This window comes from Chenopodium album, chromosome 1 (genome assembly GCF_948465745.1).
Source record: "Chenopodium album chromosome 1, dcCheAlbu1.1, whole genome shotgun sequence".
Lineage (NCBI taxonomy): Eukaryota > Viridiplantae > Streptophyta > Magnoliopsida > Caryophyllales > Amaranthaceae > Chenopodium > Chenopodium album.
Window position 1 is genome coordinate 89,263,306 of NC_137834.1, and position 140,612 is coordinate 89,403,917.

The 140,612-nt window shown below is 33.5% G+C and overlaps 12 protein-coding genes and 2 non-coding genes across 18 annotated transcripts in view; 10 read left to right on the plus strand and 4 right to left on the minus strand.

Annotated features, from left to right (window-relative positions):
• The first annotated feature begins 4,295 nt into the window (after positions 1-4,295).
• LOC145562271 (uncharacterized) lies at positions 4,296-11,848 on the plus strand. Its single transcript, XM_081622497.1, has 13 exons — positions 4,296-5,270; positions 5,883-5,961; positions 6,056-6,112; positions 6,401-6,456; positions 7,543-7,768; positions 8,795-8,881; positions 8,971-9,045; positions 9,174-9,257; positions 9,690-9,754; positions 9,841-10,033; positions 10,124-10,212; positions 11,012-11,126; positions 11,549-11,848. The coding sequence occupies exons 1-13, from the start codon at positions 4,540-4,542 to the stop codon at positions 11,588-11,590; spliced, it is 1,899 nt and encodes a 632-aa protein (XP_081478623.1). The 5' UTR covers positions 4,296-4,539; the 3' UTR covers positions 11,591-11,848.
• Positions 11,849-13,660: 1,812 nt separating this feature from the next.
• LOC145625765 (polypyrimidine tract-binding protein homolog 3-like) lies at positions 13,661-21,798 on the plus strand. Its single transcript, XM_081678583.1, has 15 exons — positions 13,661-13,834; positions 14,137-14,215; positions 14,316-14,387; positions 14,835-14,911; positions 15,749-15,827; positions 16,739-16,871; positions 17,053-17,117; positions 17,197-17,246; positions 17,350-17,391; positions 18,601-18,652; positions 18,832-18,889; positions 18,999-19,012; positions 19,453-19,557; positions 19,670-19,813; positions 21,175-21,798. Exons 2-15 carry the CDS (start codon positions 14,159-14,161, stop codon positions 21,562-21,564), a joined length of 1,338 nt encoding a protein of 445 aa, XP_081534709.1. The 5' UTR covers positions 13,661-13,834; positions 14,137-14,158; the 3' UTR covers positions 21,565-21,798.
• Positions 21,799-22,505: 707 nt separating this feature from the next.
• On the plus strand, positions 22,506-27,196 carry LOC145562281 (uncharacterized). Its single transcript, XM_081622508.1, has 9 exons — positions 22,506-22,693; positions 22,857-23,004; positions 23,803-23,883; positions 24,157-24,245; positions 24,350-24,424; positions 25,201-25,262; positions 25,981-26,040; positions 26,214-26,399; positions 26,821-27,196. Exons 2-9 carry the CDS (start codon positions 22,882-22,884, stop codon positions 26,895-26,897), a joined length of 753 nt encoding a protein of 250 aa, XP_081478634.1. The 5' UTR covers positions 22,506-22,693; positions 22,857-22,881; the 3' UTR covers positions 26,898-27,196.
• A 9,949-nt stretch (positions 27,197-37,145) lies between these two features.
• LOC145562292 (large ribosomal subunit protein uL3-like) lies at positions 37,146-40,217 on the minus strand. The gene is made up of 6 exons (XM_081622518.1): positions 40,130-40,217; positions 39,376-39,476; positions 38,795-38,905; positions 38,396-38,700; positions 37,750-38,159; positions 37,146-37,603 (listed from the first exon to the last, which is right to left on the minus strand). Exons 2-6 carry the CDS (start codon positions 39,458-39,460, stop codon positions 37,345-37,347), a joined length of 1,170 nt encoding a protein of 389 aa, XP_081478644.1. The 5' UTR covers positions 39,461-39,476; positions 40,130-40,217; the 3' UTR covers positions 37,146-37,344.
• Positions 40,218-45,225: 5,008 nt separating this feature from the next.
• LOC145625781 (uncharacterized) lies at positions 45,226-50,560 on the minus strand. The gene is made up of 8 exons (XM_081678584.1): positions 50,300-50,560; positions 49,240-49,342; positions 48,126-48,233; positions 47,855-47,964; positions 47,303-47,410; positions 47,164-47,209; positions 46,832-46,963; positions 45,226-45,778 (listed from the first exon to the last, which is right to left on the minus strand). The coding sequence occupies exons 1-8, from the start codon at positions 50,506-50,508 to the stop codon at positions 45,695-45,697; spliced, it is 900 nt and encodes a 299-aa protein (XP_081534710.1). The 5' UTR covers positions 50,509-50,560; the 3' UTR covers positions 45,226-45,694.
• A 1,161-nt stretch (positions 50,561-51,721) lies between these two features.
• LOC145562300 (protein S-acyltransferase 8-like) lies at positions 51,722-58,245 on the minus strand. Its single transcript, XM_081622527.1, has 5 exons — positions 57,848-58,245; positions 55,503-55,688; positions 54,131-54,427; positions 52,900-53,130; positions 51,722-52,443 (listed from the first exon to the last, which is right to left on the minus strand). Exons 1-5 carry the CDS (start codon positions 57,884-57,886, stop codon positions 51,970-51,972), a joined length of 1,227 nt encoding a protein of 408 aa, XP_081478653.1. The 5' UTR covers positions 57,887-58,245; the 3' UTR covers positions 51,722-51,969.
• A 5,771-nt stretch (positions 58,246-64,016) lies between these two features.
• Positions 64,017-64,139, plus strand: LOC145565742 (small nucleolar RNA SNORD14). Its single transcript, XR_014095126.1, has one exon. It is a non-coding gene; the product is annotated as a small nucleolar RNA SNORD14 (small nucleolar RNA).
• A 132-nt stretch (positions 64,140-64,271) lies between these two features.
• LOC145566637 (small nucleolar RNA snoR99) lies at positions 64,272-64,371 on the plus strand. The gene has a single exon (XR_014095464.1). It is a non-coding gene; the product is annotated as a small nucleolar RNA snoR99 (small nucleolar RNA).
• A 2,970-nt stretch (positions 64,372-67,341) lies between these two features.
• On the plus strand, positions 67,342-73,542 carry LOC145625797 (ubiquitin carboxyl-terminal hydrolase 27-like). 2 transcript variants are annotated; one of them, XM_081678587.1, is made up of 12 exons: positions 67,342-67,491; positions 67,691-67,994; positions 68,102-68,225; positions 68,636-68,736; positions 68,886-69,116; positions 69,204-69,272; positions 69,406-69,534; positions 69,696-69,842; positions 71,374-71,436; positions 71,845-72,004; positions 72,081-72,175; positions 72,996-73,542. In XM_081678587.1, exons 2-12 carry the CDS (start codon positions 67,710-67,712, stop codon positions 73,248-73,250), a joined length of 1,659 nt encoding a protein of 552 aa, XP_081534713.1. In that variant the 5' UTR covers positions 67,342-67,491; positions 67,691-67,709; the 3' UTR covers positions 73,251-73,542. The 2 variants fall into 2 exon arrangements, with proteins under 2 accessions (XP_081534713.1, XP_081534711.1); XM_081678585.1 differs by having other exon boundaries at positions 67,695-67,994.
• A 6,508-nt stretch (positions 73,543-80,050) lies between these two features.
• On the plus strand, positions 80,051-83,434 carry LOC145625823 (uncharacterized). The gene is made up of 6 exons (XM_081678588.1): positions 80,051-80,270; positions 80,392-80,418; positions 80,527-80,589; positions 82,778-82,856; positions 82,949-82,994; positions 83,132-83,434. The coding sequence occupies exons 1-6, from the start codon at positions 80,229-80,231 to the stop codon at positions 83,139-83,141; spliced, it is 267 nt and encodes an 88-aa protein (XP_081534714.1). The 5' UTR covers positions 80,051-80,228; the 3' UTR covers positions 83,142-83,434.
• A 1,671-nt stretch (positions 83,435-85,105) lies between these two features.
• LOC145562308 (crossover junction endonuclease EME1A-like) lies at positions 85,106-98,852 on the plus strand. 2 transcript variants are annotated; one of them, XM_081622538.1, is made up of 12 exons: positions 85,106-86,087; positions 87,002-87,360; positions 88,360-88,530; positions 88,607-88,766; positions 88,867-88,976; positions 89,945-90,123; positions 90,990-91,053; positions 91,174-91,292; positions 92,430-92,519; positions 94,700-94,814; positions 96,942-97,109; positions 98,184-98,852. In XM_081622538.1, exons 1-11 carry the CDS (start codon positions 85,853-85,855, stop codon positions 97,101-97,103), a joined length of 1,764 nt encoding a protein of 587 aa, XP_081478664.1. In that variant the 5' UTR covers positions 85,106-85,852; the 3' UTR covers positions 97,104-97,109; positions 98,184-98,852. The 2 variants fall into 2 exon arrangements, with proteins under 2 accessions (XP_081478664.1, XP_081478674.1); XM_081622548.1 differs by having other exon boundaries at positions 88,607-88,757.
• Positions 98,853-99,567: 715 nt separating this feature from the next.
• Positions 99,568-104,515, minus strand: LOC145562320 (TSL-kinase interacting protein 1-like). The gene is made up of 8 exons (XM_081622557.1): positions 104,315-104,515; positions 103,369-103,504; positions 102,823-103,022; positions 102,494-102,735; positions 102,092-102,422; positions 101,090-101,488; positions 100,338-100,460; positions 99,568-100,206 (listed from the first exon to the last, which is right to left on the minus strand). The coding sequence occupies exons 2-8, from the start codon at positions 103,487-103,489 to the stop codon at positions 100,117-100,119; spliced, it is 1,506 nt and encodes a 501-aa protein (XP_081478683.1). The 5' UTR covers positions 103,490-103,504; positions 104,315-104,515; the 3' UTR covers positions 99,568-100,116.
• A 5,186-nt stretch (positions 104,516-109,701) lies between these two features.
• Positions 109,702-116,938, plus strand: LOC145625839 (UDP-rhamnose/UDP-galactose transporter 4-like). Of its 3 annotated transcripts, none has more exons than XM_081678589.1 (6): positions 109,702-110,295; positions 111,289-111,527; positions 114,682-114,866; positions 114,955-115,155; positions 115,904-116,065; positions 116,337-116,938. In XM_081678589.1, exons 2-6 carry the CDS (start codon positions 111,404-111,406, stop codon positions 116,670-116,672), a joined length of 1,008 nt encoding a protein of 335 aa, XP_081534715.1. In that variant the 5' UTR covers positions 109,702-110,295; positions 111,289-111,403; the 3' UTR covers positions 116,673-116,938. The 3 variants fall into 3 exon arrangements, with proteins under 3 accessions (XP_081534715.1, XP_081534717.1, XP_081534716.1); XM_081678591.1 differs by lacking the exon at positions 109,702-110,295 and adding an exon at positions 110,867-110,967; XM_081678590.1 differs by lacking the exon at positions 109,702-110,295 and adding an exon at positions 111,061-111,104.
• Positions 116,939-138,908: 21,970 nt separating this feature from the next.
• Positions 138,909-140,612, plus strand: part of LOC145562326 (systemin receptor SR160-like) — a 4,312-nt gene continuing 2,608 nt past the window's right edge. The window contains exon 1 of the mRNA XM_081622563.1: positions 138,909-140,612. This exon is cut by the window's right edge and continues 2,608 nt beyond it. Coding sequence (XP_081478689.1) covers positions 139,452-140,612 — 1,161 coding nt within the window. The 5' untranslated portion in view covers positions 138,909-139,451.

The following is a 140,612-nucleotide window of genomic DNA, read 5'->3' on the forward strand; positions in this document are numbered from 1 at the left end:
AATAGTTTATAAAGAATAAGAAGGGGTGATAATCTATATCTATACTTCTATACTTAGTATTTAAAAACTATAACCAATGAAAACACATGTCTACATCCTATTACACTTCAATATCTTTTTCTCTAATCCAAATGTCACATGTCTTCTTACATCATTAATTAATTTTTCAAAAGGTTTTGTGTGAGACCGGGCTCAATAACAAAAGTCCAACAAAAAGGCGCGGGCTAACTAAACCCGATCGCGAGGCCTGCAACACAAAATACATGACAATAATATTCTAATATCTGACAATAATATTCTTATACATGACACTAGTATTTTAATATCTGACAATAATATTCTTATACATGACACTAATATTTTAATATCTGACAATAATATTCTAATAGATGACACTAATATTCTTATATCTGACAATAATATTCTTATACATACATGACACTAATATTTTAATATCTGACAATAATAATCTAATACATGACACTAATATACTTATACCCGACAATCATATTCTTATACATGACACTAATATTTTAATATCTGACAATAATATTCTAATACATGACACTAATATACTTATACCTGACAATAATATTCTTATATATAACACTAATATTTTAAAATCTGACAATAATATTCTAAAACATGACACTTATATTCTAATATATGATAATATTATTCTAATATCAAACCTTACAAGTTTACTATCGTGCAAACATTAAAAGTTTAATGTATGACATCAAAAGTTTTACATTTGACATTATAAGTTTTATATCAAACATTAAAAGGTTAATATCTGACATTTAAACTTTAATATCAATAGCTTTATGCTTTAAGAAGAGAACTCTCCTTCTTATTACTGTAGCAAACATGAAATTCATAATAATAAGAACAAGCAATGATTTCATTGTTTTCATCAGCAACAGGAACACGGCGAACGTAACAACAGAAGGCAACAATTTCTTAAACGTCTGAGGAGGAGTCAGCCATTGAAGAGCTGAAGAGTTAGGCAAAGTTTAAAAAAAAAAAAAAAAAACAGAAACTCCGATTGATCAAAGAGAGTAACAACGAGAAGAGCACCTTTAATGGGGTCAATTTCGGAAATTTCGGGGCTTTCGTATTAGGGTCGATGATGGAGGTGATGAGAATTGGGAAGAGTGTGAATGTCGAGGGAGATGTCTCTAGAAAAAGGGGAGGAGAGAGAGAGGAGAGTAGAGGAGTGGATAATTGAGGAGAGAGAAAGGGAAAGAAGGAGAACTAAAGAATGAAGATGGTGGACTCACCGTGAGTCCGTTCTACCCAAAAGTTTACCTTAATTTTTTATTACACTATATTAGTATATTTCTTTAATTCTTTCATTAAACTTATATATATTCTTCATGTTCCATATACATTTTATCTTCATCTCCCCTCTTCAATTCAACCTTTTGCTTTTCTCTCTTTAATTTCAACCCCTCCACCCTTTTCTCTCTTTAATTTAAACCCCTCCTTTAATTAATCCCCATTTTCAATTACAATTCCAATTCCAAAAATTAAATTTCTTTAATCATCACTAGTAGAAAAATACAATAAGGCACCCCCATAAAGGCACCGGTTCAGGCCAAACCGGTGCCCTAAACCGGCCCAAAATTGGGCGCAATTTTACACAAATAGAAAAGGCACCGGTTCAGCCCAAACCGGTGCCAAAAATAAAAAGGGCACCGGTTTGAACCGGTGCCTTTACGAACCGGTTCATTTAAAAATAAAAAAAAAACCACCCTTATAACTACCCCAAACCCGAAATGTTTTCGGCCGTTCTCTCTCCTCTCCTCCTCTTTCGCGTCGCCGTTCTCCTCTCCTCTCCTTCATTTATCTTTCTGGATCTCCTCCTCCTTTCTATCATCACTCGAAAACCACCAACAAATTCGAAGACAACAACATGCAACACGGATTTTGAGGTTTTTCAATCGATTTTGAGGGTTTTCAATCGAATTTTATAGTTTTTTTTTTCGATTTTGATTTTTTTAATTTCAAACTCTTCTTTCAATTGATTTTGATTTTATTTTTCAGCGATTTCTTGGTTTTTTTTTGTTACGATTTTAATTTTTTTTTTTCTGGGTTTTTGATTTTTCTTTCGATTTCAATTTTTTTCCGAGTTCAACTATTTCGATTTCTGGGTGTTTTCGATTTGTGAATTTTTCTGGGTTAATTTTTTTTTATTTCGATTTTGATTTTTTTTTCTATTTCTGGGTTTTTTTTTTTCGATTTCGATTGTTTTTTTTTTTTAAATTTTGATTTTGTTTTTCGATTTCTGGGTTAATGCATGCGTTTTTGGGTTTGTTGATTTTTTTTTACTTGATTTAGATCCGTTAAAGATGCAAGATTTGTTCTGGGTTTGTTTTGGGATTTTCTTTTTTATTTTTCGATTTAAATTCGAAATTTTTTTATTTTCTGAATTTTTTTTTCCAGATTTTCGATTTTGGTTTTTAATTTCTGGGTTCAATTTTGCTTTTTAAATGATGTTCTGGGTTTTTTTTTTCTTACCAACTGATTTTCTTTTTTCTTTTTCGATTTTTTTTTATTTTATTCGATTTAAATTCGAAATTCTTTAATTTTTTCTGGGTTTAATTTTTTTGGAAGCTTAATTATATTAATCATTTTTTTTTTTGCTTTAATTGTTGCAGGTATCTCTTGAGTTAGATCTTAAATGGAAGAAGCAAGATGCAAGAATATTGAGTTTATTTTTTTTATTTATATTGTAATTTTTTTTTTATATGTTGTAATTGAACTACTACTGTATTGATCTATATTGTAAAATTGTTTTGATTATATATTGTAAATTTTTTATTATGTTGATTGAAATTCGATCTATATTTTGATGTTCTAAATAATTTAAGTCGATTTTTAATTGTTTGCTGTTCTAATATATATATATATATATATATATATATATATATATATATATATATATATATATATATATATATTAACCGGTGCCAAAAACAATTCCACATTTTTTTAAACCCATTTTTGGCACCGGTTAACCGGTGCCATTTTCAAGTTTTGGCACCGGTTTGAACCGGCGCCTTTTTAAACCCCTTTTTGGCACCCCCCAAATTGGCACCGGTTCAAACCGGTGCCTTAGGCCGGGTTTGAACCGGTGCCAAATTCATTTTTTCACGTAGTGCATATTTTTGATCACATATTATAGCCATAATGGCTTATTGATTTTCATAATTCATCTTTCAATGCAATTTTTTTTATGAATAACCTGTGCATTATACGGGTCAGAAGGCTAGTTGAATGTAATTGTCAGGTAATAAGTTGGGGAAAATGTACCAAATTAAATAGAATTCATACATAGTAATGAATTTATGCTAGTGTTTTTTTTTTTTTTTTTTTTTTTTTTTTTTTTTTTTTAAATATGAGAAAGGGAAATTTAAAAAAAAAAAAAAAGAAAAAGAAAAAAAAAAGAGTTAAATGAGTTGACATGTGATATTGGTGAAAAAAAAAAATTACATGTGGCATGATATGCATGATGGTTTGTGTTTTTAAGTATGGATTATTTCAGTCTAACATACTTGGTATAATAAGTTGAGACAGTATACAAGTAAGTAAAGTTATAAGTTTGGATAAATTAATATTTTGTACAACTTATGAGTTAAGAAGAAATAATACAGATTCAAATTATTCCGTAGTCAATATGGAGTAATTTTTTTTTTTTGACAAAACAATACTAAATCTATGGGGGAACTTTTTAAAATTTTAAACTTTAAATATTTGATGTTTGAAGTTTAAAACAGAAATAAGATATTTTGTAGCATGAGGAAAGTTTATCGACCCTCAATTAGCCAATTAGGAATTAATTTATATGGAATAACCAAGTAAAACTTAGGGTTGTTTGGTTGGATGATTTTATCTAGTTATTTGTTTGGTTGAGTTTTTTTTAGCAATGAAATCTCATATCCAATGGTTCTAATTCTCCCCCATACATCCCCTTATGATTCGCAATATATTATATTAATGAAGGATAAAATTCATTCCAATAATGAAATCAAACAACTTTGGACTAGTAAGAGTTTTAGAATTCATACCTCTTTAGTAATATCAATCCATTTCAACTTAATGAACCAAACACCTCCTTTATTTTGTTTCCAAATTTCCCATAAGGGTTGTTAATCTCTTAATTAAAAAATGGGAACATTTTTTCGACTAAACTCAGTTTTTTTTTTTAAAAAAAAAATTAAAAAAAAGGCCTCAAATGGACAGTTTGGACACCAATTACAAAGAGGAATAATAATTTCCGCATTTCCTCAAAATAACAAAAAAATAAAAAAACCTTTTTCGGTAAATACGGAGTACATTTTAGCAGCCTCAATTTCTATTATTCTCCCTCCAGAAACCAGAAACCTCCTAAACCCTAAAATAAACAATACGTCAAAAACCCCCCAATTTCGCAAGCTCAATATCGAAATTAGGGTTTGGAATATTCGAATTCCATCAAATTAAACTCTGTGAATTCCTCAATCGATTGAATTTCGTTGTCCCCAGAAAAATTCAATGGATTTCGACGAGTACGAGTACTTGGAGAAAACGGTGGAAGAAACAGCAGAGGGTCGATCGAAGAAGGAGGAGGTGGGCGGGGAGAAGAGAGAGAAAGGTTACAGAAAGAGGAGAGAAGAAGAATGGGATGATCATCGAGGAGAAGACGATGATGATGAGAGGAAGAAGAAGAAGTTGAGAAGCGAGGAGGAAAATGGGGGTGGAGGAGAGAGAAAGAGGGAGGACAGGGACAGGGACAGGAGGAGAGAGAAAGAAGAGAGACCCAGGGACAGGGATAGGGATAGGGATAGAGATAGAGAAAGAAGGGATAGAGAGAAGGAGAGAGAAAGGGAGAGGAGAGATAGGGATAGAGAGAAGGAGAGGAGAGAGAGGGAGAAGGAGAAGGAGAGGAGAGAGAGGGAGAAGGAGAAGGAGAGGAGAGAGAAGGACAAAGATGGGTCTGATAAGGAGAAGGAGAAGGAGAGTGATGTGGAGAAAGAGAAGGAGGTGCGAAGTAGTAGTCGGTCCAGGCGGCGTGATAGCCAGGAGCGAGAGGTGAGCCGGGACAGAGACAGGGAGAGGGACCGGTCCAGGCGGAGTAGTAGCCGGTCTAGGCGGCATGATAGCCGTGATAGGGATAGGGATAGGGAGCGGTCAAGGCGAAGCAGTAGTCGGTCTAAGCGGCATGATAGCCGGGAGCCAGATGTGATCAGGGAGAGGGAGAGAGAGGCGAGAGATATTGAGTCCAGGTAGCTTGCTGGTCCATTCTTCTTATTTACTGGCTTTGCAAGTGTGCATTGTTTTGATATTCTGCTTTGTGATTAAATTAAGACTATAATGTGTTCTAATTGCGTAGTCTTGGTTCTGGCATTGGTGTTATGCAATTTTCTGATATAAAAGTTTGATGAACTCTAAACTATTGAAGTTTCATAGTCCCTATAAATTAAAAGCTCCTGTGAAATCGTTCGTCATCGATTAATTTATACATGGGAATATTGGAATGGCAAAGTTACAAGAATCTCGTCTTGGGTGAAAGGGTTACAATTATCTGTCTTTGAATTGCAAAGAACTATATCAAAATGCCTCATTAACCTTGCTGTACTTTAGAATTTTTGGGGAGTTGTGAAATGTATTTGCATTTTGCTTCAAGATTCTAATGGAAACAATATTACAGTGAACTTAAGCACCCCATCCTAGATTCCTCCCTTGTAGTCTCTTTAGAGGTTTTAGAATTCTATTGATGTTCACATTGGAATTGGTCAGCAGCAACATCGTGGCTGTAGAATGGTCTTAATTCTTGCTTTTACCTCCTATATGTTTGTTCATTTGTGTAAATTGATTATAACTTTTACGGTTTACAGGAGATTAAAAGACAAAAAGGAAGTAGTGGAGCCTGAAGTTGATCCTGAGAGGGATCAGAGAACTGTTTTTGCATACCAGGTGGCTGTCTTTTATCTAATTCTTCAGTTAATTGATCTTCAAGTGGTTTGTTGATTTTTGACATGTGTATCATTACTGTACTGGCTGTTTACAGATGCCTCTCAAAGCAACCGAGAAAGATGTTTATGAATTTTTCTCGAAAGCTGGCAAGGTAAATGACACTTACTTTGTAATTGTTCCTGATGCTTTATTGTATAGTTGTATACTATTTTTTATGTTTAAGTCTTAGTTTTATCTTTATTATTGTATTTAACATATTTGCTCTTGACTTGGTACTGTTTTTTTTTTTTTTTTTTTTTTTTTTTTTTTTTTTTTTTTTTTTTTTTTGGGGAAATGCTTGATGTATTTACTTGCGAAATATCTACTTTCAAATTAGAGAACTATTTAGGCTCATCAACTGTTTATTTATTATTTGTCACAATTTAAATGTCCCTTGCAGGTGAGGGATGTCAGGCTTATCATGGACCGAAATTCAAGGCGCTCAAAAGGAGTTGGGTATGTTCTTACCTGTTGCTAGTATTCTAGGTGCATGCATTGTTACATATAGCAAGTAGCTTATGCTGTTTTAAGATGCAAGCTTGACTTTATTCTCAAATGAACTAGCAATGCGATAAAGATATCCATGATGAGGGATGATGGGAATACCTTGCTCTCATGTTTAACAATTCATGCAGCATTCTAAAGGTAGACGACATGAACCTGAGCCTACTCTTCGTTTTACTTCTTCGTCAGTCCAAGGACTTAGATTCATTGGTATAATGGTTATTTAATTTAATTTTTCATATTCATTTCTGATTGGGAGTTGTTTCAATTTAGGTAAGTTTTATTTTGGATACATCATTGTAAAGGTGGATTCGCTGAAGAAACTCCATTCTATGATGGTAATGTCAAGGCCTTCAGGACATAAGAGGCTAGGTGGCCTAGTTAAATCCTAGCTGATTCATCAATCAATATACTGTAACACTAGTGTGACATTTAACATCTAAGCCTTGTATAAGGCGTTTGCAATCGAACTACCTGTATTTATCTGAAATTTATGCACCGCTTGTTGCTCTCAGAAATCTGTCTTACAAACCTGGTACAGTGTTATGAGCAAGGGAAAAGGTTGGGTTATATCTTTGCAGTGCTGTTTGCCATGTTTGGTTGTCCATTTTTGTATCGTTACCTGTTAAGGTGGGGTATGCCCTGGTATGGTGATTGGTTTATCTATGTACTTGTGGAATTGGGTATGAATGCATGATCAATGGGAAGGATATTTGGCTTTTTGATACACTTTTCTGATTCTATGTGAAATTTTGCTGACCCATAGCATACCTGATTCTGCTATTTATTTTTTAACCTTTCTCAATCCTACTTGTGGCATTGAACATTATGTTATTGCTTGATTGTTTTGGGTTTTTTTTTCTAACCTTCTCTTGTATTTGAGAAATCAGATTCTTGAAAAGAAGCTCAGCTTCAGCTTTCTCTCATATGGATTTTGTTCACCACAATTTTATCTGAATTCTTCGTAAGTCCTGCCTGATTTTTCTGCATATCCAATTATTTGGTAATCTTACAGTGACTTCTCGTGATGAGATGCAGGTATGTTGAGTTTTTTGATGTTATGTCTGTGCCAATGGCGATTGCAATGTCTGGTCAGCTATTCCTTGGGCAGCCTGTGATGGTCAAACCATCCGAGGCTGAAAAGAACCTTGTCCAATCTACAGCTTCTACTGGCACACCTGTTACAGGCCCTTATGGACCTACCGACAGAAAGTTGTATGTTGGTAATTTACACTTCAATATGACAGAGCAGCAGCTGCGTAAGGTGAATCTCCTAACATTCATTTCATGTTTTTCTGTCCCTTTTGCATCCTATATTCCTATGCTTTGATACAATCTGTTTTCAGGCGACATATAAAAGACAGGGTTGGTATCTATATTGTGACTGTTAATTAATGCTGAAGTCTTTTGCTGTAACCTCTACTGTGTGGTTTATTTTTGCACTGATTGATAAGCAAGGATCCTTGTATATTGAGGATGTATTATGTTTGGTGAAGTAGTTAAATTGTAGTGAATACATGCTAGATTAATGAGAGATGCTGTCAGATGATATTTTATATAGCATTATGTCATCTTCAAAATGGAAGGCCACAGTGTACATAACCTGTATATTTGATAAAATTAACATATACTTCTTGCAACAAAATCCTGGACTTGTTGAGTGAGATGACTGATGGTATCTTTTTTTTAAGGGATTCGCCCTATTTGCGGTGAACGAGGATAGGGAGCAGGGTGAACAGATTCAAGGGAGATTTGAAATCGCTTACCCTCCCTTTATTGAATGTCATAGCCGTTCTTGGAAGTACTCTACTTTGGGATTATTTTTGTCATAGATTCTGAAGTTTCTGATGTTATGGTCGTAAAGCTTTAAGGATAAACAGTGGTATGCTGGGTACAAGTTGCTTACACGAGGACAGAGTAGCCTGATGTTGTATGAAATCTCTATAATTTGTAACTTTGATAGATTAAGTTGGCCTTAATTATTTTGGGAGTTTATTTAATTGATCACACCTCTACAGATCTCCAGCTTTGGAAGATGAGTTAATATGAAATTAAGAGGCTTTTCTACTTTGTTTATGTTAGCTTCATTTCTTTCCTGATCAAAAAAAATCTCCATGGCTGCTTTTGCAATTTACACATTCATCCATTACCCCCCGCCCCACCACCACCACCACCACCTTCAGACAACCCTTTAATTTTCTTTTGTTCCTTTTGGTCCTTAATGAGTTCTTTGGCTTATTCCTATAATAATCTGCTGATGTGATTACTACCCTTTGTTTCTTGTTGGCAGATATTTGAATCATTTGGTCCTGTGGAGCTGGTGCAACTTCCCCTTGACCCTGAGACTGGACACTGCAAAGGTTTTGGGTTTGTTCAAGTCAGTGAAAAGTTTGTTTATATCTTATTTAGCCTCTTCAATTCAAGCATTGCTTTGTATTTCAGCTGATTTTTTTGCTTAATTGACAGTTTGCTCAAGTTGAGCATGCAAAGGCAGCGCAAAGTTTAAATGGGAAAATAGAAATTGCTGGCAGATATATTAAGGTAGGATGTTGCTATGATAGGATCATATGGAAGTAATTTTTTTGTTTAGACTAATTTTTTTTTTTTTTGTTCATACTTATCCCTCTTTGTATTCTTCTGTAATAGATCTGTCTGTCTGGATACTGCAGGTTTCATCTGTCACTGAACATGTTGGTGGACAAGATACCGGAACAACTGCAGCGGACTTCGATGATGATGATGGGGGTGGTATGGTGAGTTATACATATGATATCTCTGTCTGAAAATCACTCAAATTTGTGCAATGTCTCTGAGTTATGATACCCTGTAGTAGTACTAGTCATTGCTAAGCAATTGTGATTAGGGCTTTAAAAGGGCATAATTCAATGTTTTCAAAGGCAATAAAAATTCAGATTTTTTGCCCCTGAAACAAATAGCTTTCATTTTGTTGCATACAGTTCATGAAGCTTTAGATATAGCTTGTGTTTGAAGGGAAGAGTTCTTTACTGACGAGTACACTGGTCAAGCAATATGGCTTTCAGTTTTTGTTGACGGAAACTTCGTTTGTGAATGTTGTGAGATGTGACAATGAAGAGTTTTCCTGAGATTATTTTCTCTTTTATATGACTCTTAGGCTTTTTGTGTGTCATGGATTGATGAATGGACATATACTTTTTATCTTGCAGGCTTTAAATGCCCAGTCCAGAGCTTTGCTGATGCAAAAGTTGGACCGCAGTGGTACAGCTTCAAGGTTAGTACTTAGTAGTGCTTTTCTTCCCCACTCTGCAAACTTTCCCCTTCTCTCTCCTGAGGTAATATTTGTTGTTTTGTATGTAGCTTTGCTGGAACTCTTGGTGTGCCAGTGCTTAGTGGTACATCTTCTGTTCAGACGCCTTCCTTGTTCAATGGGCATTCTGCTACTCCTGCTCCCACACTTCCTCACCAACTCCTTCCTACCCCAGCTTCTGAAGCTGTAGGCACCCCTAGTGAGTGTCTTCTGTTGAAAAATTTATTTGATCCAGCCACTGAGGTATGTTTTGTTGCTTTGCTCCTAATGTTGCCCCCTCCCTATTTTGCTCCTTTTACTTGTGCATGTTGATACTATTATTACTGCTTGCAGACTGATCCAGAGTTTGACTTGGACATTAAAGAAGATGTTGAAGACGAATGCTCAAAATTCGGTCGAGTGAGACATATCTATGTTGACAAGTATGTAATACTAAGGCTTTGTTATCTATAACTTATTTTAAGGTGTTCTGATCTGAATTTTATAAGTTCTGGGTTGAATTTTTCTGTGGGTTAGTCTGATTTTAACAGGTGTATATTATAACTTTTACAAGTAATAAGAATAAGTTGAAGAGAACAAAACCTTATTTGTGACCAATAACTTTCATTTTGCCTGTAGTGAAATGTTGTTGATACAATAATTTTTAAAGGGAGGTAAAAAATGTTTGATAGTTTAAAAAACTGCTTCACTTGATGTGTGTAAGTGTAATTACATGGCAGGATACCACTTAGGGATTACTAGTTTGTGAATCAAGTCAGACCATTTTTTGACTGCTGTCAAATGTAGATTGAGGCAGTGAACTTTTGTCTTGAAATGACAATTTTTGCTTCAGTGTGGTTAGATGATTGTCTGAGAACTTCACTGTGAAAATACCTTATGAAATATTTGAGGTTTCTGATTCATTTCATTGTAGCAAATTAGACATTTGCTTTTGTTACTTTGAAACCAAAGTTGAAATATTGCTGCATTCAACTAAAAAAATTTGAAGGTGGACCTCTTTATACGTTTGTTTGGATGTTAGAATCAATTTTCCTTAATAGATTGAATAATTGATATGTCGATTCATTGTAAAGTTGTAATTATTGGAATAGAGAATGTATTTGTCTCATTTGCATTCTCTTTTTGGTTGTATTGTTTTGCATAAGCCCTTTGGTTGCTTTTGGGTCCTCAAATATTCCTTTTTGGCCAACTGTAATGAATTTGTTGCCTTTTGGTTTGCAGACACAGTGCTGGTCATGTCTACCTTCGTTTTGACACCAAGGTAGCTGCAATGAAAGCCCAGGGTGGAATGCATTTGCGATGGTTTGCTCGTAGGTTGATAACGGCCATCTATATGGTAATGCATTTTTTATGTACATATCGATTTCCTAAACCCTTTCATTGTTGGGTTACATATCCGATTGTTCCAAATCCCTTTTTGTGGTTTTCTCTGTCCATTTTATTATAACAATTTGGGGATCATAATTTTTCTTAATAGCTGGATGGAGCTTGCCTTATTTATTTCCTTACTAACTGTACAGAATTCTCAAATTAAGTTTTTGGATGTTATATCATCCATATGTTTGTTTTGTACTTTTGTTGGTTTAGTCAAAGCTAAGTTTTTATGTTGTCATCTAGATGAAATGATTTTTTAAAAGAGGGGCTTAAGAATCTGCATCTGCCCTTGCGTATTGATCGGTGTTCTTGTTGTCATCGTCATTTTGTATTATCTGTTCTTGTCAAGGATATCTTATGTATTGTACTTTTGGTTTATTGCAGCAACCTCAAGATTATGAAGCAAAGTTTGGAGATGCTACTTGAAGATTCATTACAATTGCAGCTTTACCCTCTTGGATACTGTTGGATTGTTGGAAGTGATTTAATCTGTTTCTTTTTGTCATTTTTTTTTTGGGTGGTGTTTTTTTTTTTTTTTTTTTTTGGGTTGAGAAAATGTAATGTGGGTGTGCAATGAGAATAACTATGCTTTATGTTATATTGATGTCATATACTCTCTCTATTCCTGAATTTCTAACACGCTTTGACTTAGCATAATTTTAACCCATATTTTTGACTTATACAGTATAATTTTTTTTTTTGATAAGATGATGGATTTATCTTAATGTAGAATATATTTCTTTTATAAATGCATAAGATTTTAGTAGTTAAACTTCAAAGTTGTAGCTGGTCAGGATATTCAGAGGGGTAACACTATACCATCACCATGTGCCAACAACCATTTAAGGGCGTGTTTGGCAAATTATAGCTGTGAAGGTAGCTGTAGCTGTGGAGGTAGTTGTTAGCTGTGTAGGTGGCTGTTAGCTGTCAACAAGCTGTTAGCTGCGAAGATAAGTAATTTAGATATAAGTGTTCGGTAAAGTAGCGGTTGACTAGCTGTTACATATAAAAATCAATATTTTATTTTTAAAACTACAGATTAAATTTCCAACAACTACCTCAAAAGCTACCTCTAATTTCAAAAGCTAATCTTTCTAGCTTTTTATAAAAGCTACATTCACCACTAAAAGCTTCCCTAACCACTACTTTGCCAAACACTCACATTTTTTGTTAAGTAGTGATTTGACAAAGTCAGACCACTAAAAGCTATCTAAAAGCTACTCAAAAGCTAGCGCCGAACACACCCTAAATCTTGTTTTGATTTAGGTGTTTAAATTCCTTTTGATTATTGTGTAGGATGGTACTCCATGGAATAGTGGCAAGAAAAGAACTCAAGGCGGGGACGGTGGTTGTGTTGCCTTGTGGTTTTGATTCAGGTGTTTAAATTCAGGTTGTAAACAAGTTTCTAGTATACCTTGTGGAGTGCTCGATGATGTGTGTTGTGACTGATGATTTAATTTGCCATTGGGATATTTCCTTAGTTTTACATGTTTTTGGGAAAGTAAGTGTAGTTTTAGGGCTTATTTGATCTTAATGTGAGGTTTATCTGTAGCTCGGGATTATTATCAAAAGAATTTCCGTTTTTAGAATTATTGTTGCAATTTTTTCTTTCAATTGTCGCCGCATAAACACGATGTGTATGTATAAAGAGTTGAGTTTAGGTGATTTCACTATTCGCATCGGGTAAAAATTGTCTCCCCCCTCCCTCCCTCTACTGTTCCCATGTTCTCTCCTTTAGAGTTTAGACATACTGCCTCCAATAGACCAACACTACCAGTTTGCCACCACTATGTAATGGTCATTGATTAATAATTACTACTGGTCATTGCCTCTGGTGGATATTGGAAGAAGTCTGCTTTTTGATGCTTAGGGCTGTTCTTTGAGTTGCTTTGCTCAACAGCTCAAAACAACAGTGCCTGTTTAAAGCAGAAGTATTGAAGAGTGTCTTCAACTCTTCCTCATTAATGCAGATGAACTTTAAAATATGCGGGTAAGATATGATACCTATGCTACAATAACTCGATAACAACTTAGATAATTAGAAGACGTTCATTTAAATTTGATACCTTCGATGTTGCGCTTTAATTTCTATTTGATACATCGCTAATTAAGAACAAATCAAATAAGATTACTTGTAAAAAAAAATTTTGTGCCCGTCAAACTTCACACGTTCACGGTACAAACTGATTCAACTATATTTACCAACTTCTATAGCTCACACATGTGATTTGTCACAATATTCACACGTTCATAATACAAATATAAATATAAGTGTCATAGATTCGTAATTGGTTAAATATAGAAGAATGTATTCAACATTTTCGAGATAAAATCAAATCAATACCAATCTTATATGTTGACGAATTTGACCACTTTATATGTCATCGTATATTTGTAATTAATTGGGTACTTTGTACTTAGGTTAAATAATACAAGTACTTAATGTTACATAGCAAACATAGGATTATTACTACAACTAGCATTATTTGGGCGCATTTACTTAGAGATCCTCACAAATCCCCTAATCTCATATTTAGAGGGCGCGGCTTCGGTTACTTTCTTGCTCTTCTCTTCTTCTTCTTCAACCTCGCACCCTTTTTCTTTCTCTCTCTTCTGATCAACATCTTTGTTAATCACTTAATCTCACTACTTTCTCTCTCCTCTTTAACTGTGAGTTCTTCTTTTTACAGTCACTCTTTTATTAGTAGATTTTCTTTTGGTCTAATTTAAAAAAAATTTGTGGGTGTTTTCCGGGTTGTTATTAATCTGATTAGTATGTTAACCCTTTGATGTTTTGAGCTTTTTGTTAATGTATTTTATTTTGTTTCTTTAATTTTTTGATGGGTTTTATATATTATATTAGATGTTACTCTATGTATATGAAAAAGATTGAGTCTTTTATTGATTTCTAATTTTGTTTCTTTATTTGGGGATTACAGAGTTTTTGTAATGGTGATTTTATGTGATTGTAGGTTATAGCTGTTGTTGAAAAGAATGGCTGAAACCTCCAAAGTTATTCATGTCCGCAATGTGGGCCATGAAATCACTGAGGTAACACCCCATTGATTTTTATTAGTATTTTAATTTTAATATAATGTGGAATGTGTGATTTTAATAATTCATGTTTATTGGATTTAATGGAATTTTACAGAATGATTTACTTCAATTGGTTGAACCATTTGGGACTGTCACCAAGCTTGTGATGCTACGTACCAAGAACCAGGTTTTTCTCTTATTTTTGGTGTTTTGTTGTCTATTTGTAGTAATCTAAGTAGATGAGATAGTAATGTACGACACTGTCTTACACTAATTTATTGCGAGTTGTTAGAAGTTAGTCCGGAAAAGGTATAAAGTATTGTATCTTCTTAAATAGAACAAGTCCCCCATTTTAAGTAATTGTGAGGCAGTCTCATTCAAGACTTTGTAGTACTTTTTACTATTTCTCGCCTTTATTTCCCCTTGAGTAACTGTATTGCTGTTTGAGAAGGCTGACAATGTTACCTCTAACGACCAAGTATGACCAGTGACCACCTAGCTACTCAGGTTTCCTCTTAGTTGGTTAATGGGGTCTTGTATGCAGTATGCACCTTTAATTTCTATAAGTAGGCTCGTTGCGTATAACTAAGAATTTGATGTATCTGTGTTATAAATGTTATTCTTTGTGTTGTAGGCACTCTTGCAACTTCAGGATATGGCATCAGCAATTAATTTAGTGGATTACTATACAAATGTTCAGCCCAATGTTAGGTATTGTCTTTGTTTGGCTTTTCTTTCTTTTTTCTCTGTATAATTACTCATCTTCCTACGATTCTTATGGTGTTGCATGGTAGAGTTAGTGATGGTTCATTAGTATAACCATTTGGTAAATCTTTGATGGTCCATTAGTCCAACCATTTGGTAAGTATTTGATGTTTATTTTTTGTTGAACCATGTATGTGGTGCTGCTATCGCTAGTTTAGTTTTAAGTTGTTTCCGGTTATTGGTTTCATTTAGACAAGCTGTTCATTAATGGTAGTATTTTATTGCCTTCAATCTCTTTTAGTTTTGCAGCCTTCCTTTTTCTTGCGAGTATTTTTCTAAATTTTCAACGTAGAGTCATTACATTGTATAGAGATTTGTATTGTCAATGGTACAATTCTGGAAAATAGGGTAACAAAATTAGCCTAATGAAAGTAAGGTTACTGAATAAGAGACATAGTAGGATATGATGTGATGAGAAGCTTGAGGACAAGAGAAATTGGTGCTGGAAGAGGTCAATTGGCAATTGACAATTTCATGACTTAGTAAAATTTATGCACCTTTTTCTAAATGTGAACTATGTGAAGTAGCAAATGGACATACCTCCGTACGTTTAGGTGTGATTAGGTCTGATAAGCGATAAGTTAGAAAGATTCCTGAACAATGAACAGTCATCATAACAAAAGTGTGTTATAAGTCTAGAATCCATTTTGTCTCCTATTGTTAGTGTCTTCTATGTTTCTGATTATCTGTATTTAATTTCCATTTCCTTTCCTCTTCTTGGACCTTTTATTTGGCTTCTTTGTGGATTCTAATATCTGTACTTACCATATCCTCCTTTTTTAGGGGCCGAAATGTATACATGCAGTTTTCTTCCCACCAAGAACTGACAACAGATCAGACTCAAGGACGTAAAAGCGACACGGTTTGTATCTAGCATATAAATTTAGTAAGATTTAATTGGTGTGGGAATTATGCATGGTTTGATGTTACTTTTGGTCGGTTAGAACTAAATTTTGTATAATCATGCATTCATGCTAGAAACTGCAATTAAGGTGTTCCCATGATCTAGCTTAACCAACATGTCAACCTTATGACTTATTTGTTAAATTGTGTGGGTGGAATGTTAGTGTGTGATAAGGATGGATAAATCAAGTACCTAACTCTAATTGTCCTTTTTTTATTTTTTATTTTTAATTATGTGTAAATCATCTGATCTGCCCCTGTACCTCCTGACATATTAAAATTCAAATGGACATAATATTTCACATTTTTAGTCGATGGAAATGCAGAGAGTTGGCAAGGATCTTCTTATATCCTTTATTTGTAAAAAAAAATACTTTTCAACTCTATTTTGTTCTCTGATTTATTACAATTATCTAGGGATACCTTGTTATTGCATCCTTTTTCATTTGAGGCGTAGGGGTTTGATCTAGGAGAAATTATAGGAAGGGGATAAGGAGAAGAAAATTTTGAATTTCTTTACACTTTAGGGCGCTCATTCTCCTTTGAGAATTCATTCCACATTCACTCCAAGGAGCACAACCACAAGTAATATTTACTGCTTAGAATTTTGATGCCTCCTTCACGTAGGTTCACATTTTGTTTTCTTCACGACTCCTTGAGGATCAAATTGAGATGATCATCTCATGGTTGTTTAGAGGTTGTCTAGCAAGGTTGGATGGGTTTAAGTTAAATCTTTTTATCATTTAGCAGCAAAGCTAACAATGAACTATTTTTCTTCTATGGTACATCATTGCATTTTATTAAAGTTCAGAAGTATATCACAGCATCTAAGTCTTGTTCACCTCTGTATTATTTTCCTTTCCGTGGCAGGATGGACAGCCAAATCGTATACTCTTGGTCAGTATACATCAAGTTATCTATCCTATGACAGTTGATGTTCTCAATCAGGTGTTTTCTCCATATGGGTTTGTGGAAAAAATTGTAACATTCCAGAAGTCAGCTGGTTAGCTTCTTCCTCTGGTCTTGCCTTTTGTAGTTATCCTGATCACTCATCCAGTTAACATGATTTATTTGCTAATAATTGTTTTTAACTTCAGAATATTGAATAATGTTCCACTGCCACATTTTGTCCGTATAATCCAAAAAGTAGTAATTTTTATTTCATTCCTGCTTATTTTGTGTAGGTTATCAAGCTCTCATCCAGTTTCAAACGCGGCAGAGTGCTGCTTCTGCAATGAGTGCCCTTCATGTCTGTTATCTCTGTAAATTATTATAAGAAAACTTATGTATCTTGCCTTCTGGATTCTCTTAAATTGTCCATTTTTCAGGGGCGGAATGTATATGACGGTTGTTGTCAGTTAGATGTACAATACTCAAAGTAAGGCTTTATCTCTCTCACCATCATGAAATGAGATTCCATATAAGCTTTTTTAAATACAAAATATATATCTTATTCTGTCTGTCATTTCCTTATATTGCAGCCTCACAGAGTTGCAAGTGAATTTTAATAATGATCGCTCGAGGTCAGTTTGAATAATTTAGGAACGTATTCCTTATTACCTTTAGATATAACATATATATGATGGTAATCAAATCAAGGTTTTAATATTTATCTTGAGATTTGTGGACTTGATTTAAGTGGCGTTGTTTGGCTCAAAACAATTACGCGTTTTTTTTTCTGTTTTCTAGAATGAAATGCTTTCCTTGTTCCTGCTTTGCTTTGTTTTAATTTTTTCCAGCAACTCTTTATAAGCAAATTGTCATATTTAAAGTATTAACTATTTATTATAGGTAGAATTTTAGCTTGATGAGTTAAATCTTGAGAGGTAATAGTAGTTACTTTAGAATTTAATGTTAAATTTAAGAAATGTGTATGCATGTGTGTGGGTTGCCATTTTGAGGCAATTAGGCAAACAGATTTTGGAAGATTTTCTTTTAATTATGTACAAAGTATATCTGTGCATTAACTTAACTAAAAATATTGACGCATTCTTTGATACAAGGACTATGAAACAATGCTTTAACTGTGTAAAGTGAACCTCTCATCCCATCTACTCTCCCTTCCATTACCTTCCTAAACTAGTCTCATTCTTGGATTAGCCTCAGCTATCCCCCCCCGCGAATGTTCTGTAACAGTCTTTTGTTCTTGTCAAGTTTTGGTGGCTCTTGGATCCATCTGCAGTTTCTCTTCCCAGCTTATTTCTACTCCCTGCTTGTATTCTGTTAAGGCTTTAGGCAGCTTTTGTTCCTGGGACTTGCATATTTACTCTTTTCCGTAGGGGTGAGGGATTTATTCATTATCTGGAAAATATTTTTACATGTAATCAAATTAAAATTATAAGTAATGCTGCTTAAATTAGTTGTTTTTGTTCATTATTAACTTTTGATGAGAATGAGTAGCTGAAACAAAGAGGAGAATCATTATTGAGATTTGAGAACGATACTTTGGGCACAAAAATCAACATGGATTTGTTTTCTAGAAATTTTTTCCTTAATAGTAGTTTGAGTTAACCCTTTCACCCAGTTTAAAATTTTCTATGCCACATCATTTGGCGGGAATCAGAACCCCATTGAAGAGATGCATGTTAGACATTTGCATATCAGAACATAAGATACCCGTTAAATATTGGCCTTAGTCGTGGGATAATGGGATGGACTTTCTGAATTCAAGATGTGCTTTGTACGTTTATGATTTGATTGATCTGGCTGACATGTTTTTCCTGATTGGGCAGAGATTTTACCAACCCAAATCTTCCTACAGAACAGAGAGGCAGAAGTTCACAAGTGTGTATTTTTATTTTGCTTGTTTCTTGTTTGGTCTATCTTGATTTTGGCATCTCTCCCGCTAGTCTAGAATCTAAAGGAGGAAATTACTCAGTCTTGTTCTCCTTGGTTCAGTGACCAAGAATGATGCCCAAGTTTTGTCTGCTGCTGATTTTTGTGTGTGGTTTTGTTGGCAACAGTCTGGTTATGGTGATGCAGGGGGAGCATACCCATTTCAAGCTACTGGGAGTGGTTCAGGTGCATAATTGCCATAATATATAATGAACTTTGAATTTCCTTCTTTTTATTATTCAAGTCTGGACTTGGAAGAAAATTCTAATTATGATTTTTTTTCTCTTTGTTGCAGCTGGATATGGCCAGGTTTGTATCTCTTGGGCTTGAGCCTGAATGCTACCAGAGTGGCTATATAAATAAGTTGGAATTTTTTATTTTTCAGAATTATTTCATGTTCCCTATCTTCAAAATTAATTTTTTTTAAACATATTCTTCTCTTCCTATACCATGTTATTTGTGGCTGTTTCAATCACTGGATTAGGCTATTTTATAAAAACAATTAATTGTATATAATATAAAGCTCTTCACTGAATGCATGGAAGAATTGCGAAGTAGAGGGTTTTTTTTTTCCTTCATATATATTTTTTATATTTTGGTCCGGTGAGAGAAAGAGAGAGGGGGGTTTGCAAGTATGTTTTACCTAAAAACAGTTTCTAACGGTTGTTTTTTTGCTTAAAAGAAACTTTGTCCTGATTTGTACTGGTTTTTGATGTTGTGTATTATAATGCTCTTTGTTGTTTCTCCAGATGGGACATGCTGCAGCTATGTCGGCTTTTGCTGGCGGCCTTCCTCCAGGTGTTAGTGGGAACAATGATAGATGTACTGTTATTGTATCTAATTTAAATCCTGATGTGAGTCGATACTCTGCCTCTCCACCTAATCGATCTTCACTCAATAGCACCCCCCCCCCCTCCCCCCTTCTTTTACTCCTTTAACTGATTGTATGACAAATCTTTTTGTCAGAGAATAGATGAAGACAAGTTGTTTAATTTATTTTCGCTGTATGGCAACATTATAAGGATCAAGCTTCTCCGAGGCAAGCCTGATCATGCACTTGTTGAAATGTCTGATGGTTTTCAGGCTGAATTGGCAGTTAACTTCTTAAAGGTTTGAATCGAAATTGGACCTTTTTTATTTTTTATTGCAAGTCTCTCAAAGTAGTGTTTTTATTTATTTTCTTTCCGATTAGAACAAGTGCTGAGTAAGCTGTAAATCTAAAGGACAGACTACATACGTCATAGGTTTTCTTAAAAAAGAAAAAAAAATTGGGTCAAGTACTAAAACTACCATGGACATTTACGACAACATATAATGATCAGATATGGTTCCAATCGACATTTTATGACCCCATGATGTATCCCCTAGTATCTCGAGATTTTTCGACACCGGGTCTCAAAACCTCCGAAATTGCCCAAAATCGTGTATTATAGCCTTCAATTTTGGACAATTTTTTACTTTTTTTTTTTTTTTACCTGGGAAAAAATGTTGTCGAGATGCTTCCTATAGACCCTAATACTCTACGGTAGTCCATGTGGGTGGGTGGAACCATTCAATTTGCCTCTAAGCATCCGATTTACCCGTTTTCGTACACGCCTCTTGTACTAGCTATAAGCTTTCACGGGGCCTTTATGTAACCGACTAATGGTTGTATATGGTTCTAAACAACATTATATGACCCCGGGATGCATCCCGTAGTTTTCCATGAATTTTTACACCGGGTCCCGACACCTCCTAAATTGTTTCGATTTCGTGTATTATAGCCTTCAAATTTGGCTTCTGTACATCATTTTTTCACCTGGCATGATTATGCATCCAGGTACTTCTAGGGGTTCCAAAGGGCCTTAAGAGTCATAATTAGTGCACGGAACCATCTCAAAGGCAAAGACGACATACCCTTAAATGACAAAAATATACGTTTGTATGCCTTGTCCTTGGGCCAAGTCTGGATATGAAAGCTGCTTGAATTTAGTTGTATCATTTGTATATTGTCCCCCGTCTACTCTGCAAGGGCAAAATACAAAACATAAGTGCACCTTTTTATTATGTGAACAATTTCTTTTGGAGTATCCTGAGTTACTCCTTACAAATTACAGTAAGTCTGTTGATTTTCTACTATCTTCTGCATGAATTATAGTAAGCTGTTAGCTGTATCACCTTATATAATTTTAAACTTTGTTCTGATCTTTTTATGTATCATTATTAGCTTGTGCTGCTTTATTCCTGAAATCTCACCAATTACCAAATAAAAAATTGAGTTACTTTTACAATAATCTTCTTAGACGTCAGTCCTCTTGGAAGGTCAGCACTTGTTTGCGGACTATGCAATTCTCTTCCATTTCCTGTCTGAATAATTCAAGAATGTATGACTTGCTTGATGACTATGGTCTGTACTTGTTATTACTGTTTAGACTTCAGAATGCATTTTGCTATGACTAAATTGTTTGTTTCACTTATCCTTGATAACTCAGGGAGCGCTGCTGTTTGGGAAACGAATAGAGGTGAACTTCTCCAAGTATTCAAACATAACACCATCTCCAGACACCCGTGATTACCAGAATTCAAACTTGAATCGTTTCAACCATAATGCTGCAAAACACTACAAATATTGTTGCTCTCCCACAAAAATGATTCACCTATCAAGTGTCCCTGAAGATGCAAGTCAGGAGGAGATTGTAGACCTTTTGGAGGAACATGGACAGGTTGTCAGCACCAAGATTTTTGAGGCAAATGGTAAGAAGCAAGTTTTAGTTTTATTCGAGACTGAAGAAGAGGCAACTGAAGCCCTCGTTTGCAAGCATGCTACTTCATTTTGTGGATCAATCATCCGCATTTCTTTCTCCCAATCGCAAAACACATGAAAGATACAGGCTGCTCAGATCTGAAAGGCACTCTGCAAAGGTTTTGGTTGTTACCTTGTTGCTTTCTAATTATCAGAACACTGTTTTGTAAAACTTCCCTATTCTTCCTTTATTTGCCTTCCATAGTCTCTATAGCTTGTCGTGTTGAGGAACTTATACATACATATGTATCGTTCAAAACTAATTATGGGTTTGAGTTACTGATTATATAGACATTTCTCATATTTTCAGGCAGTATACTGTTGTAATTATCGAGGTAGCATCTTGATGCACTGGCTATGCCTTGTTCATGCTCTACTAGTCTACTTAATTCAGTTGAACATCCAATTGAATCCAAATTTAGACAATGAGGTGTTTTTTTCACTGAATTGAGAATAATGGCTCAAAAAGACTTTGTCCCTTAGGATGAAGCAAGTATTGTACAGCCAGAGTTGGAGAATTAAGGTCTTTAAGTGCATTAAAGAGGGAGTGTTTTAAAACTCTCAACCACTTTAAAACTAATTAACACTTCATCCCTTACATATAAAATCTCTCAACTACTTAAAATTAATTAGAATTAAATTCCATAATTTTTACGTAATAATAATACACCTAATTTGTCACTTACAAGTTACAACCTTATGTATTTGTGTGACTTTGACAATCGTTTGTCAATACTACTCCACCTTACACGCCTACCTTTTTCTACCAATAAGTAAAACTACAAATGAAGTGTAATATTTCCTCTTCGTATGATCTCGATAAATCAAAATTATCAAACTTTATAAAAAATACACAAACATAACACGAAAATATCTTTATACGACGGATAAAGAATATACACCCAAAAGGGAAACACAAACACTGAAACACCCCTTCTCATTATAGCCAACACAAGATCCAAATGTAAATTATCCAAAAACATCCACAATAATAAATAAAATCCCTAAAATAAATAACAAAAAAAATCCGGTAATTCTGGCGATAAGACTGATTCGTAATCCTCTTATTTAGTTGTAGCAACTATAACACTCTCACACGTACTTTCTTCTCCGCAATTTTCGAACTTCAAATTTTCCATTATTTGCCGAATTAATCAAACCTCTAATCTTCCTTAATTCTGCAAATTTTAGATTACAAATTATTAGTGGTACTCCTCTAATTCTTTTTTCCTTATTTGAACCCTAGAATTGTTCTTCTTTGACTCTATCTTTTTTCTGGAATTGATGTTGTTTAATATTGTGATTAATAATATTATTGTTGAGATTTTAATTTGTGATTTTTTGGTGTAATTTTTGTTGTTTATTTTCCAGAGAAAAATTGACGAAGGTGGTGGTGATGGATAGGTATACAAGAGTAGAAAAACCTAAAGCAGAAACTCCGATTAATGAGAATGAAATTAGGATTACTACTCAAGGTCGTATGCGTAATTACATTACCTATGCCACCACTCTTCTCCAGGTTTTTTTTCATTTTCTCTCTCCTCTGTTTTTTCGCCATTTATGTTTGCATTTTGTAAAAAAATTAGGTTTTGATTAAATTTGTATGGAATTGTTTTTGTTTTTTAAATTTGGATTGCCTAAATATTGTTGGGATTATTTCAATTTTAGGTATTGATTGCCTAATTGGATGCATTTTATAGATGATTATGTTGTTGATTATACATTAAAATTGTGTGTAATGTATTGATTTTGGAGCATTTTTTTGAGTATTTGCTAGCTAAAATGTGTATGGAAGGAAGCTTAAAGTTTTGACATTTTTTTGAAAAAGTAACATGAAATGTAAATATGTTATTGTTGATTTTTCTTTCAATTGATTTTCGACAAGATTTCGGTTATTTTTTGTAGTTGAAGTTCAAAATCATGAACCTAGGCAGATTGTTCGATTGGACATAGGTTTCAAAGTACATTAATCTTATAAGATCATCTGAAAAAAGATCAACTTTATAATAATTTGAAGGCAAGTCTTAATTTGTGTCGCCAGTTAGCAAATACTTGATTAAAAATGATTCATATTTTTGTAACTCATAGTTTATATTTCCAATAATCTTAGGCTCTTAGCTATATGTTAATAATTAAAATTAACAAATATTATTGATCCATATCATCTCTAAGTTTAGGGGTACGAAATTCTTCTTAACATACTGTTTGTTTACTATCTTACCATTTTTCATCATCGTTTCTTTATTGATCATATGTTTATGTTTGCTTATTTGTGTTGCGAATTTGTGATTCACTGGGGCTTGTTCCTGTCGATTAGGAGAAAGGTTCAGATGAAGTTGCACTCAAAGCAATGGGTAGAGCAATCAACAAGACTGTGATGATTGCTGAACTAATTAAGGTATATTGGCTTTTTAAGTTTTATTATTGGTAATTATTTGGGAATTTCGTGAAAAATTATACAAAGTGATATTGATGTGTGTGCTGTACAATGCAATATAATATAAACTAATGAAGTTGTACCTAGTGTCACTGTCTCGCCAACTACTTAATTTTTTGTGCAAAATTATATAATTGTTACCACCCTTAATACTTGCTACTACCAATCTACCTGTTTTATACTGTATGAGTGCTTGTTTGGTAAGAATTTTCTATGGTTTCAATTTGGTACCAGAGAAGGATTGTGGGTCTCCACCAGAATACATCCATTGGATCAACTGATATTACTGACAATTGGGAGCCATTAGAAGAAGGCCTTCAACCGTATGAACTAACCTTGTATTTAGGTTTTTGAACTTGTGTACTGATGCGCTAATATTTATTGCTTATCATCCCAAGTAATTTTCTGCTTTTCTTCTTTGTTACAGCATTGAAACTACACGTCATGTCTCCATGATCACAATCACATTGTCTAAGAAAGAGCTGAACATATCATCTACTGGGTAAGACTATTACACTATTAGATTGAATAACACTCTGTATATAATAGGCTGAATGAAATTCTGAACAGTTCATCATTCCACAAAACCTTAATTTATGCTATACAATATAAGCATTCCTTGTGATTTTGTGACCAAAAAATAATTTATGAAATAGAATTTGACAACTAATAGCCTATTCCTTGTTTTCAAACAAGAGATTTTTCTCTGTGGGAAATGTTCCCTTAATCATTGACAGGAGTATATTTTTATCCTAACTACAATCTCCTTATGTAGGATTCTTAAATTAATAGTCTCCTATATGTAGGAGACTATAAATAATAGACTACTATCACTAGGTTGTGAGTGAATAAAATGTTATGTCATGCCAAAGCCTGATATTTTTGCTTGTATTATCGCATCACTAACAGCTAATACATGCATTGTGGGTGGTGAATTTGGATCCTGGATGTCCTTGTATAACCCTATCATATTGTATATCAAGAAGCCAGAATTTCAACTTGAGGGTGGTCAGGCTTTGTTTTCATCTTTGTTGTCTTAGAAATTCTTACATAACTTGTTGAAATAGTGATTTATAACTGAATTCTTGTTACTGGCCATTCACCATTGTGAATATGTGAATTTTGATATAGTAGTAGCTGAGAAGTTGAATTTTAATTCTTTGTAGTTCTTTTGTGCTGGGGGTATATAAAACAACCTTAATTCATGAGGTAATCAAATGAAATCTTTCAATCGCATTTTGCTCATTATATATATTCTTCTGTCTCCTTTTGTTTTAGGTATCAGCCACCTATCCCTGAAGATCAAGTGAGGCCATCAAATAATTTTGATAATGAAGGAGGTGAGACTTTTACTAGTACTTATAAAAAGATGCTTTCTACTAGATCACGTGAGTTTTTTTATATTTTATTTTTGTTAGGTTCCTTTGTAATAAACTTGAGTTAAGGTCACTTTGCAATAGACTTAAATGAAATTTCAAGTTTGACTTCATAAAGATGTTGGCCCTGTTCATGTATAAATGACTTAAGAGTTGAAAACCCATAACCCGTTGCCTTCTTTGACTTGAGTGTTTCACCCAGGATTCAAGTTGTTTTTTTAATCTATAAACGTTGATGTTTGACGGCGTCAACTACGAGATACAGACAAGTAATACAGCTGGCAAACCAAGTAAAACACATAAGAATAATGAGGCCACATCACACATCCAGCAAATGAATTATATTAGGTGGAATGTCGGTTCTACCCTCATGTGAAACAAAACCTGTTTCTCACAGTGAGAAACAAAACCTGTTTCTCACAGTGAGAAACAGGGAATTTCCCGATTGGGTGGTCCGCTTTATGTTTAAATATTTGTTCTCATCATTGCTAAAAGTAATTCTTTTTCACATTGAGTAGTCTAGTTTCATTGATCAAAATTCATAATCATGAATTTGACCTATGATTACCAGAAATTTTAAGTGTTTGCACCTTTATGGATTAAATTGAGACATAATTGAATGTTTTGTTGGAAATCTTGGAATCATCTTCATTAATCTGATGTAGTTTTGCTCCTGCAACAGAGGGTTCACCTGATGTAAGAGGTAGGGGACGTGGTGGCCGAAATAGAGGCAGGGGGAGAGGTACTTTAAATATCTATCATTTTTGCTTGCTTTGTTTTATTTATGCCTTTATTATGAGTTATTATTATCTATTGGATTCTCTACCTAAAGTCCAATATGAGGTTTCTTGATTAAGTCTTCACCATTTCTTGGGTTTATGAATTTACTAAACTGGAAAGTTATGTTCTCTACAGGAATGTACAATGGACCGGGGGATTATGATGGAGGTGGTTACTATGGTGGCCGTGGATATGGTGGCAGAGGTCGAGGTCGTGGCAGAAGTCAGAATTTTAGGGGGCGAGGAAGAGGTTATTATGCCCAAGGATCTGGTGGGTATTATGACAATGGTGAAGGGGAAGTGCCAGTTACTCGTGGACGTGGTAAGCTATTTTTTTTTTTAAGTTTAGCCATATAGCGTCCAACTAATATTGTCATTCTTCAACATTGGAACTTAAACTCTTTATGTCGTGGTTTATCATTGTTCCCTATTGTAATGGCCTACTACAGTGATTTCCCCCTTTCATTTCCGCTTTAATATTGTTTGAAACTGAATTCAAAGTTTAAAATATGGGCAAGATAGAGATTTCTCCCCTCCCTCACCTCATCTCAAACCCCTTGCCCTTTCTGAGGGTGTTGCTTTCTCTGGGTATTCCATGATAAGTCTTTCCTAGTTTCCTTTTATGAATGTTTTTTCTCCTTGGGCTTTCTGTACAGACCTAATTTGACTGTAATTAATTGGGTGAAATTCTTTCTTCCTCAGTACTCTTGATTGGATTTTCTGCTGACTCTCTGTTTTTGTAGGTCGTGGGCGTGGTAGAGGATGGGCTCGTGGACGTGGTTCCAGGGCCGAAGGGCCACCTCAAATGGCAGCTGCTTGACCTTTGCTGAGGTATAACATTTGGTTTGCAGTTGGAAAAACATGATATTGGATGCCTGCTCTCTTGTGTTGTGTTGGTTGCTAATCATGGGCATTTTCATCTGTTTTAAAGATGTGGATAGTGCTGCTGCCACCGGCATGCAGCTGTGTTTTTGTAGGTTACAGAATTAGGTTTATTATTTGTTGCTGACAGATTTTTTTTTCTCCCCCATCTTCAAACACCCAAAGAAAGGTTGTAACATTTTATTTTTCTTTCCCATATAGTTATAATAATAGAGCAGTACATTCTTTTATTCTTAATACTTCATGTTTTAAATCTTAATGCCCTCAAAGGGGCATCGTTTTGGTAACGTTTTATCTTTAGATCATGCAGAGACTACATTGTTAGCTGAGCAGAGCTGTATCAAAATGATTGCACAGACCACTGTGTTGTTTTATAATTATGATCCCAACCCCTGGAACCGGAAGGAGTTCTAGCCTGAAAAAAATATGTTAATATTGATAGTACAAGTTGCTTGGCTGATAGATTGTAAAATGAAAGCTTGATATCGTTTTCTTTTTTTCACACCATGCCTAATTGCCTAATGTCTGATTAGTGTGATTATTGTTCTTTGGTAATAAGAACTGTGCAAAGGACTAATTACTTCATAGTAAATTCAATTCCAATTATGTACTTTATCTCTTGCATAATTGAATTATGTTTTTATGTTTCCCTGGCAAACTTTACAATCTACTTTTTCATGTATTGTAGTTAGAGCTGTCAATTCGAGTAAACGAGTCGGGTTTGGGTCGGGTAAGAGTGGGTCGGGTCAACTCGGGTCGGGTCAATTTGGATTAATTCAATAACCTATGTGGGTTGGGTCATGCTTGAGTCGGGTCATACTTCTTATCGAGTTAAGGTCAGGTTACATTCGGATCGGGTGAACAATAGATCGGGTTTCACGGGTTAAAACGGGTTAGGGTAATTCTCGGATTCGAGTCAGGTTCAGTTCAAGTTAATAATTTGCGGGTTAGAATCAGGTCGGGTTATTCTCGGGTTTGAGTCGGGTTCGGTTGAAGTTAATAATTTGCGGATTATAATCAGGTCGGGTCATTTTCAAGTCGGGTCATTCTCGGGTTCAAGCCGGGTTCATTTCAAGTCAATAATTTGCGGGTTATAATCAGGTTGGGTCAATTCCAAGTCAGGTCATTCTCTGATTCAAGTCGGGTTATGTCCAAGTCAATAATTTGCAGGTTACAATCAGGTCACGTCATTTCCAAGTCAGGTCATATTCGGGTTCAACTAATTATAAATAGATAATTATCATTTTTATCAAGTTAATTATTTCCTTTGGCTATTATATATATGACAATATACTAGAGAACTATAGTCTATAATTTAGGAAGATAATTATCTCTTTTGACTATACAATAATAATATACTATATTTAACTCTTAAATTTGAGGATGATGCTCCTTTTTTTTGCTTGCCTGGACCGATTTGGTCTCCCTAGACAAAATGCTTTGGTCAACAATAATAAGGTGGTCTAAATTACATTTAAGGTGATTTGAAATCGGGTCAGGACTAATTTGAGTTGAATTTAGTTCGGGTCAATAACAAGTCTTGTTAATTTCGAGTCGGGTTATTAACAAATTGGGTTGAATTTTTGGGTCGTGGTAGACTAGACATAATGAAATAAGTGCAAATAGTAAACAGGTAAATTGACCGTTTAAAGGCAAATTGGATAGTTTAACCCACCCAATTGGACTCCCGTAGGGTATTAGGGACCATGGTAAAAATTTCGGCAATTTTTATTTCCGGACGAAAAAAAGTCAAAAATTCCAAAATGGAAGGCTTATATCACGCTTTTTGAGAAATTTTGGAGGTTTCGGGGCACGGTGTCGAAAAGACTTGAGATTTTAGGGAATACATCTCGGAGTCATATAATGACGTTTGGAACCATATATGATCATTATATGTTGTCATAAATGTTCGTGTAGATTTGATTTAATGAAATCGGTGCAAGTTATAATTCGGTAAACAAGTCGTTTAAAGGCAAATTAAATGGTTCCACCCACCCAATTGGACTCCCGAAGGGTATTAGGGACCATGTTAAACATTTCAGCAATTATTATTTTCGGGCGAAAAAAGTCTAAAAATTTCAAAAAACAAAGACTAATATTCACGGTTTTTGAGAAATTTTGAAAGTTTCGGGGCCCGGTATCGAAAAGCCTTGAGATTCTAGGGAATACATATTAGGGTCATATAATGTCATTTGAAACCATATATGATTATTATTTGTTATCATAAATGTTCGTGGTAGGTTTGAGTTAATGAAATCGGTGCAAGTTGTATACCGGTAAATTGGTCGTTTAAAGGCAAATTGGATTGTTCCATCCACCCAATTGGAATCCCAGAGGGTATTAAGGACCATGGTAAATAATTCGGCAATTTTTATTTCCGGACATAAAAAAGAAAAAGTTTCAAAACTGAAAGCTAATATCCACAATTTTCGAGAAATTTTGGAGGTTTCGAGGCCTGTTGACGAAAAGACTCGAGATATTAGGGGATACTTCTCGGGGTCATATAATGCCGTTAGAATCCATATATTATCATTATATGTTGTCATAAATGTTCGTGGTAAGCTTGAATTAATTAAATCGGTGCAAGTTGTAAATCGATAAATTGGCCGTTTAAAGGAAAATTAGTTGGTTCCACCTACCCAATTGGACACCTAGAGGTTATTAGGGACCATAGTAAACATTTCGACAATTTTTTTTTTCGGGCAAAATAAAATAAAAAAATTCAAAAATTGAAGGCTAATATGCACGTTTTTTGAGAAATTTTGGAGTCTTCGGAGCCTAGTGTCTAAACGTCTTGAAATTATTGGGAATATAACTCGTGGTCATATAATGTCGTTTGGACCCATATATGATCATTATTTGTTGTCATAAATGTTCGTGGTAGGTTTGAGTTAATGGAATCGGTGCAATTTTTAAATCGGTAAATTTGTCTTTTAAAAGAAAATTGTATGGTTCCACCCACCAAATTGGAATCCTGGGGAGAATTAGGGACAGTGGTAAACATTTCGACAATTTTTATTTTCGGGCGAAAAAAAGTCAAAAAAATAAAATAAAAAATTGAAGGCTAATATGCACGTTTTTTGAGAAATTTTGGAGTTTTCGGGGCCGAGTATCTAAACGTCTTGAAAATATAGGGAATACGTCTCGTGGTCATATAATGTCGTTTGGACCCATATATGATCATTATTTGTTGTCATAAATGTTCGTGCTAGGCTTGAGTTAATGAAATCGGTGCATTTTGTAAACCGGTAAATTGGTCGTTTAAAGGAAAATTGGATGGTTCCACCCATCCAATTGAACTCCCGGGGAGAATTAGGGACAATGGTAAATATTTCGACAATTTTAATTTCCGGGCGAAAAAAAAGTCAAAAAATTCAAAAATTGAAGGCTAATATTCATGTTTTTTGAAAAAATTTGGAGTCTTCGGGGACCAGTGTCTAAAAGTCTTGAAATTATAGGGAATACATCTCGTGGTCATATAATGTCGTTTGGAACCATATTTGATCATTATTTATTGTCATAAATGTTCGTGGTAGACTTTAGTTAATGAAATCGGTGCAAGTTGTATACCGATAAATTGGCCGTTTAAAGGCAAATTGGATGGTTCCATCCACCCAATTGGACTCCCAGAGGGTACTAGGGACCATGGTAAACATTTCGGCAATTTTTATTTTCGGGCGAAAAAAAGTCAAAAAAATTCCAAAATTGAAGGTTAATATCCACAATTTTTGAAATTTTTTTGAGGTTTCGGGGCCCTGTGTCGAAAAGTTTAGAAATTCTAGGGGATATATATCTTGAGGTCATATAATGCCGTTTGGAACCACATATAATATCATTTGTTGTCATAAATTTTCGTGGTAGGCTTGAGTTAATGAAATCGGTGCAAGTTGTAAACCGGTAAATTGGTCGTTTAAAGGAAAATTGTATGAGTCTACCCACTCAATTGGACTCACGGAAGGTATTAAGGACCATGGTAAATATTTCGTCAATTTTTATTTTCAGGCGAAAAAAAGTCAAAATATTCCAAAATTGAAGGCTAATATCCACGCTTTTTAATAATTTTTGGAGGTTTTGGGACCCGTTGACAAAAAGTCTCGAGATATTACGAGATATATCTTGGGGTCATATTATGTCATTTGGAACCATATATAATCATTATATGTTGTCATAAATGTTTATGGTAGGCTTGAATTAATGAAATCGGTGCAGGTTGTAAATCGATAAATTGGTCGTTTAAAGGCAAATTGGTTGGTTCCACCTACCCAATTGAACTCCTTGAGAGTATTAGGGACCATGGTAAACATTTCGGCAATTATTATTTCCGGGCGAAAAAAATTAGAAAAAGTCCAAAATTGAAGACTAATATCCACGTTTTTTAAAAAAATTTGGAGGTTTCGGGGCCTAGTGTCGAAAAATCTTGAAATTCTAGGGGATATATCTTGGAGTCATTTAATGCCGTTTGGAACCATATATAATATAATTTGTTGTCATAAATTTTCCTGGTAGGCTTGAGTTAATGAAATCGGTGCAAGTTATAAACCGGTAAATTGGTTGTTTAAAGGCAAATTGGATGGTTCCACCCACCCAATTGGACTCTCGGAGGGTATTAAGGACCTTGGTAAACATTTCTTCAGTTTTTATTTAGTGGTGACAAAAAAGTCAAAAATTTTCAAAATTAAAGGCTAATTTCCACGCTTTTTAAGAAATTTGGAGTCTTCGGGGACCAGTGTCTAAACGTCTTGAAATTACAGTGAATACATCTCGTGGTCATATAATGCCTTTTGGACCCATATATGATCATTATTTGTTGTCATAAATGTTCGTGGTAGGCTTGAGTTAATGAAATCGACGCAAGTTGTATACCGGTAAATTGGGTCAGATGGGTCAGTTAATAATCGGGTTTGAGTCGTTATTTCGTGTCGGGTCAACTTTTGACAGCTGTAACTGGAGTCAAGTTGTTGTATGAATAAATTATGACAAGTCTCGATAAGTTGCAAAAGGCTAGCAAAATTCAATGATGCTAGAATTTTTTATAGCATTACAACAAAGTTTCCCTGCTCTAAGCAACCCATGATGGTCACTTGAGTTACAAAATTAGAACATGATTCCAACACTTAGAACTGTCAAAAGTTGACCCGACTCGAAATAGCGACTCAAATCCGATTATTAAACGACCCATCTAAACTCGAAAAAAATGTGACCCAAACCCAACCTGACCCGACCTGAAACCAACCCTCAACCTGAGTTGACCCGAGTATGTGAGAACCGAACACGAACATGAACTGACCTGATGATTACCCGACCCGAATGTAACCCGTAAATTATTGACTGAACCAAACCCGACATGAACCGAAATTGATCCAAACCCGTTTTAACCCGTCAAAACACGAATTTAACTCGACTTGTTACTAACCTGACCTGAATTCAGCTCGACCCGTTCCTAACACGACCTTAATTTAACCCAATTTGTTACAAACCCGACCCGAAATCAACCCGACTTGTTATTGACCTGACCCAAATTCAACCCAACTTTTTATTGACCAGACCCGAATTTTACCAGACCTATTACTAACCCGACCCAAAAATTCAACCTGATCTGTTACTAACCCGACTCGAAATCAACACGACTTGTTATTGACCCGACCTAAATTCAACCCAAATTGTTTCTGAACCGATTTCAAATCTATTTAAATGCTATTTACCCCACCTTATTATTGTTGATCAAAGCATTTTGTATAGGGAGACCAAGTCGGTCCAGGCCAGTAAAAGAAAGGAGCATCATCCTCAAATTTATGAGTTAAACATAGTATATATTTGTTGTATGGTCAAAGGAGATAATTATCTTCCTAAATTATAAACTATAGTTCCCTAGTATGTTGCCATATATATTATAGTCAAAGGAAATAATTAGCTTGATAAAAATGATAATTATCTATTTATAGTTAGTTGAACCCGAATATGACCTGACTTGGAAATGACTCGACTTGATTGTAACCTGCAAATTATTGACTTGAATATAACCCGACTTGAATCCGAGAATGACCCGACTTGAAAATGACCCAACTTGATTATAACCTGCAAATTATTGACTTGAACCGAACCCGTTTTGAACCCGAGAATGACCCGACCTGATTATAACCTGCAAATTATTGACTTGAACCGAAACCGACTCAAACGCCGGAATGACCCGACTTGATTATAACCAGCAAATTATTAACTTGTACCGAACCCGACTCAAACCCGAGAATTACCCTAACCCATTTTAACCCGTGAAAACCCGAATTAAATCCGACCTATTGTTCACCCGACTCGAATATAACCCGACCAGTTATTAACCAGACCTGAACCTGACAAAAACCTGATAAGTAATATAACTCGACGTGACCCGACCAAAGCATGACCCATCCAAAACCCGATCCGCATAGGTTATGGAATTAATCCGAATTTACCCGACCCATTCTTACCTTCAATTTTGGAATTTTTTTACTTTTATTCACCCGGAAACAAAAATTGCCGAAATGTTTACCATGGTCCCTAATACCCTCCGTAAGTCCAATTGGCAGGGTGGAACCATCCAATTTGACTTAAAACGACCAATTTAACGGTTTACAAATTGTACCGATTTCATTTACTCAAACCTACCACGAACATTTATGAACACATATAATGATCATATATGGTTCCAAACAGCATTATATGACCCTGAGATGTATCCCTAAAACCTCAATACTTTTCGACAACGGGCTATGAAACTTTCGAAATTCCTCAAAAAGCGTGGATATTAGCCTTCAATTTTAGAATTTTTTGACTTTTTTCGCCCGGAAATAAAAATTTCCAAATTGTTTACCATGACCCCTAATACCCTCCGTGAGTCCAATTGGGTGGATGAACCATCCAATTTACCTTTAAATGGCCAATTTATCGTTAAACAACTTGCACTAATTTCATTAACTCAAGCTTACCACGAACATTTATGACAACAAATAATGATCATATATGGTTCCAAACGACATTATATGACCCTGAGATGTATACCCTAGAATTTCAAGGCTTTTCGATACTGGGCCCCGAAACATCCAAAATTTCTCAAAAAGCGTGGATATTAGCCTTTATTTTTGGATTTTTTTACTTTTTTTGCCCGAAAATAATAGTTGCCGAAATGTTTACCACGGTCCCTAATAACTTTCTAAAGTCCAAATGAGTAGCTGGATTCATTCAATTTTCCTTTAAACGGCCTATTTACCAGTTTATAACTTACACCGATTTCATTAAATCAAACCTGCCACGAACATTTATGACAATTTATAATGATCAATATGGTTCCAAACGGCATTATATGACCCCAAACATGTATCCCCTAAAATATCAAGACTTTTCTACACTGGACCCCGAAACCTCCAAAAATTTTCAAAAAACGTGGATATTAGTCTTCAATTTTGGAATTTTTTTTAACTTTTTTTCGCCTGGAAATAAAAATTGCCGAAATGTTTACCATGGTCCCTAACACATTTCGAGATTCCAATTGGGTGTGTGGAACCATCCAACTTGCTGTTAAACGACCAATTTACCTGATTATAACTTACACCGATTTCATTAATTCAAGCCTACCACGAACATATATGACAACAAATAAAAATCAAATATGGTGTCAAACGACATTATATGACCACGGGATGTATTCCCTATAATTTCAAGACTTTAGACACCGGGCCCCGAAGATTTCAAAATTTCTCAAAACGTGCATATTAGCCTTCAATTTTTGAATTTTTTTGACTTTTTTTAGTCCGGGAATAAAAATTGCCGAAATGTTTACCATGGTCCCTACTATCCTACGGGAGTCCAATTGGGTTGGTGGAGCCATCCAATTTGCCTTTAAACGGCCAATTTATCGGTTTACAACTTACTCGAATTTCATTATCACATGCACACTACGAACATTTTTGACAATTTAAATGATCATATATGGTTCATAACGGCATTATATGACTTTGAGATGTAACCCCTAAAATATTAAGACTTTTCTACAATGGGCCTTGAAACCTTTAAAAATTTTCAAAAAAACGTGGATATTAGCCTTAAATTTTGGCATTTTTTGACTTTTTATCGCCTGGAAATAAAAATTGCCGAAATGTTTACCATGGTCCCTAATACATTCCGATAGTCCAATTGGGTGTGTGGAACCATCCAATTGCTGTTAAACGACCAATTTACCTGTTTACAACTTACATAGATTTCATTTATTAAAGCCTACCACGAACATTTATGACAACAACTAATGATCATATATGGTTCCAAACGGCATTATATGTCCCCAAGATGTATCCCATAGAATTTCAATACTTTTTGACACCGGGCTCCGAAACCTCCAAAATTTCACAAAATACGTGGATATTAGCCTTCAATTTTGGAATTTTTTGACTTTTTTTGCCCAAAAATAAAAATTGTCGAAATATTTACCATGGTCCTTAATACCCTACGAGAGTCCAATTGGATGTGTGAAACCATCCAATTTTCTGTTAAACGGGCAATTTACCGGTGTACAACTTGCACCGATTTACCGATTTACAACGACCAATTTAATTAACTTGCATTGAACCCGACTTGAACTGAAATTGATCCTAACCCGTTTTCACCCATCAAAACCCGAATTTACCCAACTTGTTACAAACCTGACCTGAATTCAGCCCGCCCCATTCCTAACTCGGCCCGAATTTAACCCAACCTTTTACAAACCCGACCCGAAGTCAACCTGACTTGTTATTGACCAGACATAGATTCAATCCGGCTTGTTATTGACCCGACCCGAATTTTACCAGACCTATTAATTACCCAACCCAAAAATTTAACCAGATCTGTTATTAACCCTGAAATTAACACGGCTTGTAATTGACCCGACCTAAATTTAACCCAAATTGTTCCTAACATGATTTTAAATCACCTTAAATGCAATTTAGACCACCTTATTATTGTTGTTCAAAGAATTTTTTTTAGGGAGACCAAGTCGGTACAGGACAGCAAAAGAAAGGAGCATCATCTTTAAATTTTAAGAGTTAAATATAAAATATATATTTGTTGTATGGTCAAAAGAGATAATTATCTTCCTAAATTATGGACTATAGTTCCCTAGTATATTGTCATATATATTATATTTAAAGGAAATAGTTAGCTTAATAAAAATGATAATTATCTATTTATAGTTAGTTGAACCCGAATATGACCTGACTTGGAAATGACCTGACTTTATTGTAACCTGCAAATTATTGACTTGAACATAACCCGACTTGAATCCGAGAATGACCCGATTTAAAAATGACCCAACCTGATTATAACCCGCAAATTATTGGCTTGAACCGAACCCGACTGGAACCCGAGAATGTCCCGACCTGATTATAATCCGCAAATTATTGACTTGAACCGAAACCGACTCAAACCTGAGAATGGCCCGACCTGATTCTAACCCGCAAATTATTAACTCTAACCGAACCCGACTCGAACCCGAGAATAACCATAACCCGTTTTAACCCGAATGTAACTCGACTTTTTATTAACCCGACCTAAACCCAATAAGAAATATGACCCGACGTGACCCGACTCAAGCATGACCCAATCTAAGCCGACCCGCATAGGTTATGGAATTAATTCGAATTGACCCGACCCAAGTTGACCTAACCCACTCTTATCCAACCCTAACCCGACCCGTTTACCCAAATTGACAGCTCTACCTACTCTCATTATCCATGTAATGAGCTTTAAAGACTTCTTCGTTTTCAACCTAATAAACCACTGGATAGTTTAGTTCTTGACTCAAATTTATGATTTCTTGTACAGTCCATTGTATAGTCCATCGCCTTTAAAATAGCTAACGAATAGACTATAGATAGAACTCTTATGCTTTCAACTTATATGATCCTGAGGAACACCCCACGCTTTCAATTCAATTTATTTTCACATTACTTACTCTGCAAGATTATGCTTTTTATGACTAATATAGAATGAGCTGAATGCATTTCGACCATCTTTCCTCAGAAAACCTACAAGACTTGTAGCTTGACTGTTGACTTAATAACAAACAAAACTTCAATCCCAAATCTAGAGTTATGGGTGAAAAAAACATCAAACGTATTAAAACCAAAACCTCATTCCGCAATCGATATAATTTGTACTCATATGACAACAAAATATAGAGTAAACCAACTATAAAGTAACCATTAATTAACAGCAAAATTTCAGATGTCCACAGCAAGGAAAAAAACCTTAAAATGAAATATGTAGCTGACAACAGTTCACTCATCAATTTTCTGCAAAAATACTAACTTAGGGAGGGGGGTGAAGAGAAGTCTTAACAAGGAGAACTACAAGCCCGCAACAACTGACTGTAATACTACTTAAGCCTTAAGACGACCATAAAACTTTTGCTTCTCACTGGTGGTCTGGAAACGACCATGGCCAAACTTGGAGGATGTATCAATAAATTTGAGCTTGACCTCCTCAAGGGCAACACGAGATGTCTGCTTTTGGAGAGATTGCCTCAAGGTCACCACTCTCTTCTTAGGACCAACACAGCAGCCCTTAATCAAAATATAATCATCCTTCACAATACCGTAATGAGGGAAACCACCCATTGGAGTAATATCCTTCTCGGTCCTGATTTATGACATAAATGAAAGGATACCATCAGAATGAAGAAATGAAACAAAATACCATTCAGACAACATAGTGGATAAATGAATTCATTAACAGAAGTGTATAATAATCTAAGATTTCTTGAAATGAGATTGTAACAAACTAACCTGTCATACTCAGTCATTGCATTGTGAGTCTCCTGACCACTCTTACCGAGCTTGTAGATTTTCTTGTTCATTTCAGTACGGTGATGGTAACCGTTCTGACCAGCCCTGGCGACAGTGTATGAGACCCTAGCAGGATGCCATGCACCAATACAAGCAACCTTACGCAGACCCCTGTGAGTTTTACGGGGAAGACGAGTAACACCCCACCGGGTGACGACACCTTCATAACCCTTACCCTTGGTGACACCAATGATGTCAATCATCTCATCCTTTTGGAACACAGCATCAATTGGAATCTGCTTCTCAAAGAAGCCATAGGCATAGTCAACCTTTTGGGCAATGGTACCACCATTAACCTGAATTTCCATCAGATGGGCTTTCTTCTGTTTCAAACCCTTCATCTTCCTAACCTGAAAGTCCAAAATCAACAAAAGTTAAATTACTGGGGACCACGCAACATACGAATGGCTATAAGGTTACAAACAACCAAATTTGCAAAGGATAGGCCACAATATGATTATATGAATTAATAAAACTGCTTTCACTCTCCAATGAAACTAGTAAAAGTATCATTTCTAAATAAATGCAACTGTCATCACACTTAAAATTTAAAAAGTAATTTCCTAGATGGAGAGCATGTTTTCACCTGATTGTGAGCCAAAACTCTGATAACACTAGCATACTTCTTCAATTTCTCAAGCTGGGATTGAATGTCTTTCTTGCCCTCATCACTCTCGTATTTCCTAGAGTACTTGGTGAATGCCTTCTTCTTGGACTTAGACCAGTTCTTGTAGAACCTTCTCCTGAGCTCCTCACTCAAGTGCTGGGCCCATACAGTGTTCAATGTACGAAGACCACGAGGAGTCTTGACGTAACCCACAACACCGACGACCACCAAAGGAGGGGTTTCAATAATTGTGACAGCCTCACAGGTCTCCTTCTTGTGAAGCTCTACAATACAAAATAATCGAAGGAGCAACGTTAGAGACAGAGATCACTATACAAAATTGCTGTTATTCAAAATAATTATAAACATATAACTTACTTGACCCTGGCTTCTCAACCTCCCTCACGATGTGGGTCATACCAGCCTTGTTGCCAAGGAAGGCAGTTAGGTGTGGTTGCTTACTGGGATCATCCTTGGGGAAAGCCTTCACTGTAAATAAAATGAAAAGAGTTCAAGAAAGTGTCAGCTTCCATAGTATTCAGGCCAAAATAAAAAATTGATACAAATCACACGACAACAAAGCTTATTAAAATAAGACAGCAAAATAAATCACAGATTTAGGCCAAATTCAGGCAAACACATACATTTCCATTGAACATTAAGATTAATTACTTATTTAATTGAACACAAACTATCTTAATCAAAACACAGTACATAATAGTTGATATACAATCAATAAAATTTTCAATCTAAAATCACGATCACTCATAAATCAACTCCAATACAATGCATTAAACATGTAAATATATGACAAATATAAGACTAACTGGTTATATTAACATGAAATGTAACACTGTAACACAATGCATAATTACTCGATATACAATTCGATTCAATTCCGAGCTTAAACAATAATTATAACTAATTGACATATCAGAGTAAACGGTATAAATTCTTACCCTTTCCTCTGTGGCGAGCTGCCCTCTTCCTGGGAAGAAACCCAAGGGAACCATGTCTGGGGTGCTCAAACTTCCTGTGAGACATCTTACTTTTTTCTTACCTGCGTTTACATGTATCACAAATTAATCAGATAAACAACACTAACCACAATCTGGGTAATAATCAAAAGTGTTCAAGTTCTTCAAAAAATTATTCTTTAATTATTATATGCAAAGTATACATAAATCAAAAGATTCTAATAAAAAACAAACACAAAAAGAAATTCAATTAGGGTTCATTAAGCGGTGCATTCATTCTAATCAAAACCCTAATCAGAAATTCTCACATATTAAGATGATAAAAATACCACATTTATATTCATATTAGAACAATGTTCATCTAATACTAAATTTCATAGTATTTACACTTACAAATTAAGTGAATTATAAAAAAGGCATACATTTCAATGATTTCAAATAATCAAACAACTCACTAATCTAAGCACAAAAACAGATCCAAATTCGAGGAAATGAGAAAATTAACAAGCCGATAATCAACAATAACTCAATATAATTAATACTTCATTCAACAAAACATCAATCAAAAACAAAAATGAAACAGATGATGAAATGAACACGAAACAATCAATCATTCATTAGAGCATAAATCGAATGAATTAAATCGAAGAAAGAAGCAAATTACAGAGATTTCAGAGAAAGTGCGAATGAGAGAAGATGAGAGAGAGAGAGAGAGAGAGAGAGAGAGAGAGAGAACCTGAGTCCCAGCGACTGCGATAAACCAAAATAAGTGAGAGGTCAGCTAAAACCCTAGTTGCGAGCAATTTATACTGTGATTATTTTTTGGCTGATAAATAGAGAGAAAGCCTCAAAACCATTTTTAGGGTTCCGTTTATATGGGCTGGACTTTATTCAATTTTATTGGGCTGGGTGAGAGAGACTTCGTAATAGCTATTGGGCCCAAGTGGGTGTTTAGAACTTGAAAATATCATCTGAGGTAGTTTCGAATGGAATCTATTAAAAAAAAACCTTTTGGCTTGGGTTTAGGTCTTGTCCTAATTCGTTTATATCAAATGTGTGGGTAAAGTGATTTTGGGTAGAGTTCAGGTTTGAATTGCTTAGTCGGGTGATTGGTGAAGTTTTATTATTTTGCGAATCTATTACTCATTCTCGTAAAGCAAAATTCACACCTAGAGTTCCATACTAGTGATAAAAATTAACAATTTCGTAATTATACTTGATCTCCATCTAGTAAAGGTTGTGATGGTCTTGAGTTAATTGATATGAGTGTGTCCATAATCGGATAAATTAATACTTAAAAAGCAAAGTGGATCATACCAACCACCCAAGAGACCACGCGAGAATTATCATCTGTTTCATGGAATAGTCTCATTCTCTATCCTATCACATGTTAAGAAGATAAAATAAAATTGAATTTTATATTGACATGGTTTTGGGCACCAAGTGTGTCTCTCGGGGCCCAATACCTCAGGAAGCATCTCAATGCATAATCTATCTTAGAATAACTAACATTGTTTTTCAGGGCCAAAATCGAAGGCGATAATACATAATTCAACGCATATTATACCACTTTTGAATCGAGATTTCAGGGTATGGTGTTGAAAACTCGAGGGATGGTAGGGGAGGCAACCAATCCATATTCATATAATGTTGTCTGTAATGCTAGTTGGCCACTCCTCTAAAATCATGGACTAGGGCTGGCAATCCCTGACTCGACTCGATAACCCGAACAAACCCGACCCGAAGGCACTGAGAGAAACCCGAACCCGATCCGACCCGAACCCGAATTTGACCCGATTTGACCAAAATTTCATATTTCCTAATAATGTTAAGTTTTACAGTATTTGTATTGTTTCTAAGCATAACCCGAAATCTGACCCGAACCGGATCCACTGACCAGTTCAACACATAATCAACAGCAGTTATGCTTAAAAAAATGTGTTTGGTCATTATGATATACAATGTATAAAATTGTTGTATGGAGTACCCACCTAAAATCATTAATATCGACAATCCTCTATTAATTTTCTTGATTTGGAAGAGGTTTTTGATCTCTTGTATGTCTAATTGTTTTAATGCCGACTCAAGCTCTAGAACCTAACCAATTTAGTTGCTATCTACACTCTTTGAACATAACTAGCATTTTGGCTCGTTCAACGAACGGACGGGTTGTAGCTCATTTTATTTTTCTTGAAATGTGTTGCTTATTTGTCTTGTATGTGTCTGTGATTTTTTGTTATAATTTGCTTAATTTTCTTACTTATAATTTGCAAGTTAGAAATACATAAAGATTTTAACATTAAATAATTTATTATTTTAACTTTTACATTAAAAAGGGTATAGAGAGGAGTACAATTTTATTTTATTTATTTATTTTTTATTTTTTTTAATTGTGAAAATGGAACATTTATTTTCTTACTCAAAATTGCAAGTTAGAAATGCACAAAGACTTTAGCATTTAATAACATTTTAGTTTATCTTTAACTTTAAAAGGGAGTACAAAGAGAAAATATTAATAGATGTGTTATGTGGCATATGGGTAAATTATGATGACATGTGTCATATAGGTAATTGTGGTTTGTCTTTTTAAATATTAAGTATAGATATAGATTATGCTTTTTTTTTTTTTTTTTTTTTTTTTCCAAGTCAATACTCGACATAATTAGCCAAATACCCATCTAATACGTTAAGGAACAAACATATAAATGTCATAATGTTGAATTAAGCTCACTTTTGACCAATTTGCTAGCAACGAAGATTCCATATATGCTACTTAGGGAGATGTTGAAGATACTCTTTAGCTAGTTACACTAGAATACTAGCTTAAGGACCTTATATATGCCTCATTGACTAATCAAATTACAACGTATACCCTAAATTAAATGCCACAATTCTAAAAAGACTTATATAACAAATGATGTGAAGTTGTTTGAGAATTCAGCAACTAATGATGTGAAGTTGTTTGAGAATTCAAGATTAAACTTTGGCCCACTTAAGGAGAAGTTTGAATCTCAAGGTTCAAAATTGGGAATATAGAATATAGATTAAGTCAATCTTTGAGTCTTCTTTAGGTTCTTGAAATTTTACAATAATCAATCAATTAACCTATTTTTCTACTTTTTTTTTTTAAAAAAAAAAAAAAATAGAACGTACATTATATTGTAACAACAATATATTCTCCCTTTAATTTGAATACTGAATTTACAATCCGAAGGGTGGAAGTAGTGTGGGTTTACTGCAGCAAGGTCTGGTCTCCGGGTTACTCGAAGGTTATTGGGTGCTTCGATCGAAAGATTGGCTGGAGGGACTCGTACGCTTCCGTGACTAGGGTGATCAACATTTGTACACAAGGCTACTCTGTACTCTCCACGGTGGCTGATTTAGGATTATATTCACAACTTATCGACTTTAATAAATGTTTTTTATTCATTTTATATTAAGAGGATTGACAACATGGTAACTCATTCAGTGGCTAGATTTGAATAAGGTAATTGGGGGTTTGTATGAGCTCGATCTTTTCCCTTAACTATTACAACAGAACTTTGGCTTAATCTGATTTTTAATATAAGTAATTCTAATAAATTGTCGGCCTAATTCTGCCCTCTATAAGTTCCTCAAACATTGTATTCAAGATTTTTTAAGGGCGATTAGCTTATTCCTTTTAAAGCTAGCTAATATATATGTACATTACATACATTTAGTTGATGTAGTATACTATGTAGTATAATTATCGGATGTAACTTATTGCTTGTACGAATGCACTATAGACAAACTTAAAACAATTAATACGATATCATTCAATAAGGACAACTTTTTTTTTTGAAAGCCAATAAGGACAACTTTTTACATTATTATTTCAAGTTAATAAGTACGAGTACAATAGATACATTCTATATTGATTTAATCTGTCATAATTATTTAAGTTATTGTGAATTCGTGTTATCGATGAACTTAGCAATAATATAGGTCCTTAGCTTGTGTGAGGTATTTATATGTTAATGGCCTAATAACCATAAATTTTGTATTAAAACTACAACACATGATCATTAAACAATATACTACCAACTTTTGAACATGAGATTATAATGCATTAATTATTCTCACATCATTTGACTAGATATAAACCAACAAAAAAAAATAATGAAAGGTTTACTCCTTACTAATATACACAAATATATACTTTGTATTTGAATAATCTTGAAAAATTCTTCGAAAGTCTAGATAAAATAAATAAAAATAATGAGATCATGATACTTGAAAAGGCTAAAAGAGAGTTGCCTTGGCTTGAAAGTTTCGCAGATAAAGTAAATTATAAAAACAAACGGACTACAAAGAGTTTTAAGTCGGTATAATTTTACATGACGTGTTCTCAATTTAATTAATTAGGCCAAGAAATAGACGTTAATTTGCGTGTTAAATCCTTATTTCCACCTCCTCTTTTATTCTTTATCTTAATTTTAATTTAATAATAAAAATAATAATACTATAAATATAAATTTCCAAAACATGCGATACACCCTTCCTTGTTTTCTTCCTTGTATTTTCTACGCTTCTTCCTCTTTCTCTCTCCTCTACCTTAACCCTCAACACCGCCTTACCATATATTTATACATCAAACAAAAAAATAATATTCGATCAAACTTTAGTATAAGAAAATTTTAATATAATCATGGAAGAACTTTATGTAACGGACTTAGACATGGAGGTGGCACGGCAGCTAGTTCAGCTAAGCGAAGGTGAAACAACAATGACCGCAACCACGGCGACAACGAGTAGCTCCGGTAGTTGTAATAACAACCACCACCTCGACAACGTTGATGGTGTTAAACATCGTCGTGTCGAGTTTAACAACAACAACAACAACAACGACAACAACAACAAGAGTAAGAACGGAAAAAAGGATGTTAATAATAATAAGAAGAGGATAATATCGTTGAGGTTATCGTCGTTAGGTTGTGACGTGGCAGGAGAATTAGAAGATGTTGATTATCGAAGAAAGAAAAATAGGAGGTATCGTTCTGTTGTTGAGTTGTATAATCTTACTAAGCCTGTTAATTATTATGCAACTATATAATTAATTATATGCTACTAAGTATAATTATAACAATGTAATTAGCGTGGATTTTGGTATCTTTTACTAATTGAAGCTAAGTTTGAGTTTTGAATTAATTAGTATGGAGAATTTCTGCATTATAATGTAAATATGACAATGACAAATTATGAATTAACATTCTTAAAACGAGTATGATTTTATGAATAATGGTTCGGCTTGTTGCTACTTGTTTATTTTTCGAGTTTGTAGTAATTATAATACGAGTGATTCTTTTAAAAGCGTTTGGATCTAATGTTGTTAATCTATATCTCATTGCTTACTAAATTTCTCAAATCTGTATCTCATAGATGTCTTCTCAAAAAACATTTATGATCGTATAATTTAAACTAACATCGTAGATACTAAATTGAAGAAAATATTATAATATACCGTGTTATCAATCTGACCACTAAATCGTATCATCGGCATCACCGTACCACGACATTGATGACAATACTACAATAGGAATATCTTTGATTGATTCTACAACTCGTGTTGCCTTGATTTGGTCCGTTAATTTAATCTTTCATAAATCATAATGTATTATAGTAAGGTACTTAAAAAGAGGAAAACAAATTTGTTAGTCCTCAAGTAGCACTAAAACTAATGTATATTCTCAGTGTGTGTCTCTGCATGCTCCTTAATTTTACTTTTACTTTTACTTTTTTATTCAATTAAAGTTATCAAGAACTTCGTAGCCAAGGAATTAGACTTTCTTTCTTTGAACTCGCTTCAAACCCTAAATCCAAAAAGAAAGTCTTCTTTTTTGCGTGTTTATTGACCAAAAAGCCCTATGATATTTCTTTTTCCTTACTCTTGAGTGTGATTAACATTGTGTACAAGTTATCGTGTTTTCTACAATTACAAAGTAATAGAGATTAAGGGACGATTCAGTAGTCCGTTATAGGGGATCGATGCTCGTTTCTTACACTTCATCATAACCCGGTAAAACAATTGAGAGTTCGTACAACACAAACTATGCTGTACTAGATCGAAACTCAACACCAAGCATCCGAGAGGGAGTTGGAGTAGATGACAACAATAGTGATCACCGTAGAACTGGACTTCGTTGGTTCATCACTTGGATAGATGTTGACAAAGTTGAAAGGACAATAGCATTAGATTGCAGCAGCACACGTAAGTATTGAGCTTGTCTGATAAAACCGAAGGGCCAAACAATGGTAGGAGTCAGTGTCCTCATGCTTTTTCTCACGTTTTCCAGACACGGATGGTTCCATCAACGGAGGCACTTATCATACAGTTGTCCTTCGGATGATAGCTTACACTTGTAACCTGGTTAAATAGGGCAGGAGTCCTTGTCAATAAATCAGTATATTCAGAAATCAGAATGTAGGGTTTTATGACTAAATCTACAATAACAGCATTTTAATAGACATCTGAGCAATGAGCCAACAACATACAGTAGAAATAATTGTCAAAATATCCAAGTTGCTGAATTCAACCAGCGGCATAGGACCAGGCAAAAATATATGCCTTCCATTCCAAAGTAAGTGTCCTTTAAGGTTATGCACACAAAATAAGGAGTTGCTAGTTTTGTTGGTATTCACTTTGGAAAGTAAGAATGTGTTGGGGTTTAAAACTGACAAGGCATTGCTAAGCTGGACAGGGGAAAGGAAACTTTAAGTAAGTAGATGCACATTGTGAAGTGTAGTATGGAGTAGTATTTAGCAGGGCCATGGTAGGAAAGCTAAAACACACAAGAGAAAGTTAAATAGAAGCAGTTCATGAAGTGTTCTGTTCCTATGGGAACCTACAATGCATAACTGTCAGCTGGAACATTTAGTGGATGGAAAAAAAAAAAAAAAAAAAAAAGACAAAACCACATCTAGTAAGTAAACTATACAATAACATTCACGATATCAAGTTGCCAACTCTCCAACCCACTTAAGGCAATTTAGAGCGTGCATACTCAATGCCACATTGGCTGAAGTAGCTTTAGGTCTTGGGTGCATAATTTATTTACTGCCACGGATTTGGGTTCAGTTAACAAGCGTTCACTAGAATAAACTGGAGAATGGGCTGATGAGCAAGAGCTATGATTTTTATTCCAACTAAAAATAGATCTATGGTGAAAAGGTTGCTTTCAGAGCCAAGACACTAAAAAAATCTCTTCACTGTTGAAGATAATTATATACTCGTATTATTTACAGTTCAATAACGTCTGATTGTGACATATCTCTCAACATCAGCACCACAGAACCAGGAAACATTTGCTGACTTCAGGGGAATGTGAGACATAACTTTATATGCTTTTTTTCTTTAAGAGATACGACCAGTTAGCAAGAATCATGTACAAACAAGAATAAGCATGTACTAGATAATTACCACTGAGGCATGAGCACGAAATCTCGACGCCACAGAAGCATCCACCAAATCCCAGAAGAAAACATAGCCATCCTCCGAACCACCAGCCACATAAGCATCACTATTGGTCAGGCAGCAGTCCAATTTGTATGACTAATGTCCAAAAAACAAGGAATACAAATATTAATCAAGATATACAATGGGAAATACCAATCAAATCATAAGAAAATTACACTAATGAGAGTAGAAAAACAATATTCAGAAATATGGATAATTATCAAATAATGCGGAAGATGATTAGTTGATTACTACTGCAGTGCACTTTCTTAAGAAGGGTAAAATGGCATGCAAACCTTGCACACATGGCCTTTGTATTCTTGAAGTAGCTCCCCAGAAGTCCTATTATTTAACAATCATTTAATGCATTAACAGAAAATTTTCCAGCTCAAACCTTATACAATTAGACCAACATGAGGAAGGTAATTAACACACCTGTCAAGAAGACGTAAAGTAGAATCTAGACAACTGGCCAATGTGCAGTTACCATCATTTGACAATGAAATACAGTTGACAGGTTGTCCTAAGTTATCAGATAGTTCCCTGTTTATATCCAGAAAAACGAAATTATAATCCTATCTTGTTACTAGATAATAGGGGTGTGGTAGGCGGTGATGGTGGTCATGAGAATATATGTAATCTTGCAAGGAAAGTCCCATGTCACTGTCACGGTAAAGCTTCTCGACCTTCCAGTGGGTGGATTTATTTTTAAATTCCCATTATCACTCTTAATCCATTACCCCTAGTCGCCACTCAACACATACATAAAAATAATTGGGGATAGAGTTGCATTACTATGGACAAGGACATGAAACTTTCCTTATACAAATACAAACAAATTGATTACTATTACATGTATATGACCACTCACTAGTTCACTACCGCCTACCAAATGGGCTGAGAAAAAACATATGGAGCACTTCGCAAACAATTTATGTAGTTGCCAGTTATTACTGATCCTAACTTGATATAAATCAATGTACATACCTACCAATGCGAATATCAAATGTTCGGACAGTCCCATCAACGCTTCCAGCAATAATTTCAGTACTTGTCAAGCATACTGACATAACACTGTCTTGAAAAGTATCAATGATCTAGAATCACAAGCAACATATATGTCATAGAATCAAACAGATGACTACCATAACAAAGTAATACAATACGATTATTCAAACTTCAAAGCACAGAAACAACTCAAGCACTATAAAGGGACAGAATTGAGAAGAGACAATCAACTGAAAAGAGGAACTCCAACCTGAATCGGTTCAGTATTATGAGATCTACAATCCCAAGCACGCACGGAACGATCATACCCAGCTGATACAACAACAGATGAATACTCATTGAACTTCACCGCATTTACCTGGAAAAAAAAGAGGTTAAGAAGCTCTCCCATTCATGAAGCAACAGACATAAAAACATATCATAGGATGTCTATGCAAAGGTGGTAAAACTATCCATTTCTTATAGGGACAAAGGGTAATTAGACCAGTCAAATAGAAACCAAGCCTTGAAGTTATATACTTAGTATATTAATTGACGCTGGAAATTTCTCATAGCAAAACATAATGAGCAAATTGAGGAAGGATTAAACAACAAGATGGTTCTCAATTCCCCAAGCTTACATGAGCTCTTCTGATTAGCATCAACAAATGCGTTAAACAACATTCATAATCTAACAACTAGACACAAGTTGCGGAATAGGAAATTAAAAGTCCATCATATTATTGCAATGAGAGAAGAATGACAAATCAACACCACAAAGGAAATTCTGATGCTTAACAAGCAGATTTCTGCAACATAGATATTGAATCCCCTAACATAGTTCAATTGGTTAATCAAAGGGCTGAGCTGTGACCTCAAGCTTTAATGACAATCCTCCAACATAACACGTTGCTTTTCAAGACCCAGGATAAAGGGTGTTATGAGTTATGACCAATAGGAGAGGAAGGGAGAAAAACTTGTGATTTGTGTGAAACATGATCTGTTTATGAAATGGTTGAAAAAAAGAGTCATCTCCTTTTCCTAAGTCCTCCTTCCTTTTATAACTGTAACATTCACATCAAATCAACAAATCAAAAGACATTCTGATTCCACAGCGCAACTTCAGTACTTTTACAGTGTTTTTGGATGGGATACTTTGGAGAGAAGACGAAAGGAGAGTGACAAATACATTTTCCCCGATTTGAATAAAGTAATGAGGTCAGTTCCTTCAGGGAAAGATATAGTAAAGAACTGCAAGCCCTCATCGCTCTCCTACCTTCCCCTATTCTCCTTCAAATAATAATTCGCACTATTGATACCAATTTAAAGAGATACAAAACTAGTTCAGTGGTAACCAAAAACAGGTGTGTACAGTTTGAACTTACCTCACTATCATGTCCACGGAATTTGCGTATAACCCTGCCAGTAGATACATCCCAGTAAAATATTTGACGGTCACCACCACATGAGACAATCTTTGAGTTGTCCCTGAAATAGACATTGATGATTGCTCAGCAAACCAAGTCAAGTGTGCATGTCATAGGACAGATAAATTCCTTACACCCAAGCTGAAAATGGTTTGAAACTTGTTACAAATTTGGCAAATCCTCAATCATGCAAAAATCTTTTCCACAATTTCAGTTCTTATAAACACTTTTCTAAATGCACCAAGTTCTGAAGTCCGAACACAGGTCTTCTCTAATGGGTGCTCATCCATTATTAATTTAAGATGTAGGCATTGCGTCGAGAGAAACCAAGAATTGTAGCTAAATTGCTGGTTGCTGCTTTAAGGCTTATTAGTTAACAATAATGTCACTATTCAAGTACCATAATTCATGGGTCACTGGGAAAAATTTATAATTTCAACTCAACATGAAGGCTCACTATCTTTTGTTATCTATTTTGATATATAACTGTTTCAAGATAAGAGTTTGTTCTGTTATGTTTTGTCAAGCTATATGGATCCTTAGCACTTAATTCCCAAATCATCATCACACTGAAATATTACTTAGCTAGCAACAAGAATAGTTCTAATCAGTTAAATTTCGAGACAATATGAAATGGGCCTGTGGAATCCGAACAAGGAGAAGTAGAGTTTGGTCAACAAACCAGGCTTCGGAGCTTCCATACTAAAACCAATTGGCAATAGTAGGAGTTAACTCCTCTAAAACCACCTCTCCTCTTTCTTCAACGTAATCATAACAATTAAAAGACATGAAATTAGGATAATGAACTCTAACATTGATACACTGAAATATTACTTAGCTAGCAACAAGAATAGTTCTCCTCAGCTAGAAAAAACAGCATTATGATTTGCATAACATAGAATCAACAAACATAATGTATAAAATCCCAAATTCATAAACCTCAATGAAAGATAATAATTTTCATAAAATTAGCGAAAATAATAAATTAAAGAAAAAAAAAGAAAAGGGAGTAATATACGGGGTGACGTGGACATCGCGAACTTCACGGCCGTGAGATTTGTAGGATTTGATGTGAATACCACGGTGAGGATTCCAAAGGCGAATGGTGCGGTCTTTGCCGCAGCTCAGACAATAATTACCGTCGGCGTTAAAGCGGGCTGCTAATACTGCGCCTTCGTGTCCCTTCAGCACGTTTGCCTCCTTCGTCGGTAACCCTTCCCCGCTCATTCTCTTTCACTCCTCCCTCTCACGGAATCGTCTGAACGTTAATTAATTTTAAGGGGCGTTTGGTAAATTGGAATAAGAATATGAGGATTGAGATTGGGATTTATAATTGGAAATTCAATAAAATATTGACAATCCTTCTGTTTGGGTTGCAAAGGAATTGATCGGAAATAAAATTGTAATTTACCAAAACACCCTTATTAATGTTATATCCTTAAGCTTTTATTAATGGTAAAATGGTATTTTCCTCTTTATTCTCAGGGAGGGGGGGGGGGGCGCGGGCGGGGCGAATGTTGGTCTTCCCATCCCCATCCCCACCTAATATTTTCATCCCCATCCCCACGGCGGGTCCAATTTTCATCTCCATCCCCGCCCCACCGGGTACAACTCCAAAACCATCCCCGCCCCACCCCCACTTGGATATCCATCCCCACCAAAGACCCGTCTAATCCCCACCCAAGATCCACCTAATATCCGTATCTCAAATACACAATCTTACATAATTAATACGAATTATAAAATAAAACATTCTATACACATTTTTGTGTTATAATATAAGTGTTGTACAAAGTATTATAATTAATATTGTATTTCATGTGATTATTTTATAAATAGAATAAAAGTATGTAATTTTGCTTTAAAAGATATATAGATGTGGGTATGAGGTGGGGATGGGGCGGGTACGAAGTGGGGGCGGGTGGGGCGGGGCAGGGATGGGGCGGGTGCAACTTAAAATCCACCCCCGCCCCATCACCCATGGCGGGGATGGGGCGGGTCTCCTACTTGACTCGCCCAACTGACATCCCTAATCTCAATCCCACCTACAATTCCCCTTCCCACAAAACAAACAGAACAATATATACTCCTACCTCCTCAATTCCCATTCCCAATCCCCAATTCCCACGTACCAAACGCCTCCTTATGGTGCTTAGTTTGATTATTCACGACTAACAACAGCTAGCGTCTTATGACTTTTACCTTACTTCGGAAATAACTCCTCAAACTTATTGGAGTTTTAATCTTTTTTATATAGTTATACGTAGTAAAGTATACAAAATAAAAATAATAAGGCAATTTTAATTTGGTAGCACGCGAGGTATAGAAAGTTAGGTCAAATTTTTAAGTACATAACAAGTTACCAATTTTCAGAATAATGCATAGAGAATTATCTTTGAAAGTTTTACAAACATCAAGAATTGAATCTCTAGAACATCAATTGTTTGTAAATCTATACTTTCAAATTCAACTAAATACAACATAGAAAGTTTTTCATCCATGAAAATATATACCGAGTTTTGCCCACCATCTCCCACCAACTCAAGCCTGCCTACAACCCTACCAGCCCAATCTGAGCGAAAACCAAAAGATGAAAAAAAATAGTGGCTAACAATTGATGGTTTTTCAACTGAACATGAGTAAAGAGAATACATGGAAGTATCAATAGCAATGCTCAAGAAGTTAACATCAAGGTTTTTTACTATCTGAGACAATGGCATTGAAAGCAAGGATGTGCGGTGATGTGCCAAAACTTCCAGCTCTTCGAGATTGCTCCGTCCCTAATTGACTCAAAGAAGCTTGCAGTTCTGAGCCCAAATTATTATAATCAGATTCAGCAGATTCACGAGAAAACCCATCGCTACCTCTCCTTTTGAGATCATCAGTCCCATAATAATCACGTCTTTGAGATAGTTTCAGAATATCGTCGCCAATTTCCAGATCATCTTCCACTTTTGTTCGCCTGTCTTCACCAAATTCTTCAGCTACCTCAGGCATTGGTCTCATGGGTATCCTCGGTGCCTCTTCTTGTATATATGCACGGAATTTGTTCTTTGAAGGCTGAATCTTTGAGCAGAACACTTCAAAGAAATTGGAAATGCAACCACGGTCAAAAGCATTTCGCCTGTTGTCTGCTCTGTATCTGAAGTTTTCATAAGTGGTCTGGGGAAAAAGATGCAATTATTAAGTAGCTAAAAGCTAATTACCAAAATAAAACATATACAAATCAATAATATTATGATACTTCTAATTTTATTCCTTTGGGTGGGAAAAGGGGGAGAGGGTCACATTATGGTGCCAAATCTACAGCTTCGAAGACGAGGATTGCAGAAACAATCAATAACAGATCCCACGTATGAACAATGCCTGTTTCCTGATGTAGAAATCTAGCTTTTTTTAAAAAAGAAACTCATTATAGGAAAACAGACAAAATGAAAGCACATCATACAAACAAGATCAGCCACTTATAAGCCAGACTTCATACAGTTGGTACTTGAAAACCTATTGTTGTCAAGCCAGAAAGGCAATGCCAAAAAAATTACATAAACCATGAAACAAGCAAATTGGAACAGAGACGTGTAATAAAGAAAAAAATGTAAAGAGGGATGTGAGATTTACCTGGTTCGTGCTTATCAGGTACAAATGGAAGCCGGTGAGACCCCCAACAAACCACAATGCAACAAAGCAGTAGGACATTAGCACAACAGAGGCTGGTGATTCTTTTATGGCCTTCCACACATTGTGATGCTCATCCACAAGAAATTTTATGTACAAAGCTGACAGTGTAAATACGAAGATGCACAGAAGGGTTGCAGAAGATATGAACATAAAGAAGAAACGGTAGTTGCGCTGCAAAAATCAAGAAATACAGTGTCAAACAAAGCATCAAACATGTTATTAGAGGACAGTAGAAAGAACATGGTCCCATTTTAAACAATCAAAGTAGATGCATGATTTTCATAGGAAAAAATTCCTAGTTCTTAGAAACAGCTCATAATCAACCATCAAGAGTAGTTTACATGTGAATTGGGCAACAATGTGTATATCTATATTCCCTAGTTTGCATCTTATAACCTTTCTTCAAACATTTAAGGACAACAATTAGCAACATAAACATTAAACAATAACCTCCAGAGAGCTCTACACCAGATGCTAATATAGCACATCACGAAAATTTATTCAACTTCAACTCTATAAAGGGAAAAGAGAGGAGAGGAAGAAACTAGAGAGAGAGAGAGGGGGGGGGGGGGGGTTGAGAGTGAGGATAGAAAATGAGAAAACGAAAAGGCAAGCAACAGTAGTGAACTAAGCAATTTAAATTTGGAAAACACAAATAAGAACAAAAAAAAAAAAAAAAAAAAGGAAGGAGAAAAAAAAGAGGTCCAATGAAAGGTCAATCCTGTCTCATTCATCAAAGTAAGACAAAGCAGCAAATTGGCTAGACACCATACCAGGACATAACATCAACTTGGAGCCTTTCTCAAGGCTTTGACCTATGAAATAGTTTTTGAAGTTAAATGGATGCATCAACCAGCTCGGAGAATCTTTACTTTCGAATCATTACAGAAAACACGACATGGCATCTATAATTGAAGAAACTTGCACAACGACCTTAACCATTTCAATTCTAAAAGACTAGCATTTTTAATGATTATACAATTTTTTTTTTAAAATGAAGCATATCATACCCAACTACACTACATCAGGTATTTTTAATCAGTTTCATGGAAATTCAAGTATTACCAAGGGGAGATGCATGTGTGAAAAACATAATAACAAATAAGAACACATTACAAATGTCCCATGAATCTTGAAAAAAGTCGGATTACTGAGATTTTTAGCTACATACCATTCCAATGCATTGCCCAACCCAAGGGCAATGGTGATCAAATTTCTCCACACAATTGTTGCATATCGAGCAATGAGAACATCGGGGTGGACGATATAGCATGCATGTTTCACAGTATTTCACCTTGACAGGAACACCGTTAACAAGGACTTCTTTGGTTCGGGGGAATTGCAGACTCGGTGTGGGCCTGCCGCCAGCCTCTGAAGATTCATAGCAAAACTCTTCCTCTGGTGGATGTAAATTGCGAGGAATGATGCCTGGATCACGGGCTGAAGTAAATAAAAGAAGTACCAATACCTGTCATAATCAGCAGGGTAATAAAATCAACCAAAAATGCCACATTGCCAAAGGCACACAAAAAAAATGGACTTCTATAACATTTGCAGCACTGACACAGAAACTTATAAATATAGAAATGGAAACAGAAACAAAAACTGAAACCAGAAATGGTGAAATATTAACTTTCAACTACGCCCCCCACACCCCCAAATCGACATGCTCTCTATCTCTGTCAATGCTGAATTAGTTCAACCATAAACAAAAGAATCTCACCACTGAAGTGGCTCTCTGAAATGATCAAAATCCTCAGGTTCTCTACCTGTCACCTTTCAATTGATTACTCAGATTTCAGATCTACCACCTTTCTCTTAAGGTAAGCACTAAAACACTATATTGAGAACAAAAGGCAATGATTCCCGGACCCTCAGAGAAAGGTGAGCAACCAGGATCTTTCAAACTTTCAAAGCTATCAAGTAAGCGTTTATTTTATTACTTAAATTTTTTTCATACTTGGGGCTAAAAGTGCAAGGTTCATTAACTGATTAACCCATATAATGCTTCAGGTACATTACAAACCCATTATCTATCATTTTTGTAACACCTGGACTCTTCCAAACTTCAGAGTCTAAGCAAGCAGAGGGATATACTAAATATATATATTCATCCATATATTCCACATGAAAACCATGAGCAACAGGGAAGTGAAAGAGGATAGCATGGTGTAAGTGAGTGTGTATGCCAGAGCCTGTACCCATGTCTGTGTTACAAACCAGTATAGTCTATAGCCGAGTACCAAATCCAGGCAGACAGTTTAAAAGTCAGCCGAATAATGCTCAATTCAGACTGAAAATATGAGGATTCCTCCATAATAAATAGAGAATTCATTTAGTCATGTTTTAAATCAAATAGTGATCATTTAAACCTGAAAACATGTGCAGACCCCTACATTCTCAGACCCTCCAGGTACATTTGAATCATTGATTCAGCAAATGTTTTATCTCACCCAAAAAATAAATAAATAAATTAATTAATTAAGTGATTGGAATACAATCTAAAGCTTAAAATAACATAAATAAAAGTTTAGATGACTAACATAGATGGTAAAGATGATGGCTACCACCAGAATTGCATATCCAGCATTATACGAAGAGAACTTATGGAGAAGATGTCTTGCTACAAAGGTGCAAAAGATAACTGCGGGCACAAGTATAAGCAATACAGACACTGAAAGCGATCTAGCATCTGGTCCAAATATCAGCCTCCCACTGCATAAAAAAATCTGCAACAGACAAGAATTCCCAACAATGCAGGGAAATATAATGAAAGTTAGAGGGTCAACAAAGTGAAATAATTGGGTACAAAAATACACTAGGTGAAGTAAGTATTGCACAAGAGAGAATTCCAAAACATTAGGTGACACGACATCCAAGAGTTCTACAAGATCCAGTCTTAAAAAGAAACATGCAACACAGAGGACGGCATACATCTCCATAAAGGCAGTTACAAGAAAGACAGATACGTCAAAACAGGATTGATAAGCTATAATCCCTTATAAGAAGGCATATATGCTTGGAGTTTGAGTTCTAAAAAAAAAAACATAGAAAGGGTTTTAGCAAGTTTATTTCAAATGGAGACAAATGATTTAATAATTTGTGGATTATATAAACCAAACATCATCCTATTAACATGCTTGTGTTTTCATATACCATTGGTTAGCAAATAACTATTACCTTTTAGATCTAAGCCTTTCAATAGAATAGGGGTAAAGCTACCTATATTTGACCTCTAATTGGTTGCCTATCAAGTATCAAATTGTCATGATTGCCTATCAAGTATCAAGTTCAACTCTGACTAAAATACATAATTGATGAACTTGCAATTTGCTTCCTCATCTGAACTTTGGATGGGATGAATTAAAAGCAAGAGCTGGTTTTGACGGTGTTCTTGGGTACCTTTCCAAAAATATTTATAATGGATAATTGGCTTGTAGCAGACAACAGCTACATAGTACATACTCAGTTACTCACATGGTAATACACCAACATGCAAGTCATGCTAATGAAAAGCTTTTATACAGAAAAAAGGAAAGCAAGATGTGATGAATTCCCACATCCACTGTCCTTTACTCATTTGAATGTTATAATTGTTGAGTTTATTTCTTACCACACATGTCTTGATATGCATAATACAATAAAGGAAATAAATCAGCAGATAGCAATCATACAATAAGCAAATCATATGAACAAGGGGTGTGAATGTGTGATTGTAGCTGTAAACATTGAACTCTATTTCAACAGTTAGACACTGCGATAGTATCTTTAAAGGAACCACATACATGATCCACAAAGCCCTTGTTGGGCACACACCAAAACCTTCAGAGGATCACAAAAGCTCATCCAGCAAGAATTACAGATGTACCCTATCTAGCTTGGATACTTAAAGAAAAGATGTAACAAGGATCTCTGTATTTCCTCAAGAAAACTATTCATAATTCTCTCCATTCTAGATATGAATTATGCGCTATAGTCATTTGGTCACTCTTCACTAAAATAAGCTCACGATCTTCCCTAGTCTATAGAAATAGCCAATAACACCCACAAAAAAAGAAAGACAAGTAATTGTCAGGGTTGATTGAAATTTGTCTTGGGAATCAGTACAGTCGATGTATATAAAATTTTTAGTTCTTAAACGTAATCCTCAACAGTTGCCAATTCTACATCAACATGAAACCCGCCAGTATAGTACACATACCACCCCCTTACTTACCACTCTTTTGCCAACATATCAGAGAAATGCACAATTATACTCCTTGCCAAGCATCACGCCATGAAAGCCAGGAGTTCGAACAAAAGCCGGAAAAGGTGGTACAGGGGTATGATCAATTTATCAAGTAACAAGGAGAAATCCATGTCTACTCTTAAAATGACAACTGTGTGTAAATTCATTGTTACACAAAATCCCTCGGAAATCATCAACAACATTTCCATTCAGTGTTAAAAGCTACACCATCATCACTTCAAAATCCACTCAGATCCCATCCAAAGCCAGTATCTACCAAAAATTCCCTTTATAAAAATAATAATTTGACAAATATTTATAGGGTTCCTTCCAATTGCTGCACCCTAAGACTACCCAGTTCATAATCACCCATCAAAAAGGGCAAATTAAGTAAAACCCAGATCAAATTACACGAAATTATAAACACCCAGATCAAATTTACACGTAAATTGTGGTCAAAAGCAGAAATCAAAAGGTTCCAATTGACGCCAGCTCATCAAAATCCAGTAACCCAAGTTACAAAATCACTAGATAAGATTACAAATTAAGGAATACCCAGATAAATTATCATCAAATTAAGACAACCCATGAACAATTAAGGCAAAATTAAGCTAGAATTATCAAAATAACAATTAAAAAACAGAGAAAAAACAATCTTACATTGCTTCCTTTCCAAGCTTGATAAACCCGCTTAGCCATCAGAAAAGAAGAAAATCAGTAAGAAATAGACCAATAGAGAATCGAAGATTCGTAACTTGTTGTTGGTGGTAGCTTCTGCTCATTCTTCAGAGTCTTGGAAGTCGTGAAAAGAGGAGAGAGAAAGGCGGTTTAAGGGTTCAAAAAATATGCGCTGAAAATTAGAGTAATTGATTGATTGAGGACAGTAATGAGTTTGCTCTGTTGCCTTTGAGACTATCTGCTTTTCCACTCTTTCCAAAATTTATTTTTAAATTTTTTCTAATTCAAAAAAAATTTAAATTAGGGAATAAGATTAATAAAATCTATAGAAAAAAGAAGGGGGAAGAATGTTTTTGGAGGATAAAAAATGGGAATAATAATACTGTATCTGTATGGGTGTAAACAAAAAAAAATTAAATTAAGAAATAATGCTGTTAATAAATTAATAATACAGTCTGTTATGATAGTTGTAAAGACGATTTTGCCCTTTGGTTGTGTGCTTGTTTGGTGGGGTAACTATGGTGGAAAAATGATTTGAACAGAATGCATTTTAGGGAAATTGTTTGTATTATCTGTTTGTATTGAGAAGACAGTTGTCATTGAGGTTTGTGGAAATGTTTGCCCATGGCTATGGCCAATTGGCCATCAATGCTTGGGTTGAATATTTATTATATTCAAAATACAAAGTAAAAAAAATAATTCTTGTAACAATAATCCCATTTTGAATTTTTGAGTGTGGTGAGCAAATTTGAGATCGGATGTCATCTACATTATCAAATATAGCAAGGATCACATTTACAATCAAACTAGTTTTATATTTGAGTTGAATATTTTGTTACACATTTCTAAATGTTGTTTCTCTATTTTTACACTTGCATAGTTGATTATACACATATAGTTATTACGTAGTAGTATGTGTATACAAAGTAGAGATGTCAAAAAGTGATACGATCTAATTTAACCTGACCCAACCTAAGAAATAAGTTGTAATAATTGAGCACTCGATTATACCTACCATGGATATGTTTGGTCTCACGCATTTTTTAAAGCATTGTTGTAACTTGTAACATTTAGAGCCTGATTTACTGAATTGAGCTAAACTGGTCGGAGCTAAACTAAATTTTTATAAGATAAAGTGTAACACCCCCAGAATTCGAGTCTTTAAAAAAAAACAATACGAGTAACCTTTAACTTTCAAAAACCCAACCATCAAACTCTGGAAGTGTTACTGCTACACTTATTTTCCGTAGAAGATAAATGCAAAGCAAAAATAAAATAATGTTTAAAATAACTAAGTGGTCTAAGTTGTGGCAAAATAAAATAGTCATTACATCAAAAACTGCAATTATTTGAAACCAATAACTGAGAGGAAATAATTAAATTCGGGGATAAACTAAATTGTCTTAGCTACGTGTTTATTCTAACGTCTCCTCACATGTAACCGAGTACCCTTTCTACCAACCTGCAAAATAAATCAGAAACAAGAAAAGAGAGAAGACTCCCAAAAATCAGATAAACTGAGTAATTCCAACTCCATCCCGTAAAATAAATAAATTTCAGTTTAAAACAGTTTATACATAATATAGTCTCATAAATATTTTAATACTCAACCAAGTTCAAATAGTCACATAACATATTATTACTTTATTTAAGTAAGGGAAAGAGAACGCCAGTAAGCCGGGACTAGTCCCTGTTACCACCTACTTTACAGAGGGTCGCACGTCACCCCAATTGGCCATAAAATAAAACAGAATGTCCCTAGTGTGCACACCCCTCACTAATACCCAGTGATTAGGAGGAAGACTAACAACAATATACAATAATTTAAACCAACTAGTAGCAACCATAACTACTAGTGGGCAACCTGTTCTTCACCCTTTCGGGTTTCATTTCCCTTCTTAAATTAAATTCACTGTACATCTTATTAGATTATATCATCCAACTACACTGTACACAAGTATTACACAAATCAATTTAATTTCAAGTATCAATACTTCAATTTCAGTATTATTAGGCCATAGTCATCCTACATGACATATAGACCATCAATCACGTATAATCAATCATCCAATACCCAAGTTTATATTTAAAAAAAAACTCATACGATGACAAATAATCATTTTTTTTTTTTTTGAAATTACATATAGTAGTACACAAAATAGAAAACTCATATATAATATATGATTCCATAATATCATACGATAACACACTCGTCATATATAATTACATAAGCACGTATTTGACACATAATATTTCAAAATAATTTCCTAACGAGATTCTAAAGATGATGGACATTGAAAATTACCTTGATCGTGCGTAAAACTCAAGGTAATTAACCTCCGGAACGGTCACCTAGTAGCCCCCGTCTACAAATAAACGATGATAAACTATGTTAGTAACACTATACACGCCTCCAACTTGCCTACATATAGATATATGAAAGAAATTATCTTCTTTAAAGAAAACAAAACCAAAAGAACACGCTATCACCCTATATGATACTCTGCTATCCTTAATTCCCAAGGATAACACTTGTTTTCCACCTCCCATTTATTTAATCTCTACAAAGTATAATATCATGCTTGGTTCAATGGCGTCAAGTATCAAATCTTGTAGGAAGTTTGTGTGGGTCGAGAGTTCTATGATCAATACTCATTAATGGGCATTATAATTTGTTGAGTTTGGCATATATTTCAAAAGGGACGATCGCAGCAGTGATGATGGCGATGATATTTGACGGTATAAGGGGTTCGTCAACGGAGTTATGGTTTTAGCAATGAAAGGTATCAAAGATTACTAGTTGTAAGATTGAAACTTAATTGACTAGTTAAAGTCATCAAAATAAAGAAGAGACTATGAGTTCTCTTACCTATTAATTTGGCTTATCAATGTGTGGAGATGAAGGGTGGAAGAAGAAGTAGTATTGTTGTCTGGTGTCCTCCCTTTCTCACGATCAAGGCAATATATATAGGGTGGAATTTGGTCTAACTTGAGGTAGATTCATGTAACTACTATGATAAGATCAAAATTCAAATTTTAGATAAAATTAGTTTTCGAAAGTTATCCCAAAATCAGTTTCCGGAATTTATTATTATTATTTTTTTTTAAATCGAAATATTAAATAATTAATATATATATTTTAAAATAATAAAATTAAAAGTTTATACTAGCAAGGAAATTTTGGGGTATTACATAAAGAAATTATAAAACTTTTTTATCGGCTTTAGGAACTACCAAGAGGTCGTTTGGTTAATTAAATTTGAATATATTTGGTGTGAAATCTCAACTAGGGAGGTATATTAAATCCCATGTTAGTTTAAAATCACCTGGTTTTTATGCTGTGAATAATTTTTACATTTAATCAAAGGAATTAGATGTGAAACTTAGTAGGGGTGAGCGTAGTTAGGGCTGAGCAAAAGTATCTGAAAATCCGAAAATCCGATGATCCGATCCGCATCCGATCCGAAAATTATGGATATCCGATCCGAAATCAATTTCGGATCGGATATCCGATCCGAAAAATTCGGATATCGGATCGGATATCGGATATCCAAATTATGGATTTCGGATATCCGATATCCGAAATTATCCGGTAAAAATCACTTATTTTATTTCGTGCGGGGTGTTATATTCCCACCAAAGGCCCAATAACCTAATTTCTTTTTCCTTAAAACACACCCCCACCGCCTCTCTCTCCTCTCTCCTCTATCCTCTGAGATTTCAAAGACTCAAAACCCCATACCCATTCTATCAGATCTCCTCCTTCCTCTTCAAAATCTCATTCTTTAATATTTCCCCAAAATCACAGATCTAGTACCAGAACTCCAATCTTTCTCTCAATTTAAATCTCCTAATAACTAAGACCCCCAACCCAGATCTACTACCAGAACTCCAGAAGTTTCACTCAACCTTTGCGGCGTTCGTCCTCACAATCGAAACTCTCGACTTTGCCTCACTTAAGATCTACACTTTTTCTGATTATTTTTTTCATTTAATTTTGCTTTAAATGATATGTTCTGTATATAAGTTTTACAATTTTCTGGGTACTTTGATTTTTTATTTCCGATTTAACGTCCACAAAAAGTAAGTTCGTTTGAGTTTTTTTGGGTTGTATATATCAGCTTTATCTTTGAATTTTGACGTAATTTGTAAGATATGGAAGGCAAATTGTCTTGTTCTTTGATTTATCTTATATCAGATGCAGTCAGTAATGCAATTAGAATTTCATTTCGGTTTTTTTTTTTTTTTTGTCTTTCAATTAGAATTCAGATTAGGCCTAATTGATTGTTTGAAATTTAATATTTATTAACTTGCCTTTAAAAAAAAAATAAAATTGTGATATCAAACTAGTATTTTATATCATTATTCCTGTAAAAAAAAAACATTATAATAAGGGCCGGATATTGGATATCCGAACTATCCGATCCGAAAATTTCGGATACCCGAATATTCGGATATCCGAAAATTTCGGATCGGATACGGATATCAAATATCGGAATTTTCGGATACGGATATCCGATACGAAATCCAACTTCGGATCGGATATCCGATCCGTGCTCACCCCTAAGCGTAGTAGGATACCCTGCAAAAATTTCAAGACCCGAAAGCGGAACCTGTTGCAATAAGTTCCTAAAAGTAGGACTCGAAATCTGAACCTAAAAATTGGGAACCGAAACCTGCATAGGGTTCCCTGTCTTTCAAAGTAAGCTTTATAGTTACTTGATTGTCTAAAGTATTCAATACAAAATTACAATTACTTATATTAATACCATTAATATACTCTAACCTTTAAGAGTAATATGAAAAACGAATAAGAGGAGGGATAAAGGTAGGTGATAACTTTCATATAATTATAGGGCTTTTATACTTGTGCTTAAATGATAGGTCTCAATTTCATGTACCCTATAAGGAACCTATACTAACAGAGTACCCTACATGTTTCAGGTCCAAAATTTTATTACCAAGAACCGAAACCTGTATGATTTCAAGCAGGTTCCGGTTCCGGGTTAGAGTACCCTAAATTTTTGGTCACCCCTAAAACTTAGGGAGTGGGTTGTATGAGATTCTAATTTAAGGAGATAGGGCGGAGTTAAAACCCTTACGGTTCTATCTATCTATATTATAATTAAAAAGTCAATTAATGAGGTTTCTCTTAAACCTCAATCCTCAACTCTTATGAGTGTAGGTTTTTTTTTTTTTTCAATAATCTCCCATTAAGTAACTTCCATCTTTAAAAAAAAAAAAAATAACATTCCATCTTTCTTACGAAGTACTCCCTCCGTCCCCGATTGATAGTCACTTTTTTCATTTTTGGTGACTCAAAATGTTAGTCACATTTGTTTTTTTCAAGTACCATTAATAATATTTTTTTTACCAAAATTCTCTAACATTTGCAAAAATATTTGTGCAAATTTAACTTTCCCATGTAAATTTTAATTTATCATATACTTTAATTATTTTCTCTCTCTACTTTTTTGCATACCCAATGTAAATTTACCTTTTTAATGTACTTTATTTAATTCTCCTTAATTCTCGTGATTTTTCTTCAAAAGTGACTATCAATCAAGGACGGATAGAGTATTATTTTATCTTTCTAAATATATATATTTTACATGTATACCGTGCGGTAGTTCGGATACACTCTAGTTTCCAAAATTACAAACGACCTAACCAAAAAAATAAAGTAAATTGAACGTTTGTTTGTTTGTTTGTTTTTTTTTTTTTTTTTTTTTTTTTTTTTTGTAAGAATAAATTGAACGAATTTTAACTCCACTCCAACACATTTTAAAGGATCGAACCACACGCCCCTTAAAAAGAAAAAGAAAAGAAAAGAAAAAAGTAGATCATATAGACTGGTCTAGTGATCCCCACAAGCCACAATCCAGTCAATCCTAAATAACCAATTAAAGTTGGCCCAAAATCAGGCCTTTAAAAAAGCAAACAACAAATCACAACCGTTAAAATCCAGACTCTCACAATCCTTAAAAACCCTAACTCATCTTCATAAAAAAACCTCTCTATTTAACGCCGTACTCAACTCTTTCTCTTTCATCACTCTTTCTCCATTTCATCATTTTTTTCCCTTAATTTTAATTTTCAAATTAAATTTTTATTTATTGCTATATTTTTCTCTAAAAATAAAATTAAAAAAGGTTGATGATGATAAATAAAAAGGCTTGTTTCTCAAGACATTCGCAGTGGCCGCCTGAGAGTTTCCCCTTTCGCCGGGGTTGAGACTATTGCTGCTTTTCTCCTTCCTTGGATGTCTGAAACCTTTATTTTTTTTTTAAATTTTTTTAAAAAAATTTATATTTAACTAAAAATTTTATTATTATGAATGAGGACTAAACGTCTGCCTCTTTAGCATTAAAATTTAAATAATTAATTTTATTTAATTTTTAAGAAATTGCTCAAGGGATGGAACGAAGTCCTCAAATTATAAATCATCCGTCACTTTGTCAGCAGATTTTTCTCTTTTCTTGCTGATCATACAAGATGACACATTTTTTTTTTTATTAATTCAGTATTTTATTCGAGTATATTGAAAATCATTAATAGGTGTGTTATATACTAATGTTTCTGCGTAATTGATTTGACATGTTAATTAGGATTTTCAAATTAATGAAATTTGACTAAGATATAATGGACTTTTGTGGAGTTGGAGTGTTGGACTAAAAGCCAGTCAATAATAAACGGAAGGCTAATAATGAACTAATGGCTTTGTACAATAAGATTCGTTTTAATGATCTATAATACAAAGTACTATACTGATCGAATCTTATTTTGATGATAAAGGACTAATTAATCTGCTAACATACGCGTCAATGCCTGGGATTAAAGGTGAAATTACAATGTTACATACCTCTTCCTTTATGAATTTCGGGGTTTATTTGTGAGACATAAAACAATAATATTCTCAATAAAGAACAAATTCAGGACCAAAATATGGAGTTGTGACGAAGATCGCCATTGCATAACACCATCGGCTTAGGGTCTGTTCTCTTACGTTGAAGTCCAGTTCAGCTCCCAATTTCCTTCTCTTATAAAATATTCGATTCAATTCATTTCAGTTTAGTTCAACCGTCAATGAGAACAGACCCTTAGAGCTTATAAAACCAAAAAAAACTTACCGAACCTTGTAGGAATCGCCTACTCGAGACTCAAATTCGAAAGGAAAGCTGTTGAGACCAACACCAATTGAAAAGATTGCACCTTGTTGTAGAAGAACTAACTATTGACACTATTCCACTCCTAGGGATGGCAAAACGCAACTACTTCCTATGACTTTGGGAACACAGCCCAAAGAGTCATATTTTTTTAATGACTCTGCCTTGAGAAACCTTACACGACAATGCGGGTTCTCTTCAATATAGAGTTTACTTAATAGCGGATTTTGCCTAACAATGGAATAATAGCAAGCAACAACAGAACAAGCAAACAAACTATGGAGAACCGTACTCCTGCACAAATAAAACCATCCCCTAAAAGACTGCACTACCATCAAAGACAATCAACAGGACCACCAACACCACAAGCAAGGTTGAACTTAACCTTGCAACCCCCAATAACAAGAGCAAAACGGCCCAACAAGGTCCCAAAGATAACATTCTTTTACCCTTTATCCCTACTTTATAAAAAGTACAAAAGAACTCTTATGAATAGTATGATGACTTTTTTACCCCTAAAAATGTTTATTTACCCATATACCCTTTTATGTCATATTAACTCTTATGCTTCCGTATTTATTTTTCTAGGCTTCTTTAGTCTTCCTTCCCTTCCAACTTCCAACCTTTTCCTTTCTTTTAAACCTCCCTTTCTATCTCCTTCCTCTTTTACTTCCCTACTCTCTTTCTCTCCTCCATTAAAGCGAAGGAGCCCTCCATTAAAGCACCTACCAAGCTAAGCCACATGAAGAAGAGGAAGAGGAAAAGGAGAAGGAGGAGGAGAAAATTGTTGAATTTAATGGCAAAACTATTTAACGTGAAAATAATACTCTTCAAAGGGTGGGGGAATAGTCTGGATATAACCCACTTTGTTACTATTTTTTTTAAAACAAACACACACACACACACACACAAACCCACTGAATTTAATTACCTAATCATCTAATTAGACATTTTTCTTTTGAATGTTTTTCTGTTAAATTTTAAGTTGTAACATTTTAACTTTCATGTTTGTCAATACATAATTTCAATATCTTGTATCTCTAATTATAGACATATAAATAATCTAAAGATTAAATATTAAAAACATATATATAAATCGGAATGAATCTAATAAGATCTCACATGACTATTTTGCCCAACAAAAAAAGTCAATAAAATAAAGATCAATTATTAAAAAAAAAAATTGAAAAATGTATATATTTTCAAGTGTTGCAACTAAAAGTGACGGATAATATATAATTGTATTTTATAACTCACAACAAAAGCCATTTTGCACCATAAAAAACTTACAACTAAAAAGTGAATAGTATTTAATTATTTATATATTTTCAAGTGTTACACTTTTGTACCTATGCAAGGGTATGATTGTCAACAAATTACTTCTTAGTATATGCGTTCAAAAGCCTACCCAATAAGTTTTGGGTGTCATGACAAGCTATTACAACTCAACCATAAACATGCGCGTTGCGCACGTAGACTCCCCTAGTAAAAGCTACAAGTGACGAGAAGAAGAATATAAGAAGATACCACCATTGAACTCAGAATCAACCACTGAGAAGAGCCGTTAAAAACCAACGCAAGAAGAACCACCTCACCCGAATCGAGCCTTGGATTCGTGAAGTGAATGGGCTTAATGCTATCTATCTATAACTAATACTAAAGTAATTACCGCTGACATCATCACTATCTATGTGTCAGCTTCTTATAATTAATTTTCCTTCCAAAACTATTTTTGATATCATTCTTTTTTTTTTTTTAAATTAAAAAAAAAAATTAAAAAAAACTTTTTTAAGGTATAGCTAATATTTGAAAATGATTGATGAATTATATTATACATATTTTTAAAAGCTTTTATAATTATATTGACTACATACACGATTTCTATTGTGTAAAAATAATTGACGATTGGTCTCTTTTACAATTTTTTTTCTTCTCCTAAATAGGGTTTTTAATTTTTTTTAAAAATAAATCTTCTACATTTTATTAGCGATTGTAGAGTTTGGATTTGATTTTTTACTCTTTATAAATTCTTCCAAATTTCTATGATGGATAAAAAATGAACGCTAGGATTTTGAAAATTTTATTATAGCTATGAAGTTAATAAGAATATTTAACATCATGACCTTTATTTAAACTCAAATAATCTAATGAGAGGGATTACAATTTGCTATGCTTTGATTAAAATATTTATATTATACACTTATAAGTAAATTTTTTATTATTAAAGCCGTGCATTGCACGGGACTAATCTAGTAGATTATTACTCATACTCAGTAGGTTAGGACTTAGGAGGACACCACTAAGCTATAACATAGCTGGTTCAGTGGTTCGTAAGATAAACCCTGGTTTATTGACAAATTAAGGTTTTTCATCATTTCCTGGGGAAGTTATTGCTCGTCACACTCATGGATTTCATTCTCATACGCTGATCGTTAGATTATTAATTAAATGAAGTTAATGGTAAGTTTTACCTTTTCATGCTCCTCTTACAAATCAATTCATCAATTTATCTTAATTGCTATGATATTTTCTGAAACAATTCATTTCATTTCATAAAAAATTATCAAAAGATCTGAGCTTTCTATTAATTCATTCTATATATTCAACATATTTGATGTTTGTTAAGTTAAGAAATAAGAATTGGTTATATTATGTGAAGGTAGGTTCGTTGGAATCGAATGAAGATAAAAAGAGAAATTAATGTAAATTCATTGTTGAAGAAATTCAGAAGTGGGTTTCAAATGTTGTCAAATATTGACTGGGTTTCAGCTTATGGGTCTCAATTATCAGCAGCCACTGTTTTGGGTGTTGTTGGTTTGTTCTTGGCTGTTAGAGATGGTAGAATTGGGTATTTCAACAGTTTTCCCTTGTTGTCAGCAAAAACTAACACTCCTAAGAAGTTGTATTTCGTACCCGGGTTGCGAAATTTGGGCAACAATTGTTTCCTCAATGTGGTTTTACAGGTAAATTGAGTCAAATTTTGCACAGGTTGACGATTGGTGGAAGTGAATTGTATAGTGTAACATTGCTATCATAGTTTGGCCTAATTTTGGGTTGATTTTTGCTTCAGGCACTTGCTAGTTGTGCACATTTTAGGTGTTTCTTAGAAGATGTTCAGAACTTGCAGGCGGTGTCTATTGTGGAGCAGGCTAATGATTTGCCCCTTTTGGAATCTTTGGCTTCTTTATTAGAAGGTAAAAAATCTTGAGGGCATTGTTCATCCTTAATTTGATTATATTGTTTTGCTGTTACTGCTGTCTGCTTATTTATGTCTTCCATGTAGTTGGGATGGCTGTGTAATTGATGACAAGCAAAGTTCCAGCGAATTTAAATTTTTTCTCATGACTCTGTGCTGTCCATGAATGACTCTGGTTTCACTACTTCATAGTTCTTACATGAATGATCAATGATGTGTCCTTTTTAAATGATGTTTCTAGCTTGTCAACTCGTTTTTTTTCCACTGGTTTAAAATAAATGTGTGCTAAGACTGATCAATTTCCGATTAAAGAGGCTTCTTTCTATTTCCGGGAGAGGCAAAGGTGCAATTGTAACTATTTTTCTTCTTTTCCATATGCATCTTTTAATTAGGCTTCACTTGTGGCAGAGTTGAGCACATTTCAGGAGAAAAGTAGACCATTGAACCCACACAATGTGATGTCTGCCATGCAGCAATACATCCCACAATTCCAACTGTCAAATCAACAGGTGGAATTCTTTTTGTCTTGAAGTTTTTACAGGACATAATCTCTTTTGCAGAATGCCTCATCTTCTCTTTTGAACTTTCAAATAACTTAAAATAGCTATGATAATGACCCTGCTTCTCATGTGTAACTGGCGGTTGCATCTACAAATAGGATGCAGCAGAAGCATTTCTTCATCTTCTATCCTGTTTAAGAGACGAACTGTCAGAGTCTTATATGCCAAACCATGGCTCCCTAGCTGATGTGGATGCCCCTACTAGTCGAATTCTTGTTTCTGAGAGGATAAAGGACATAAAGGAGCCAGAAAGGTGGCGGCAGCAATATCTTGGCCCATTTAATGGGATACTTGGCAGTTTTCTGACCTGCCAAAGCTGTTCTTCCGAGGTGGGGTGTCAGTGTGTTACTCATTCCTATTTCTCTCGGATGATATTGTTGGTCTCTTTATTGAATCACCTTTCTTTTTTCTTGCAGATTATGATGGATTTTGATTTCTTTCACACCTTGTCACTCCCCCCAGTTTCCAACTCTGGTGCTTCCATAGTATGCTTCCATTACCTAATTATCTTCTATTTGTGCTCGAAACTCAAGTTCTTCATATGTGGTTGGAGGCTTGGAGCTGATATTAGATGCGACTGAGGTTGTTTATATTTCTCAAACATGCATGCTATGTTAGCTGGATAGATTTACACTAGAGGATTGCATGAAGAGGTTCCTGGCTCCTGAACATGTTGAGAACTATTTCTGCAGCCGCTGTTGGCATATTGCTGCAGCAAAATTTTTATCTTCTGTTGGAGGATGGCAGGTACTTACCTTTATTTGCCGTATTTACTGAAATTGTGCTCATAGTTTTATGTCTTCCTTTCTACATTATCCGGTATGATACTAATCTCGTTCTCGTCCACCCTAGTCCAGTCTGTTTTCTTTATATTTTCTTTTTTCTGTTTCCTCTCTATTTTTGGTCAGGAAGAGATCAGAAAATTGAATTTCTGTAGTGACTCCAGCGAGAAAGACTCTTGCAACTGCAGGAATATGTCATCACTTCAGAGACTTCCTTGGTCAAATCACTTTTCGCATGCTTTTAAACAACTCAGAATTACTCATTGTCCAGAGGTATGAAATTGTGAAGCTCTTTCTGCCCCTTTTTTCCTGGTAACAAATGCTAAATTAACATATTTTCTGACAATTGGAGCTTTTTAAACACATGCACAACCACATAAGACAAAGATACTCATGTCTGCACTTTTTCAGAAGCCCTTTTAGTAAATTTTTTCCTGATAGATTTGGTTTGCCATATATATATGTCTCATCTTTTTCTTTTCTCCCAATGCCCTTTGGTGGAATGATCTGTAACCACCAGATTCTATAGTGACATGCTTGTGAGTGGCTGATAATTGTCATTGAGGCTCTAAGTACCATGGCTCTTTTGGAATACTTGAGGAGCCGATCATTTTCTGCAGTCTCCATAGAAAGAGAAATGCTCCAAATTCTTGTGCTAATGACATGATAGATATAAGCATCCTGAATGAATGGCCCTATAAGAGCTCATTTTGAAGAGTGATGCAAATGCAGCACAACTAAAGCATTGTCAGGCAACAACCTAACAAAATTACCATAAAGTTGTCCTCCCATGAACATGTTACACATATAATATCTTGTAGGCCTTTGTAGTTTTGTTTTAGAGAATCTTCTTTATAATAACTTTTAAATCTTATCATGGCCGTTCTTTTTTTCATAATATGCAGCAGTAAAATCACGTGACTGTTTGAGATAATCTGCAATTTGTTTACCCTAGTTTTGTGTTCCAAGCATTCTCATTCTCTAAACTGAGTGAATGATCTTTATCTGTATAATTTTGCATTTGCAAAGCTCACATAATCTTGAACTTTTCTGTATTTTACTTCTGCCTGGGCTCTAACCTGGCTTACCTGATGGTAAAGATCTTTCACATCTAACAATATTGAGTAACTTTAGTCTCCAATATCGCTGGGTGAACATTTTGTGCTGACCATTCAAATTTGATTTGAGCCTAACTTTAGCAGTTGTTTTGATTGGCATAGCTTTGGTTAAGATCTTTCTCATTTGGTTTTGGGTTAAGGTCTTTATGATTGGTACTGCTGCTTTGTTAAGTTCTTTTTTATTATTTCCCGTCAAAAAAAAAAAAAAGTTCTTTTTTTATTTGTGCCCCTTTGGTTGAGTCCTCAATCTACAGAAATAAATTGTTAGTTAATTCTCATTAATATGTAGGTGTATGGGATTTATTAATTCATTCTTGTGTCTTAGATTCTATGTAGGTTTACTCTTATGTCTCTTCCCTTTTTGCCTTTTCTTCCCCCGATGGCTAAAAGTTACTTGAGTCAAATCAAAGAAGTTTGTTCAGCTTTGCATCACTGAAAGTCTTATAATAACCCTATTTGTATGCTATGGCTTTATAAAAAAATGTCTTGATTGTTTTGAATCAAACTTGAGATTCAACTTGTGTTGGTTATATGTATGGTTGTTACGTTCCAAGATTAAAAATTAGAAGGTAGCTTTTTAAAGCCACCAGGCTATCAACATGCTTGCTTATACACAAAGCACAATCTTTTTATGAATGTGAAAGTCTGCATTATTTTCCTACTCAGCTAGTTTCTTTGTTCTACAGATTCTTTGCCTTCATCTCCAACGCAGTTCATTGAATGCATTTGGGGAGCCTGTTAAAATTCAGGTACTTGAGTTTTGGTTAACTATCTGTCATAGACACTGGCACTTTATTCCAAATTATCTTGGTGCAACACTAGTAGGGTTGGGGATTTAATGCACTCGTGAAAGATCTGGAATAAAGATTTAGGCAGGATCCGCAAACTCAAACAAGTGTGAGAGTCGAGTTTTTTATTATTTTTTTTATTTAATAAAAACCAATAATTTCCTATTTTTGGGTTCATATCTGTTGATTTTCTGGTTTCATGATATATTCCTCTTCCATTCTCTTGCTTTGTATTAATGCATGTCCCTTTTCTAATTCTCATATTCTCTTTGCTACAACATGGTATATTCCTATATTACTTACCTTGCCTTTTGATCCATAGAGGCTTCATTAGCTTGTCTCAATTTGATTGTTTATCGGCATATGCAGGGCCATATCTATTTCCCAATGATCCTGAATCTATCACCTTTTGTTAAGTATGAGATTGGCGTTCAAAAACGAGAAATAAATAAGCCAAAAAGTCTTGCGGAGCAGCCAAATCTGGCACCTATCTCTCATCCTAAAAGTGCTGACAGTCATCCAGAACTAAGTAAGCAACTGCTGTTACTTGTCACTCGTCTTAAATTAGAAAGCATTCATTCTAAAGTATGAGTAATCTGCTGCAGTGATAGCCAAGGATAATGCATCACAGTTTCTTTCGGAACCTTGTTCTTCGCTGATTGAAACCTGCTCCAGTACCATATCTATGCCTACTTTTAAGGTTGGTCTCTTTTCTTAAGGTTTGTACTTGGTGGGAAGCTCAACCTTTCTGATTGTTTGTGCTATATGAATGCTTGTGTATTGGTAGAATTTTTGAATCCAGTTGTTAGTAAATGTATGTCTTAGGTTCAATGTGTTAATAAATGTACGTCTCAGGTTTAATCTTACTCTGCTGTAAAATAGAAAGTTTTCAATTCTACTCATGATGCGAGTAATAAAAATTTGTTTATTACTCTAATAGAATGGTAAAATCGAACAAAAATAGAATAGGTTTGGGTACTCAATTGTATTTAATGCTATCAAATCCCCAATAGAGCATTCAATCCCAGCTTTAGTGGGTAGACAGTTTGACCAAGGAAAAAGCTAACAAAATAAACTTCTCATCTATATCCATCATACATTCATACCTCCTAATCTTCCTAATCTGTTTGATTTATGACACTATAACTAATCCTCTTATTTTCCTCGTCTAGATAAAAGTCTTATTGCAATACTATGATGCCCTACTTCTTATTTTCCTCATCTAGATACTAGTATTATTGCATTACTTTGATGATGCGTTTTCTCCAGAAAAAATATTGTTACTTCAATGACATAATGTATTAATGTCCACCATCATCAGAGGCCAAGTCAAACACGAGAACTAAGTAACCCCATTTCCCTGTCGTTAAGTAAATTTACTGTGACTTGGGATCATTTCTATGCGACCATGCCACCTTTGAATAGAGTTATACTGAAGCTGAAAATTGTTGCAACTTACATGCTAAAGCTGCTGGGTTTTTTTGAGCCAGAAATTAACAAGTTTATTTCTTTCTGTATAGGCTACTTTTGATCCACCACCTCCCAAAAATATTCTGTATCGCCTTGTTTCTGTTGTGGAACACTTCGGAAGAGCTGGGAGTGGCCATTACACAGTATATAGAGGAATGGCGACTCAAATGGCAAAAGGTGATGGCGTTAGTGAAACTGATGCTCCTTTGCAATGGTTTCGCATTTCAGATTCAGAGGTACACAATGCTTCGGAAGAGGAAGTTCTTGGTGCAGAAGCTACCCTACTTTTCTACGAGAGGATCTGAGCCAACAGCTCATATAAGTTTGCACGGTTGCACCAGACTGGAACCAAAATTTAGGCATCACTTTGGACTGGACACCAGAAGTTTTAGGTTATACTAATGAAGTGGATAGTTGTATTTTTATAATGAAGTGGATAGAACAAGAAGTCAAGAAGCTTCTATTGAGATTTGGAGTTTCCTTATGCATGCAAATAAAATACTCGACTGTAATGTTAGTGTGATAAAAGTATCAAACTCCAAAGTTAGGAAATTTTGTCAAACATTACATTATATAAAGCAAAGTTTGTGAGATAATACATTAAGCATCTTCATCACTGGACATCCCTGCCCTTTTTTTGGGCTCACCATCAACTTTGCATTTTAAGTTTGCAATGGTTGTTGGGTAAAGTAAAGGCAAGAAAGAATTGAATGTTCCACATGCCTGATAACTTGACATATTATTGATAAGCTGATAAGTGATAACCATCCCTCGTATAATAATCATAACTAAATACAACCCTTAAATAAAGTATGGCCGAAGTAGCAATCAATACATCAAGGCAAAAGCTAACGAGCATCTGTGGGGCGTTAGATAAGAGAGCTAAATTAAATGTGAAAATATTATAGTAAAATTAACATTAATTACACTGATAGATGCGAGATTTTATCATGCATTCCGAACTTAATACTTTTCTAAATACTATTATATTAATCTCTTATCTAACGCCCCGACGCTTGTCAGTAAGATCCATATATCAAAGTTTACACTTTACAACCTTTCATGTATTAGTCCCTAAATTTTGACTTGATAATCAATGTAATCCCTTAAACTTTTTTTTTTCTTCCTACTTTGCCTTTTTTTTTTTTTTAGTCTTTAATAACCTATACAAGTATATAACCAACAAAATTTAATCATAAAAAAAGATTTTTAATTAGGGCAAATCACGATTTTATCTTAATTCTCAAAATCAACCAAAATTCTCATTTAACCCTACAATTTAAAGCAACAATTTAATCACGTTTTTTCATTGTTCATTGTAGTGAATATATTTTAACCTATCTGAAATCATCTTGGCATCATCGATCCAAATGGATTTCTTGTTATTTGTTCTACTAGTCCAACTAACATGCATATATAAATGCAATGCCACCCCAATGAATTAACATAAGCACAGTATGTAAGATGTTTGGAACTGCTTAAACTGATTGAAGGCTCAGTAATCTTGTTGTAGAGTTTTGTACTTGTGTGTGTATAATTATCATACAAATTAACCAACAATCTCGACATCCAATATATTTTACTACCACATTAATCAGTCCATTAAGTAAAACAAGTCAACCAAAATAAACAATTCAAAAGTCAATTACTACATTAAATAAGACTTACTTTTTTATTTAAAAATACATACATACGGATTATATAATTTCTTATTCCATATCATATACGCTCAACTACTCCTTATTCTCGTGAGTAGGGTAGACTAATGCAACTTTTCCTTACACTTATTATGTATGTATAAGATACTCTTATACAACGCAAGTTTACATACATACCATTTTATATCCTTTCAAATACTATAGGAACATACAACATACGACCAATACATGTGAGTATTTATATAACACATAATAGAACACTCGATCTTCTAAGTGATGATCATCAACTCTTGATAATTTTTACTAAACAAGCGACTAATAACAATTTAATATCAAATTCCATGCATGTATGTATTAAACTCGCTTGTAATTTCAATGGTGAATTGGAGACTTTCGTTTGACGGGGGTGTAATCCATCATCGTAAGGTCACCTTCGTTATATCCTTCTACGTTATCACCGACGTTATTAGCAAACGTCGTACTTGGAATAACATCATCATGCTTGTTCATGTTCATGTTCTTGTTCATTGGTGTTGCTCCTTTATTATTCATTGGCACATTCCTACTTGCATCTAATATATTCACAAATAACCAAAGAAGAACAAATTAATGTATCAAGCTAATATACAAATTATAAGATGTTTCAATCAATAAAGTTGTACAACAATAAGATTACACATTTTTTTTTTTTTTTTTTTAAAGGGTAAGAAAAAAGAAAACATTATACGAGTACATATGTACCTGTAAGAGGAGCTAATAAAATGAGGCAAAGGAAGACGAACACGGCGAGAACGAAAGGCTTGCATGTTGGCACGGCCATCTTAGGAGTTTGTTACAGCTTAGCTTGATGTTGGTGACTTGGGATGGTTGATTAGCTTAGGGTTAATTGAGTTGTTAAGTACGATGTTGCTTACTTAGCTTAACTTAATTAATTAGCTTAAGTTGTGCTAGATAGTACGTTTATATAGAGGTAGGAATTGAAGTATATAGTAGGGTAGCTGGGGTTATCATGTGGTGCAACTATTTCCGTAGAATCAAATCGTCTTTGTTACAAGTATAACCCACATTTTAGGTCTAAATATAACATCTATCAACAGTTTTTCGAATTGATCTTGACATTTTTAATGGTTTAGGTATATTTGACGACAAATTTTATAGGTTTTCATCTTAATTTGCCAATAAAACTTTAATGCAAAATGCAAATTTTAATTTATAAAATAAAAAATAAATTACTACATACTACGAGTATTGAAGTTTATCATGGAAAGTTAGTGTTTTGATAATTTGTGTTTTATCTTATATACATACAATATTTACTTATTTAAATGAGTCTTTCTAGTTTCCTTCATTCATTCCTTAAATTACCCAAAAGTTAGGGACATGTATAATTAATTTCTTTTGTTGTAGATGTTCTTACAACTAAATAGGATGATAATAATTAAATTGTTAATTGAAAACTATATACACAAAAGAAAATACAAAGACCTAAGAAAATGGTGAATAAAAATACAAATGCAATTTTAATCTGATTTATAATCTAATTAAATTTGAGTTATGAGTTATTTATGTATTTCTCCATCTGACTAAAAAATTTAGATAATTAAATTAATGAAACCCTACAATAGACACACCTAAATGATAGATATTTTATATTGATCGATTAATTACACTAATAAAGTAAGCAACAATTGAATAAAAGTCATAAAACATAACGTTGATGAATATTGAATAGAAGGAGCTTTCTAGCACGACATATATAACAGGGTCTTTTTCAAATTTGTATATTTGTATGTTTATGCTACAAGTTGGGAGTCAACACACCGCCACGAACGTAATTATCACGGCAAACATAATACAAACATGTCACCCTTCTAAATTAGAATCATATACTTTCTCCATTTCTTTTAGTTTTTGCAATAGTTTGACTTTTATATTATTCACGTTTTTAACTTTGGTTAGCTTTAATGATTTATATTTAATAAAAAAATTAAATATGGTCATGTGGGATCTTGTTAGTTTTATCTTGATTTATGCTATTTTAATATCATCAAATGTTTATAATTTTTACATATTGGTAATCAAAGATATTAACGATTGAAATCATGCATCAGCAAGCGTGAAAAGAGAAATGTTGTAACTATAAAGACACGAAGGAAGTAGTATTCAAGGCAGTCCGACTCTTCTTTTTTTTTTTCCAAACATATGAATGCATTTATCACATGCATTTTTGAATCCATATCAATTAAAATTATCATTTCAGTTTTTCCACAATCTCCAATCTGTTATATGTTTGAAATTAATTAACATTTTTAAAACTGTCACTAAGAAATGGAGTATTTGCAAATGTCTGATTGTCTGTAATAGAGTATAAAACATATTTTTGCTGGTCTTAACTATAAACTTAAGTTTTTTGTAGTTTTTGGTTGAGTTGGTCCTTTAATATGGTATTGGAGTCAGCGTGATAGCAAAAGTCATGGAGTTCGAAATGTACATAATCATAAAAACAGGATTTGATTTCAAAGATTTGATATTGTTTCCCTGCATAAATTTTCGGAGTACTAGCCAAATCATTAGTATCATATACATAAGGACCATAGCGCGGGTAATCAAGAATACAAGTGCACGTAAATATGTACCACATATTTAATACAATGTCGCTCTATGTACGTGTGTCCTAGTCCTTATAGCATGCATCCATTATAATTCACTTGATTTGGAGTATGATATTGTATAGCTTGATTTTTATGAATGAAAAGTGGAGAAAATGAGACGTGTAGACAGCTAATGCTCATACTGAATAAATATTAGGAGAAAACCTCGTACTGAAAAATATTAGGGAGAAAAAATAGAGACAACGAAGAACAAATAGGGACGATATGATGCAATTAATTAACAATGGAGAACTAAGGAATGAAGTGATGAAAATTGAAAATAAACTTACTACTCATCATAGACAAAAAGTTAGGGGTGTGATTAATTTTTAAATACATGCATCACGTTTAGGCCCGGTTTGATTTGATGTAAAATACTTTTAATGAAAAATTAGTTTTCACAGAAAACATAGAAAATCACAATTGCAAATTAATTTTCTTTTGTTTGGTTATATCAAGTAAAGTTATAGAGAAATTAAATATAGGGATGAAAATGTGAGGATGAAGGAGAGAAAATTAAAAATAGGATGAAGGAAAATGTGGCTTCCTTTCTCAAGGGAATATGTTTTCCACTGTAAATGATACTGTATAATTTTCCACTATTGAAAAAAGTTGTTTTCCACTCTTTTACATACCAAGCAAAGGAAAATGAGATTGTATAAGGGTAGATTCTTCTCCAACGTAAGCTTAGTGATATAAATTATGACGAATACATATCATCTACTTAATAATTTAATAATCTGCTAGAATTTAATTGATTTAGTAGTTTCAAAATCCAATTAATAAAAAAAACGCTCCTAACAAATGTTGTACAACTTACTATTATTACGTTATTAAAACTTAAACTTAAAACCTCTAACTTAGGGTTCGTTTGGCATCACTACGGTTTTTTGTTTTTTGGTTTTTTGTTTTTTGAAATCATATGATATATATCATATAAAGAATCAAAAATTAGTCAAACTTATTAAAATCATGATAATTTTGAAAACTGACAACAGAAAAGTGAAAACACCTTTTTCTTGTTTCCTGTTTTTGGTTTTTGATTTTCAAAAAAACTAGAAACTGAAAACAAAAAACAATATCAAACAAGCCCTTAAATTATAACAACTGTCTTACTAGTTGATCCAAACACTTTTAGAATTATCTATCAAACCCGTACATATATTCCCCACATGCATGATTAAAATAGTTATGAGTCTCTAAGACAATATGTTCCTAATAATAATTTGACTAAGATTGAATTCTTACAAGAGTGGGCCTAAAAAATTAAGGGGGTTGTCGAGTATTGTTGTGTTCTGGGAAGCAAACCTTACAACCTCTATAATAACAGTAGGACAATAATCTTAACATTACCACGAGATTAAGGCCCAAATCAGTCACAATTTGTGGACTCTTTTCAACTAATCTCACATTTGAGGCAATCCTTCATGCAAAATATTATACGTGTCATTGGATTATATGTTAATTTTCAAATTTACATGTTAATTTTCTATCTTATATGATCCATAATTGTATCTAATTAAGTAGAACAACCGACATTATTAAAGCAAATATCACATCTAAGGTAAGGACCTTATATTGTCTCTTCATAAATTCACATGGGTCGTTGGTGCAACATTTCTTCAATCTTGTAAATTGCGATTTTGTTGGGTGATAGTTGAACACTTGTACTGTGTTTCCTAATTGCATGGCTATGAGTCTATGATACAAAGATGATATTTGACATTGTCATTTTCTTTTCATGAAAAAAAATCATGTCGTTTTCAAAAAGATATAACGTATACAAAGTACTTGTTAAATTTGATCACGATAAAATGTTTTATTGGGTTTGTTGTGACAAATTATGAGTAATCGTTAATGTTAAATGGTTTATGACGTTATTCTGTAGCTGTTTATATGTAATTGTGTTGATAGCCATGATACATTTCTTATACACCTAATGAGTCACATCAAAGACATATCATGATGAGTCTGACAATGAAATGACCAATAAGGGTATTTTCTCTTTAAATTGTCATAATCATTACTCATGGCTATATGTTCCTTATATTTGTATTTAAAAATCACGCCCAATCTATTCATTTTGCTATATTAATTTGGGTTTTGGCTTGATTAATGCAATTCAATTTGGCTTGACCAATTACAGCCTAATTATACTGTTGGGTAAAAATTAAACTTTCTATTTTTGTGTTAAGTTGATTTTGGTCTCAGTTACTCATTGTTTAGGTCATTTGGAGTTTCAAATTGATTTAATTCAATTTTTTAAGCTTAAAAATAAGGTCTATAGTCAACCCATGACATTTACAACAAGCCTTGTGGGGACATATATTTGGATTAAAATAGATTATATCCAATTGAGTTTGGGTTATGCTTTTTCAAAATCTGAAGTGTTCGGTTTTCGATTGACTAAACGAGTTTCGCGATGAGAACTTTAATATATATCTATATATTGTTGATTTGGGTCACACTCCATATATGAATTAATGATACAATGCACAAGATATACGTTGAAAATAACAAGTTTTTAATCGAAGAATGAACATCAATTTACAACCCAATTCAACCATACTAGATTAAAGCTCTTATTATGTATTTGTCACGTGACATTGTTTTGAACTACTCATAGATTTTATTACCCTATGATATCTCAAAATATTACTCATACAACTTTGTCACTTGATAAACGAAAGATGGTTTTTGAGTCGGTCGGATGTACTAGTTTAGAACTTTAGATACAATCATATAATCGGTTCGGGTCGGTTTTATATTGGGTTTCGTATCGAGTCGAATATTGACACCAATTCGGGCCCTTAACAATTTTCGAAATTCCGAGGTTTTAATTATATCAACTCAACTCACCACTCTATTGTAAGGTTTTCTTCTTCGTCGTCTTCTTTCTCAAATTCAATTAGGGTTTTAGCAGCAAAACCAATTTTCGCAAATCAGCAGCAAATTCAACTTCGAAGCAGCAACAATGGCGAGCACCAAAGTTCAGAGGATTATGACCCAGCCTATCGTAAGTTCACTTCCATTTTCATACATTTTCTTCTTATTTTTCTAGTCGAATAATTCATCTAATTGTTTCTCCTTTTTTTTCATGATTCGCTATTTTTTCCGCCAACTTTCGAATCTTTCAGAACTTGATTTTCAGGTTTCTTCAAAGCGTAAGTCCCAATTTCATTGTTATACCAATTTTTTTGTATCATATGTTTATCTTTTGTTTAATTGATTTATGCAAGTATTTGAGTTTAATCTGTTTGTTTTGGATGCAGAAAGCTCGTATCCAGATTTGGCTGTTTGAGCAGAAGGATGCGAGGATTGAAGGCCGTATAATTGTAAGCTTTTATTCTTACTGAGTAATTTGGCTAAGAGATTTAGGGTTTTTGTTGTTGATGGTCTTAGGGCTCATTTTCTCATCTAATTCCTTAGTTCAATATTCTTGTTGGTGTGCTGTTTTGTTTTGGTTTCATTATTTTCTATTAGGGTTGTGTCTTCACTGCCAATTGCTAGTTGTGGTTAAACATAAGCATTTTAGGTCAATGATCCAACCTTTGGTTATGGGCCTCTTGTGATGGCTTTGGTGAGCCAAAAAGGATGGTGATTAGTAGTTTCATAGACGGGTAAATAGCGGTGCAGTGGGGTTTTGGCGAAAGGGTAAGGCTATGGCGGGTGTGGAGCAGGGTTGGAGAGATTGAGGAAGACATTTTACCCGTGGTTTTGTAGATACATTAGAGCCAAAAAGGATTGATAGCTCATGGAGGTAAGAGATTGCTAAACAGGTAATTCTAGGAATATGTAGGCAATATAGGCATGTGTAAAGTGGATGGAACAAAACCCCAACCTACTAACTTCTCTTCAATAGTTTCATCACTGTAAATTTAGCGGTTTCCCAACACTATTATGCAGTATAAGTCGTTATAGTGTGAATAGTAAATGTGCTTCCCATAACTTTAACTTGATTTTTTTTTTTTTTTTTTTACTATTTTACCTTCTCGTGAATAGGTATGCTTACCTGATGTAGCTCTTTTTGGTTGCCTGATATAATATCAAAGGGCTTTTGACTAATGGATTGAAACTTATGCAGTGAAAATGAGGGGCATACTTGGGTAGTACCAGGATCAATTTTGATAAATAACAGTAAGATTTATGTATTTGTTGCATGCCATGATCCGCTAATTTGTGAAGCCAAATAAATCTGTATTGGAAACTTTTGGGAGATATGGTTTAAGATAGATAGGCCCCATAAAGATTTCAATTTTCATTGTGGAGGCTTATGATTTTTAGCTCTTTTGGGTATTTTCTCTAATTAGGGAGCAATTTGGTTATTGTTGGACTTTTGGTTAGCTCAAGGTATCAGTGATTACTAGAGATAAGTAGATAACAACTTCAGTAGTTAATTCATTTATAAAAGCTAAGAGGCTTTAGGAGGTTTGGCATGTTTATGTTGAATCTTAAATGCCTTTGGTTGCGACTAGTATCAAATACGTAGTATCATTAAAGAGAAGTTTCTATCCATAGCTCTCAGTTGGGAAATGACTCAAATGAGGCAGTATGTGTATGCTATGTTACTTGGACTCGGATGAAGTGTCAAATTAGACACGGGTGTCCAAGAATCGGACTCGTCCATTTTCTTGGAAAAGTTGTGTTTTTAGTTAAAAATGAAGTGTCCAAGTGTCGGTGTCGGTGTCCGACACACGTGTCGTGTCGTCACGGACACGTGAGGTAAATGAAAGAGTCTGATTAACATAGTGTATGTATAAATACTATTGGAAATATGTGGAGGATGGTTAAATTATTGTGCTGCTTGAGGCTTCTTTTGGTTGGCAATCTGGTGGTGCTTTTGGAAAATGAAAGGGGCCACTCCCCCTCCTAGTTGATCAAATGTTACATGATAGATTGAAGGCAGAAAGCCAGAAATGCAGGATGCTTTTAGCCTTAACCCTCCTTTTGTACTAGGGTGTCTATCTGTAATATATTTCCTTACACTTGTTAAAACTCGCTTGAAAATGATAGTGTGTTTCCCAATGATGTATGCACTTAAGCAAATGGGATTCTCAATTTCTATTCATAACATTCCCCATGGGTTCGATTTAATATTCAGTGTACCTTGCTGCTATTTTAATATTATCCATGGATTCTCAAGGTAACTTGTCACGTAATTAATTCTGTGCGGCTTTTAAGATGATTTTTTGTCTTTATGACCTGTTAAGTTGATTTAGGAATGAGTAGCTACTAGCTACCATATAGTTCAGCAACTAGCAAACTGATATTTAGTGGCCTTGCTATTCAGTAAATTTACTAGCCCGTGGGTTGTTGTTTACTTGTGCTGGTCCTCTTAACTACTGATTCGTTTGCACTGAGCAGAAATATATATATATATATATATATATATAATTCTTCTTTTTTTTTCACCTCAAAAGTTTTTGTATTGCACTTTTCAGTATTTGCTGCTGATATCCATCTCTGATTCTGTGTCAGCTCTCTTGTGTATTGATATATACTGATCTGTGATCTCTTTTTCAGGGATTTGATGAGTACATGAATTTGGTTTTAGACGATGCAGAAGAGGTGAATGTCAAAAAGAAGACCAGAAAATCACTTGGTAAAATTTACTGTCTATTCTATGATTTCTGCATCTGTCACTCCTTCATCTTGAGTCCAACAATTAACTTATTATTGTTGCCTTTTGTTCAGGGAGGATCCTTTTGAAAGGAGACAATATCACTCTGATGATGAATACGTAAGTTCTATACTTGTATTATTTTTTTACCATCTCCTTGTCATATATACTCATATGTGCTCGAGTTTTCTGTTACATCTTTTTACCCCCCCCCCCCCTCTTTGAAATAATAGTACTTTGCTTATTAATCTTTGCAGGGGAAAATGAGGCCCAGCTGATATGCGTTTGTTCAGAACTATTAAATTTGCAAACTGATCACCGTCTTAGAAGTTTTGGGTGTGTATTAATGTAGGCATGTCCTTCAAGCATTCACCTGTATAGTTGAAATGTAGTTTGATGAATACTTTGTATGAAGTAGTGGATTTGATGGATGTCTTCGTTCATGTTTAATCCAATCTGGGACAATTTTCTCTGCGCTACCTGTTTATGTTACAGAAGAGGGTTGTTTCCAGAAGACTATGTTTATGATTTATTGGAGATGTCTGAGAGTTATAAGCTCATAGCATGCTCAAAGTCATTGACACCAGGATTTTATAATTTAAATCTCTTGGATTCTGTATACTCCCCTATTTCTTAATATATAAGCCTTTTTTGGAAAAAAATAAAATAAAATTCTTTATTAAAAAATTTCATTCCTCATGTGGGTAAGGTCAATCAACCATTCCTCTGTATTAATTACGGTTCAATTGGTGTATGATCATGTTGGTGTAATATGTTATGCTTTACTCGATGTGATTATAGTGTAATACATTTTGCTCCTTACTAGATGTAATAATAGTAAAAGCACCTTTGTTCCTCACTCGTCATAATAATAATGATTGAAATTACTTTATATTGAAATAGGAGATGCATTGCACTAGTCAATTAGAAGTTGCATCTAATACTGTAAATTTTGTTGCCGCAAGTTTATTATTTTGGTTTGCTTTTGTAAAGCAAGCCAAAATGAAAAGGTTGTGTTGCAAAGATTGCAACCGACTAAGCAAGTAACCTAGACATTATAATTTTTCATATTCAAAATAACAAATACCTCTATTTTTATCAATTTTTTCTTTTTTCTGTTTATTTAAGGGATGCAATAAAAAAAATAAAAATGAAATTAGATATGTTCTAGTTCACAATTATAATTTGGTTACCATGGTACTCATTCAACTTACACTATCACCCTTTCTTATTTAGTTGAGAGCAGTTGTTAATGTTGCTGTTTTTCGTAAATTTTGGTTATGCATAGATTGCATAACCCTCGAATAATGAATGAACGCTAAACACTTGTATTTTGCGGGTTAAGCTGTTGGAATTAAAGGAAAGGTAAAATATATCACTTGGCAAAATCCAAATCTTGGATTATTGAGGTACTGAATACTTTGTAAGAGTATGGCCATTGGATGACCTGGTCATTGGTCATGAGGAGGGAGAGATAAGTTTTTATATCAAGAAAATGAAACAAAGAAAAAATTGGATGAAAGAGATTAATGACCTGGTGTTGAAGATGACCAAGCTGAAAATTTGGTCAAAGGTAAACTTGCATGTACTAGCAACAAATGAAAGACACCAACAATAATATTGTTGGATGACTTGGTCAAGGCAAACTTGCATGTACTAGCCACAAATTTGGTCTTTGGTCATGGTTGGTCATGTGACTTGGTCATAGATGAATGGAAAAAGAAAGAAATTATAGGTCATGGTTGGTCATGTGACTTGGTCATAGATGAATGGAAAAAGAAAGAAATTATAGGTCATGGTTGGTCATGTGACTTGGTCATAGATGAATGGAAAAAGAAAGAAATTATATAATAATCCATGACCAAATATTTTGGGTCATCCATTAGATATACTCTATGAAGTGAGAACCTCAGCAAACGAGTAAAGCATTGTAATTTCCTAAAACTAGGTGTATTGAGTACTATAATGAGTAATACTTTGTATGTACCGTGAAAGTTTTTTTTTTTTTTTTTTTTTTGAAAGAAGTCCTAAAGGACATTAAATTTCATTAATAATAGCCATACGACATCTACAATTGACAATTAACGATAATGAAAACGAATTTAACAAAATAAACACAAGAATTAATCAGGGAAGGGCTAAGAATCCAAATACATAAATATAACAATTCGGTACATTCTCGGTTCGTTGTCTCATACAACTTTTTGAATTGATCCATCGCCGCTTCGCAATTTTGTGAGAAAGAAAATTCTTGTGTTGATTCCGTAACCCAAATCCGAGCCATAATCAATAGTAGCCCCGCACAACCAGAGACCAAATTAAACACAAATAACACCTTGTCTTTCGAAGGAGTCCGAAAAACCTTGTCTTTCGAGGGAGATCGAAAAAACCTTGTCTTTCGAAGGAGATAAACCCTTTCTTTTGAGGGAGACATTATTGTAACCTAAGAAAAATTTAAAAACTTAAAAGAAAATAAAGATTGGGGCTTTCCACCGGTGAAATCCGATGGAAGCCCCTTCAAAATTGACAATGGAGGCTAAAGTTAAGGAGAGAGAAGAGAGATAGGAGGCTAGGGTTTTTTTAGGAGAGAGAAGAGAGAGAGGAGCTTAATTTTTATATGGAGTATAATTCTAATATGGCTCACCGTGAAAGATCTATTATAAGTACAAATGAATAGCAATTGAGTAATTTATTAAAATCTTAGAATTTAAGATTAAACTTCATCTATTTTATTTTATTTTTAAGTTTTAACTCTATCTTACAACCCAAAAGTTTTTGTTTTTTTTGTTTTTTTTATAAAAATAGTTGTATATGGACTAATAGGGGTACTTGTAGAAAGAGAGATGAGGAAGAAAAAAAGAGTGAAAGAGGTAGAATATGATATGTGAATCCCGCCATTAACACCCACATTTGAACAAAACCAAACAAACCGCCATTAAATTACTCACTCACTCACTCTTCCAACAAAAAAATCATAGATGGCAGCTGCACCACCAGTAATCCAACTCATTGACTCCGACGATGACGACGATGGCAACGCCAACGCCAAAACTCCAGTTTCCAAACCACTCAACCCCCCTAATTTCGTCGATCTTGTGGAAGACAGCCCACTTCCTCCGACGACCAAACTCCACAATTCATCGTCTTCGTTTGTTCCCGAAACCCCATTTTCCAAACTCACTCCTCCTCCTCTTCTCGCTAATTCTTCATCAGGTCACAATTTTTTCCCCTTTTTGTTTATTTGTTTTTATTTCAATTAATTTTGATGTTTTCCTGTAATTTAGGGTTGTTTTTTTTAATTTTGTTAGAATTGTGATTTGAATTTGCTTGCGTTTTTATGATCTTGCTTCTCGTCTATTTAGGGGATTAATGCTTAATTGATTGCCCTTTTCCATTTTTAGGGATGCCCTTTTGTAATTATGCAGTTATACTCTAATGGGTTGTCATTTAAAATGAATTTCAGACATTTTGCTTGTTTTTTTTTTTTTTTTTTTTTTCTTTTTGTTGATTAGATTTTAAAACCAAAATTCTGCTTAAAATGAGGCTAGTTTTTTATTAGTCTGCATTCTTCTGTAGTGGGGTTGTTTGAATCGAAGCTAGTTCAATGTTCCTAATTGTAGATTATGTTAAGAACTGAAGAACATTGTTTTGTAATTGCTGATAAAGTTACCTATTAGTTTTGGTCTGTTCTGTTTAGGGTTTAGTTCATGATGCAATTGTGGGTTGCTGTGACTTAAGTTTTGGTCTTTTGATCGTTATCGATTATCCCTTATGATTCCACCCTAGTATTTTCTTCATCTTTGTACTATTTTGCTACTTTAATATGTGATTTAGGATTAGTTGAATACTATTGCTACTTGGCCGTTTCCCTCAAAAAATAGGTCTGTACTCGAAGCTCCCACTGGTATTATTGTGGCAAAAGCCTTTTTGGATCCTTGTTGCTCATGTAAAGTTATGAATGGATCGATATTCTTCATTTACTTGATAGATTAGGAATGGGCACGCTTTCAGTTGAACCTTTCTATAGACAACAATCCTGCCTAGAAAGGTTCTGATTCAGGTTATGAATGGATCGATATTCTTCATTTATCAGCCTTTTTGTGACTGTATGTTTGCATCATGTTCAGGTTCTGATTCAGGAAAGGACCAGGTTAGAAGCCCTGAATACGGTGTGCTGGAGCGTGAGATTGATTTTGATAGTTGGTTAGACATAGATTCAACCGTTTGTCTTCATAAGGGAGGGGAATCCAATGTTCATGTGGAGGGGAAAGGTCTAGGAAAAAGAAGTTCAATGGAAAATGGAAGAACAGTTACAGATGTGGAACAAAACTCGAAAAAGAGACCTAAAGTTATGGCAAATGAGAACTGCCAGGAGAAGGAAAGAATTACTGCTACTTTCAATGTGGATCCCTTGGATAGTTGTTATCCAGGGAACTTGGAGTCCACGAAGACATATGACCATAGCAGTCATATACAACCTAGTAAAGTAAGATTAATATGACTTTCTTATTGCCTTTTGATCTCTCTAAAGCCCTCTTGGTTTTTCTATTGATATGTTCTCTGCATTTCCTAATAATATCAAGATGTTAGTATGTTACTGTTACAATGTGTTATAGCTTGCAGCCTTGCACACTCAATGCGGTCCCAAAGCTGATCGAGCAAGTAAAGTTGGTAATTGGTGGATGAGTGGAGGGCTGTGTCTTTTTGCCTTCTACACTCTCATTTTTTCTTTGAAGGGGGGAGGCTGGCTTTTTTTGAAGAGCACTTTGCCCAGTTCTTCCTTCATATCTATGCCTTTGCTTACTATTTCAACTAAAGTTGCTTGCTAATTGGAACAAATTGGAATTGACCTTTATGCTATCAGTGATAGTGAGAAGGGAACTGCTTGTTTTGTTCTCATAAATTGACTATGGATTAGGAGGCATTATGTTTTAATAATGTCATCCTAGGTTGAGTTGGTAGGCAGTTGGAATTCTGAATTTGTAAGATTGCATGACCTCAAGTCTTCAGTTAGTTTCAGGGTTAAGTGAAGTCATGCTTATGATTTGTTCTTTTAACATGTTTAGTTTGTCAATATCAATTGCAATGGATATATAGATTGTTGATAGGATCCTTTCGTATTTTTGAAGTAATGGATGTCCAAAGGCTGTTTGGTGTTATGTTCTACTGTTGTCTAGAGTCTAGTGTTACTCTTTGAACATAGGCACTGAGTTCATTTACACTCATTTTTTTATGCTTTATAATGGCAATATAATGTATAAATAAACTCAAGGCGCTCTAAAGTGATAAAACTATTGGAGAGCACATTAGGTAATTTTAGCTTAGATTTGAGTTGTACAATTAAAACTTTTGGAAGTTGGATGCATACCTCTAGCTTTAGGTGACTGATAAATTGTGACTTAATAATATTTTTATATCTTTCTACGCATTTTGATGCTCTACCAATACTAAATGTTTACGTGTATCATGTGCTAATGCAAGTCAGGTGTATTTTCATAATCATGATTGTGGACAAAAAATTGTCACACTGGAAAAAGGAGGTGCAATTCATAAGCCAGAAAGTGGATGTGATGCTAATACAGAGAAGAAACAGAACAAAGTTAATCAGGCTGAAAATAGAAAGAAATTATTAGAAGAAAAAAAGCTCAAGAAGGAGGTCAGTCTTATGCTTCATAGATTTCATGTAACTGATCATGTTAAGACTAGAGCATCTGAGTTTTTTCATAACGCAGCAAGAGAGGTTGCGTAAAGCAGAATTGAAGGATGAAACCGCAAAACAGAAACGGTTGGCAAAAGAGAGGAAGAAGTTGGAGAACCATACGTTCAGTGCTAAAGACATTGTGGCTTTGATTGATCCGAAGGTTCTGTCAGGTTTAGTTGGAGGTAGGCTTGGTAAGGGTATACTTTATATACCTACTAAACTTCTTCATTGAATTACGTAAAAAAAATTTAACTTCTTAACTAGTTTTATTGATACTTTTCTTGAATGCAGGACCACTGCTAACCATGTTTAGCCAGAAAGATCTTAGGTCTGAAATTTTTGCAAATCCCTTTGAAAAATCAATTGTTTGGAGAATAGAGACTCCCAAAGACATTTCTCAGGTAAATGGAACTATAACTTGTTGATAGTTTATGTTGATGCAAGTTAGTTCGAAGATGCAAGTTGACTGACTCTTTTCCCTTATGAACCTGTTCCTTATACTTCTTATGTTTAAAGGCCTTTCTTTTCATTTTTTTCATTGAGTAAATCTGGTTTATCTTTGGTGCACTATCCCACTGGTCTTCTTTAATTTTTTGCGTGATTGTTTTTGTAGAATGATTTAGGGCTCTGAAAGTGAATAATGTTAAGAACCGTCTTTTGGAGATTACCCACTAGTCTTCTTCAATTTTTTGCGTAATTTTCTGCTGTTTTTTGGATAATTTACTTGAAAAGGGATGATGGGTACTTCTTAGATGTATGTATATGTAATAGACTAGGATTTTCAGATTATAAGTTCTATTGGACCAGAAAATTAAAGATTAAAGTTTGAGTCTTTGATTGATAATGGCAGAATTTTGGATACAAAAGTGGTAGGTTGCTTTAGGCTATTACTCTCTGGATAACTTTAGGTTATCACTCTCCTAGCAACTTGAGGTTACCATTCTCTCAACATATTTCCTCACAATTCACATAATGTCCAACCGCCTTCACTACTATACTTTATATACTAATGCCACATTACAAAACATTAACCTAATATTAATTGTTCTTGTCCTCTACTGGTGCCATACAGAATCAGGAATCAGTCCCATGCTCCCCCTCTCCTTAGTGCTTTCTTAATTGCTTTTGTCCTATAGTGCTAGTCTGCTACTGTGTTCCTTGTTTGAATGAAAAATATGTAGCTATTTCTTCCAACTCTACCTAACTCTCTTTTGTTCTTGAATGACAAATGTGAGCTGATTTATATAGCAAATCAGAGAAGGATATCATGTCCTTTACTTGTATATCAGTTATATGGTGACATATAATGTATCCAATTCCTGGGGAATAGCTTGAAACTGATTGAGTGTTTGTTATTGTTTGTCTGCAGCATACTCCGAGAAAAATTGATATACAATATATATTGCTCATATATGGTGATGCTGAGGAATTTTGTAAACGTGCTAATGATGGATCTCTTATGGATCATATTGCTTCTGTGCAAAAGCATTATCCATCTTACACAATCTGCTGCCTTACAAATAGGTTGATGTCTTTTATCAATAAAAGGTGAGACAATTGCAAGTATTTCCCTCATCTTATTTGATGGATCTTGTGCCTCCTTGATTTTATGCATAAAATTCTATTTGTTTATTGGTGTAGTGGCACATGAGAAGATTTATTTAATTTTTTTCTTTTTGTAAAGGCTTCAGTAAATATGCCAAAATTTATTAATCATGGCCTTAGGTAATCCAGGATTCTCTATTGTTGAGTCTTGTAAGTTGTGACCCCCTCTCCAATCTTAATGTCTGTCTTTCTTTGATGCTGTTCAGATAGGGTTTGCTGGCTTCCGAGTGAGGCTGATGCCCCACACTTGTTTTCTTTTACCTAGACCTAGTTATGGGGTAGGGTTATTCATCTGAAATTCTGAACAACGATGAATAACCTCACTCGGAAGCAAGGCAAAGTGTTAGAAAATGAAACTTGTATATCATCACAGTGGAGCATATTAAGCAAGGGGAAGTGTAAACCTTCATCGTTATCTAAAACTCTGCTCCGCTGTGATGATATACACATTTTACGTGCTGGAAAACAAACATAAAGGAAAGTGTGATTAAGGTAAAGTCCAAGAGAGTAAGAGATGATCTTGTATTCATAAAGGTTGTCCTCTTTTAAAATCATTCTTATTTATTTGAGCCTACTAGCATACAGCCTAGAGAACCTTGTAATGCTTTGCACGTACTCGTATTCTCACTCTTTCTTTCTTTTGCATTTTGGGGAAGATTTTTTTGGGTAGAAGTTCTCGTGTTGCTTGATTAGTTTCTCATCTTTAAGTAAATTCCACATCTTCTTCCTGCTATGTATTCATTTTTCAAGTTTCCTCAACTGTCCTGGCTTTATTAAGAAGTAAAATCCATAACTTGTTATCTTTGCAGGGAGCAACAGAAGTATAAACAACAAAAGGTTGCTAGTGACTGGATACGCCCACCTGTGGAAGAGGCAAGACATATTGGCAAATTCTAGTCTCTAAATAATTTCATTTTGGATCATCCAATACTTTTAATATTTTCTTATTATTGCTTGTTAAAATTGCTGAATTAACTGAATGCTTTTGCACAGCTTTTTGCCAAGTTGACTACTCAGTTCTCCAATGTTCATATAAGACAATGTGTTGATGAGGCTGAAGTAGCTGAACATGTTGTTGGGTTGACAATCAACCTTGCCAAGTGCCAGTCTCGGTAAATCTTTATATTTATTTTTCAAAAGATATCATACATGCAATGCAACCCACATGAGAATCATGCTAAGGTATACTGTTCTAGTGTTCTGCTTTCATTCTTTTTAAAAAAATTATCACCAGTTTTTAACAGCCTAGGGAATCAAACTTTCGGAAACAGAAGGAGTATGTAAAATCAGAGAGAAATAAATTAAAGTGTTTCATGATTTTAGTGATTTGAGCAGGAAAAAGGAAGGTAATGCATTCCTAGTTGTTAAGCCCTAATGTGTATGCCTTAATGTGAGTTGTTGGACCCATCACATGCTTTGTTATCTGAAACGACTGAAAAGGTAGTTTGCAACTAAGTATTGTTAAAACTGTTGTAGTAATCTGATTTCAATACAAAATTTCACCATTTATTTGTTGAATAAGAATTATAAAAAGTACTGAAAATGGAACTGTTCTTTAATCACGAGCTTTCTCTGTTGTTTGAAATGTGTAATCTCCGTTTATTGATATTGGTTATTGACCTAGGGGAATTATTTCGTGATAATTATAAATAGAAATCTCATATTCTTTCGTCATTGATAATAAAATCTGTTGGACAGTAATCAACACAAGTATCAAACATATACAAGTTCCAAAATCAATGCTGTAATTAACTGTTTCTTTGTAAAATCCATTTCCAATTTCCAATCAACAAAAGTCAAATCTCTAGGACAGGCACGAACATATACTTCACCACCCATGCATTAATCAAGTTCAAAGTGAATTTGACCTTGAAATTGCTCTATGTAATCAACGTTTCAGGTCTGTAGATACTCTAATGCTCCAATGTATGGTGTAGCTAAAAACTTGAGCGCCTGTTGCTAAATGAATATGAAGAATTTAGTGGTCCTAGCATTATCTGACAGGTGCCCTACAATCCACTAAACTACAACTTCTAAGCTGTAACCCTAAAAAAACATTTCTAATGAACTGGCATTAAGTAGCTACAATGTAAGCATTTTTTTATTACCGCATTTTACATATTTACCCTTTCTGCTTTACATGCTCTTTTTACTCCATAAGTTACTGCTAGAATATTAAATTTAGACATCATTTTATCTTTAGTTAACATTTAAGTGAGGTGCCTAAAGTATTCTGCTTTTTTCGGCAGCAAGAAGCTGACACACTTGTCTGTGAATGCCAATGGATGTAATGTGACCAAGGATTGTCTGTACAGAAGCGTTATAAAGAAGGATTCATGGTTAGTATTTCTGGTACATCCATGTTTATGTAGCCTGCATTATGGCACACAAATATCTATCATTGTTTTCTGTTCAGTGGCTGATGATTTACGTCCACCCTGTAACTTGTAATGAACCAACCTAAGAGGAGAGCATTTAGGTTATTTAATGTTATTCTGTTAGTAGCATCTTGAGCAGGAGGGTTGGTTTTATGGTAAGGAGAATCAGAGATATAATGTATGTGGAAGAGTAGGGACTGGGGAATAAAGAGGGCATTCTGAAGATAGAATTGATATCTTAGTTTAGCTAGTTGGGAGAGAATCAGGCCACTTGAAATCTTGATATTCTATCCTTTATTTTTCTGTGATTCTGGACTTCTAGTATCATCAATTTAAATCTCTATCTTGAACCTTTATATCTGCTCTAGAAATATAATGCAACTCATGCAAGTGCGAAAGTTCTACTCGTAAATAGGTATATTACTGGGTTTGATTTTATGAAAAATAAGTAATTTGGCTGAGTGGTATTAATGATAGTAATGGTACCACATGACCATCAACCGAATGGAGCATTCTCTTGTAGGAATTCCCAAAAAGAATATGGTGCATGCTACAAGGAACGAGAGAAGTAGCTCTCAACTCCCTAGATTGTGTTACTGTTAATAGTGCAAAGGCAATTTCCATATATCTCTGCAAGACTATTTTCAGCCTTGTAACAAAATTTCATGCCTATCTTTTGTTTCCATTTCCACGCCATCTGTCAACCCCTTTTTCAATCTAATAGGTGATGGCGAGATGCCTTGGCACTTTAACTGAATAGTAGGGGAGTCAGGTACTCAGGTTTATTGGCATGTCATATAACGAACAATTAGACACTGATGGTGTGATAGTTTTGAGTTTTTGACTTGTGTTTCCAATTCTTCCAAATAGGCTTTTCATCTAGAGTATTCAAATCTACACACATACACTTAGATGAATTTCATCAAAAGAAGCACCCTTCAAAGTTGGCCTTTGAGACTCCTTGCATGCACTAATCTCAAGTACATGGTACTCCTTACATGCCTTTGAGACTCCTTAAGTTTTTTAAATTATTGGCCAAATTTTAGAGGTTTTCTTTTACTGGTTTGATTCGGGGATGAAAAAATGTTTTTTCCAAAACATTAGGACATGGACACTATAGATATCTTATACTTTTTGATTAATAAGCATAATCTGGTTAATTTTTTTTTTTTAATACAATAGCTTCTTATTTCCAATATCATTAACCTCAAATTTAGTTTCTAGTTGAGTGAATTGTCTGATGATAATTATAATAAATTAATTAATGATAATTATAACAATCTACTTTAACAAAATCAGCTATACTAGTCTAACTCGTTTTATTATTTATGCATTGACACACTATGTTAATTTTTATTCTAATGAAGAGAAGGTTTGTGTTGCCTAACTTTCAATATTTCTTTCATATAATAATGTATTTTGTATGTTGAGTATGATAAGAAGTATACTGAATTTCGTCATTATTATTTTTTTTTCTTTTTTTTGACATGAGCTTAAACATACAAAACTAAACGTAATTTAAAAAGACACTAAACTATCATTTTCCATGGTTGCAAGTAGATGTGCCTAGTTAACACAGTTCCTATCAACCTTGTGGATGCTGCACCAAGCAAAAGCCTTACTAACATGTCAAACACTCTCTATTGTCCACCTTAAGCTGATATCCTCTCTGAGCATCAGGCTTGGGTGACTGAATCCGTGTAAACTGTAAAGGCCTGATGTAACCTATTCTTATCTTGTCATTAAGTTGATAATCGGAAAAAAGAAGTATGATTTTTTTTGTAGGTGTACATCATCGTTTTTTTTTTTTAAAATTAATATGAAGCAGTCATGCTCTCTTGACACTGCCCTGGAGTTCTTTTTGACTCATTGAGTTATATGCTAGTCCTTTTTCTGTTAACTTATTCTACTTTGTTATATGGTTAGTCCCATCGCTGACTTCATTAAAACTTATTAAGAGCTGCATTGAAACCCTTTTTTACTCTTTGTTATTTACTTTGTTATATGGTTGGTCCCATCGCTGAGTTTTTATGATTACGCATTTTTTACTTAGCTTATGAACAAGATCTTCTTATGGAAATGGACTCAAGTCATCTTCCCACAGTAATTTTAATAATACTCACCTATTTTTCGGTTTCCAGGTTAAAGGCACTGGTTTCAATCCCGAAAGTGCAACCTCGACATGCTATTATTATAGGGAAGAATTATTCTTCTATGAAGTCTCTCTTGCAAGTCTACATGGATCCGACTAAAACTGTAAGCCTTTCATTCATGTTTTGGCTTCTTGATTTTTTTATTTACTAAATTTGTTTGGGATGGTACTTCTGCTCTTTTATGATGTGTGAAATTATTTCCTACTAGTTTACAAGCCATCAGTTTTCAAAAGTTGGGGATCTAAAAATTTACGCCACTACCCAGCTACCCCATTTATTATATGAGTACATAGGCTGTTGTAGAATCATAGAAGTAGCTGATAGTTGAACATTGCATTTTATGCAAATAGACCAGATCTTTGCTTTATTTACACTATGCTTGGATAACAATAGTGAAGGGAAAGGGAGGTGAGGGGAGGGGAGGGAGAAGGTGAGCTTTCAATTTCTTTCCAAAATCCAAATCTCTCTAACAATGGAGTGATTTGGTTTATTAAAAGGGGGAGGAGAATGGATCCTTCCAATTCCCTCCCCTTCCCTCCTTGCATTAGATGTCCAAATAAAGGATGATATATCCTTCCTTTGCTCTTCTCTCCCTTTCCTTCCATTTCTCTATATCCAAACGTAGTGTTAATCAATGTGAAAGAGAGAAATTAGAAATCTGATATGCTGCTGCTTTTTGACCTTTTAGAGATTGGTCAATATGCTGAACAATATTACTGAATTGCTTTGACTTCTCTAAATTTTCGGGTTTTTTTTTTTTTTTTTTTTCATTGGGGTCAGCTTCCTGTATTTGAGTTCTCGATTTGAGGGGCCATAATCTTTAGCAAGGCAATGTAAGCTCTTGTTGAGTATTTATTTTACCTGTTGAAACTTGAAAGTCTAGCTCTTGTTCAGTATTGTATCGTAATTTGCATTCTACCTTTTGGGTTATGCGTCTGCTATGGCAATTCTTAATTGCACAATTCCTAGTTTATGAACATCTTGATACCTACTGTTTGAAATTCTGATTATGCGACATTAGCTACCTTATCATCCAAAGAATTTAAATGTGCCAATACACTTCTTTCCATCCTCTGCACTGCACTTTAGTTGATAATAGCTTGAGAGATCAAAGGGATGTAATAAGGGAGACTATTTTTAGAATTAATGCTTGATAGTTGATACCGTTGATAAAGGATACTTTCTGATTCGCCAGTCTAGAAATATAGGTGGTTTTGGAACTACCATTGTGTCGACACTTTGCTCTATAAATTGTGGCGTTCTCATCTGTTCCTACCAGTGCATTGTAATGCTCCTCTACTTTTCCTGCCACATTTAGAATGGTTTGATTCCTATGAGTAATTTCTTTTCCATTTGTGATTAGGGTTTTATTGTTCGTTTCTGGCAAATAATGTCTCAGGGTTCATCTGGATTTAGTTGCCACCAATTGCATACGTCCCTTAGCTTTTCCCAATATTGTTGACATCAGTTGCCTTCCTCTGTTTTTATTGTGATTTTGGTCTTGCTGTTATGTTTATTATGAGATTGAGTCATGTATATCGGCTTGTTTTCATTTAAAATTAAAAATACTTGCTGTTTCCAGGGTCACCAGGGCTTACCACTCTATCCTCTTCTTTCGATATTTGTGAATTGTCTTGAGGCAAATTGTTCTAATCCCTTTCTTGCTTAGTTGCTTTTGAGGTCGAATTTGTTTTTAATTCCTTGTTTTAGAAAACGATAGTGTGTAGAGTTATTGTTAAAACACCTTTTAAATGCCTTTAAAAGGCTACTAGAGAGCCTTAGAACTATTATTAAGGTTCTAGGGTAGATCTTAGTCCATACGTATATAGTTCTTGAATTAATTGGTCTTGAAATAGGTGTCGCTATATTACAAGCTCTTGTTTTACTATCTTAATCTGTATAAATCTCATGATGCTATAAATCTACATAATGCGTCAGTATTCAGTATATTTCATTCCTCTTTGTGTAGGGTATGAGGCCTTTGTATTAGTTTCTCTTGAAAGCGGCCTACATTAGAACCACTTATTCATGACCTGAATAAAACTCTTGTCATACCTATTTGGGCTATATTGTGTTCAAGATCAGTAACCGATTATCCTAAATTGTTACAGACTGAGCTCTTTTGTTTCTGAAGGAAAGCTTGATTGATCTGTCTTTGCTGTTAAATTCTCATTATTAAATGCATGAAAGTGGATCATAATATTCGGTGGTTCTAAAATCGAAATATTAGGTATCTGAAAAGGAATTATTACTCGAAGATCTACCTCTAGAAGATGGGAAAAGAGTAGGCCCGAAATGTTCAAAGAGCATATACAGAATACTCATGGCCAAGGATGGAAACATCGTGACTGATAATGCTGTAAATGGTGCTGATAATTTCTCCAGTCAGTGAGTACATGTGAGTACATTCCTCTACCGATTGTTTGATATATATGTTCTGTTTCCACTTATTCCGCTTTTCCCTTTCTTAGCTTAAGTTGATTTACCATCTCATTTTTATGTTCACCATATCTATTATACTATCACGGAATCAGATAATTCTGATCAGTTATCTTAGAATATTCCTAACTAATCATCCATTTCTCACTCCATACTCACCTTAGATTAACATCAACTTCCATCACACAGAAAGTAGACAATTATTTGATAATACAAATCAAACATCAACATTTTTCATTGGATCAAATGCTGATAATTGCTTAAGATCGGCCTTATTTTAGGCCCACAAAGCAACAACCATAAAGAAAGCAACAATATTTTTCAACTTTATCATGAATTAAAAAGTAAACACTAAATAAATGGGTCCATAAAACCATATTTATAAGAGTGGCTTGTGGGGCTTTAATCGGCCTGCTGATTCAATCTGTAGTGTCCCCTACCACTGCTTTCCTTTCCGCCTCTATAATGATGGTTAGCCAGTTGGCCCCTAACACTGTTAATGCTTCATATTTTGACTTTTGCTTACCCTTTGTCTAATATCTGGTAATTTGGTTTCTTTACCATCATTTCTGTTTTCATGTCATGGTGATTAACTTGGTAAATTACCCCCTTAATTCTACCCCCTCCCAAAGGCGCCAAGGCCGTGACTACTTTCTGTTTCGGGGAGTAGGGATCCTCATCACTCTTCTTTATGCGGCTTTTTTTTGTTGCTGCACTAGTCATCGATTGTTGTCTCCCATACTTTGGTGCAACACATACGCATGTGTTGACGAGTTTGGAAATTGCTTTACTCTACTTTGCATAAGATAAGGTATTCACGTCATTAAAGCTAAAGCATTTTATTGTGTGAAAATGCAATCTGTGGTCTCCCATCATATACAACATCAGCCCCACGTGTTTCTTACCCACCTGTATTAACCATATGTTCATTAGATTATAATCTTTTAATCTACCAATAATTTCATTTAATTAAACCCACGCGTAACCCACTAATATCTTTTTCCTTTCCCCTTACTTTTTCCTACATATACAGTGGCTTTTGTTTTGGTGTCCTGTGGTCTATATATACAACTGTGAAGTTGGGGGGAACTACTCATTCCCATTCTTAAGAGATCAGAGCAACTTTTGGTGATGGAGAAGAGCAAATCAATGCCGGAATACTCTTCCTATGTAAAAGCCAACTATGCATTCGAAGATGGTCCTAGAGCTTACACATTCAACGGCCCGAGCAACAACGGGGATGAATTCGGAGGGTCCGGAAACCCGGAGGTAAAGAGGAAGAAGAGAGTAGCATCCTATAACATGTATGCCATGGAGGGTAAGCTGAAATCAACATTTCGCAACAGCTTTAAGTGGATCAAGAGTAAATTTTCTGATGATTATTTTGATGTGTAAAACTTAGTAACAGTTTAATCTTTCTACCATGTTATTGGAATATTATGTGTTGGTTTGTACAGTCTTTTAGAACTAAGTGTGTTTAGGCATTTCTGAAATTTGCTTTATTTGCCAATCAAGGTTGCAAGTTCAGTTTCATTTACAGGCAATTTTAGTAGAGATTCTCTATGCCCAAAATGTCTCATTTTCAACTTTGTGGACTGCCTTAGACGATAATATTGTTGTAGTGATTAGAAATCTTTCAAGGATTTTGCTTAATACTTCCAAAATATAATGCAATAAAGGGTTAGTTATGATATTTATTTAATTTTTTGGCGTATTCAGTTTGTTGCTATTTTAGTTTCTGTGTTTAATTATTTTCTCAAATTATTGATAATCTAAACTTGTTTTATGTAAAATGGCCTATAAAGCACAATTTTTCAAAACATAATCTACCAATAAATATAAATTAGACTGCACTATTTTTCAATCCCCTTAATTTTCTCAAAGTTATGTATTCCCAAAACTTTATGTTACATAGAGTACGGGATGAATTGTAGACATTATTATCAAAAGTATGAAGTTATGTAAGATTTTCATATAGTTATCTAAATCCAAACAAAAGTTCCCTCAAAAAAAAAAAAACCGCAATAAAGAGGTGACTCACTGAAGCAATATCCTTCTTTTAGGTGGATCATGCTGAAGATGACAATATAGATCATGCAACAGTGATCTTTAACAATAACTACGACAACATATGCCCTGACAAACAATCAACTTCCTTCAATTTATGGTACTTCTGAGGATATGGGATTAACTTAATTAGAATTTGAGAGTTTTTCATATTTTTAAAGGCGAGGATATTTGCCCCATGAGACCGTCTAACACAAACTTATTATGAAACGTCAATAATTTTTCTCAGCAAAACAAATGGCCGCCTCCTTAAGATTATGTCATCACCATAAACGATACACATTTCTCTTACTTCCATCATAAGAAAAGCTAAAAACTCTTCCTGAAAAGCATACATGAAAAAAATCATATTCAAGTAATAAATGAGATAGTGATCTATAAAAATCTTGTCCAACAATTTCTTTGTTCATAAGTGCATCATAAATTTCACTCTAATATCATATTCACTAAATTGAACCATCAAATACCTACAACAAATAAATTAAAGTCTAGATTTAATTATGATTGGTACAACTCCAGGAACAAACTGGTGTACTTTCATTGATGAAGGAATTATGCAAATTAACCACTACCACATGAAGGTGTTCTATGTATATAAAACTCTAGACATGAAGATGACCAACTATTAGATCTGTACAAATATTATTAACAGCTATCAACACCCATCTTAGACACAATAGCAGATCAGATGCATGCCTGTAAGGTACCGGTGGGCCTTCGATGTCTTCGGACACCACCTAATTAAGTATGCAGGCCAAAACAACAACGCAGGACAGCTTCGTATGAACCAGGAAGTCCTTCTGCTTACGACTTGAAGATGGTATTAATTGAATTATAAACCAAATGCTCAACTAGTACCTACCAAAGTCGAGTCCAGAAGCATCTGAAGATCAAAGTTGCTATCTGACAAATCCTCCAATGCTTAAATTGTCATCTTTAATAATCTGCCGCGATGCTAAGGGAAGATCAAAGGGTCCCAACGAGTCATTCTGAAATCAGTATGAAAGGACAGATCATGTGAGGAACAAACAAGTAGGGACTTTAATGTCAAGAACCTTCAAAAATGCAATGTACGGTATATATCCTTAATTAAAATAATAGTTGTGTTAATAATATATACCCATCTAATGCTGGATAAACCAAGGCTGTTCTCATTGTTAAATACTCCTGTTGAGCAAGGGAGGGGATCCGTTTTGGGTTCCTGAACATTGTCGCTTCCAGATAGATCACTTTGTGTATTGACCTGACGAAAACAAAGCAGACACAATTGGAAACAGTTATAGAAATTGTCCACTGAAACTAACCTGGAGTTATATCTTAATAGAAACTAGCAAATCTAATAAGCACTCGCCTAGAACTGGATCTGTCATATTATTATGGTTCGTATGATTTTCTATATTTGTGTAATCTATCTCTTCCATGGACTGCAATTGTGGTCTGTGTAATTTTAACTTGTATGAAGTGGTAGCTTAATAACCAAAAGTCCAAAATGCAGAAAAGTAATAATTTAGCTAAGGTATCAGTCATTTTATTTATGGTTACATAAGCCATAAACTTAAATTTGTAACAATCTGCTTATTTAGTATACAAAACACTAGGGTAGCAGATTGATCAGTTCCATTTCTATGAAAAGAAATTGGCCAGTTCTCAGATCAAATTTCAGGAATTCACCCTCTGGTTCTATCAGTTTTCAGGAATTGACCCCCCGGTTCAGAGATCAGCCCCTACATATTTGACTGAATACCTGGTCTTACTCACCCCAAAACAGAAATACTACAGTCTTGTAAAACACCAAAAAATTGGTTCCTTGTAATTTATGTTTATCCCAGGTATTAGAAATTGCGAAGAACAAAAGCAAAGGAAGGAACAAACCTCAGACTTGGAATTCTTAAAAGATTCAGAAGCAGAATTGTGGCCAGATAACCCAGAAAAGGCCCTTCTCCCAGGAGTAGGTGGTGGTAAGTCCTTGCTGGAGGATGACGGTTTTGAAAATGCAAATGAATGACATGTGCTTTCGGCATCCAGAATAGATGAGGGCATATCAGAATTAGACATAGTTGAAGATTGAGGGTACTTAAATTGTTCAATGAATGCATCTAGTGAGTCTGCCACAGTAGGTTGTGATACCAATCTGCTACCGCCTGATCTTGGATCTTCAGTGCTAAATCTTCCCTGCATAGATATTTCAGACAGAAGACCTCCAATGCTTATATTACTTAAATCAGACCACAGCAGTGATGTCATAGAAAGGCTGGTATCCAGCTTTGGCTCCTGTAGAAAAGATATAAAGCAACTTAATATTCAATTTTTCCACCAGCCATTAGAAATTGTACAGCACCAGCAAAAAAAACCAAAAAAAAACAAAAAAAAAACAAAAAACAAAAACAAAACAAAACATTGAAGGGGAATATAGCAAAGCCAGAAACCATCTACCAAAACTCTTCAAATGGCAGTCCATATAGCACTTGAAGGCATCGTGTACCAATAGTATCGTGTACCAATAGTATGATTAGTAACATGTAACATTAATAAGCTTGTAGCCAAAACAAGGAAATTTTGGTTGAACAATCAATTTTAATTTATACAGGATGCCATCATACACGTCCATCATAAACTCCTTATATTAACAAGAGGACATTTACCCCATATCACAGATCAAATAACTGCATTTCTTGTGTCAGGAGTAAAGAGCTACGAGTACCAAATCAAGTCGGACAGGATCAATAAAACAAATGATGGTATAAGATAATGAAGCCAGGACTCTTGGAAATATAAGACAATGAAGCAGGACTCTTGGAAATTAGGATAATTATCGAAACCTAAGAAGATGGTCAGTAAACCAGATTAAAAAAAAAAAGTGCAGCAAGGGCAAACCTCTTGTTTAAATGGTTCGGCTGAAGGGTCTTCTTCAGCTGTGGTATCATTTTCTATATTTCTGGAGCCGATTGGCTTAAGGTCTTTGCTTTTCACCTCATCTTGATTATTGTGAGCTACCTGATGCAAAGTACTAGATGATACTGGCTGCCTAACTGCCAAATCTGTAAAATCATTCTCATTGCATGGCTCCAGCACTTTACTCGTTTCACATACTTCATTCCTAGTACCAAAAGTACCATCCATGGTATGGCAACGAACATTTTCTACATGATCAACTGTGGTACAGTGTAAGGGAGAGCTGTTGGGTTGAAAGGAAACCCAGCCATACCTTCAAAAGTAGCAAAAGTCAGAAAGCTGAACTAGGTTGTTACATAATACACAAGAAAAAGGAACATTTACCATAAGCGGAAAATTTCTGGGCTCCCAAGCAAAGCATGAACATATCCTGCACTAACGCCAGTGTCATTTGAAGTCCACTTTGTACAATTAGTCAAATTTTCTGGTAAAACGTTGAAGGGAAATAGCATCAGCTCGCCCATTGCAATGCTAGAACTGCCCCATTTTTTGAAAAGGTGTTTAAGCACAGAGGATATTTTCTTCCTCACACTGAGAGTTAACTCCAAGAATGGATTATGGCCATCCTAAACTCAGAAAAAACAAAAAATTAGACGCTGTATTAAAAGAGGAAACAACCCATAAAAGCAGCTACTATAACTTGCATTATTCACCTTTTCCAATCCCACCCGAATTCTGTCATTGATTGGGAAAAGCTGCAGTACAATTTTTGGAGGATGTAGCATTATTTCATTTGCTGGCTGGATGTCTACAGGCACTGGGTTAACTGTTCCTAAAATAGGGCTGTTATTCGCATTGCAGTCACCATGTTGTGGGAGAACTTCACAAAGTGTGGAGCGTACATCCATTCCAACTAAAACACAAAAATAAAAAGCCAGTAAACAGAAATAGATAGAAACTTCATATATTACTGCTTACAGATTCAACAGAAATATAGACTCAAAAAAACACAATTTATATAATGCTTGAACCTGAAACAGAAATAATAATATTATGTACTAATAAGGATGTTATTACACACTTAATCTAGAGCCTAACCTTTCAACCTACAAAAGGCTTATTAGTAGTATATTACATGTTCCCATATGAAATTAAAGGGACCTAATATAGTAATAAAACCTACATTCTACTTCTAGAAATCGATTTTATAGTCATATAAAACCTAATATAGTACATTTTATGTTCTAGGATGCAACTACCTTTTCTTTTTGGCTGCCCTCCAGGGCTCCTAGATTTCTTCCCGCCAGTGGGACTCTTGCTGATGCTTCCTTGTATGACAGCCTGTTCCGCCTTCTCTTTTGGCTGTTTCGAGGACTTCATCCCAACTTCAATTCCCTGATAATTGAAGCCAATATCATTTAGATTTTATATATTTTTATCACTATATCAGGGCAAACCATATTTACAAAGTTAGCAGTCTTAGTAAAATTTCACAAAATCAATTTTGTTGAAATATTTTAATTGCATACGATTTCTCCAATTAATCCTGTTAGTATTACATATTTATGTTAATTTTTGCAATCTAGAGTGATGAAAAACGATGCACTAAAAATTGCTTCTAATAACACCTTGAAACATCCTTCAACACAAATTCCGAGCTAACTATACCATCTTATACAGTCAAAACACCAAAAGCACGACGAATTACGCAATCAAAACCCTAATTTTAGTTCTTCACTACCCAATCTTTAATATTTCTAATATTTATGTAATGTAATTCGATTGCCTCTAATACTAAATACAACAAAAACAACCAAAATTTCGCATTTCACATTTTACAAATACCAATAATTGCGAAACAGCAACAAAATTAGGGTTTCTACAACTGACGATTTCGCGAACCAAACAATCGTAAAAAAACAAAAAAACCAAAAAAAAAAAAATACGATTCTCAGAAGAAAAAAAATCTCAATTTCTGAAATACATGTATAAATACTCACTAACACTTTCAATCAAACTATCAATTTTAACAAAAACAAAAAAAAAATAGATGAAATTCAACCAAAAAAATAACCCCAAAAATTTAATTTCCAACAACAAAATTCTCAATTAAACACAAAAATATAAAATAATCATCTAATCTGTTACAGAGATAGAGAAAATGGGAGAAAGAATTAAAGAAACAGATAAATAAGAAAATCAAACCTTGAAATTGAAGCAGGAAATTAGAGAGAGAAGTAAAAAATTGGGAGCGTTGAAAAGAGAACGAAGAATCGAAGTGAGGAGAGAAGAAAAAGGAAAAGTTGAAAAATGAGGAGAATGGCGGGAGTAGGAGAGAGACTGAAAATGAGTGAATTTTGGCGTTGGATTGTTTTATGGCGGTTTCTTTTCTTTCGAAATTTTAAGTTTTGCTGGGCTTTTGGGCTTTTTTGCTTTTTGGGCCTTCAAAATGAAAATAATAGAAAGCCCAGTTGTAATAATGTTTTACGAGTAACTAATTGAACAACTTATTGGATTATTCTTATTTCATACAAAGTACTTCTTTCGTCCCTTTTTATTCTTTACGTTTTAAATTTGAATTTCAAGGTATTCAAATTTCAATGGCCTAATGCTTATTTTAACTAATTGAACAACTTGTTTTTGAGGATCAATTAATTCAATTTCCATGGCCTAATGCTCATCTTTGATTGTGTTTGTAATATATTATTGAATTTTCCGTACATGGTTTTAAAATTATGAAATATCTGATTCTTAGAATTTACAATATTGGAAAATTAAAAATATATTAATTAAGTATTCACTTATTTTAAATGTTAAAAAGAATACGGAGTGTGTTACATTATCTTTAAAAAAATGTACATTGGAGATTAAAAAAAAAAAGAAAAAAAAAAAAAAAAGCTTATAGTATTTAAATGAGAAATCTTTTATAATTTGATTATTTCAGAACTTTAAGGAATTTCAAGCATGACTATACTCAATACATGAATGTATCAGGTTTTAATTCAATACATATTCGATTTTTATAATTTGTAATTGGATTAAACAAATAAATGAAACTCTTTTATTTTATTTTTTTTTAAAAATAGATATATAGAACGGTGACAATGTATGGGACTACAAGGTTAGACAAATTGACACACCGAAACAACTTTTCTTTTAAATCATCAGCGTTAGATTTTCTCATATTATACAATCCTTTTTTTTTTAATCAAAATTGAGCATCGTACACATGTGTCCATGATCTAATTTAAAGAGTGATTTGAGTCGGTATCAACATGACAGTAATGAAAATAACTACTTACCACATTTTATATGAACATAGGGAATATTATATTTCAACTTCATTACCCCTTTTATCAATTGCTTCATCCCTTCATCTAATTTAATACTCCATATTGTTACTTCTCCATCACAGACTTACATTTGTTAAGACATAATATTAAGATAATTTTCCTTTACTTCATGATAATTGCTCAAATTTTGAATACTAGAGTTATAAATTATCCCTCAAAACCTCAATTAGTGACTTTATTATAATTCACCAAACCAATACGTATACGTTTCAAGATATTGTAATTATTAGGGCACTAAATGTTAGGATGCTAGCCTTGTGTGTTTTGTCTTGTTATTAACAATGACAATACAAAACAAGATGCTACTAGATCTTCATTTCTCAACGCCGACGCTCAAAACAAGCTTACACATTTCATTCTTTTTTAGATCTATTTATAAAAACAAGCTAGAATAAAAAATTCATTGACCACCCTACAAAAATTGTGGAAAATATCTACTAGAATATAAATTATATAATTGAAATTAAAGAGAATTCATTTCAAAGATAGAAATAAAGGGTGTAAATAATCTTGATCCAATTGTTTTAGTATGACTTATTGAGTAAGAATTACAAATTACCTCATGTGTTATATGAAGTAGTTTTACATTAGTGATATATGTAGGTCGTGTACACTAGTTTAGTAGTTTTTATTGAATAATTAGCTAGGTTATGAAATATATGAATATTGGTTAATTATGTTTACACATTGATACCGTAATATAAATCTAGATCACTTGGTGTAATATGAACTATTATATATACTTCACTAAAAATTAAATTAAGTGGGAGGTTGTGATTTTGCAAAATAGACAACTAATTGGCTTACTCCGTCAATCGTATTATAACAGGTGTGGGTTATTGGGAGGACGGCTTTAACATCAATTATTTAGGAGGCGAGTATTGTTGATCAATGACGGATTGCCATTTGGCGACGAGAAATGGTTGACAAAAAATAGTAATTGACCAAATGGGGAAGGAGGAGGGGCTGAAGTGCTGGCTTTGGATCGGATAAGTGGGAGGGCATGTGGGAATAATGTGGGAAAACTCATAACTGGAACATTAAAAAGAGGCCTTATGCCTTAATGCGGTGGGGTATTTTGGGAATAGGCCGACACCGATTCGAAGGTTGTGTGATAAAGTGATACTAGTAAGCATGTATATTGTCTTTCTAAAAGATTCCTAAGGTTGGCATATGCCCATTTGGAATTATGGAGTTAAATTGTGTAGATACCTGAGGAGTTCAGTTTAATTCAGTTCAAATCAGTTCTATTTTGATTTAACAAGCTTATTTAATTCTTAATTGTTAATTGAAAAAGTCATACGGAGTATACATTTGAGTACATCTTTTAATTGTAGAGCCTATTAAAATTAGTGAATTTTTATCTTTTAATTTCTCTTCTTTTTTTTTTTTTTTTTTTTTTTTTTTTTTTTTTTTGTTGGGTGCAAATGTGAATCCTATTTATTTATTTTTATTTTTATTTTTTTTTTTTGTAGATTTGTAGCATAATAAGTTGTAGTAATTAAGATTATTACCTCAAAAACAAGCAGTATTGCCTTTTTTTTTTTTTTGGGCAGTCAATTATCCTAATACTTTTACCCCGAACAAGTGAACATACACAACATTAAATATTGCCTTGACATAAATAAACATTCTTGCACCTTTAGGGCCTGTTTTCTTCCGTTGAAATTCAGTTCAGTTCAGTTCAGTTCAGTTCAGTTCAGCTCAGTTCAGTTCAGTTCAGTTCAGCTCTTAATTTACGTCTAATGATATTGCTAATGATATAAAGCCAAATTTCATTCTTTTAAGCTCTTATTACAACGACAACAACAACAACAACAACAACAACAACAACAATAATAATAATAATAATAATAATAATAATATTAACAACAACAACAATAATAATAATAATAATAATAATATTAATAATAATAATAATAATAATAATCAATAAGTAATAAATAATAATAATAATCATCAATAAATAATCATAATAATAATAATAATAATAATAATAATAATAATAATAACAATAATAATTGAAATAATAATACTAATAATAATAATAATCAATAAATAATAATAATAATAATAATAATAATCAAAATTAATAATAATCAATAAATAATAATAATAATAATATTAATAATAATAATAATATTATTATTATTATTAATAATAATAATAATAATAATAATAATATGTACATTTGTATATACACATATGTATAGTAATAAATAATCAATAAATAATCAAAGATCACTAATCCGTAGTTAGAAATCACTAATTAATAAGTTCAGTTCAGTTCAGCTCTTAATTTACGTCTAATGATATTGCTAATGATATAAAGCCAAATTTCATTCTTTTAAGCTCTTATTACAGCGACAACAACAACAACAACAACAACAACAACAACAATAATAATAATAATAATATTAACAATAATAATAATAATAATAATAATAATAATAATAATCAATAAGTAATAAATAATAGTAATAATAATCATCAATAAATAATAATAATAATAATAATAATAATAACAATAATAATTGAAATAATAATACTAATAATAATAATCAATAAATAATAATAATAATAATCAATAAATAATAATAATAATAATAATAATAATCAAAATTAATAATAATCAATAAATAATAATAATAATAATCAAAATTAATAATAATAATAATAATAATAATATTATTATTATTAATAATAATATGTACATTTGTATATACACATATGTATAGTAATAAATAATCAATAAATAATCAAAGATCACTAATCCGTAGTTAGAAATCACTAATTAATAAGTTCAGTTCAGTTCAGTTCAGTTCAGTTCAGCTGAGTTCAGTCAATCGGAACAGGCCCTTAGAATTGCTATCAGTATGAACTGTCATTTGGGTAATAAAACAATTGTAGTCTTTATAAATACCTTCGATGTGTACATAATAGATAACCATGTGTATAAATTGAACACAATTAATTTTAAATGATGTATGATTTCATAGTCACAACCGACACCTATGGCACTATTTTCATTTACCCAAATTAAAATAAATTATGAATTATATTCATTGATATATACATTGCCAAACTTATTGGTCAAATTATGAAATTAAAACCATAAATCAAACTACGTTGAAAATACATGCAATGGAACCACACATAGTTAATCTCCATGAATATATGTTAGGTGGAAATATCTTATAAAAAACAAGAATAAAATATATTCTTCATTAACCGAATATTCGACTCCATTGACAAACATCATTTATTTAATCATCGTTTACTTCACTAAGAAAACAACTTCGTGAGCTCCATACCTCTTTTAATTTCTCCCTTAATTGATTGGATAAATACCAAAGTAATTTAGGTCAAACACCATTTAAAGCATATGTGTGAGTTTGCACATATGCATCCATGTGAACAAAGTTGGTGGTTTTGGGGATGAGTATATGTGAATATATTTATGTGCATAAACATGCAAATTATTTATTAGAAGATGACAATTATGAAAAACTAATCTAGCTTACTTGGGATCTTGAGGTAAAACTTTAGGGTATTTAACTTAATATACACACTCCCATAGTTTTGTGATACTCCATAATTTGTTTCAAACAAATATTTCACTATATATTTATTTGTTTCTAATATATACAAAATATAAAAGATCTCACCTTTTTTTCACATTAAGACATGAAAATCATACTTGGTATTTGTTTATTCATTTACTTATATCTTTAGCACGTGTCATTACAATATTGGTCCACTAATTATTATTTTAAGTACTTTTGTTTTTGTCTAAGATTCACCTTTTTCGGATATTCTGTATCTCTTACTTTCCAATCACTTGCTTGTGTACTAATAAAATGTAAAAAATAAAACTCATTGAAAGTTAATTTAACACCCGTCAACATTCAACCAAAACTCCCACTAAAGTTTTTCAATTTATATAATCCAATCTCATAAAAATCAATCCCAACAAACTACCCAATTAAGCACACATAAGAAAAATATAGGGATTAGATGTTACCTTACCTAAATTAGGCACATACATAACATATATGTTTATTGTGGCAACTCCACAAACCCAACACAATTCTCATCACAATTGATTCCAAGATCATTTATGAAAAAGACCATTAATTAAGAGTTAAAACACATAATTAACTTGTATTTTAACTTATAAACTCCTCCTCTATGCTTTCATCTCACATGTTGATTTGACTTAAAAATCTAAGTAACTAATAATGAAAGCAAAGGAATAAACTTTTTGTAACCCCACCCTAAAACTTGCCACAACTTTTGGCCTCATAAATTAATTCAATAAATAATAACTATAAGCATTAAAGGTCTTTAATTCATCATTCCAAAAATTTAAAACATACAATTAGTCCAATTTATACAACTTCAAAATTGTTTGGCTAATCCCATTATAAAACATATTTATCAATTACAAGCCTCATTATAAAATTGTGAAATTATACAAACCTCTTTATAAAATTGATTCTCAACTCTAAACTTCTCAAGATCAAGAAAAAAAAAGTGAAAATTAATTCAATTTGTTTTTTTAATTTTAAAAATAAAAGTAAACCCCAAAAAACCATGAAAAGATTGAAAACACAAAACTTGTGCACCTCCTCACTCTCTCTCTCTTCCAATCTACGTCTCTTCCTAACCCACTTTAATGGCGATTACAAAACCCTTAATTCCCACAAATATTAATCATAGAATCTCCATTGAAATCTTATTTCTCTCACTATTTCACTCTACCTTACTCTTTCTTCTACTTTTTAGCCTTCTTTTATCAAATTCTGTCTCATATTCTTACTGCAATCAAAGGTATGCTCTATGCAATTTCAGATTTTACTTTCTGGGTTTTGTTGATTTTTGGTATTACATTTATGGGTTTTGTTGTTTTATGGTATTCCTTTTCTGGGTTTTGTTGTTTTAGACTCTACATTTCTGGATTTTGCTGTTTTTGTATTTTAAAGTTCTGGGTTTTTGTTTGGTACAATGATTAGTTGGGGTTGAATAAAAATTGATCTGTGTCCCAGAAAATTTCGAAACTATAATTAAATTACTGCTTAGAAATAATTAACATGAATTGTGGAAATATTTTATGGGTAATATATGAACTTATGAAGTATAGTTGATTTTTGAAATTTGACACTGTTAGAAGTTTCCCAATATTTGTTTTTATTAAAAAAGGGACAAAGTTGAGATTGTATTTTAGTGTTTCCAGCATGATGATCTAAAATAATTTGTGTTTATAGGTTGTGCCATGTTATGGGTGAATTAAATAATATAATCTGACATAACATGGAAAGAAAAGGGTTTGTTGCTTGTGAAAATATTCTTTTATATGGTAATGAATCATAGGTTGATATTATTATAAATTTTTTATAATAATAGTAACAATAATAATGTAGTTAATTATGAAGGTAATGTAAGATCCAGTTTGTTGATTATTTTATTGGGGGTGCATTACCATAATTATTCTAGATCAACAAGGTAGGAGGGCCCTTTTAGTCTTTGAGACGTTAAGAGGAGACTTTTATTTATATATTTAATTGTTCTTGCTTAATTTTTTTTAATGAATACTTCCATCATCAACTGCATATTTTTGATACTACTGTACTAATTCAAAGGTGGGTTCTTTTTGACTAGTCAATCTCTGTCAATTTTATAAGCTGGGTTGCTTTGCATAACTGTATTTCACATCTGTGAGTTGTGAGCGCGTCTTGCATAACTTGTCATTTGTAATTTCATTGTCGATTTCAAGTTCAATCAGATCTTGTAAGGCATCCTTTCTAATGTTGAGATAGTGTACAGGAGGAGTTGCAGCTATCATCTGGATTAGTTTTCGGGCTGTTTATCTGGCGTTTTTTCGGTCAGGATAAACGGCTCTTTAGCGGCACTAAGGTCTCTGTAGCAGTGACTTCCTACGATGTCGAGTAAGGGTGATAAGAAAGCCGCTCTTGATGCAGGGGCATGGTTTTTTAATGTCGTCACTTCAGTGGGGATCATCATTGTTAACAAGGCCTTGATGGCAAATTATGGATTCACTTTTGGTGAGGATTCACAGTTTTTAATTATACCTTTTTTGTATGATTTTCTTGCTAGCATATCTTCTTTATCTTTGCTAATGATCTATAAATGGTTGACCTTTTGCTTTCTGCTTAACATAATTCATAATTCAGTTGTTGGTTGAGATTTAATTTTTATGACGTGATCACTGGCATACCACCTACAGTAACATTTGATACTTATTAATGGGAAGGAAACTCTCCAATTTAATATGTTGATTTATTAATAGGAAATAAATTCTCCAAATTAATGCCTTCCTCATAATTCCAAATGGCTGTGTTCAAGAAACTGTATTATTGTTTCTTGTTAATAATTCAGAATTTTGTATTTTTTTTTAGCATTTTACTTTTTATTTCAATTTTAATTGATGGGTCTTGCCATTGATGAGGTTTAGGAATCCAAATGCACATAGTTTAACTTTATCAACCACAAATCTTGAGATCTATGATAATGTTACTTTATATGAAGGAGATTTATAAGCTGCTAATACAAATGAAATTAAGAATACAGGATAATTGTTTGTTTGCTCCTCCCTGCCTGACTTTATTTTCCTTCTCAAGTACTTTGTATCAAAGAAGAGTACTAATATTCTGTAACTTGAGGATTAGTGAGTAATTCGCCAGCATAAACTCTTTTACTTTAGTTGAGGGTAGATGTGTAAGTTTATAGAATATGGATTGGCTGATGTTCAGTTTCAATCAAGCCTGAATTGCTAACGCGGACTCAACTTTCCAATATCTGATTGGATTTTCAAATTGGACTCGGTCTCAATGTTAGAAACATACTTAAGTTTAATCTGGATGATTTATTTATTCACAAGAGGGTAAAATTTTGTCTTTCATCAGTGTCAAAGCGTGATCATCTGGTAGGGTTTTCTCAATTTTGAATCTAAGTATGGGTTTTATAGGGCTGAATGTGGGCAAGTTCTAGCCAAAATGATAAGCAGACTTTAATTTTGGATTACCTTTTGATTGATATCAGAATTATGTAAAAGAAAAATTATTTGATCTAGATTATATTGAGTTTTGTTGTGAAAATTTGGTCTAGATTTAGATTAAAACAATTTAAGTCCAAATATTATTTCGGAAAAGTTCAATCTGGTTCATTTAAAGTACAGAGCATGAGGATGGATTATTGACATGAAAGTGTTGGTGCAAGCAATGTACTAGACTAGAGTGTTTAACAGGTAATAATACTGGGTAGAAGAGAGACACTCAGTTTACTACGTTGTTACTTTTGTTGGGGGGATGAGCCACCTATACTGTGGTGCTGGGAGCTAGACCTCTTATTCGAAATCTGCAATACTGAAGATGCTCCACAAGTCAGATGGATACTCCTTGAAAGACTGATTGTACCTTAGGCTAACATTTGAGTATGGTACCTATAGGAGGCACCGGGGAACTGCGCATCACAGCTTCATGTGACTAGGTCTTCTGTTGGGCAGAAGCAGAGTTGAGAATTCTTGACTCTTGAACTTCGAAGCAGCATAAAGCTAGCCAGCACTTAAACTAACTCGACCAAGGCTCCGCTTTGATGTTTTACTTTGTGAAACACTTGATGTGTTTGCAAGAATGCTGACTAGGAAATTGGTGGCAGCTTGCACCACCTATTGGCATCTGCCAACAATTTGACAATTGATGGGGGCCATTGGGCTTCCATTTTCAATTTCAGGGACTAAACTGACTGTGGAAGGAAGTATATTTGCCTTAGCATGACAAGAGCCTCAATTTCAGGCTAATCCTGGATTTTCAATGTAAGCGATGCACATTGTAGATATTGGGCTGGGTAAACCGATAACACCCAGAAGACATTGATCAATAAAGGTTTTGACACTGAACTGAACTGCTGTCTGGTGGATGTTATGTTGTTGAGAGAACTTCTCAGCAGAAATAAGTAACATTTTGGGAAGGAGTGGAAATATATATATATATATATATATATATATATATATATATATATATATATATATATATATATATATATATATATATATATATATATATATATATATATATATTTTGAACAATCAGTTTTTTTTTTAATGAATGTCATATTTGAATTGCGATATTATGTTTTATCAAAGTTTGTGGTAGGCCTAAGTAAAGAGGTATACTGAAGTACACTGGGAAGTGAGAGTGGGCCAGGGGATACAGGATTCTTGGGCAAGAATAGGGTTGGAAGTAGGAGTTAAGCCTGGCTTGCAGTGAAGAGAAGAAAGGAAGCTCAAGTAAGCCCGGGAATAAGGCACAAATGGGGATATTGAGGAAAGAAAGGAGGTTGAAATAGGAGAATGGGGCAGAAGGAAGAAACATGTGCCCTTAGGGTCTTAGGTCCTCTCTGGCAGTTGTATAGCCTTTTGGACTTCAATAGTGTAACTCTCATTGATTTGTTGCTGACCATTTAGTCAATATGAGTTAATGAGTTTCCAACACTCTTAACTCTCTGAATTGACATTATAGATTTTGGCTTCAACATTATTATCATCAAAATTGTAGGGTATGGGTTAGGAAAAAAGGTTGTGTCACATTTCATAGGCCTGCTTCTCTTGTGCTTCATTCCACACCATGTTTCATGGAATACCCTTTGTTGGTTATGTGATGCTAACACTGCCATGCTTCAACTTGCTTCTCAGTAGTATTTCTAATATCTTTTGCCTCACTACTTGGATGTCATTACTGGAATTTGGAGAAGACCTTCATATTGGGTTGGTGGGATACTTCATCTTGCTAATTGTCATGTAGGATGGAACTTCCCTCGGAATCTATATGTCATTACTATGAGGAAACCCCAAAAGGCCTATGCGGCGTTGTTGCATCTCCAGGGTGTCTTAATTAAAAGCGAGGCCAAGCTGTTACCATATGGGTTTAGGTTGTAATGAGATAATATCAGCATTTGAGACTTGACTTAAGGTTCTATGTAGCCAATCTCTTCCCTAGCACTGACATAGATTAAGCTTCAATCAATTATCACCATTCAAGTGGTGTTAGGTGTACCAGTGAATTCTGCAACTTCAATTTTACAAATTTATTTATTATGAAAATTTGTGACAGTATTTCTGCTTGAAGGTTTTATAATGTAATTGTGATGCTGTTATTTTTTACTAATATGCTTAACTGGTGGACCTTTTTGTGTATGCAGCAACCACATTGACTGGTCTCCATTTTCTAACAACCACTCTCATGACTTCTACGTTCCGCTGGCTGGGTTATATCCAGCCTACACAACTTCCGTTTTCGGATATTCTGAAGTTTGTTCTTTTTGCAAACTTCTCCATTGTTGGAATGAACGTGAGTCTGATGTGGAATTCTGTAGGATTTTATCAGGTCAGTAAAGCTTTCCATCAAACTGAATTGATAATATACAATGCCAAACTTTAGCACTTAAAAGTAATGTGTTTGCCTCATCTTTCAGATTGCCAAGCTGAGTATGATCCCAGTGTCCTGTTTTCTTGAGGTAGCATTGGACAAGGTGCGGTACTCTAGGGATACCAAGCTTAGTATTTTATTAGTCCTAGTTGGGGTTGGAGTCTGCACTGTCACAGACATTAGTGTCAATGCCAAGGGTTTCATTGCCGCTTTTGTGGCTGTTTGGAGTACCTCTCTGCAACAATACGTAAGCTCTAAAAACTAATTATTCTGTTTTTTGCTGCATGACTTGTTTGTTTATGAGAGCCGGCTAGTTTGTCATCTCTAGTTGGCTTTTATTCGGTTTTACTACCATGCCAGTTTTGGGCTATGAGATTCCAGAGATAGTATGATAAAGTTTGAATGATTAGATTCAATATACAGTTATAATAGTCCTAATAGTCCAGCTTAAGAAAATGGAGGTCTTAACTCTTGAAAATACTGGTTCTGATTCTCCATAAATTGACAAGGTTCTTGGATAACCCAAAATCTTAGAATTTTACAGTGATACTGAACAGATAGTGGTTTATGTAAACTTTTGTTGTTGGCATATCCAATCCCTTGACTTGTTTCTTTTAGAGTTTTATTTTGGTGAATAATCAATTATGTATGAGAACAGCTTGTTCCTAATACCAAAACTAGGGGAAGTCTAGATCTTGTTCCTAATACCACAACTGGGGGAGGTCCAGATGTATGCTTTTATGAATAATCCTTGGCTTATTCTTCTAATCCCCCCTTATTAAATGATGGATTTGCAAGCTTTAACTTTTATCAACCTCACTGGCATGTTCTTCAGTTTTTTAAGCAAGTTAATCTCCATTTCAGCCATTAGCATTATTGTTTCTTCATGTCTCTTATGATTTTTCCAACTAAACTGCTGCTGCTTCTGCACTGAAAAACATCGCATCTTTTTCTTGTTTTGCATGTTCTTATGTTGATTTTGTTATCTTCTGCAGTATGTACATCATCTACAACGCAAGTATTCTATCGGTTCTTTCAATCTATTGGGCCGCACTGCTCCAGTACAGGCTGCTTCCCTGCTTATTGTGGGGCCGTTTCTTGATCATTGGCTGACTGGTCAAAGAGTTGATGCTTACCCTTACAGTTCAGTATCTTTGGTAAGTAATTTTGATGTGTGTTTACATGAAATTTGTGCCCTTTTGGCTTCCATTGTAGCTCTTCAAATGAGAGGAAACTTGTATATCTCATGTTACTTGCGGTGACACTAATTTATGTTTTAGACACTTACAAGCTCTCAACTCATATCCTTTATTTTCTTTTAATGCTAATTTGTACTCTACTTTTAACGAGATCTTTTTGGGAGCTGCTGCTCATCTGTTACTGCCGGTTTTCTACAATCCTAATTATGTTAATTGCTTGTTTCTGCAGTTCTTTATTATACTGTCCTGTACCATTGCAATCGGCACCAACCTGAGCCAGTTTATCTGCATCGGTAGATTCTCAGCTGTGACCTTCCAAGTACTTGGTCACATGAAGACTATTTTTGTCTTGGTCATGGGATTCACTTTCTTTGGCAAAGAGGGTCTCAACTGGCACGTTGTTTTGGGCATGATTATTGCAATCTTGGGAATGATGTGGTATGGCAGTGCTTCATCCAAACCCGGAGGAAAGGAGCGCTGGTCCCCTCCAGTCTCTGAGGCGGAGACGCAAGATCTTGACAAGTTACTAGGGGCTGAATCCAATGAACCCAATGGGAAGGTATAGATCTTTACTGAGGCTCAGACTAAACAAATAAATATGGCACACTAGAGAAAACGGCTGATGAGGAACAAGTCTTCAAGAATTTTTCATACATCCTTTATAGTTTTTCATGTTATAGCTCTTAATTTTATTTTTCTCCGTAATTTTATACCGTTCCTTAATATTATAGACTATATAGTGAAGATCAGATATGTAGCATGAATACCTCCATTGTTTTGTGAACAGATTAGCATTTCAAAACTAATCAAATATTCAGATGTTCTTTTGGTTCTCTTGAATTCTAATGACATAGTTAAACCTTGTGGTTGCGGTTCTATCTTGTATCCTCTATCCGTAATGGAGCTGAACATTTGCTAGACTTTAGCGTTGGGGACTTGGGGTATATAATGGACCAAATCAAATGCCCCGTCGATCTATCTACCAGACTACCACTAATGTAAGGCTGTGTGTCTGCTTCATTAGTTGCCATATAAGATACATTTATACACCGGAAGTGTTACATAGAGGCATTGTCGAGGGGTAATATTGATGCAAACGTAATTCATATGTTACAGTTACACGACCGGAGAGGGTGTCGGGTGTCGTATAAAGGTTGGTGTTGGTCCGTAATAGATCCATAGGCATAGGGGAATTTGCATTAATGAGAAAACTGAAATGTACATGAGCATGGTTTTGTGAAATAAAGAAGGTAGGGTATGAACAAATATAATACTAGCCAGTAGTAGATGATGGACCGGCCATTTTCATAGCAGTAAATGCAAGAGTATGTAGTAGGATGATGGAAATGTCGTTTATAAAGAGTAATGTCTATCAGATACATACTTCTTATGGTAGTGGTCCTTTCTTTTACCTGTTTCATTTTGTACATTTAATTATTTGCTCAAATAAACTAGGAGCAGTAAAACATTAATACTTTGCCTAACTTAAGATATAGTTTTATATTTTGTTATTGGTTCCCTTTTTTTTTTTTTTTTTTCTTTCTTACAGTGAATGATGAGTATATCAAAAACTTAAGTCTATGCTTACCTCGGATCATTATTACTCTAGTTACTATGAGTTCAAAATGAGTTTTTGATGTTGCAACTTCAATTACTCCCTTTGTGCAAAGTAAAATAAAAAAGTAGAGAAAAAAATATACTATTCGGTAGTGAGTAATGAATGTAATCCATAATTAATTAATTATTAGTTATTCTGTAACAAATTTGTGAAAGTAGATCATTCCATTCAACCTAGGGGTTAGAGTCGAGTTGATCAACATTAGCCCGGCTCAAAAATAGAACGGGTTTGGATTTTTTTTTTTTTTTTTTTTTTTTTTTTTTGCATGATTGGGCATGCGATATTAAGAGTCGTTCCGGCCCGATTTTTCGATCACCTCTAGGCTATAGGGGGGCTTAGGCGTTACGGTACCGTACAAGAGTACTTCATATTCATGTGTTATACTGCTATTAATGAAGAGAAATAGAAAATATAACATTGGATCAGATGTTAATAACTTACCATTAATGAGATATGATCGTACCTAAACTTGGTCTTCAACCCATCTAACATATAACATCATAGGCCTTTTATGCAATTATACCTTATCATAATCACCAAAGAATAGTCAAAAAAAATGAAGAGACTTTAAAATAGTTTGGGCTTGAAGACAATATGTCAAAAGCAAAACATGAAGTCCCTAAACTATATGGTCCCACTCATCTAACGAACGTTTATAATACGATCTATGATACGACGTACACAGATTTGTTTATCGTTTGTTTATTTACTTATTTAAAACCCTATTTATATAAATGTACGAAAATAGTCTTAAGTGTATCGTACATTCGAATATATAAGAGAGATTATTATTTTATACCTGTATAATTATTGACGTGGTGGACCCAACGTTAACATATGATGTTATGTTGATTGTTGTTGGGTGCCAAACGAGAATGGGAGTTGGGGAAGAAGGATGGGAAAATCATTGTTTGGTAAAAACTAGCAAAAAGCATAGCTAAAAGGCCCAAAATTATGTGCAACCTAAAAGGCAAACTCATTCCATCTCTCCCAATTATCGTATACACGTAAAATAATTATGAAAAAAATGGTAGGGTCGAATTGAAGGCTCCTCTAATTGTCTAATATCAATCTCTCGTGTGGCATCATTGATTTTTGATTATTAATCCTTGTTATCTCCTTTTTTTTTTCTAAAAATTTTGTACTTGACTTTGCTAAAAACAAAGATGACCAAATGAAAGCCCTCTTAACCCCACACCCTTTCTTTTCAACCAACATAATTACCTATATAATCATAATTTTAAACACTGCTATAATATGAATTTAAGAATCCTTTTCAATTTTAATGGGCTGTGATTTACAGTATTTGAAAAAAAAAATAAAAAATAAAAATAAAAATAAAAACCTTAAATCTTAAACTCCGGTTGTGTCACATTTTTACTTTTAAAAATTTTACCCGATAGGATGGCAATAATTACACAATATGTCTTTGACGCCTAATTTTTCTAATTATCTTACTTTAATCATTTTTCCTTATAATTGTTTTTTTTTTTAAATAAAAAAATAATCATTTTTCCTTATAATCACTCACCAATTTTGAGCTTTTTTTTCCGCCCAGAAATAAAAATTGTCGAAATGGTTACCATGGTCCCTAATTCACCCAGAGAATTCAATTGGGTGGTTGGAACCATCCAATTTTTCTTTAAACGGACAATTTACCGGTTTACAAATTGCACCGATTTCATTAACTCAAGCTATGGGTCCAAACGACATTATATGACCACGAGATGTATTCCCTATAATTTCAAGACATTTAGACACTGGGCCCCGAAGACTCCAAAATTTCTCAAAAACGTGGATATTAGCCTTCAATTTTTTAATTTTTTGCCTTTTTCGCCCGGAAATAAAAATTGCCGAAATGTTAACCATGGTCCCTAATACTCTTCAAGAGTCTAATTGGGTAGGTGGAACCAACCAATTTGCCTTTAAACGGTCAATTTACTAATTTACAACTTGCACCGATTTCATTAAATCAAGCCTACCACAAACATTTATGACAACATATAATGATTATATATGGTTCCAAACGACATAATATGACCCCGAGCCCTAATATCTCGAGTCTTTTCGTCAACAGACCCCGAAACCTCTAAAATTTCTCAAAAATCGTGGATTATACCTTCAATTTTGGAATTTTTTGACTTTTTTTCGATCAGAAGTATAAATTGACGAAATGTTTACCTAGGGCCTTAATATTCCCCGGGAGTCCAATTGGGTAGGTGAAACCATCCAATTTTCCTTTAAACGACTAATTTACCGTTTTCAAATTGCACCGATTTCATTAACTCAAGTCTACCACGAACATTTATGACAACAAATAATGATCATATATGGATCCAAACGACATTATATGACCACGAGATGTATTCCCTATAATCTCAAGACGTTTAGACATTGGGCCTCGAATACTCCAAAATTTCTCAAAAAACGTGGATATTAGCCTTCAATTTTTGAATTTTTTTAACTTTTTTTCGCCCAGATATAAAAATTGCTGAATTGTTTACCATGGTCCCTAATATCCTCCGAGAGTCCAATTGGGTGGATGGGGAACCATCCAATTTGCCTTTAAACAACCAATTTACCGGTATACAAATTGCACCGATTTCATTAACTCAAGTCTATCACGAACATTTATGACAACAAATAATGATTATATATGGTTCCAAACGACATTATTTGACCACGAGATGTATTCCCTATAATATCAAGACTTTCAGACACTAGGCCCCAAAGACTCCAAAAATTCTCAAAAAACGTGGATATTAACCTTCAATTTTTTTAATTTTTTTAATTTTTACGCCCAAAAATAAAAATTATCGAAATGTTTTCTATGGTCCCTAATTCTCCCCGGGAGTCCAATTGGGTGGGTGGAACCATCCAATTTTTCTTTAAACGACCAATTTACCGGTTTTCAAATTGCACCGATTTCATTAACTCAAATCTACCACGAACATTTATGACAACAAATAATGATCATATATGGGTCCAAACGACATTATATGACCACGAGATGCATTCCCTATAATTTCAAGACGTTTAGACACTGGGCCCCGAATACTCCAAAATTTCTCAAAAAACGTAGATATTAGCCTTCAATTTTTGAATTTTTTTTACTTTTTTCGTCCGGAAATAAAAATTGTCGAAATGTTTACCATGGTCCCTAATACCCTCCAGGAGTTTAATTGGGTAGGTGGAATCAACCAATTTGCCTTTAAACGGCCAATTTACAACTTGCACCGATTTCATTAATTCAAGCTTGCCACAAACATTTATGACAACAAATAATGATCATATATGGTTCCAAACAACATTATATGACCACAAGATGTATTCCCTATAATTTCAAGACTTTTAGATACTGGGCCCCGAATACTCCAAAATTTCTCAAAAAACGTGGATATTAGTCTTCAATTTTTGAATTTTTTGACTTCTTTTCGCCCAGAAATAAAAATTACCGAAATGTTTACCATGGTCCCTAATACCCTCCAGGAGTCCAATTGGGTAGGTGAAACCAACCAATTTGCCTTTAAACGACCAATTTACCGATTTACAACTTGCACCGATTTTATTAATTCAAGCCTACCACGAACATTTATGACAACATATAATGATTATATATGGTTCCAAACGGCATTATATGACCCCGAGATGTATCCCCTAATATCTCGATTCTTTTAGTCAACGGGCCCCGAAACCTTTAAAATTTCTCAAAAAAACATGGATATTAGCGCCTTCAATTTTGGAATTTTTTTTATTTTTTTTCCGATCGGAAATAAAAATTGACGAAATGTTTACCATGGTCCTTAATACCGTCCGAGAGTCCAATTGAGTGGGTGGAACCACCCAATTTTCTTTTAAACGACCAATTTACCGATTTACAATTGCACCGATTTCATTAACTCAAGCCTACCACGAACATTTATGACAACATATAATGATCATATATGGTTCCAAACGGCATTATATGACCCCAAGATGAATCCCTTAAAATCTCAATGCTTTTTGAGACCGGGCGCCCGAAACTTTCAAAATTTCTCAAAAAGTGTGGATATTAGCCTTCAATTTTGGAATTTTTTGACTTTTTTTCGCCCGGAAATAAAAATTGTCGAATTGTTTACCATGGTCCCTAATACCCTCTGGGATTTCAATTGGGTGGTTGGAACCGTCCAATTGGCCTTTAAACGGCCAATTTACTGGTATACAACTTCCATCGATTTCATTAACTCAAGCCTATCACGAACATTTATGATATCAAATAATGATCATATCTGGTTCCAAACGATATTATATGAGCCTAATATGTATTCCCTAAAATCTCAAGGCTTTTCGATATCGGGCCCCGAAACTTCCAAAATTTCTCAAAACGCGTGGATAAAATTAGTCTTTATTTTTTAAATTTTTAGACTTTTTTCACCCAAAAATAATAATTGTCGAAATGTTTACCATGGTTCCTAATATCCTTCGGGAGTCCAATTGGGTGGGTGGAACCACCTAACTTGCCTTTAAACGACCTTTACCGGTTTATAACTTGCACCGATTTCATTAAATCGAATCTACCACGAACATTTATGAAAACTTTTACTGATCATAAATGGTTCCAAACGTCGTTATATGACCCCGAGATGTATTCCCTAAAATCTCAATGCTTTTCGACACCGTGCCCCGAAACCTCCAAAATTTCTCAAAAAGCGTGGATATAAGCCTTCCATTTTGGAATTTTTGACTTTTTTTTCGCCCGCAAATAAAATTGCCAAAATTTTTACCATGGTCCCTAATACCCTCCGGGAGTCCAATTGGGCGAGTTAAAGTATCCAATTTACCTTTAAACGGTCAATTTACCGGTTCACAACTTGCACTGATTTCATTGAATCAAGCCTACCACGAACATTTATGACACACATATAATGATCAGAAATGGCTCCAAACGGCATCATATGACTCCGAGATGTATCCCTATAATTTCAAGAATTTTTGACACCGGGTCCCGAATCCTCCAAAATTTCTCAAAAATTGTGGATATTAGCCTTCAATTTTAGAATTTTTTATTTTTTTTCGCCCCGAAATACAAATTGTCGAAATATTTACCATGGTCCTTAATACCTTACGGGAGTCTAATTGGGTGTGTGGAACCATCCAATTTGCTGTTAAACGGCCAATTTACCCGTTTACAATTTGCACCGATTTACCGGTTTACAACGACTAATTTAATTAACTTGCACCGAACCTGACTTGAACAGAAATCAACCCTAACCCGTTTTAACCCGTCAAAACTCGAATTTAACCCGACTTGTTACTAACCTGACCTGAATTCAACCTGACTCGTCCCTAACCCGACCCGAATTTAACCCAACCTGTTACAAACCCGACCTGAAATCAACCCGACTTGTTATTGACCTGACCCAGATTCAACCCGATCGACTTGTTATTGACCTGACCCAGATTCAACCTGACTTGTTATTGACCAGACCCGAATTTTACCAGACCTATTACTTACCCGACCCAAAAATTCAACCCGATCTGTTAATAACCCAACTCGAAATTAACACGACTTGTTAACCCGACCTAAATTCTACCCAAATTATTCCTGACCCGATTTCAAATCACCTTAAATGCAATTTAGACCACCTTATTATTGTTGATCAAAGCATTTTGTCTAGGGAGACCAAATCGGTCCAAGCCAGCAAAAGAAAGGAGAATAATCCTCAAATTTAAGAGTTAAATATAGTATATTTTTGTTATATGGTAAAAGAAGATAATTATCTTCCTAAATTATAGACTATAGTTCTCTAGTATATTGTCATATATATTATAGTCAAAGAAAATAATTAGCTTGATAAAAATGATAATTATCTATTTATACTTAGTTGAACCCGAATATGACCTGACTTGGAAATGACGTGACTTTATTGTAACCTGCAAGTTATTGACTTGAACATAACCCGACTTGAATCCGAGAATGACCTTACTTGGAAATGACCCAACCTGATTATAACCCGCAAATGCGCAAATTATTGACTTGAACCGAACCCGACTTGAACCCGAGAATGACCCAACTTGAAAATGACCCGACCTGATTATAACCCGCAAATTATTGACTTGAACCGAACCCGACTCAAACCCGAGAATGACCCGACCCGATTCTAACCCGCAAATTATTGACTTGAACCGAATTCGACTTGAACCCGAGTTTTACCCTAACCCGTGAAAACCCGAATTAAACCCGACCTATTGTTCACCCGACCCAAATGTAACCCGACCTTTTATTAACCCGACCTAAACCTGACCCAAACCCGATAAAAAGTATGACTCGACTCAAGCATGTCCCAACCCAAACCCGACCCGCATAGGTTATGGAATTAATCCGAATTGACCAGACCCGAGTTGACCCGACCCAAACCCGACCCGTTTACTCGAATTGACATCTCTAGTAGTAAATAGCAATTTATGCTCAATTTATAAATCCAAGCATTGACAAAGTTGAATTAAAGAACACTAGGAAAAAAAAATGAGAATTTTTATTTCGTCTTTTAACCACCTTATCTTTTACGGAGTACTACTAGTAAAGTAAATAAAAATTACTGAAGTACGGAGTAAATTTTATAGAAGGAAATAGTTGGAAATCTGGAACATGGGAAGAACTCTGACAATTACCATAATTACATTGCGAATTAATCTTTGTATTGTCCATCTTCAGTTCTCCACTATTAAAGTGTATGTAATTTTTGTTGGATGATTTTTTTTTTTTTTTTTTTTTTTTTTAAGGGAGACAATTTTTATACCCGAATAATATACGTCTCTTGACATTTTAAAAACACAGAGATATTGAATACATAACACTTAGGGCTACATATAAGCATTAAATTTACACTTGAAAATCGTAAAAAATTAAGAAATCATCAAAATATAAACACTAATAACACTGATTTACGCGTGTTTTTGTCATGAATTCCTAATTTTATACAATTTCCAAGAGTATATTTAATGATTATACATAGCCCTTAGGGCTACGTATAACATTACCTTTATTATTATTATTATTATTATTATTATTATTATTATTATTATTATTATTATTATTATTATTATTATTATTATTATTATTATTATTATTATTATAACATGCTATTTTAACATTTTTAATAAGCTATTAGCACGTTTTATTAAGAGCTTTAAATCCTTGAATACCATACCTTTACTTAAAATATGTTGCTAATATTGGTTGGATGTGTAGTATTTACGTTGTAAGTTTCATTAGTTAATCCAAAAAAGTACTTTTGTAATGTAAATATTATTTCACTTATTCAACCCCTCCTTTTTTTTTTTTTTTTTTTTTTTTGACGGGCACTTATTCAACTCGTTATAGTTTAATTCGTCAAAGAAACACTTGATATAGTTTAATAAAGAAATCAATTTTCTCACAAATGAACTCTATAAACTTATTCTCAACGAGTCAATTCTTAAACATCGCACATACTCCTAAAACTTTATCACACAGACAGTTAAAATTCTTGACATCGCCAACATATATATTTTATACAAATATGGATGCATAACTAATTAACAACTATTTCAAGTAGGCAAGTAGCAAATAATAATAATAATAATAACTTCATGATGATGATGATATTCTACATACTACGTAGTAGTTTGAACAACAAAACTACACAAAAAAAAGAGCTTGTTGAATGTAGACGAAATTTTGACTTGAAAAAACAAGTACACGTTTACATGTTGATGCCATTTTCCTTCAATTTTTACAAAAAAAATTCCGGATTATCCTATTGTGTGTCTCAAACTTGTCCACCACCTTCTCTAACAAAATTCACTTAATTTCGCCAACTAATTAATCAATCAAAAAAATGTACGTACGAAGTATTATTATTTGTAATCTAAAACTATATTCCAAAGTCCACACTTTAATCTTCCTTATTAAACCAAAATTTCTCTCTCTAATAATTGCTTGTTTATGTTAGTGCACGTGTGATGTGTTTTTTAGAGCCCATCTCCTTTCTTTTCTCCACCTTTTTTCCTCCTTTTATTTTCACTTACTTTCTTTATTTCACTTTGGAATTCTTTGGTGGTGAAACTTTTGTAAAAAAAAATTATTATCCTTGATTATAGGTTTGAATGTTTCCGCGTGACAGCTGACATACTCAACTTATGTAAAGTGATATTTGTTATTCTCAAGCAATCAATTCAATTAGCTAAGCTTGTAAAGTCGATTTTGATGCCAATATTTAAATTTGAGAACAAATAATCTGTTTTATTCGCGATTCCTTGTAAATCTGTATACAATAATAAAAAAGAATAGATTGATATATACACAAGTGAATCTATTTCATACACAAATATATAATATTAAGTATATACTTGAGCTAACAATTAAAAGAGATTAAAGTCAAGTTCTTTTGAGCTTCTAGGCGATCATAGCAGAGCAAAACAAATTTTAGTGCAGCATAACATATTTCAGCAGAGCAAATTGAGTCGGTAAGTAGAATAGCTCAAAAGAACAAGGTCTAGTAGAGTTAAAGAATTGTTGTTTGTTAGTTGGTAAAGTATTCAACTGGTAATACTCAAAATATGTGATCAGATTGGGTCTGTGTACACGTAGCCTTCTGTATTCCCGACCGAGAGTTGTAATGAGGATTAATTACAATTTGAGAGCCTTAAAGATGAACCAAAAGGATTAGGTTTAGTGTCTTAATGATAGGAGGAATTGAATGTGGAAATAGTTTTGTCAATAAATGCGAAAATAGTTGATACATCCCCCAATCTAAATTCCCATAATGTTTGATTAGTTGATAACTGAAAGACCGTGCACGTGTAATAGATATTTTGTCAAAGTAAGCCAGCAATTTATATTCTGGCTTGCAAATTAAACAGTAGTACTACAACTTAATGATTCTTTTTTTGTACGTACCTTTTTTCTCACATTCAAGGTGATTATATTACGTGATGTTGAATTCTTGGCTTATTTGGATTTAGGTGTTTTCATGTAGAAAATAGGTCAGGCTTCACTATCAATTCACAATCACAATAGTGAAGTTGTTATAAATGAATAGATGAATGTAAGTAAACAAAACCCGAGATTTAAGGTGAGTTTTGAGAGACATTCAAACATGAAATAACACATATCATAATATACTTCATTCTTTTATGTTCGGCGGATATACTTTTACTTTTATGAGACTACTAAATAAAAGGGACCGATAAAAAAGGAAAGTAAAACAAATAATGGTAAAAGGATAAAGAAAATAGCTCTCAAGTGTTATTCGCAGAGTTTTATGGGATAATAAAGTTATTATTGGTTATATATTGTATTTTAATGAAGATAGGATGTCATGAGAGATAGTATATTTCGTATTAAAATTAAATAAAAAGTATCGGAGGTGTAATGGGATTATTTATTATGAGGTATACCTATTTTTTTTTGTGATGTTATGAATTGGTGTATGGTCGAGTACTTGTTTAATACGGAGTATTCATTTTTACTTTTTCACAAGAGTAACTCAATTGATGCATATTTGTTGCAAGTTTGCAACTTATAATTTTCTTTTCTACCTTAAATGGGAGAAATTACTTTACCATAGAGTGTGCATCTGTTCTTTGCTATCTATCCAAAATCAAACTACTTTGTTCGTATATTTTTAGAAAGTGGATAAACATAGATTTGATGATTTGATTGATATGTATGATCATTCAAACTATATGTGTTCATTGTGTTGTATATCACCATTTAAAAAAGATCGTACTATGTAGTAAAAAAGAAAAAAATGGCGTGAGTAAAAATGTTGATAGGTCAAGTCACAAGACTCACAACACTCGACCTATTCTATTAATCTATCTCTCTATAATTTTTTTTTATCTAAATACACTCTATTTTAAATGGTATATGTGCCAATATTAAATTTTGTCCGATAATATCTTTCATTATTAACATTTACTATGATTAAAATTTAATATTCAAAAATATATATTGAGGCGATATGATTTCAATAAGTACTATTAACATGATTATGCTTATACTTATACGTAGTATATAAAATAAAAGTACAGAGTATCAATCAAAGTAGTGTATGTAAGTAGTGCAAATATTAAAATGAGACACTTAAATAAAAACAGAGAAAATACTCTTTATTCACTTGATTATGAGTAATGTCCCTCAAATGTACAATTTTTTCCCTATAATAAATAAATAGAGTAAATGTTTTTGAAGGAACTTGATTATGAGTAATGTCTCTCAACGTACAAATTGACCATATTGATGTGTTTATAAAGAACAACAAATGACTGATGCTGCAAATAAACTTTAATTACATTTTTCAAATACCAATTATTATTTTAGACTATAACTAATTTAATTAGTTCACAACATTCACACTACTAGTTAAGTAGTTAGCTAGAGTGATTGTGATGTTATGAGCATTTTTTTCTCTCTCTCTTTCTTGCTTTTTTTTTTTTCGAGATAGTTGATGTAATATAGCCTAATAGTGATTGTAAATTAGAAATTAAATTGATCTAAAATTGAGCAACTTTCATTTTATAAATGTTGACCAATTTATTTCTTTTTAAAATGTTGACCATTATTAATTTTTTTTTTTACTTTTTCAGTTACTCCTTTTCTTTTATCAGTGTGATAATTATTCAAATTAATTTTGGTACGTCTGCTTCTTTTATATGATATGCGTAGTAGCCATACAATGTAGCCTGTCTATGTAATGTGATTGTGTCAACAAACAATAATTATTTTTGACATGTATCGTCTAGGCCATATATGCCATTGAAGAATATTAAATAGAAGTAACTCCACTAAAAACAGTGATTTTACTGCTCAAAAACAGTGTAAATTGATAATGGAAATGAAGGGGGAAAAAAATATCATCAGAAAATGCATGTACATAAGTTGTAACGTAGTGTGCAAATTGTGCAATACCCGTAGTAGTAAGTTGAGCAACTAACAAATAGCCATCGAAAAAAAGATCCTTTTGTCAAAAAACAAATTATCTTATACTGTCATAGTATACCTTTTTTTGTTTTTCAATTATAAGTTGGGAATTTTGTGTAGAACTATCCTAAAAGATATGGTCATTTATGAACAACTACCCATTTTTTTTTTATTTGTTTAGAACTACCCATAAGTTTGAAAACATTTGGGTATCACTACCCATTAACATTTTCGTCCATTTAAGACGTTATCGGAACTCATTTTTTTCACTTTTGCCACTCAATTAACTCTCCCATTGTATAAAAGTTTTAATCTACTTTAATTAACCTAATTAGGGTTTTAATCATAATTCATTTTAGGGTTCATGAGTGTAGTATTATTTGGGGATTTTAATTTTTAAGGTTTGGGGGTTTAATTGAATTGGGGTTTTTGCTTATTTTAGCATTAATTGACTATTGTAATTAAAAAAAGTGAAAAATTGGCCCAAAATAACGTTTTAATTGGACGAAAAACGTTAGTGGGTAGTGCTATCCAAACTTTTCCAAACTTGCGGGTAGTTCTAAACAAATAAAAAAAAAAAGGTAGTTGTTCACAAATGACCATATCTTTAGGGTAGTTCTACACAAAATTTCCTTATAAGTTAATGTACATGTTAAAAATCGACTCAATCTAAAGTTTGAACTTACGAATAAAACTACTTCGTATATTTTATGGAATATGTTTTTTTTTTTTTTTTTTTTTTAATACTTTCTTTATTTTTTTATATCTTCAACAAACTTTTTATCACGTTTTGAGAAGATGATTAAACTAGCTGAACGAAAGAATTAAGGTGTGAAATTTAAACCTAACAACTTATCCCTTTTTTATTATAAATGGTAAAATTTTGTGAATTAATTTATCCGTTTGTCTAATCTATATCTTTCTTAAAATACATGTTTAAGAGATGGCGGGGGTAAAAATCGATCTCAAGATTTTCTGAAATTAGGAGGAAAACTCTAACCACTCGAACTATTCCCCACTCTTATACTTAAAAAATGTGTTACAAATTAATAAAAACAAAGAAAATAATGTATTAGGTTGTTTATTAAAGAACCAACTTAATCTTAAGCTTACTTACAAAAAAAGAAAAAACCCATGATCGGGTTTATATACTCTATCGATAATAATGAACATTCGGAAGGAGTACATAACGTAGCTGTCGGTGTGTGTGGTTCGGAAGTGAGGATAAAAGGAATAGTCAAAGAAGAGAAGGAGAGAGAAAATGAAAGAAAGGAAATTGTGGAAACAGCTTGCTTAGTTCAAAGCTCTCTGAGCCCAACTTCAGGAGGCCCAACCTTTTAGCTTGGGCCACGTCATCTGTAACAGACACTTGCACGTGCTCTTGGCAGATTGTGTGCCCCACTTTTAACTTCAATTCCATCAAACAAGAAAAGCATTTCGGATTACATGAATACAATTAACATTGACAATTAGAGGATAAAAACAAATAAGGGTAGAATCGTAATTTTGATATGAAAGTATCCCTTGATAACTTGATTTTTCCCTAATCTCAATCCTTCTATCTAAATACTCCTTTCGATTTTTTTTTTAAATGCATCACTTAATTTTTGCACTATTCATATATTATGGTTGACTTGATTTTTTCACCTCTATAAAATATATCATTAGATTCATTATAATGTCTAGTTTAATAATATAATTTTGTTATAATTTTTACTAATTAACAATTAAAGATATTAATGGTCAAAGTTGCATCTCGGAAAATGTGCCGGTCAAACAAATACAAATAAAAGAAAACAGAGAGAGTACAAATTTGTACTATACTTCTTCCGTTTTCAAATATTCGCAACAGTTTTCAATGACACACATATTTCCTCAAAAAATAAAATTTTTTAAAAAACACACGTTAATATATTCTCTTTAAAAAATTAATATTCGATAAAATAATATCAGTTTAATAAAAATAATTTTTAATTAGACAAACCAGTGATTTCAAAGAAAAAGTATAATTAATTAATTCTAGTTCAATAATAAAAAAAAAAAAAAGTAATTTAAATTTAGTAAAAATAAGGTAAAAAATTAGTCTAAATTTGATAATAAATTATATAATTTTGTACTTATATATATTATTAAAAAAATTAATATTTAAAGTTACACATTGAAATCCAATAGTATAGTACTATAGTATACGATAGTAATTGGTACTCGTAATAAATTAAACATTAATAAAAGAAGCAATCAAAGGTGATAAATGAAAATTATTATTATTATTATTACGAGTATTTTTTTTTTGATGGGGATAAATGAAAAATTCTTAATGTCAAAGTATATACTGCAATTATATTAAAGTTTTCTAAAAGAAAATTGTTCAAACGATAAGCAGTATTAGTGTTATCATGTACTGTTGTTCATAAACCTTTGTGGTATTCTCCTTATCTTGCCTATTTTAAGAACCTCATTCTACACCTTCCATATACACATTAAAATTTTGAAAACAATGTCACATGTTTTTCTTAATCATTGGAGTTCTTGCATGTTTTCCCCACGAAATAAAACACTTCTAATAGTATGTACTTGTATGTATTTTCAACAACAACAAAAACAATAATAAATAAATAATTTGTGGGAATTAAACTGTCTATTTTAGTTCTTGAGCTCTCTTTTATGTATGCTTTTATTTTATTTTATACCAAAATTTTTCATCTAGCATTACATTAATGTATATGAAAATTCATTTTTGTAATGTTTATTAAATTTATCATAAGGGACACAATTAAAAGGGTTGGGTACAGAAGCACAAAATGTTTAGAATATTAGACACATTTAAATTTTGTTATATTCGACTTATTTTGATTTAAAGGAAATATTATGTTTTATTTGTTTATCTCCTTGATCGTTTGTAACAATAATTCCTTTGATATCTTGTTAAATACAGGTAGGTGTGTCAGACCCGTGATTAAGAGAATGTTCGTCCACTTAATAATATGAAATGAGGTTCTATCTTGAAATTGCATGTCCCTAGCCTTATATTTTTCATATATATCAATGTGGACATTCACATGTCACATGTTATATAATTTAAAAATGCTATGTTTTAACAAATTTTCTTTATATTCTTGTGCAAATTATGTAATATTTTTTTGTAAGAAGGCCACTCGGTTCACCGGAGCTTAATTAGTTCCAACTATATATGGGATGTGACCAGTGTCACACATCTGGCTTATAATGGGTGAGTCATCCAACAACAAATTTTGTATACAGTGATGAGATTCAAACCCAATAACTTCTTTAAGCGGCATCAAACTGAGCAAATCTAGACTGATATGCAAATTATAGTAATGTATTCATACATTTTTATTTTGCTTCTCATGGAGTCCTTAGATAGACTTATCCATGTCAATTAGGATGAGAAAGGATGGGTAGAAGTTGGATGAATATGCCGAAATTTTGGTCCTATCATAAAAGTTTGGAAAGGGACTTACTAGCTAGCCGTGTAATTTTGAGGAACTTATTAGTCATGTCTCATGTCAAATTTCCTCCTGTCATTTTTGAAATTTTCCATGATACACGAAATCTTTTGCTACACAAACGACTATGCATCATGTTTTTCTACACTAATAATGTGATAATACGTCCAAAAACCATAGCCTAAAATTCTACTTCGTAAGATCAATATTATATTAAGGATTAAGCTTTTGGCCTACTAATTCTAAGTTTTTAACTGTTGAAAGAAAGAGATATCTTTGTATAGTAAATTGAAAATTATGTTTTAGTGGTGAATGAACTAGGGATTAAACGTTGATGTCCTCACAAATACAAGCCTAATAAAGCAATTGCGGTTCACTATTAAGAACAGTGTGTAACCAAATCTGCACGACTTATGAACGATTGTATTTCCATCATCGTATTTTCACTTGATTTTAGGATTTGACTTTTAAATTATGATCATTTCATATATATTTGTGTACAAATTTATGTAACTCGATAGGTTTAGATAAGATTACTATTAAGTCAATATAAGGTTTCCATCAATAATCTCTCAATTCACAGCTAAACACAAATTATAGGAGTATAGGTTTAGACAAGCTAAGTACAGTAACATACAAGTGTAGAACTAGTTCAAATTTAATTACTCCTACTGTCCCTAAATTACATTTCTAATTACATTTCTAATTTTCTCCATTATGTGATGAATAAATGCTAGAAATAGGAATGTAATTTAGGGACGGGAGAAGTACAACTTAATTAGATAATCATTGGACATTAACGAACTTTTTTTCATGAAAAATTATTCTTAATAAACTCAAACACACCCTAATCAATTGGAAGAAATTTGAGACACTGAAATTATTTTTCTAATTATTTTTGAATCTTATTATTATCTTTAATTTCTGTAAATTGCAATGCATAATCCATATTTTAACTTTCAAGATATATATAGGGGTTGTTCTAAATTGCTGAACTGAATAGTTTATAAGAGAAGAAAATCTATCTATCTATCTATACTATATACTAAAGTAATCACCAGAGTTATCCCTTAAGTACACATGTCACATTCACAACAAAAATTTTCCCGCCCAAATATTTTTTAGCTTTTTTTTTAAATTTCTTTTTTTCCCTTAAAAAATAACATGATAAAAAAAATTTAATGAAAAAAAACTTACAATAATTTATAAAATATTTTAAATAATGTATCTAACATGAGAATTTTAAGGATAGACATGATATGAATTCAAATTCAAAAATAAAAAATGTTACATATAAGCCATTTCATTTAAACTAACTCCATTTTAATTGAATTTTATTTATTTATTTATTTATTTTTATTTTCAAGTCTTATTATTATAAATCCGTGCATTTGCACGGGGATAAAACTAGTACTATATACTAAAGTAATCACCAAATGGGACACTTGGCATAATTTTGTGAAAAATTTTCCCTCTAAAATACTATTCATTTATTTTCCTTAAAAAATTCTATTAAAAATTTAAATTCTTTTAAAAAATTTTATTTATGCAACACATATTAATTTGAGAATTTACAAGATAGACATTAATAAATTCAAATTTGAAAAAATAAAATAAAATTATTACATAAGTCATTTTATTTCAATTAACTCTATTTAATGTCAGTCGACTATAATTATTAAAAAAATCTTACTTTATAAATCCGTGCATTGCACGGGCCAAAAAGTAGTTATAAACTAAAAATTAACCGAAGAGAACAGGCTCATGGAGGGAAAAAAAGAAAAGTACACGTGGCATGATGACAAGAACGTTTTGTTCAACAGAATGATCATATTTAATTTCCTTTTTGCTGATTTCTCCAACATTTATCATTATTTCATATGGAATAAATTTTTTTAAAATACGGCATGCATACTACTCGTATATATAGTTTGCAAATATAGAGGGGACAAATATATGCACGATCTAGTAATAGAATTATAGGGTTAAATGGTTGATTCTATAAAATTAGTAGCACACATATTTTTGCTCTTATTCAAACATGTGTCACCTGATATGATCTCTAACTAATTTTATCAGTAATAGCTTCACTAGGTTTTGTAGCTTGACAAAATGCCTATACTTGAATTGGATTCCATTCAATTTCAAATAATTTAGGTTTTGCTCTTTTAAGAAATTAAAAGAAATATTAAAGTGATTTATTTATACTCCCTAGTCCCTCAGTCGTCCCTAAAAAATGATCGATTTTTAAAGGTAAATGTACATAAGATTTGCTAAAAATATAAAGAGAAAGTAATAAAAATACATAGAAAATAAACAAAATATGCCTTTTTTGTTAATCTTTTATTTTTTATTTTTTCAATGCATTCATTAGAGCACGAATGAATATTTTTAACTGATATCCTAAAACATTCACAAAAGTTTTTTAAGCTCATGAATAGGCTGAAAATGATCATAGTTATTTTTCGAAATAAAGAAATAAATAGGACAAATAAAAATAAACCGAGAGAACATTGATAATATATGCCGCCAATAGCTCAACAAGATTTGAAGTATCCTCTCTATGCGGTATGCCGTATGCTTACTAATCAGTTGAAATTTGTTTCTTCTCAATAAATACACATAACCAATTCTAATTACCTTCGTATAAAATACAATTCAAGTAAAGCTAAAAAAAAATAAAATAAAATAAAAAAATTGAAATGAATTTAATCAGAGAGAACACCGAAGAGGGTGACATACTTGCAATCTTGCATTAATGTGGGTCCTACAAATTGTGGTACTACAATTATTTTATTTTAATCAAGAGCTTAAAGCCAAAAAGGCTGACAAATTACTTCGTATTTACTGAAAATAAAAACAAAATCAAAGTTTTAATAGAAATCAAAATTTATTAAAAATAAAAATAAAAGAAAAGAAAAGAGGGACAATAAAAAAAGAAAAAAATTAAAAGATACTTACGTACCTTCTAGCTTTTCAGTCTTACGGGCCTAGAATAGTAGAACAAATGTGTTGTTTAAAATTAATGGTACTACCAATAATACTTAAATTAATTAAAGATGAGGCCTTTTGGCCCTAAAAACAAACCAAAAATCACATTATCTATTTCATTATCTTTCTAGTCTCGCCTTGTCCTCGTGACGCCAAGACCAAACCCGAATTCGAGTCGAGCTTTACTTTTTTTTAAAACATTATAATAAAAGGAATTATTAAAATTTTTTTATTAATTTTGGTATAAATTATTATAATAAAATTAGTAATAATGTAGAATCTCCCACCCTAAATAAAAAAATAATAGTTGATAGTATTGGACAATGATGTATTCATCTATCCAACCTTTCCTAATCTTACGCACGCGGAAACTTAATAGTGAGACAACCGAATCCTTTGTTATAAAAATTTATAAATTATTGTCATTTATTCAAAAAAACCTACCTCAATTCCTAACCCTCCGTTACTTATCGTTCTTATAAAAAAAATTAGTTTATGCATAAGCTATGTATTTCAAAGATTTATGTATTTTTATTTTCAAATTAACAACTTAGAACTTTAGATTGATATGGTATTTGGTAAGCATGCGGATTTAATTCTCCTATCTACTATAGTGATTGAAAATAATATATACAAAGTACATAATAAGATCGAAAAGAGTTTGTATAGCTAATCGATGTTTCCATGCAAGGGAGTACAATAGAACCGGATTAAACCCGTTAATTTTCCTAATTGGTTTTGTGATTTATATATTTAGATTTAACTGATAGTGATTATGATTTATATATTTAGAATTAATTGATAGTGATTAAAAGGGTCATCATATTTATATGATGGTTTTAATCAATACGAGTAAATTATAAATGTATATGTAAATATAAATAATATCATGAGACAGTATAAGTCGGAGTAAAAAAATAAAATATATAAAATGGTTCATACGGAAGGAAAAGAATACAAATTCTCTAGTAATGAAGATGGAAAACATTAGCTATGGGGCTATGGGACATAAATTAAAATTTTGTTAACTTGTACGTGTAGATACGTCTAATAATCTACAAACGCTACAACAGATAATTCATATTGACCATTATTGTGGACCAATTATGTCGAGAATCAGGCTTCTAAAATGTGGTTTTAGGGTCTGTTCACATTTACCGAATTGAGCTGATTTGAAATGAACTGAACTGAACTGAACTGAATATTTTATGAAAGAAGAAAATTAGGAGCTGAATTGAACTTATTGGAGCTGAAATGAACTGAAATTAAGCTAAAGTGAACAAGCCCTTGATCCCTATCAAACATTTCTAATTCAATTATTTCAACCAAAGTACTACATTTAAGGGCCTATTTGGCGCTAGTTTTTTTTTAGTAGTTTTTAGTGATTTGACTAAGTCAAACTACTACTTAACAAATTTGAATAATGTTTGACAACGTAGTGGTTGGGATAACTTTTAGTGGTGGAGATCAGGAGATAGCTTTTATCAAATAACTAGCCTTTTGGCCCGTTCGATGCACGAGTTCTTATCTAGATTATTTCATATGTAGGTATGTTTTTCAATAGTTGAAACTTTTGATATGAAATACGAAGTAATTGTTTCATTGCTAAAACTTAAAAAGAAAAAAAAAATGAGGATAGAACTGTGGAAAAAGATAAAGGAATTTAGATACGTGTATAAACATGAAGATTATAGGATATGAAATGACATATTGGTTTAAGTTATATTTTAAGTCTATTAGTTGAAAAGACAATTTTTATATAATTCAATTCATATGTTTATGTGATGTATATTAATTGGTTCAACTTTATTTTATTATGATGGAAATAAAACACTTCATTTTCTTAATTGAATTTGCAAGTTATAGAATGTATAAAGACTTAAACAAAAAGATTAAAAGGGGTGACATGTGTCATATGTGGTAGTGAGTGACTTGTAATGAAATGTGTCATATGAAAAATTATGGTTTTTGTTTTTAAATACTAAGTATTGATATTGATTGATATTGATATTGATATTGATTAGCTTTTGAAGAAGTTAGAGATAACTCGTCAACCACTACTTTACCAACACTCAATCACTCATATTCAAATTATCTATCTTCATGGCTATATTTTACCGAACATGTCCTAAGTTGTATTCAGAAGAAAATAATTTATTTATTTATTTACTCCGTATTATTTTTAATTTTTCTGGTCGAAATTTAGGAGCAAAATTATATTTTGTGCAAGTAGATTCCAGTCAACACTCAACATTTTTAGCAGTTTATTACGAGTACTTGGTAGTTGCTAGTTGGTATGCTACTTACCAAGGCGTTAGATGTTACTACTACTACTACAGTCTACACTCTAGAATGTATTCAATTTTGTAGAATAAGAAGAAGTCTCTGAATTTACGTTTTTGCTATTTGGACGGTAGACCCTAATTTATGGTCAACATTAGTCACAGCAATTAAAAAAATTATTTACAAATTGTGTGATTCTAACTAATTTAGAAAGAAAATGACTTAGTAAAATAGATATATGTTAACATTAGTATGCAGTCTATGCACTATGTATAAAAGCAAGCTTGCTCAAGATTAGCAAATTTGCAAAATCTAGAGTTATAGGGCATGTTCATTTCAGCTTAATTCCAGTTCAGTTCAGTTCAGTTCAGCTCCAATCAGTGAAATTCAACTCTTAATTTTCTTCTCTCATAAAATATTTATTTTAGCTCTATATAGTTTAGTTTAGTTCAGTTCAACTCCAATCACTTTTGTATGTGAACAGGCCCATAGAAGTAATACATCTAAATGTATAAATTTGACATGGTCACAAGGCCTAATATATATGGAGTATAGCTCTACAAATAATATTACATCGCCACCACATGTCTGTTATTATTTATTAATCAGTGGTGGCATGGAACCACATCCTCATAGATGACCTTTGATATGTTTGCCTTGAAAGAAAAAAGCTTCAATCAAGAATTGAACTCACGTGATCGTCATAAGAAAATGAAAGTACGAGTATAACTAAGTAATCGAACAATCTAATTTGCTAATTTATTATGTAATGTGGTTTGAACAAGACGAGAATAAATATGGTAACAATGCAAGTTCATGAAATGAGTTGAAGGAGAACAAGTTTTTCATCGAGTGAAAATGTTGGCTTCATCAAAGGCAATAAAAAGTTGGCTAAAATAGCATATTAATCGAGGGCATGCATCATCCTATTATGCAAAATGAAAATCACAAAAAACATACCAGGGCATGTTCTCTTACGTTCAAATTCAGTTCAGATCAGTTCAGTTCAGTTTAGCTCAGTTCAGTTCAGTTCAGCTCAATTCAGTTCAGTTCAATTCAGCTTCTAATTTCCTTCTCTTATAAAATATTCATTGCAGTTCAGTTCAGTTCAGTTCAGCTTCTAATTTCCTTCTATTATAAATATTCATTGCAGTTCAGTTCAGGTCAGTTCAGTTCAGTTCAGTTCAGTTCAACTGAGTTCAATCAATGAGAACAGACCCTTATTCATGTCAAAACAAACCACCGTTAACAAGATTAAAAATATTCCATTAAAGGAACCAAAAAAAACCAATGAGACATCCAAATTTTAGGAGTACTATATAGGGGGAGAATCTTATAAAGACATATGTTCAATTGTTCATGTGTTTAGTAGATTAAACTTTTGAATTTTCATATGTTCAATAGAGAATTTTGTAGTAAAAAAAGAGTACAAGACCATAATTTAGATGGCATGGCTAGCTTTTTTACCGGGGGCCCTTTGATGTTGACATGTGTAATTGCTTTGAGATGGATCCATGGTTACTCACACGAACACATTTCATTTTCTTTTTTTTATAAAAAACCCTTGATAGACAAGACAAATAAATAAACAAACACCCCATTTATTTTCTTTTTTTTTCAAAATAAAAAATTTAAATAATAAAATCTCAATCAACCCAAAAATTAATTATTTACACCTTCCTTCCAATTACCCCATTTCAGACCCATTTTTTTTTAATTTAATTTTTTAAGTTTTATTTTTTTAATTAATTTTTTAACAGATGAGAGAGAAAATGGAGGAGTTGCAAGAACAAATTTATAGAGAGAGAGTATCACATGGCATGTGAGCAACAGCTGTTACCTCCACTCCTCCCCAAGTCTTCTTATTTCTCTCTCCTCTCTTAATATATACTCTTCTCTTATTTCTTAATCCAGTCTTTTACCTCTCTTCTTTCTCTCTCCTCCCCTGTTTCTCTCTCAAGCTCATAACTTTCTCATCAATGGCGGACTCTGAAACCCTAACCCATTAATACCCACTTCCTGTTTCTCCTTCATGATTCAATGAAACAATCCCCAGAAAAAATGAACCTTCTTTACACCTTCTTACTACTCTTTCTCTCTCCTCCCCTGTTTTCCCCTGTTTTTGGTGCTAAAACCACTGATTCCCAGAAATTATTGAGCTTCAAATCTTCTCTTTCTGACCCGAATACCCTCAAAAACTGGGTTGAGAACTCCGACCCGTGTCACTTCACTGGTGTTTTCTGCAACAATTCAAGAGTTACTTCTTTGGATCTCACTTCACTTTCTCTTTCTACTGATATTTCCTCTGTTTCAACTCATCTTTTTTCCATTGAACTTCTTACCTCACTTTTTCTTTCTTCCTGTAATATTTCTGGCTCTTTTGAACAAATTTCTGCCTGTTCATCTTCTCTCTCAGAAATTGACCTATCTCACAACTCTATTTCTGGGTCTTTCTTTGATTTAGCTAGGTTATCTTCATGTTCTTCTCTTTCTTCTTTGAACATCTCCTTCAATCTTCTAGATTCTTCTAGAGATTTCAAGGGTTCTTCTCCTCCTCATTTTGGGCTACCCTTAAAAAGTTTGGATGTTTCTGGGAATCAGTTAGCTGGGGACCAAGTTCTTCCATGGGTGGTTTCTCAAAGTTGTGAGAAGCTTACTTACTTTGCTATAAAAGGGAATAATCTAGATGGGAGTTTTTCACTTTCAAAATGCTCAAATTTGGAGTATTTGGATATTTCATCAAATAATATCTCAGCCCCATTTCCTAATTTTGGGAAAGATTCTCCAAATTTGAAGCATATTGATATATCTTCCAATAAATTTGCTGGAAAAATAGAGGGAAATGCACTAATTGGGTGTAATAATTTGAAGTTTTTGAATATTTCAAGTAATTTGTTAACTGGTGGGTTTCCCTCATTTCCTTCATCTTCAAGCTTGGAGTTTGTTTATTTGGGGAGTAATCAATTTCAAGGGGTGATTTCTGAGAGTTTTGCTGATGATTTCTGCTCAAATTTGGTGGAATTTGATGTCTCCTTCAATAATTATACTGGTATGATCCCCACTGGCTTTGAATCTTGCAAAATGTTGGAAATTTTTGATATTTCTAACAACAATTTCACTGGGGATTTGCCTGTTGATTTGTTGTTAAAAATGGGGAATTTGAAGAAATTAAACCTAGCTTTTAACAATTTTGTGGGTGTT

What these genes read in the sequence shown, in the direction of transcription:
- LOC145562271 (XM_081622497.1), top strand. Translation starts at nt 4,540, where the DNA reads ATGGATTTCGACGAGTACGAGTACTTGGAGAAAACGGTGGAAGAAACA. An exon ending in AAGGTTTTGGGTTTGTTCAA is followed by an intron (nt 8,882 to 8,970) that starts GTCAGTGAAAAG and finishes CTTAATTGACAG; the next exon opens with TTTGCTCAAGTTGAGCATGC. An exon ending in TATTTGATCCAGCCACTGAG is followed by an intron (nt 10,034 to 10,123) that starts GTATGTTTTGTT and finishes TACTGCTTGCAG; the next exon opens with ACTGATCCAGAGTTTGACTT.
- LOC145625765 (XM_081678583.1), top strand. Translation starts at nt 14,159, where the DNA reads ATGGCTGAAACCTCCAAAGTTATTCATGTCCGCAATGTGGGCCATGAA. An exon ending in AACATTCCAGAAGTCAGCTG is followed by an intron (nt 16,872 to 17,052) that starts GTTAGCTTCTTC and finishes TATTTTGTGTAG; the next exon opens with GTTATCAAGCTCTCATCCAG. An exon ending in AGAGAGGCAGAAGTTCACAA is followed by an intron (nt 18,653 to 18,831) that starts GTGTGTATTTTT and finishes TGTTGGCAACAG; the next exon opens with TCTGGTTATGGTGATGCAGG.
- LOC145562281 (XM_081622508.1), top strand. Translation starts at nt 22,882, where the DNA reads ATGGATAGGTATACAAGAGTAGAAAAACCTAAAGCAGAAACTCCGATT. An exon ending in TGATTGCTGAACTAATTAAG is followed by an intron (nt 23,884 to 24,156) that starts GTATATTGGCTT and finishes ATTTGGTACCAG; the next exon opens with AGAAGGATTGTGGGTCTCCA. An exon ending in TTAGAAGAAGGCCTTCAACC is followed by an intron (nt 24,246 to 24,349) that starts GTATGAACTAAC and finishes TCTTTGTTACAG; the next exon opens with CATTGAAACTACACGTCATG.
- LOC145562292 (XM_081622518.1), bottom strand. Translation starts at nt 39,460, where the DNA reads ATGTCTCACAGGAAGTTTGAGCACCCCAGACATGGTTCCCTTGGGTTT. An exon ending in GAGTTTTGGCTCACAATCAG is followed by an intron (nt 38,160 to 38,395) that starts GTGAAAACATGC and finishes TTGGACTTTCAG; the next exon opens with GTTAGGAAGATGAAGGGTTT. An exon ending in GCAATGACTGAGTATGACAG is followed by an intron (nt 37,604 to 37,749) that starts GTTAGTTTGTTA and finishes GTCATAAATCAG; the next exon opens with GACCGAGAAGGATATTACTC.
- LOC145625781 (XM_081678584.1), bottom strand. Translation starts at nt 50,508, where the DNA reads ATGAGCGGGGAAGGGTTACCGACGAAGGAGGCAAACGTGCTGAAGGGA. An exon ending in CGCGATGTCCACGTCACCCC is followed by an intron (nt 49,343 to 50,299) that starts GTATATTACTCC and finishes TGTCTATTTCAG; the next exon opens with GGACAACTCAAAGATTGTCT. An exon ending in ATAATACTGAACCGATTCAG is followed by an intron (nt 47,965 to 48,125) that starts GTTGGAGTTCCT and finishes TTGTGATTCTAG; the next exon opens with ATCATTGATACTTTTCAAGA.
- LOC145562300 (XM_081622527.1), bottom strand. Translation starts at nt 57,886, where the DNA reads ATGGCTAAGCGGGTTTATCAAGCTTGGAAAGGAAGCAAT. An exon ending in AAGCTTGGAAAGGAAGCAAT is followed by an intron (nt 55,689 to 57,847) that starts GTAAGATTGTTT and finishes TGTCTGTTGCAG; the next exon opens with ATTTTTTTATGCAGTGGGAG. An exon ending in CCATCATCTTTACCATCTAT is followed by an intron (nt 54,428 to 55,502) that starts GTTAGTCATCTA and finishes TGATTATGACAG; the next exon opens with GTATTGGTACTTCTTTTATT.
- LOC145625797 (XM_081678585.1), top strand. An exon ending in GAATTACTCATTGTCCAGAG is followed by an intron (nt 69,843 to 71,373) that starts GTATGAAATTGT and finishes TTTGTTCTACAG; the next exon opens with ATTCTTTGCCTTCATCTCCA. An exon ending in TGACAGTCATCCAGAACTAA is followed by an intron (nt 72,005 to 72,080) that starts GTAAGCAACTGC and finishes AATCTGCTGCAG; the next exon opens with TGATAGCCAAGGATAATGCA.
- LOC145625823 (XM_081678588.1), top strand. Translation starts at nt 80,229, where the DNA reads ATGGCGAGCACCAAAGTTCAGAGGATTATGACCCAGCCTATC. An exon ending in GGATTGAAGGCCGTATAATT is followed by an intron (nt 80,590 to 82,777) that starts GTAAGCTTTTAT and finishes TCTCTTTTTCAG; the next exon opens with GGATTTGATGAGTACATGAA. An exon ending in GAAGACCAGAAAATCACTTG is followed by an intron (nt 82,857 to 82,948) that starts GTAAAATTTACT and finishes CCTTTTGTTCAG; the next exon opens with GGAGGATCCTTTTGAAAGGA.
- LOC145562308 (XM_081622538.1), top strand. Translation starts at nt 85,853, where the DNA reads ATGGCAGCTGCACCACCAGTAATCCAACTCATTGACTCCGACGATGAC. An exon ending in TTTAGTTGGAGGTAGGCTTG is followed by an intron (nt 88,767 to 88,866) that starts GTAAGGGTATAC and finishes TCTTGAATGCAG; the next exon opens with GACCACTGCTAACCATGTTT. An exon ending in CTCCCAAAGACATTTCTCAG is followed by an intron (nt 88,977 to 89,944) that starts GTAAATGGAACT and finishes GTTTGTCTGCAG; the next exon opens with CATACTCCGAGAAAAATTGA.
- LOC145562320 (XM_081622557.1), bottom strand. Translation starts at nt 103,489, where the DNA reads ATGAAGTCCTCGAAACAGCCAAAAGAGAAGGCGGAACAGGCTGTCATA. An exon ending in TTAAGAATTCCAAGTCTGAG is followed by an intron (nt 100,461 to 101,089) that starts GTTTGTTCCTTC and finishes TGTTTTCGTCAG; the next exon opens with GTCAATACACAAAGTGATCT. An exon ending in GTTTATCCAGCATTAGATGG is followed by an intron (nt 100,207 to 100,337) that starts GTATATATTATT and finishes TACTGATTTCAG; the next exon opens with AATGACTCGTTGGGACCCTT.
- LOC145625839 (XM_081678589.1), top strand. Translation starts at nt 111,404, where the DNA reads ATGTCGAGTAAGGGTGATAAGAAAGCCGCTCTTGATGCAGGGGCATGG. An exon ending in ATTCTGTAGGATTTTATCAG is followed by an intron (nt 114,867 to 114,954) that starts GTCAGTAAAGCT and finishes CTCATCTTTCAG; the next exon opens with ATTGCCAAGCTGAGTATGAT. An exon ending in CTTACAGTTCAGTATCTTTG is followed by an intron (nt 116,066 to 116,336) that starts GTAAGTAATTTT and finishes TTGTTTCTGCAG; the next exon opens with TTCTTTATTATACTGTCCTG.